This window comes from Phaenicophaeus curvirostris, chromosome 16 (assembly GCF_032191515.1).
Source record: "Phaenicophaeus curvirostris isolate KB17595 chromosome 16, BPBGC_Pcur_1.0, whole genome shotgun sequence".
Classification (NCBI taxonomy): Eukaryota; Metazoa; Chordata; class Aves; order Cuculiformes; family Cuculidae; genus Phaenicophaeus; species Phaenicophaeus curvirostris.
This window is the reverse complement of record NC_091407.1, coordinates 862,099-983,994: the sequence shown is the minus strand read 5'-3', so window position 1 is coordinate 983,994 and position 121,896 is coordinate 862,099. Positions and strand designations below refer to the sequence as shown.

Here is a 121,896-nt window from a genome sequence, read left to right as displayed (position 1 = left end):
CAAACAGTAGGGTAGGGTGGTGTAGGTAAGTATTTTGCTATCAAAACTGGTGTGTGCGTGTGGTTTTTTTGCTATCAAAGCTCAGAATAAACAAAGATGGTGGTTTAGGTGTGCACAGTGGGAAGACTCTATTCATACTTTATAAACTTTATGACAGTTGGAAATGTTGTAAACAGCAGAAGGATTGCTTAATGTGGAAGGAATGTGCTGAGCAAAGAATGCACATCCGAGGAAGGGAAGAATGAGATCACTTCAATGATGTATACAGTGTCTGAGTTAAGATGGGAAAGGTTAGAGACAGGAGGGAATCGATTCTAAAGCAGAGATGGTGTTGTTTTAGAGATCTGAAAGCCAGGTGTATAGGACTGGTCAGAGGAGGTATCATGTCAGTTAAGATACTGAAGCAGCTGAAAATAAATCCTGTTGAATACCATCCAGACATCTGTTCATGCTTTCATCTTTATTAGCAAAGTTTTGCTTATAAAAGTAACCTCCTGCTTAGTTAGAGTAAATTTGTTTTTCACCAAGAAATGTGTTGGATGTGGAGAGTCAATATTACAAGTCTAAGATACGTAGATTCTCTGGAAGTAAGAAGTGAAAACAGAGGATATTTTTGTTTCTTGTGACCTGAGACAAATTGGAGAATCTCAGGGGCTGGGATGCTGAGTCGGCTGAGCAACAATGATAGCTTTTCTGTGCCAGATCCTCAGGAGATGTTTTTCCACTGGCTATAAGATGGTATTGTTCCACTGGGAGACAAGTAACAGAGAGAACATGCAGTACTGGACACCACCAAATGGTCAGTCTAGTAGCTTGATATAAAGGTAAAATATGCAGCAAAGATGGCTAAGGATTTACAGTGGGGCTTACGAGCTAATGCAGCTGCAGCAGGTGAATCCCCACTATCAAGTTCAGCTGTACCTCATATAATAGTTCCAGACTGTGTTATTGAAGAAGGTTTTTGTGAGATAACAAAAATGTGGAACTCGGCACTGAAAATATCAATACAAGTTGTTAATGCAGGGTATGTTCCATGCTATTTACTTAGGCCATTTCTTACTGAGTGACTCCCTGGTATGGAGAAGCTCGCGTTGCCGTGTCCGTTGTTGGGTTCCATTAACATCTCTAGGCCAGATCTCCTGACTTATGCGTGTGGGAAGAGTTTTACAACACTTAGGTTTCACATGGAAAGTTTTACATGCTGGCTGTCTGTCTCGAGGGAGGTGGGAATAGAAAACTAGTTTCATGTTGGATTTTCATATGCTTTCTTTTCCCTTTCCAAAAACTTTTAGCTACCAAAGCTAAATGACTAAAGCAAAATGGTGTTACTGTTATGAAGAAAGAATAACAGTGTCATGGGATTTTTAAAGCTGTTTTTCTCTAGCTAGTTAGCATGTTAACAGTGTTGCAGAAAATATAATAATTACTTCATTATGAAATTGTGAGAATGAAATAGTAAGCTTGTTTCTAAATAGGACTAATTACTCCAGAATTATTCTGTACCAGTATTTTTATTCCAGAGAAGGCAATGTGCATGGGGAATTTTTTATGCAATAGGGATGGCTAAATCAATTCCTATTTCCCTCCTGGCTTGAGAGAGAGCACATAGTGGCACTGTGATGCTGTAGATGGGAATTTGAAATAAAGTAATTATGTGTTAGCTAAACTTATCCACAAACACTGAATGGCTAGAGAATTTGGTTAAAATTATCGGAAGAAAAATTCTAGTTAGGTCTTAGTGTATGCCAAGAACTTTGCGTCATTCCCAGGTGTTCCTGCACATCTATTGTTTTTGTACCTCCACGAATCTTGCTGGCAATACACCACTGATGAGTGTTAGTTTGTTTTGTCCATCGGCTAAGTCACAAAAATAGTAGTATGCGGGAGATTACATTTCCCACACAAAATGTAAGTGCTTACATTAGGAAATGAAGAAAAACAATTAAGTTTACATCCTGCAAAAAACTATTGCACCACCTTAAAAATATCGCGGGCATTCCAGCAAGTATTAGTTTATACAAACTTGCTTGCACAATTATTGTTTTATGCATTGTCCTTAGTCATTGCATAACTGTGCTGGCACATGTGGAACGCCAGACAAAAGGTATCGTCTTTCCCCACAGGGTTCACTGCTTTTCTGTGCTATGCATCTAATCTTTTCCATAAATTATTTCCTACCTAAGTAGACTTTGAGTGTAGTAAGGGGTAAAGAAATCGTCTGACATTTGGTTGTCAATGTTTATACTGTTGTTATTTTAATTACTATAGTTAAGGAACATTTTTCTCTTCATTTGTTTTGTTCTTTAATCTGTTTTGGAAATACCAGATGTAGCAACAGCAACATCACCCTTTTCAAATCACTGGTCTAATTAAAATGCACTGAAGCAAACAGGCAAAATCCACATTGTTCTTGATTTTGCACTGTGTCCAAATGACATAATATCGTGCCTAAAAAAAAACCCCAGCATTGTTCTGTGCAGCTTGTAAAAGATAATGAACATGATGAATCCTTTACTAACCTCTTTCTTGTGTTTCTTCGCACTGTGTACCCTGTTCCTGTAACAGATTATCTCCTCCCAGCCATACAGTTCAAGGGCACACTTAACAAAATATGGATTTCTGAGAACAACCACTTCAGGAAGTTTTAACAGTTTTGTAGGAGATAACTGTCTGGAAGTCTGCTATTCCTTGAAGTGCAGTAACTTCTGGGAGCAAAAGCAGTTTTTTTATATACATTGATCTTGCAGATTTTTAGGATTGTTGAGATGAGATGATTTTAAGGGACTTTTTTTTTTTGATTTTTTTCTGTCTGTAGCTTCAGAGAACTGGAGAGGGCTCAGACCAAGCCTGTACTGTAAGACTTGACAGTGTAGGTCAGTTACTTTAGTGAGTGGAAAAAAAAAAATTATGTGTGCTACCCTGAAGAGCTGTGCCAGCACAAAACGACCGATGGAGAAGCAACCATACAGCCAGAAGAATTCCTTTGTCAGCCTAGCTAATGCTGTTTGTGAAGGGAATGCTACAGTCCTAGCAGAATACCCTCTTTTCTCTTGGTAAGTGCTGTGTAATTGTGCCAGCAGAATTTCTGAAGTACAGTCAGGCAAAAAAGCTGGCGCAAGCACGAACAGAGAAACTCCAAAGCAGCATAAGAACAAAGCTTTGTTGTTGAAGTTTGGTGTGGTAAACAGACCTCCAGCTACTGTTCTGTGAGAGATGAATTTCAATCTTTATGTTTAATTATTTACACAATGGTGTTACTTGCTTTTTTTTTTTTCTGTTTAGAGTTTTCATTTTATTATTTCAGTGTTGAAACTTACAGTAGTTTTTTTGAAATGTAATGGTGAAGCCTAACATTCTCCTTACCTTTTTCAGGTGACTAACTTCTGTAACTTCAGTAATACCAGCTTAACACATGTTAATCATGGGCGCTGACAAGGATTTCTGGAAGTCCAGATGTTTAAGGAAACCAGCAGTGAAGTTTGTGTTCATGGCAGGAATCGCTCTGTCTGGATGCTCAATGTAAGCCCATATTCTGCTAGAGTGGGATGTAACTCTAGGTCTTCTGCTCACGCGATAGAAGGCTGTAAATCTAGGGGGTTGTGCGTATACAGCTCCAAAATACTCACTGTGCTGTTACTGCCTTGTACTCCCTGCACCATTAAAAATTATTTGATTTCTTGAAATTGTGTTCCATAGTTTGATACCCTAGTAGAAATGACCGTATCTTAAAATTATTCTTCTAAAAAACAAGTAGATATTTTGCAGCTTCCAGATGTAGATTCGAATTTCACAGAGGAGTTGTCAGTGGTTGATTATGACATTAGTAGAGCCAAGAAGTATATTTCATACTAGGCTTTATAAATTGTCCCTGGGTGTCACTCTTGAGTAAGACTGAAACATTTTAGAAGTAAAGCTGAGAATTCTTTTTCCTTTTCTTTTTTCTGTTGTTTCCACAGTTCACACTTTTCTTTTTACACTTATTTCCCAGTACTTACAAATGTAAGGTCTTGCACCTGGGAAAACTAAATCCAGAGGTGTGGCACATGCTGGGACCTACCCAGCTGGGGAGCAGCTCTCTTGTCCTGGTGGACAACAAACTCGGTATGAGCGTGCAGCGTGCTGCTGTGGCAAAGCAAGCCAGCAGGATGCTGTGCTGCAGCGACAAGGGCAGCACCAGCATTGACTTTCTAGTCAATTTTTTGGCATCACTCGTGGTCCATGTTTTCTCTCATCACACCTAAATCGGATTTCATCAATTCCTATTTATCCACTAATCTTGAACAGGGAGAAATCATATAAAAGAAAGCCTGTAGCTGTGTACCTGGCCTACAGAAACAAGTGCAGAAGCCACAATAAGCAGTTCCATCTGCTGGAGACTAGAATACAGATTGCTTTGTTAGAGTATTCCACTAAAAACAGTTTGTGGAGTCCCACATGGTGCATTTAGTGGGAAAATATGTCTCATATGTAGTAATGTGGTGTGAAATTACAATTCCTTAGATAGTATTTTGCTTTTCTCTTTTGGTAGTCAAAAAGGCAATTAACTTAATTATGTCAAGGAGAACTTTAACTATAAATAAGCCTTTAATTCTAATCTATCTGTGGCAGTGATACTGGATAGAAGCAGTTCCCGGAACTTGCTACGTATTACTGGACATTATAGATATTATAGATGGATATTATATCTATATATCTACCTGGAGATATATAGACAGATATTTAAAATAACTTCTCGTAGATTAAAAAGTCAAGGTACAAGTAAGCCGAGCAAATTCTTTTCATTGTGTCAGTTGGTTATCACAGCTTTTTTTTTTTTTTCTCCTGGGAGAAGATCAAACACATTTTCAGAAATGTTATGCTCACTGCATATACAGAGACAAATCTGTGCATGCTCAGTGTACCCCGTCACCTGCCTGGGTAGGAGGTGTCCTATACACTCTGCAACAAGAAGGAAATCCAGGACTCACCTGTTTTTCCATGTGGGGTACTGCAGTTTTGGTACAGTGACAATTCCACATACAGAAAAATAAGGAAAAAATACAGATGCTTTGAATCAAAATTATAAAATATTCATACATGTCTTCTTTCATGATAAGAATGTAATCTTGTTAAAGTTCTTGTATAATATGGTTATAAGCAAAAAAAACCCAGCTAAAATCCCAGAAGTGAACCAAGAAAAATGTTGACCAAAACCTAACAGAGTCGGCAAATGAGGCTAATTTGGAACTGATGAGCAATATCCCAGTATCTGAATCTCTAGATTTTGTCTTTCTCTTATGACTGAAGGTCTTAGATGTATTTCATACTATGCAATCATGAAGTAATGTTGAACTTGTACTTTTACAGTATCTCACTCAAAATCAGAAACCCATTAATTTACAAAAGGTAATTATTTCATAATCTATGTGTTCTAAATATTGTTGTCCATCCAGGGAAATGGGTGAGAAGGAAGTTGTCTCGAGTTGCAGAACAAGAAGTCAGTGGCAAACCCAGAAATTGAATCAGTCATATCTCATTACTGCTGTGCCTCCTGCCTCTGCTTTTTTGCCATGTTAAGCTCCTTGGACTGGGACAAAAAGTAAGCATTGCATAGTTTGACATTACAGGAAAACACAGTTACTGCGGCCCATCACTATGAAAAACCCCACAAAATTCTAAAGCAAGAACAATTTTTATGAACTCCTGTTTGGCGATCTTCTTGCTTTTCTACAGTTTGTAATGCTTAGCACCTGTTCAAGAAATGTCTTCTATAAATAACCATTTTCTGTTTCAGACAAAACTTGCATTGAAACTTATCTTAGCACAGCTGTTCGTTTTTTCTACAATTGTGAATTGCCAAAAAAAGAACAGTAATTACTTGGGGGCCTCAGAGTTCAATCCTTTTATTTAACGTGATACTCTGTAGTGGAGCTGTAAGGGAAGTCTAACTGTTATTGCAAGCTGTTCCTAAAACTGAGAACTGAAAAGCCCTTTGTAGATGATCCTCACTCTTTAACAATTCTTTGGCTTTACGGTTTGATAATTACCGACTCTGATGGCCCACTGCCCCAAAAATGAATACTTTGATAATTTGCTGCTCTCTTGCAAGCCTTGTCATCTTCGATGTTCTAATACACCGCCGCCTTCTTGTGAAAACTACTGCAATGAGAGTAAGTAATATTTCTGCAATACTTTGTGGCTATGCTGGACATCTTCATGTTGTATCTTACGAAGAATTGTAAACATAGAAGCTTAAAGAAATCTAAAACCTGGAAAGAGTATATCAGAATAATGTATGGGCTCAAAAGTATTAGACACTGTACAAATATGTATGTTAAGAAGAGTAAAATTGTAAAGCTCTCAAGCTTTACTTGAACTGTGACTTAAGGGAAACAGAAGTTGCTCCCTTGATAGGCAATAAGTTTTATGTGTTGGACATGTTTACTGTTCATTGGTTATTGTTTAGAATTAATTTACTCCATCTTCCTTATTTCATAAGGTACTGATTCAGGTGGAGTTCTTTGGATTTGGTTGGGCTTAGGAGTAATTTTAATGCTCACTCTGTTCACCTTCATGGTCTTGTTTAAATGGAAGCACCTAAAGCAACTAAAAGAAAAACTGAAAAACACAGGTAAATAAATAAGATTCTTTATAAAATAATTTTAAATCATTGTACCTTTTAGTTAATCTTACCATGTATTAACTCTGAATGTAATTATTATTCCAGATTCTGATAACTGGCTTTGTTGGATCATTTTGTATTCCTCGAACAGTCTCAACAAAGTTATTAAAGTTATTTGGGAATAAAATATCCAGATGATAAATTGTAAAAGCAGTAATCTTTCTTTGTTGGTTCTTGATCTTGTCAAGGTTTTTTCGTTGCATATTCATACACAGCTTACTGGGTGGTGTTTGAGAAATAAATTATGAACCCTCAGTAGCAGAAGATATTTATAGGGGTTTCATCTTCTTCTCATTGAATGCAAAAGGAATTCTACCCAGGTATAGGATACACATTCCATACTGGCTTTCCATTCTATAAGACATTAAGTGATTTTACTTAATATTCCACCCTGTGAGAAGTGTATGTGGTATATTTGTGAAGGTGAAAAAAATGAAGTTATTTTTACATCTTACAAATACTGGTATTTGTGAAGTGTTCAGCCAATAAATATTAACTGCTTAGAAAATATGTGTCAGATTACTTAAATGCTTATCCTAAAGTGTAGAGTATATGTTGTCATAGAACAGAAGATTGTCTTACCTAACTACATCTTAAAACTTTCACTATACCTTAAAACTTGCACTGAGGTTAAAAACATAGCTGGAACAAAATGAAATTCAGGAATTTAACCATCTGGTACAGTGTGATGTATGTACTGAATTAACTTCTGTATATTTACAGACTCTTCTGTGGAGCTGAATAATATTCTCAAGGCTAATACCGAAAGCTGTGTGAATACAGAAGGAATTAGATACTCACTTCAAAGTGAAACATTAATGTATTCAGTGGAAGAATGCACTTGCAGCGACTGTGGTTTGGTAAAACCTCAGACAGGCTGTGAAACTTCATTTCCATTACCAGCTACAGAAGAAGGAGCGACTGTTCTAGTTACCACAAAATCTTTTGATTATTGCAACTATGTTCTGGGTGCTAGGTGAGAGAAGTATATTTTTACTGCATAATAATAAATGAATTATTCCAGTATAGCTATTAATCTTAAAAACTTGCTGTCAGTGGAGAAGGCTAGTACATCATCCATATATATCTTCCGTTGAGCTTTCATGTTGTCAGTATGACAATATGTTGTCATATTATTTCTAATTATTTTATCTCTTTGGTCAAGTGTTTCTACCTTATTCTCAGGTACTAAACTAGTTACTGGAATTTTTAATTCCTGAAAGTCCCTATGTAGGATGGCTTTTAGAGTTTGTATCTACTTACACTGGATATATACAAATAAACAAGTTTCTAAATATGCGTTTTATGTTAAACTCGGGTTTTGCGCCAGAAATTGCTTGATGGTACTCAAGGGATGTACCAAGAAACAGAAACGAAGAATCACATTACATCCCCAGCCTTGTAAAGAATAATTTCAAATAGCCTCTCTGATGCTTGAAATAGGCATGTTGTAATGCTGTGTGCCTGTGCAGCGCGTGGAGTCTTCCCCTGCTCAGATATCAGCTCTGGGTCACACTGAGGTGCCAGTGGTGCTGTGGAGCACCATACCGGCAAGCTGAATGTATTTCCTGATGGTGCTGACTTTCCTTTAAGTGCCAAGCCTTTTACAGACTGTATTCTGGAAAGACTTCTTTCTATTTTATTAATATTTTTATTTACCCATATTATATGAACAGGTACTGCTGATAAGACACAGTCATGCTAGGCTACCGTGTGGCCTAAAATTAGGAAAATACTTTTGTCACCTTGCCTGCCAAGCATAGAAGGTGTTTTCCTGACATGAGATGTATTTCTTTATTTGTTCCTGGAAAATGGCAACAGCAATATTTTTATTTGTAGATGGTTTTCTTTTCCAGGCTTTTGCACGAATGATGAATTGAAACGTTTTAAGACCAGTAAATCATCACACAGAATGTATGGATGATCGCTACCGCAGCACCGCTGGGAGGCTGAGCACAAAAGTCTGGGCCAGATACGAGTCAGCTGGGTCAGTCTGGCCACACAGCGCTGTAAGTTTATTATTACTACTTCACGCAGGAGCTCTTCATGTGAAAAAGGTTACACTGCGTTGCTCCACACGGCGCGGAGCAGCGTGCAGCAGACACAGCGCTGTGTGGGGACGAGTGCCAGCTGGCAAGCCATTGCCTTACAGCAAGTCTGCATCATTTAGGAAATTTACTGCATTACTTTGACATTTTTGGGTATTGGAGGTTTCACAATTTCTGTCCCAGTTTTTGGAATGGAAATTTCTCGGGGTTTTTCACTCCTAGAGCACATGTGACAGTACAGGGCACTTCATCCCTGTTCTTCGCACCCTCCCTTTGCCCCGTACTTCTCTGCTGGGGAGGGACTGTTTACAGAGGCTTGTTGTGCAGGGTGGGGGGCAGTGCGTATAAACTGGAGGGGGGCAGATTTAGACTGGATGTAAGGAGCAATTGCTTCACGATGAGAGTGGTCCCATCTGGGGTGCCAAAATTGATGCTGTGAAAACCAAACTCAATAATTGATGCCAATTTGAGTATCAAGTGGGTATTCTTCTAATAAATGGTGCCGGTATATGCGTGGAGTAATCCACCTAATGTGTCCAACTATTGAGTCTGGTTACATGACCTTTATCCTGGTTAAACATACATCTCCATATAGATTCATGGAGACATGTTGCACGTCCATTGTTTTTCACCCACTCTTGTATGCACATCAGAGTTTCTTTGTGTCTTCAGAACCCTTAGATGGTCTTTATCTTATCTCCTTCCTCTTGGTGAGCTCAGGTCGGTCCTTTGTTCCTGCTGGGGACTGTCCTTTCAATACTTGATTTGTTCCTTGTCGTGAACAAGCTAAACCCCTGTTACAATCCCATTCTTCCTAACCGCAATCTGGCCAGGACTTGATGCTTATTATTCTTATTATTGCTTACGCTAATGAATTCCCTTAACATAATGATTTATTCCTTCCTTCATGCGGCCCTGGCCCAGGTTAGCCGCGGCTGCCCCGGCCCTGGGGGTGCCCGAGGCCGGGCTGGGGGCCCTGGGGCGGCCTGGGCTGTGGGGGGTGTCCCTGCCCGTCTCGGGGGGTCTGGAGCTGGATGGGCTTTAAAGTCTCCTCCAGCCCAAGCCGTTCTGTGACTCCAAGGGTGCCCGCGGCTCGGGGAGGGGCGACGGGCGGGGCCAGGGGGGCGGAGCTTGTCCCGGGAGCGGCCGAGGCCTGCGGGGTGACGCCCGGAGGAGGCGGGGCCTGCGGGGGGAGCCGCCTGCGGGGCGGGAACCCGGGTGGGGCGGGGCCTGGGCGGCGGGCGTGTCCCGGCGCGCGTCCTCGCGGTCCCGCCGGGCGGCGCGCGGCCCCGTGTTTACGTTCCGGGGCGGCGCGGCGGGTTCCGGGGGCGGCGGGAGCCGGGCCCGCGGCCACCATGAGCGGTGAGTCGGGGCCCCGCTCCCCTCCCGGTGCCCGCCCCGCAGAGAGCGGGTTGAGGGACGATGCGGACAAAGATCGAGCGCGAGGGGCGCGGGGAGCATCCCTGTTGCCTCGCGGCGTTCGGGGCGGGCCGGGGCCGCTGCCTCGGGCTGTGGCTGCGCGGAGCCCTGAGCGAGGGGAGTATCGCAGAGCTTTGTAGCGGCGTGAATTGGGACCGTAACCTCCGCGCCTGGAGGAGGCATCGCTGCCTCGGCGGGGCAGCCGGGAGTTACCCGGTAGAGGAAGGCACTGGAAGAGAATTTTCCAGTAAATGTAAAGGATAAGTGGTGCTGACTGCGTCTGAAAGCACACGGGCAAGGGTTTGTTTGGTTTTTCCTTGAGGAGAAGGTGTTTTAGTAAATTCTTCCAAGGGGTTTGTTTTGAACAGAATGAATTCTCCCTCTGTACTCGGCACTGGTGAGGCCGCTCCTCGAATCCTGGGGTCAGTTCTGGGCCCCTCACCACAAGAAGGATGTTGAGGCTCCAGAGGAGAGCAACAAAGCTGGTGAGGGGGCTGGAGAACAGGCCTTACGAGGAGCGGCTGAAGGAGCTGGGGGTGTTTAGCCTGGAGAAGAGGAGGCTGAGGGGAGACCTCATTGCTCTCTACAACTACCTGAAAGGAGGTTGTGGAGAGGAGGGAGCTGGGCTCTTCTCCCAAGTGACAGGGGACAGGACGAGAGGGAATGGCCTCAAGCTCTGCCAGGGGAGGTTCAGTCTGGACATTAGGAAAAAATTCTTCACAGAAAGGGTCATTGGGCACTGTCAGAGGCTGCCCAGGGAGGGGGTTGATTCACCTTCCCTGGAGAGGTTTAAGGGACGGGTGGACGAGGTGCTAAGGGGAATGATTTAGTGTTTGATGGGAACAGTTGGACTCGAGGATCCGGTGAGTCTCTTCCAACCTGGTTATTCTATGATTCTATGATTCTGTGATTCTAATCCTCAGACAATATGGGAAGGATCACAGCATGTTACAAAATATTCCTCTCAGTTTCCAGTCACATTCACGGTGGCAGGTTCCTGAATTTGATAAATGGTTTGTGTTCAATCAGTAAAGCGATTCCATTTATATAGAGGCTTTGTGATGCTCTGGACTTCAAGCTGTTGTAAGTTCCCTCTAAGCTGCTTTCATTTTGTGATTCTAAAAGTGCCACTTGTGAGCTCCTTAAAATGCTCTTATTGTTCCTTGTTCCCTAATGTGTTTGTTGTAGATTGCAGCCAGGTTCTGTTTTAAGGCAAGCCAAGAGTATCCCTTAACATCCATATATACCTTGTTTCATCTATCGTGTGCAGCAGTTTCTCCCTCAGCTGCCAGGAGCTTATATCCTTTCAGCGATGGAAGTTGCGTACGACACTGCGTACTTGAAAATTAGATTGTTTATTTCTCTCCTGCTCTGATTTGATATGTGGTGAGATCTGTTGCTAAAGACAGTTAGAAAAAAAGTTGACAAGTTAACTGACATAACTAAATGCCACAAGTTTTGTGGATGGCAGTAATTTCTGAAAAGTAAATGAGAAATGAAAACACTTTAGTTGTGTTTTTCTCTCAATGTTCTCACCTTTGTGGTAAGTAGAAAACAAAAGACTTTTGTACAAGAAGAGATAAGGGGGAAAAAGGATTATTGTGGGGAAAACTGAATTAGTATTGTGAAAAATGCAGTTAGCAGTCAAATCTTTCAAACTGTGGGAAATGAAAGTTTCTCATATGTTTTAGATCTTGATACAATGTAGACTAAATGCTAATTCTGAGTTTTGAGAGTCAGCAGTTTGACATGGAAAACCCCAGCCTTTCAATGATGCATTCAGGCTGGGACCAAGCTTGTGCAAGTTAGTGCAAATGAGAGCCTAGATCTTCCTAGGCAACTCGTCCTTGGGAAGCCTGTTTGAATTCTGTGACTCAAAAGGCAAGGTGGCATCTCTTGTGGCATAAAGCCTCACCGTGTAGTTATTTTTAATACCTTCAGTACCCTTTTTGACTGAGTAGATGTTGATGGGAGGAGTCTTTTTTAGGTTTTAGTTTTTGCAATCTTATGTTTACACAATTATTTTTAGGCTCAAGTATGAACTTCCTTTTTTATTGCAATAGTCTAAATATAGCCTTTTTCTGTGTAATGTTGTTTTTATGCGTTCTGTGTTTTGTTTTTGCGTTACTGCAGTTTTTACCACTATTCTGAATCAGTAGAAGGGTATCTTGATCAGTTTGTAATATACCATTAGTCTGTAAATCAATTGATCACACTTAATTGCTACTTTTATGCCTGTTGTCGCAGGTGTGTGGACACCATAAGACTGTAGAAGTATTGAGTTTTGAAGGAGAAAATCTGCAGGTTTGTGTTTATTCAGTGTTGTTGTGCATGAGGGACTGTAGTAAAAGTTGAGGTTTAATTGTTTTCCTTATCTTATGGTTATGTGATTTGTTATAAGGCGTTTAAATGCGTAGGCATGTATCTCTTGGCAGTGCATGGTAAGAGCACTGAATATATTTGACTAAAACTGTAATCTGTGAAGGAGGAGAAAATGAAGCAGTAGGGATTATATGAATTTAACCTTATCTTCACAGTGGCGCAACTGGCATAGTTGTTTGGAAGTTATAATAAAACCTACTTGGTAGAGGATTTGTTTCTAGGATCCTTTAATAGTATTGAACATTATTTGCAACTCCACCTGAGTTTGCACACGTTGGAGTATTTCATTAACAGTACTAAATTAAACCTCTTACATCACATGTCTGCACAGTTGGAGTCAGAGTTCAAAATGGGAAGTATAACTTCTTGAAAATCCACTGTAATCAGCTGAAGTAAGCATTGTGAAGCCTGGCTAGCAGCTGTATTTGCACATTTTTCCTGTTGTTTTCTGATTTCTGTCATTGTGTATTATAGACTTACTGATGTTTTTTTCTTCTCTTAATCACATATTTAAAATGAAATAAAGGCAGAATAATTTCAGTAGGACAAATTCTGTCTCCTGGTGGTTTAGGAGCAATGGGATTGTGAAGGCAGGAAATTGCGGGGTTGGGACCTCACAGTGCTGGGCAGTGACAGAGACGTATCTTTGTCATCTCTGTTTTCTAGAGGGCTTGTTCTGTGATGTTTGGTTGGGCTTTTTTTTCAGCATCTGGAGGAACTGGCTTATGCAGAGTTTTGATAATTTGACTTCCTGTCTGTGCGTCTATTAATTGTATGTTCTTTGAGAGGAAAAGAATACACTGACTTTAATTACAGAGGGGTCACAGAGGTTTGTGAAGGCTATTTTGAATTTAAGATCAGAATGAAGACATGATAGAGGTGACGTAGGTTAATTAGACAATAGATTTTACAAAGTACGTTCTGACAAGCGAAGTATTATGCTCTTTGTTGTTGAAACGATTGAGAAGTTAAAGATTATTTCCTGTAGTGGCTTGTGTAGTAACAAACTAGACTTTGTAGATGTTGTTCAGGGAGAGCTATGCTGGTAGTTAAATTTTAAGGAATCTATTGTAACAATTTCTCTGTGCACCTGACTTTCTGCAGTAAGGTTGTTTGACAGTAAGAAGATATTCCTGCTCTTTCTCGTTTTCCATTTATTTCTTGTGATATGATGATATACTGCACTGGTGGTTGTCCCAGTATGGATGTTTATGGGGTTGAGTGCGAGCTCCATCATACACCTAATCCAACCAACCAAACCAAAAGTTTAATAAAAAAACTGCACACTTAACTGGATCAATTTCAGCTTGCAGCACGGCCCCAGAGGTGGTTGTGCGAAGGAGCTAGGGGCAAGCTGTCCTGATTGTATGCAATTGTACGATGAATATACTCGATATTGCAGCAATGTACCTTATATAATGAGATGAAAATCTTACTTAAGGCTCTAGATGATATTTCAAACAGCCTTTGTGTATATTAAAGTTCTGCCTGAAATCTGAAACCACAAGCTTATTCTGCATAATTTTATTTGAAGAAAACATCATTAATAAATTTAATGGAGTAATTGGCATGGGAAGAAAGTTTTCAGAGCACTGATGTTGGCCTGAATGTGTTTTTCCTAACAACCTATTTACCTTAGAATGATATTTTTTTAATTACAGGCTCACAAAGCAATGACACTAAAAGACAGTTTCTTCTAGAGCGGCTACTGGATGCAGTTAAACAGGTGAGAAATCCAATATGTATTTCTACGCTGCACTTTCACTGAGTTGTCAGTACTAGCAGGGATTGTCTTTGTCCTTTTTTTCTACTCTTTAACTGACACGAAGAAATCTTGTCTTTCAAAGAGTACTACTGAGTTTTTGTGTCTCCTAAAAAACAACTGTTGTTCAGTGTTTGTTTAAAATTCTTGGTCATGACTGATTTAATTTGTAATATTTATATATATAGTAAATACATATAATGTAGAGTTATGGATTATGTATTATTATAAATACATATTTATAATACATATCTGAACAAAATTGTAGTGTACTGCATTGGTTAACGTTTTACAGTAGAAGCTTTTTATCTTTACACTAGGATTTTAGTGAATGGTTAAAACACAGGTAAAGATGGGATTTATTTATGTATGTATGTGTGTTGCATTAACATGAAGTTCAGCAAGTAGAATTTCATAGGCCGGATTCGACTTAGGAGATTTTGGGAGCCATAATACCTCAAAAGTAAACCAATGACACGTTTTATAAAGCATCTTCTTTAATTGTAGCACTAAGCTGAATAGGAGCAGTGTTTGTTTTTGTAGATGTACATTTAAAACTCTGAGGTAGTAATTTTTCTCAATTTTAAATTTATTGAAGAACTTGCAGGTGTGTGCTGGCTAGCAAGAATGTATTTGAACTGTAAGAGCAGCCTGTTAGTGGAACATGATGCTGTAAAGCCCTTCTTGGTTGCAGGCTGTATTTGCCAATGCTTTACTTTGTGCTGCTTCCTCTTTTTTGTTATGACTTTGTTTCTTAAATGGAAACGCTTCAGAATATTTTAAGAAACAAAAATCTCTTAAAATCTGTTTATTGCAGTGTCAAATACGGTTTGGAGGAAGAAAAGAAATTGCTTCAGACTCTGATAGCAGGTAAAATAGTCTAAGAAACTTTAAACTTGCTTAGATTATGTGTCATAATGACATAAAATGTATGGCACAAAATAGCTGACATGCTGAGAAAACTCCAGTTCCCCTTGTTTACCCAAAAACTGACAGAGGACTCTGAATTTTTCACCTTTTTATAAATTTGGCAGTTTAACAAAGACTGTTCTTCGGTATGAAGTTACAAGTGTTTAAGTGGCTGCAGAATTCATGACAAAGCATTGAATTCTGAGATTTGAACTTGAGATTGGGAGAACCTGTCTTCCCTAAAACCTCTTTTAAAACAAATGCATATTTATTACCCATACACCTGTGTTCTGTGAAGCTTCACGCTTGCTTCAAGTAGGTTTGACACCTAATCATTACGAAAATTTTCGTTTTTACTTTTTCTTATTCCTGACATATTTAAAATTTGTCATTTAATTCTTGTTAGTTGCATTTGTTGTTGAATGTGGCATATTGGCTTCTAAGGCTTTTAAGAAGATGACTGGCGGACAGAAACTGCAGTGCATTTTGTATCCTATTGAGTCTTTCTCAGAATCTGTCCTGTTGAATGATATTGGATAAATAAAACACCAGGATTAAATGCAGTTGTTTGTCCTTTTTCTTATGTCCTTGAGGTTTGAGTCTACCTTTTGGAAAGTAGTTAATTATCCTTTGACTATTTATAAATGTTGCATATAATTCTTTCCAGTCCCCTTCCAAATCAGTCTTTAAGAACATGTCTAAGTATGTTTTTTAGTGTCTTCTGGAAAGGCAGTGTAACATTTCATTGCTCCTGAAGGGGTGGGTTCATTTATCTCTTCAAAGTCCCTTACTTCAGTAATCCTCCCTTCCACCTTTCTTAAGCAAGGCTTGATCATCCAGTCCCCTCTGATTTAATTTAATAAAAGAAGAAATAGTGCCAAAGGGTAACTTTCTGCCATTTTAGTGAGTTAAATCGGTAACGTCTGGTGAATGCAAGGGTTGCTGCAAGGAGGGGAAGATTGCAATGGGAAGTGCGGAAGAGGAGGAAGAAGCAACAAGGAATGAGAGGGAAAACCCATCTGCTTTCAGGAGCAGCTCCCGTGCATTACTTGTGTGTAAAATTCCAGGCTAATTCTACCCCATGGCAGCTTAAACCTGCCTGACTGCTGCTGCTGTTCTGTCCTGCCCTTGGCTGCTTCAGCAGCGTTAGAGAATTAGTGTTCTGTTGAAGTAGCGTGGTGAAAACTTTTAAAAGACTAAGTATTTTTTATTTAATGGCATAAATAAAACTTATGGAAAAATAAGTTTTCAAACAAACAGATTCCATTTGTGTGTGTTACACATTAAGCCTTACATTCCCTGTAGGTTACAATAATATTCCTTTCTTTCATGTGCTGAATTTTAAAGCTTTACTGGTTTTACAATATTTCTACCTATGTGAAAAGTTGTTTATTAACTGGGTTATGTTTAAAAAGAAAATCAGGAAATATATCAATAGTATTATTGAGAAAAACATAAAAACCTTAGGATTCCACACATCTCTGGAAAAATATTTTTTTTAGTATTCCTATCTGTAGGATTTTTGAAGGACATTAAAATTTATGTTTAGTTGTTTTCCTAGGCTTGAGTTATAGTCTACTAATACAAATTAACGAATTTATCTGTTAATTGTATAGGAAGTTATAGCATGTTTTCAGAAAATCATTCCTTGCATGTGTAGTACAAAGTATAATGATGAAAATGTAACTGTATTACATGAAAAGCAGGTAGTCTGGTGCAGAAATATTGTGACTAACAATCACTATAGCAGGTGCAGATGGTTCCTCAAACTGATTGCCAATTCTTTGGAAATGTAATTTGCGTTCCAGCTTTGGATAGTCATGATGAGACTGGGAGGGTAAGTAGATTATACTGTTTGCAAATTACTAGATTAGTGCATGCAAGGGTTCTTTCACTACATATAATGGTTCATCTTTACCTTGTCTAGTCTGAGATTTAAATAAACCTGCTCTGCAGAAACACAGCAGCTTGTTCTTTTTGCATAATTTCTTTAAAAATTCCTTTGCAGGGTCACTTGTTTGTGTGCTCAATTTGAAGCTGTGTTTCAGCATGGTCTGAGGAGGAGCCGAGGATTAGCATTAACAGCAGCAGCGATCAAACAGGCAGCAGGTTTCTCCAGTAAAACTGAAACAGGTAATTTGTTAGTTGTAACTGTTCTATTTTAAACAGTTGGTAACTGCAAGCAAGCAATGTAATTTCTAACGGAAGTTTTAAGCTATGTGCCAAAATGCAGGCTGTTGGTAGGGTGCTTAATAGTTGGGCCGTTGTTCCTACTTTAGTATTGTTTTGAGCTTTAGCAAGAAAGAAGAATGAATTTTCTTGTTCACAAGACACAATGAAATTATTAAATCACTATCATCATGATACACATTTGGCATTTTAAGGAATGCTTTTTTTAAATACACATGCATTTTATTTTTGAGTTGCAGATCAAATAAATTGAAGCCAAAGGAGTACAACACATGATGTTGAATGTATGTTCTGTGGACCTTCTTATTGTTTGCATGTTAACTGTGCCTATGAGGTCCTAGTTCAGCAAAGTACACTTTTGATTTTGCACTGTCAATTCAATGGCTCGTATGGATTGCACATTTGTTTGATTTAGACGAGCTCTAGGTTATTCCTGCAATAGCTTAGTGTGGTTTTTTTGGGTTTTTTTTTAATTTTTATTTTTACTTTTTTATTTCAGAGCCTGTGTTTTGGTACTATGTGAAAGAAGTTCTGAATAAACATGAACTGCAGCGGTTTTACTCTCTGAAGACAATTACGACAGATATTGGTAGAGGCCGAGCTTGGTTGCGCTGTGCATTAAATGAACATTCCCTGGAAAGATATGTTCATATGCTGCTTGCAGATAAGAATCGACTCAGGTATGGTATTTGATTCATTTGTAAAGCAGGAATTGTGTTGACAAATGAAGTACCGATGCTGAAAAAAACCAACAAGCCAACTGAAAACCATGGCTGTAATAATACCTTGTATTAATTGCCATGCTAGTGAAGCCACTTAACCTCATACTTCTCTTCTGTTAATTTCTGAAATTTTGGCAGCCATTCAGATAGAGGCCTATGCCTGTATCATTGTGCCACCTGAAACAGGCTTCATTCTAGCATGTGAGAATATATGCTTCTATGCTCATTGTCATTTCCGTACTCTTTCCTAACTCCCTTCCTTATTCTTTCAGCAGTTCTTTTCACCGAGACCATGACACCGCGCTTTGAGATGCCTATCTCATTCCATTAAAATAGTACACGATCGCACCCTTGATCTTATCAGTTCATCAATGGCAGTTGCCTTATTGGAGATGCTCATCTATAATTGAAAAGCTCCAGCAGTCAAGCAATAAGTAGCTACTACTGCAGATCACTTCAAAATGGTTTTCTGCCAGTTTGCGAACCTTTTTGTTAAAGAGTTACTGAGGAAAATTTACCATGAGTTGTGAAATCCTGTTGTACTTTGGATGTGCAAATTGCCTTTAAGTTCATGCTTAACTGAGTTTTTTTCCTCATATCTTCAGCTCCTTTTCTTTTTGAAAATTTGGGGTTATTTTCCTTTTGTATCAGTAACTGATTAGCTTCATCGAGTCCAGTGGATTCACCATAAAGGCGTTCTTTCCATTTGCATCAATTAATGGTTGTACTGGATGAGATTATCACGAGAACTGATCTTGTTAATGCCTCCTTTTCCTTTTCAGTCTTTACAGCACTCTGTAGCTAAACAATATCAGAGGTAAATAATATCATGCCTTTCACAAGTGGAATATATGTTAATATAGAACTGCATATTCCTTTTAATTTGTTTTCCTCCTTTCAAATTGTAGTGTCTTCTATGAAGACTGGTCTTTTATGATGGATGAGGAGCGTTCTAGTATGATACCTACGATGGCAGCTGGTAAGACTTTCTCTCAAATGCTGCTGTTCTTGGAAAACTGTGCCATTTTGGGATGTTATGTCTGTTTCTTGTTGTGATGAGCTTTTCTGACACACTGTGCTTATGTGGAGAATGTGTCTCAGAGTTACATTCAGGTTGAGTAGTCAAGGTATTATGCCAATTTATGCTATGAACTGTTAAAACGCTGTCTGGCCTTCCTACACTTAAAGTTTTTCACATTAGATTTCTAACTCTTCATCAGTCACGGCTAACTTTTCTTGGAAAATAGTTCATTTTAGAGAAAATAAAATGAGTTATTCCTGGCTAGAAACGAGCAATAATAGACTTCTACAGTAAGACTTAAATTATAAGTAAATATGTGGGAGGAGAATAAAAATAAGGAATGATAACAGATACTTTACTTTTCTAGAGCAAGTGGTCACACACTCTCTTCTGCACGAGAGGGTTCACAGGAGCTTTTTTTAATAGAATATAGGAACCAGCAAATACTAAAGTTGCAGTGAAATGGGTTTAAATAAAAGTTTATAAATAAATAAGTTCACAGAACTTACTGCTTGTTTAGTGCGCAGCTGGTCAGCCATCAGGATAAATTCAGAACCGGTTGCATCAGCTTGAGTATTGTCAAAAAAAGAACAATGGTACATGAAAGAATAAGAATTCATGTATAGAAAACTGTGGGAATTTTTTTTTGGAAAAATGTTTTATGTTATAGATTCGTTAATCCTTAGGTTCTACCTTTGCAAGTTTTGTCCAAAGTACGTAGTGGGTTTTGGTCTTTTCTTTTTTTCTCCCTTTCTTTCATCTGAAGGTCTGAACTCCATTCTTTTTGCAATCAACATTGATAATAAGGACTTAAATGGGCAGAGCAAATGTACACCCACCGTGTCTGATTTGTTAAAGGAATCGACGCAAAATGTAACCTCATTATTGAAAGAATCCACTCAGGGTGTTAGCAGTCTTCTTAGAGAGATAACTGCATCATCTGCTGTCTCAATTCTAATAAAACCTGATCAAGAAACTGACCCGCTTCCTGTTCTCTCAAAGAATGTCAATGCTGGTAAGCATTGTTGCTGTGTTAAGTGTCATTCAGAAACTTATAATGATTTAAAATGTGTTTTCTTTTGTCCCTTTATGAGTCAGAAATACACTACCGTATGTCTGGTTTTATATATATTGGATAAAAATTGTATTTTGTAATCTTCAAGCAGTGGCCCTGTATACAATCTGGATTCCTCTTTCTTAAGTATGTAAACCTTTATGTTGCTACTAGATTTGAAATGTAAAAAGGATCGAAAAAAGAAGAAGAGAGTGACAAATATTATCTCATTTGATGAAGATGATGATGAGCAAAATTTGGGGGATACCACAAAGACTCTGATTACAGGAGAAAGTTCAGAAGGGAGTGTGGAGAGATCTTCGGTATTTGTACTGCCCTCGTCTGAAAGCACTCTTGGAAAAAATTTGAATGGGAATGGAAGTAACAATTCATGGAAGAGCGATTCTGTATTCATGAATGGAGAATATGAATACCAGAAACTAGATGTGAAGAGCATTGATGATGAAGATGAAGATGAGCTATATGGAAAAATGTTAGGAAATAAAGGCACAGAAGGTGAAACAGAAGCTTCTGAAAAGTAAGTAATGTTGCAGGAGCCAGTGATAAATTTTCCATCCTTCCCCTGTTCCTTCCTTCCTTCATGTGCACTGGCAAATTTCTGTAACTGAACTATAGATTTTCTCTTTTTTTTTGTCCCTTTCCCACCATTTTTACACCATTTAGGCCGCTGCAGTGATGGGGTTTTGCTTCTAAGTTCCAATGGGAACCAAAATTTTGTGATTTCACTCCTTGAATTCTCAGTTGTTGAAATTGTTCCATGATTCAGCCAGGCTATAATTTGGACCTATTTGAAGTTTCCTTATTAGTAATACGATATTAGCTCTATTTTGGCTTCACAGTAAACCCACATATTTTGAACAGAGTAAGCCTGTTATCATCAGAGTAGATAGTTAAACAAGACAAGAAAAAAATGAGAGAGATAAAAATTTTTGATGCTAATATGCCCTCTTTATTTCTGACACAGAAATCCCTTTGGAGAAAGAGGCAAGCACTGCTTGTCTCATCTGCTTTGGAATGGGCTGATATTTAATGAATTTATGTATGTCTGAACCAAGAAATTGGCAGGCAGGCTCTCTTTTTTGCAGTGATATCTCTGAAAGAAATACAAGTGTTGTGAACACGAATGTTGACTGTATAAATAGGTTTTGTTTGTTTGTTTTAAATGTAGGCCTCATCAAATAGGCACATGCAGTTCTCAGATATGCAGTTGGACTCCTCTGCAGGTCCTGAATGATGACTCAGATGTTCTGTTTCCTGTCAGTGCCGTTGGCTCTTATTCCCAAACGGGTAAGTATTTTAATTTACCAAATGTCATCAATTTTTGTAACAGAATTTCTAACATGGGACAATGGTAGGAAATAATGGGATTGTAAGGACATAAGAGATTTTGCACAACTGGATGGGAGGTTCAATTAAAATTTATTCTAGATTGGAATCGGGGTTCTTCATTTGAGTATATACTTGAGGAGGATTTATCAATGTAAAAATAAACTACAGTTTGGTTGGGATTAAGCTATGGTCTTTTGTGTGGATTTTTATTAATGTTTAGTATGTTTTGAATAGAAAGAATCCTTATTTGTTTTCAAGATATCACAAAGTTGGAAGAAGCTGCAAGTGTTTTGGAGAATTTCAATTCAAATTAATTTTGACAGATTGGAGGAAGCGTCCAATATTGGATGAAGTTAAATAGAAGCTGTTACTTGTTTATATACGGGATAGGGAGTGATTGGCTAGAAAATTCTTCCTCCTCCTCTCTCCTCTTCCCTGAGTTAACATTTTTGCAAGCTGTTCATGAAACTTTGTTTTCATAAAACTTTGGATATGTATTCTCATTTCAGCGACCACTTAGAATCTTTTCAGTGGCATTCGAATAATGTTGCTCTGTTGGGAATGCACACAGGACAGCTGTCTTTACAAAGTTTCATGTTCTAACCGCAAATTCTTTCCTGCAAGTCACAAATGGATTTGTAATGAGTATCAGATGTCATATGACTGTTAAATTCCTGGAGCTTGCAAAAATAACTTCAGTAAGAAGTCTCTTCACAGCTTTACGGCATTGTTATAAGTGTAAAATGTACATCTAAATTATAACTTAGGAATTGTGCAATACTATTTTGTTCTAAACTAGTGGCTGTATTTCTAAGGGACTTTACAATCCTGGTATTGAGTGTGAGTGTGCAGAAGCTAACCTTGGAGAAGGAATTTCAAGTGTTTAAAAGCTTTAGTAAAGATGAGTATTTCTAGTTAAAAATGTGACTGCCTTCCTTCTGGTTGTGTTTTTATTTTATTTTTAAAGGACTATTAACTGAAGAAGGCTAATGCTTGTGCATTCTACTTTAGATAACTTGGAGAATGGAGAGGGGCATGAGCATGTTGTTCATGCAGTAGAACTGGTTCCGAGAAGATCTGACCTTCATTACAGGTATGCGTCAAATACGTTTTCTTAGAAGAAAATCTTCATTCTCTTTGCTGTCAATTTACTATTGTTACCTAACGCAGAGCTTCTCAGTACTGGAAAACAAACTATTCATCAGGGTGCTTTTGTGAATGTTTGGAAAGACAAATGCAAAAGCCTATGCTTCCCTTTTTTGCATCGTTTCATATATTGAACTTCTCCTTGTTATCTTGAAGAAGCCATGCAGTCATGGCAAATAACAGGCAGACTTTGCCTCCTGTTTCTGAAGGGTGATTTTATGTTTTTGTTTATGTTCTTTTTTACTGTATTCTCTATGGCCTGTTGATTTGGATGTAGTTGTGTGCATTCTTAATTTGGACTTCTGACAAACTGTTCAATTATCCTTTAATGTGTTTGGTTGAATATGGGTGAATATGATGACAATTCTGTTTCCTGGAATGCTTTTTTTTCTTAAGTTTTGAATTCAGAATTTTGTTTTTATTTGTTGATGAAATTGTACTTTTATGACTAGAGCGGAAATCAATCCTCCTGCTCAAGTGAATATGTTGCCTTCAGCCACAGTGCCAGAATCCATGACAATTAGTAAGTACTTCCTTGATGTGTCTAGATTGATGGAATTAACTTTGGAAGTCATATAACTCTTGATTTCTGTTTTTATTTCATTAAGATCTGTTTAGAGAGACATGCAATACTTAATTTCTGATATGCTGACCACATTAGAAATGACTGCTCTAAAATGATATTTTTAGTTGGCAGGTGCCATGTTGTGGTTCATCACAACTGGTGTGATGCTAACTTCTCTTCCCAGAGGAGCTAATTTCATCCATGTACTAGATGTGGCTTGAGTAGTTGAATGAGCAATCATTACTCTTAATTTGGTTAACGTCTTTAAATCTCTACATGTTCTGAAAACACTGGTGGTTGGTTCTGATTTGATCTTACTTATTTTGCCTGCTTTTTCATTAATGCTGAGTCAAAAAAAAAAAACCAAACAGACTTGGACATCTTTCCGTGTGGTTTTGATGTGGAAATCTGTTCCAAACATAAACACAGGCTTTCATAAGCAAAAACTTTAGTTAAGATTAAGGTGGAGGACAGTCATCTTTTCAGTGGTGTTAAGTGGAGCTGGATGTGATAAAGTAGCCCTTGCTGTAGAATGGGATTAGTAGAGTTTGTCTACACTATCTTCAGTCTTTTTTCTTCACAAAACCTTATAGAACAAAGACTTAGTTCTCATACTGACCAGCTGTCTTAGCATATAAACCAGCATCATTTTATTTTCCTCACAGTACAGAAGGTTTTGTAACTGAATTGGTGGATGTGGCTTTCATTCCAAAGCTGTAGGGTGTCTCTGGTTGTTTTATAAATATAAATATGTACAAATTTTGAGCTACGGCATTTGGAAAGTTCAAAGCAATGCAGCCAAGGTTCTTTTCTGAAATCCATCTATTAAATTATTGAAATGAACGAACCTGTAAGAGATTCTAATCCCATGTTCTAAAGTTATGTTCAAATGTCAGGATGTGTTGTTTTGGGCTCTGGCATGGGTCTGCTGACAGAGCTTTACAAAGCTGAAAAATGCCTTCTTACAAACTACTTCATGAAGTGGAAAACTAGTTTAAGATTTTTAAGTGATATAATTGAAGATGTAGATGAAGTTACTGTTGATAGTTACTGTGACGTTTTGGCTGTTGCATCTTCTCTGCTCATGTACATACTGCAATATTCTTTCTTTCATTTTTATTTTATTTTTCACTAATAGAATTTTAATGGGATACGTTCTGATTTTATGGCAGTCTGTTGATTTTGTTTTGTAGTTGTATTAGGTACCAGCAGGGGCCGCAATTGGTCTCTTTCAGTTGTTCAGTTAGTTCCTGTGTGTAGTTAGGACAGTTATAAAATAGAAGGTAAATCTTGAGATTTTCAATTCTTAATAATTAGAAATTTTTAAGTGAAATGAATCACAGGATACACAGAAGTATACACGTTATTATTAGTTTTCCATTTCAGAGAAAGTTTTGGAGGAAGGGGAGGTATGTTAAAACAATCAGTAAAACTAGTAGAATATTTAGTAAATAATTCCAATTATCATTATGATAAAAATTCAGCTGATTATGCATGTAAGTAAATACCCTTATGGTAGCTGATCTCAGATACATTCAATAAAAATGCTTTTTTTAAGTTTGTTGTTATTGGTCATAGATTCTCTACGGGAAGAATTCATTGCTGTGACAAAGCCAGACATTGAGGCTCTTTTTCTCTATTGCAATTAGTGGAAGAATTATTAAATGGTGAAGCTTGTAGCTTGGTTGCATAGCAACTAATTCTAACACATCACAAGAGAAATGGAATGCAGTAGTGCAGTGAGAAAAGCTGTAAGGTCTCCAGTGACTAGGTTTTTGTGCTTCTTACTTCTGAACACAAAGCCCCAAATGAAATTTTATTTAATCTATTCTTTTCCTACTTCCTTTTTTGATTTACTAATGTAGTACTAACCTTTTCTTGCTTCTTTTAATATGCAGGCTATAAAATTATCTGTAGGAGAAGCTGTAATTTAAAATTTCCGCCATTTGGAATGATTTTCCTGAATATCTCCCATGCTTTTGTAAGGTGCAGGTTAACTTAGCAAATATATCTCAAAAAAAATACTACTACCACTCAGGAGAAATCCTAATTGATAGAGTTTTGCTGTGTAGGTTAGACATAATTTGAAGACTTGTGCTAGTTTACGGATTGTAAAACTAGTTATAAAACATAACAAAGAATTAAATTTGTCAGAAGTTTTAGGTTTATTGTGCTTTTTCCATTGTGTCATTTTCCAGTGTTTAAAAAACTGTATCTTGTCATAACTGAACCACAAACAACTTTGTCTGCTCCAATTATTATTGAATTATTGTCATTGGAAGCTTATATATTCACCATTGTTTTACACCAGAAAAATCTCTCCCACCAGCACAAGTCTTCCCACTTTGATTTTGCAGTGGAAAAAAAGGAAATCCAACCCTTCGTTTTAGAAGGTTGCTGCTTGTGTCCTTCTTTACAAGGTTCTTTGATTTTAGTGCTATTTTTAGTAAATAATTGGAAACTTAGTTTTCCTGCTATAATTTTCCTCAGTTTTTGAAGTTGAGCTTAACTACAAAGGTCAGCAAAGGTTGTAGCATTGTACTTTATTCCATAGTTTTTCATATGTTCTCGAGAAAGCCTGCCTTTTTTCGTATGGCTGAAGAACTTTACTGAATAATCAAACCTACATATTAATTTTTTATCCTGGCTGTGTAAGTGAATAAGGTTTATGTTTTTGTACTTTCCCTGTCCTCTAAATAGCTTCTGACCTGTTGTGTAACTTGGCTGCCAGTGGTCACTGACAGGTAGTAAATTCTTGTGTCTTCTCAGAGCGCACAGCTGTGGAAAGAGAGTGTATAAATTCCATCACTGAGAAAAAAGCTGCAGTTCATTTTATGGGCTTTTTTTTTAGGTCAGGACCATCGTCTACACAGTTGAAGGCCAACACTATTGTCTACTATGTTTCCTGCTAAAGTTTACCCTGTTATTAGTGGTGTGATATTTGCAAGATTTTACAGCACTAAATAAAGCCTTAATAGCCAACATTCACAGAGGCACGACCTGGGGAGCATGTCTTTAAAGGTCAGCTAGTGATTTAAGATGTAACTAGTCTGCTGGAAGTTTTTTGTCCCTGGAAATATCTGTAAATTTGCACTTAAAGTAAAAAAAAATAAAAATAATTCCTGTAGACTGTTCCCAGCCCACCCTGGTATTCTATCTGCAGCATTGCAGAGGAGTGCTGCATGACCTTGTGTACACTGAGAGATGATTTCATTTACAGCTCATTCTTCATAACAGGTGATTGCAAATCATACTTATCCAATCTTTGGCTAAACAGCCAGAAAGTTGTGAAACTTCTGCCTATACTGGAGGCTGCAGGGAAATTGAGAGGTGTTCCTTAAGGCACAGCATTCTTTTATACATTTCATGCTCTGAATGTGACCTTATAAAAGCTTTATAGAAGCTAGGTTTTTCAAGTGAATTAAAGTTTTAGAGTAAATATTTGCTTTATTAGTAATTGGAAAGCACAGGTTAAGTTCAGCAATACAAGATAATTTTTGTTGCTTTAGTAAGTGAGATTTAATGTGAAAAATTTAACTAGCACATTCCTTGACTTGTATGTTATCTTTTTTTACTGATAAAGAAAGACCAGATTTGGATTTACAGGTTTGCACAAAGGTATCCTATTCTTAAGAAACTGTAGCAAAACTCTCTCTTAAAATTACATAGTTCGAAAGACTTCACAAGTCATCTTATTATACCTGTGTTAATGAAGCTCTGATTATCACTTGAATTTTAGATATGTTGATGTTGAATGCTGATCTTTAATAACGGTAGCGTGTCTCTTTCTGTTTAATGCTACTTCATAGAACATGTATGACATAGCAAGCACAAAGCAGTTCAGAAGTAGGACATAAACTCCAGTATCAAACAGCTTTCTGAAGTGGATGTACTTGGCCATCCTCCCACTGTGGAAGAGGAGGAGAAAGATTGAGGTTGTGATGTCTGGAAGTCAGAAAATGCCAAATTTATGGTTGCTGCTACAACCCTGTTTGGTTTTTTTTTTTGTTTATTCCATATTTCTAACCCACACAATGAATGAGATGTAAATCTGCTGAAAAAAATAGGTTATGATCATATGCTGATCTCAGAGGCAAGCATAACACATCGATGAAAGCTTATGAACTGGGGAGGATCTGGCAGATTTGAAATGAACCTGCCACAGTGTATGATATTAGATTTACTTTGCAGTCAGCTGACTAATCTGATATGCTGCTACAATTTTTCAAGAAGCATAAGCGAGGGTAAAAAATTACCCTCACTGTTTCGTTACTTGCATCAAAGGCAATAAAATTAATATTTCTAATTTTTTTTTCTTGGCAACTTTATTTTAATTACACTAGTGAATGTTTGACTATATTTACTGTGGATGGAGAGGTTAAAGCAGTATCAATGATAAACTATATAATTCTTGAGTTTGTTTTGAGTAATTGATAGAGAGCATGACTCATTAATACTTATTGCTTCAAGAAGAAGTAGCACAGGTATGGCAATGAAGCAATATTGCTGGTAGGTTAAGCACATCTCTTAGCCCAGATGAGTCATTTGTGTTGGTTCTTTCTTCCACATCTCCATTGCTATTTGTAGTTCAACTAAATTAGCAAGAAATACTGAGTATGAAGTGTGTTTGCTGTTGTGATGCTAAATTAAGCATTGATTTTTGTCCAATATATGATAATGAAATTTGGAATTTCTGCTTTGCTGTGTCTCCATGGTACTGTCAATTACATAACGCTCAGAAAAAAAAAATGAGGCAAATGGAAATGAAAATAATTTTAACATCTTTTATTATTTCAAGGGGCTTTTTTGTTCCCTGTTTAACAAAACCTTGCTTTCATACTCTGCTTACGTATGTGTGGTGTGCAAATGGGAATGAGAGAGGAAGGGATTTCAACTCTCTATTCACGCAGAAGGTTCTGGGTAGACTAAGGGAAAGATGATGAAGTTATTGGGCAAGTTAAGGTTGCAATTTAAATCGGCTGGTACCAGTGGAAAAATTGAGAAAATTCAGAATAGCTTTACTGCTTAAAAGTCAATTAATCAGTACACCTTTAAACAGACAGGAGATTGTTGTGTGCAGAGCCAGCATAACAGTAGCTTGTCTGAGTAGCAATGCTTTAATTTATTCAGTCAGAGAAATAATAGCAACTAACTCAGAATGCACGTTATCATATTTTAATTTTACTTTTGAAATATTTAAAATGCCATTGGCTTGATACTTTCTTGAGGAGGATTCTGAATTCAGCTTTATAGTTAAAAGATCTGTATCTTGTTACGGAGTATTACTGTACTGAAAGCTTTTTACAGATGTGTTTTATCTGTGGTGTTCATTTGCACAAGGCTTGAACACTTAGTATTATTCCGTTTCCCTCATCCTTACAACAACTTTTTATTTCATGGGAAGTCTTTAAAACTGAACTTAAAAAGAAATGCCATGAAGAAGGAATGACATTATCTTTACTCTGGTCTCACTGTAATAGCTGTATTTCCCGTGTCAGAATTGGTAGCATGGGAAACGAGCAGTAGCCGTGTATCTCATTAATATGCGTGCACTGAAAAGGTGCATTGTCTTGTAAGTCTGTGCTGAAAACAACACAACTGTGGCTACAGACTTGTAAACATTTGATTTAAAGCCAGATGTAGACGTATTTGATTTGATCCATACTTTGATACTGGGTTAAGTAATGCCATTTTTGATAGATTGCTAAAGTGAGTGATGAATTTCAGAGCATTTTTATGTGCTTTGCTGAATAGTAAGTGATGTTTTGCCACTGTGTACGTGACTTTTAGATCTGAAATGAGCAAAAATAAACACAGAAATTAATCTTTGTCCCTTGTCTTTAGATGAGCTTCGTCAAGCTATCGTGGCCATGATGAATAGAAAGGATGAACTGGAAGAACAGAATAGGTAGTTTCCTTTTTCTAGTCAAGAGGTGCTATAACTTTAGAAAACTGGTGTTCTAGTACGAGCTGTCCTTTGTGTAAAGCTGTGCATAATATTTGTGTAATATTTTTGATGTATATATTATTTTTCTTTGAAAGATAATCTTGGTACTTCAATATTCAGCTGCTGATACTGAAGTTTGCAGGTCAGCCTTTCCTTTGAATTTGAGCCACATATAACTAAAACTTACTGCCAAAAGTTTCTTAAGGGCGAAATGATGGTGTAATTGTAAAAAAGTTTAGTTGCTTATTTAAAATGCTGTCAGATCTGCTTTGAACTTACTTAGTCTATTGGAACACATCATTAGATGAATGAAAATACAAGTGTACTCAAGACATAATGTTTTAGTGCCATAGGGCTAGTTTGGTAATGAACATTTTTATGTAGAAATTTTAATTGTTGGTGCTTTGTGTTTTGGTTTTTTTTTTTTTTTTAAAAATAAATGTCAAGACTACCAACTGATCCCACTTTCCTGCCTCTTGTCCTCCCCTCTTCCATAAATGCAAGTTATTGCCCCGTTCAGCTTTGACGATTTTGGCAGAAGGACCAGAATGCTTTGGGTTTTACCTTTATGTATCATGCTGACCTTGGCTGTCTCATCAAATATTTTACACAGAGGTCTATGACACTGCCTTGAGTAAAAACAAGACCCCTACCTGTCTCCTGATCTTGCTAGTAAATCTATTGCTTATAGGTTATTCCTCAGATGTGTGAACTTGCACCGAAGCACTGAAAACAGATTATAAGCTGTTTTCTCCACGAAATTTTAGGATCTCCACGAAGTTAGGATTAATGGTATCATTCAGGCAACCTGCTCTGTCATTCATAAAGTATCCTTTAGTTACTGGGTAGTGTTTGGAGTGTTATAACAGAGGCTGCTGCCTTCTTCCAGGTCGCTGAGGAATCTTCTTGATGGAGAGATGGAGCATTCTGCAGCACTAAGGCAGGAAATGGAGAACTGGAGAAGGAAAGTAGCAGAACAGGAAGAGCGACATGCCACGAAAGTCCAAGCTTTGGCGCGGTAAGGAGCGCTAAAAGTGCCGTAAAAAGTAACAGCAGTGGAACAAGGGAATGAAAAATTCTGTGTACAAGAAAAATTGATTTTCAAGTAGTTTATTTTTCAGAAGAACACAAGTGTTTTAAGACTAGATACAACAGAATATGTATTTGTGTCAGGGAAATGTAAGATTTTTTTTCTGTCTTTATATACGTACTGCGTCCAGTTCAAACCTTCTTCCTTGGTTTTTAAATTTGTTTTTTATTTTACTTGATATTTAGGAGGTTTTTGTATGGCTGACTGCTCAATTTGGGACAAATCACAGTATTAAGGTCCTGTTTTTTTGGAAACTACTTCATTTTAGTATTACTCCATGGTTTCTCCTCCGTTAGATGCCTTATGTAGTTCCACACTGCGATTTGTATGGGCACCCCTCTCCTCCCAGCAAGTTTTTAACTTCAGTCAGGAGAAATGATGGCCCTGGAAAAATAGTTTTCTCGTACCCTGCTGTTGATGTGTTATTTAATGTGCAAGTCATTTTTTTTTCATCTTGACACAACTTAGATAAAACTTATTATTACGGATGGTATGTTTGATTCTGTTGAAAGGGGCTTTCTCTATTTTGAGAAAACAGTACATTTATTTTTTCTGCTCTTTTTATCAACAGAGAAAATGAGGTGCTGAAAGTGCAACTGAAAAAGTACGTAGGAGCTGTTCAGATGCTCAGGAGAGAGGGTCAAACAGTGGAAGGTAAGGATTGAAGGAAGGGAAAAAATAAAATTGATGCACGCTTTTTTTTCTGTATGCCACCATCGAGGCAGAGTTGATTAAAGATGGAGCTGTAGTAACTAAGCGATGGTCTCCTGGATGTGTATAAAAAACCGGCAATGAAAGAATAACCAAGGAACGGCTATGTCTCTGCATTACATGAATTTGCATTTCCCACCCAGTCCTGTGCGAGTCCTGGTCCAGCACTTCAGCCACACAAACCAATCCGGTGTGGCTCGGATGCAGTTCGTGCTTCCCCATGCTACCCAGTACGGCACCAGCCCTCCCTGTGTTGGAAAATATCAACATTTGGAACAGAGGGTTTTGTTTCTATGAGCACTGTCCCGGGTGCATCTTTGACTGGGCTGTTTGCTCTTGTGTGAACAGTTTGTAATGCAGATTGATACCAAATAAAAAGAATGTTAGCTGAGGGAATACTGTCAAATGAGGAGAAACAATCAAGAAGTCTTTGCTTTCCTTGCCCGGTCTTCACCAAAACAAATGAAATTATTTACATGACAGTGGGATTAGCAAGAGATAATTATAATGCCTGTTCATCTCTTCCAACCGTGGTATTGATATTCAACCAATGGTGAAAATAACATACTTGATATCTTTTTCTTTTGAGAAAAATACCAGTACAGATTTTTGTACTTACTGTTTCAGAGTGTTTTCTGGTACATAAGGTGGCCTTGTCAATAAGAAACTTTCCAGAAAAAAACGGAAAATGAATGATTAAATTTACAGTAACATATTCATTATATTAAATCAAGTAAGTAATAATAAAAGATATTAAACAATGAGATTAAAATTTTAAAAAAATGTGCATTAATGTGCTGTTGTAACATAAGAATAATGATTTTGAGGAGAGAAAATGTAGTATCTTTAGATTATACTGTTAGTGTTATTCTGGAGATTAGTATTTGTGGACTGTTTAAAATAGGCTCTGTATTAAGTCCAGACATTTCACTTTCATTGCTAGGTTGCTCTGTCTCTAATGAGCAGATTTTGTATCTGAAAGATAATGAGATATCAGCAGTGTAATCTGTTTTTCTTCTGTGGTCAGTGGTGGTGATATAAGTGTCCATGACAGGATGGATTTGAGTTGTTTTGGTATTTTGTGTTTTTTTTTTTTTTCGTTTAGTTGTCAATATTATGGTCGTATAAGTAGTTGTATGAATCAATGTTACAATAATTCTGCTCTTCAAGGGCTATTCACTGTCCTTATCTGTGGTTTAAAAATGTCGTTCATTCTTAAAGGGATTTTTGTTGGTAAGAACACATGTTTTTACTTCCGACTTTGCTGGAGTGTAGTGATTCATATTAAGAATTATTCATGAAAACCGTTGCTTAAGCTTCTTATTATAGCAGAAATTATCCTTCATTAGATACTGACAGTTTTCATGATGAGTGTAATTATAGGAAAAGAGGGAAAAAGAAGTATTCCCAGGCCAGCTATATTCTGCCATGTTGAAATTATGCAAAATAGTGAGTGATAAGAATAGAAACTGAGTAGGATGGTCAGATTTGATAGATGAAAAAGGGGGATGGAACAGTACCAACATTTCTAAAAATTAATACATACATGCTTTATGCTCAAAGGATGTTTAATCAATCGACAGAAATTTTCTGTAGTATTGATCATTACTGGCCGGAGTAAATTTCAGCTACGTGCACTATTTGTGGTGGTTCTTCTTATATTTTAACTTCACACATTATATTTTTATAAAACCATTTTTTAATTAGCTATCATTGGAAATTTATGTGAAAGATTTAGTATTACTGGAGTATCTGACTCAAAACAAAGTACTTAAGCATGTAAATAATCCCCAAGAACTAATATGTTTAGATATAATTCAAAGTAGAGTGAAACAATAAAAAAGTTTTCCTATTACCAGCTGTATAGAAACTATTGCACTCATGGTTTATAGGCATAACTTGCAGTATCTCATCATAGACTTTCCTATTTTTTAGATGTCAGCCTTCATAATTAAGTATGTTTGCATTATTAGAAAGCTATTTGTGGTTTTCAGTGCATATATCATTGTGTAACAAGGCAAATTACTGAATTCTAATTGGGATGTAATGTAAATTGACCATAATGACTTGTCTTAATTTTGTTCTTAACTGGCTTACGTGCTTAAAAGGATTATAGAGCATATTTACAAGACCTGTTTTGTTACTTTGTTCTGAGATTGTGACAGTTTTGTGAAGAAAATAAGATGAAGTGACTACTGCTTTCTCTGCTTTTGTCATTTTAAGTTGAAATTCTTGTTGGTTTCTTACATATCAATTTACACACTCATAAGGTTAAGGTTTTCGACTTCTAACTAGTGTTACATGTAGATGGGGCCATGGAACTCTGATCAATTTAAACTTGGAAAACTGCCAGCTGCCCTTCTTCGCTGTGATCATTGAATACATAAATGATAGCTAGGAACAGGAATAGAACAAACTGTAGTTGTCATTCACTGTGGGTAAGAAAAGAAGTAATGGGCTTAAATGGCAGGTGAAGGGAGTTGGATTAGCTTTCAAGAAAACCTTTCTGAGAAGAACAGTTAAATTTAAATAGATTGTGCAGGAAAGCATGAAATCTCCATTGTTGGAAGTTTCTAGGAAGAAATTAAACAATTAAATGTCAGGAATGAAGTAACTACAGGTAATTCTGCTTTATGCAAAAAACATTAAATACTACATGAAGTATGGAATGTCCATTCTCAGCCCTATTTTCTGTAATTTCTGTGATATGCAGGTAGTCTGTGCAAGTAATATGAAATGGTATTTTGGAAGAGTAGTAGAAAAAAAGACTTAAGAGAAGCACAGGCTTAGTTTTCAAAGGAGGGTAGGAAATGAAGTTACATATATTGGATAGTTGTAGTCACAGAATAGCCAAATGCTTTTAGTGTCTAGATATTACTTACAAGAAATGCTGCTCCCTGCAGCATTTCTCTTTTAGTACTTGTGATAGTGTTTAATACTGCATCCTGTTTTGATGCTTCTAACAACTGTTTTTTTTAACTATTACTTATAAGCATGTTGTCTGAGATGTTTATGTAGTTTAACATTTTAATTTGAGGCATCTCTTTGTTTTAGTTCTGCCAAGCATTTGGAATACTGATGGTGAATTTACGATTCCAGAGCAAAAGCAAGTAGAAACCAATGAGGAATTAGCCAGCTCTTATGAAAGAAAATTGATTGAGGTAAGGTTTGTGCTGCACAGATTTTAAGGAATTGTAATACAACATTTGAGGCTGTAAATAGTTTCTTTGCTTAGTGATAGAGAAGTCCAGTTTTTACTTTAAAAAGAACAAAAATGAAAGATTTAATTTTCAGGCTCATGTTGATAAAATGCAAATGTGTTCATTCAGCTTCAAAGCATGTTTAAAGCATGTCAGATAATTAAAAATAGTTTTCCTAACAAGCATGTTATCCTAGTTTGATATTGAAATGAAAGTTTTAATAAACAAGTTCTTTAAGGTTATAAAAGATGGTGGTGAAGTTGAGTCACAGACAGTTACAGTACATGGTTACAGGCATTGCTCTTTTGTCAGCTGAACTTTAAAATGAGGATATAATGTAATCTGTAGCCTTTTGTGTTCTTTTGTACTGTTTTCTCATTGTCAAACTGTGTTTCATTTTTGTATTGCTTTACCATGTAGCTTATTGAATGCTGCAGTATGGGGAATGGGTGGTGGAAACTACTATTTTTGTTGGTATGACCGTGGTAGAAAAAGTTGTCAATGCAATATTCAAGTCTAATGTAGAATTCATTAAAGGAAAAAAAAAAAGTAAGATTAAGGTTTCATCCTAAATTTAAATACAAACAATTTTCCAGACAAAAATAATAAAATTTAATATCTAATACCCATATCTCCTATTAAATATTAAATTAACATTTTTATCAAAAGTAAAACAATTCTGTCTTTCTCTTGCTTGAAATACTCTGAAACTGGATACTCACATTAACTGATGAACACAAAGATGACTAAAAGTGCAAGTCACATGTCAAAGAGTTAAAAACATTCATACTTGGTTATCCTTTTCTCATAGGACCATGTGAAACTAATTCTCTCCCTAATGCCTACCTTTGGTTGGGTTCTTCTGACTCCTTTCCTCTGTTCTGTACCTATCAAAAGACTATCTTAATTAAGAACACAGGTAAAATCTCTTTCAGCTTTAAGAGCGTCTTCCTTAGTTCTGCTGAGTTTGTTCTGTGTGGCCAGGAATCCATAGCTGACCATTCTGAGTTTGTGGGAAACAGTGTTAGCAGTGGCACTGATGACACAGTAGTGGATATAACCAGTGGAAAACCTTGTTGCACATTGAATCCAAAAGAGGAAATCTGCATCTGAATCTCACTTACTAGCACGTAACAGTATCTTCACATACAGTGGGATGTCACCCCTGTAACAAGCCAGATGTAGCTGTGTATCATCTTACACCAAAAAAAAAGGGGTTCCTTTGAGCACTTACTGGATCTTTGGGAAGAGGTGGAAACTGCAGGAAGTCGGGTCTGGTGAACAGGGTGGGTGCTCAAGCACACCGATTTGTTACGAGCTAAAAACTGCTTCACGACATGTTGTGGGTTGGGGTGTTGTCTTGATGTTAACTCACTGTTCACTCTTGCACAATGACGTTTTTTGACTGAGGGTAAGAAAACGTCTCTTATTTGAACATGTGTCCACTTGTACTAAGTGAAGTGATAGAGCTGAACCTTCTCTCACTGTGACAAGTTAGAACGCGTTCTATAACCATCTCTCTGTCGCTCTCCTCCCACTCTTGGTTCCTAAGCTATATTGTTGGTTTTGGTATTTTTGTGTCAGAGTTCATACGCTCGTGTTTCCGCTGAGGGCAAAAGGAAGCAACTGCCAGTTCTGTCTAGAGTTTCTCGGGTAATATGTTACTTTGCATTTTGTGACAACTGGGGGGAAAAGATTTGCCTCTACCTGACCAAAAGTCATGAATTCAGATGCGGCTTGTGCAAAAACTTTTATGAATTTTAGCTGCAAATGGTACTAAAAAAATGTATAGCTGATTTCTACCCTTTAAAAAGATTTTAATAAATTTTTCTTGTTGCAAGTTCTTAAAAGTCTCTTTTCTCTGCCCTAAAAGCACAGCCTTCTAAGACAGGTTATATTATTCATATGCTTACTGAAACATTCCTAGTGTGTTTTCAGTTAACAGCTTAGTCCTTTGCTGTAGAACATTAATTGGTATTTACCTTTGTCATTTCTCTGGAGACTGCTCTGAAATGTGGTCACGCTGGACAGCGTAGGAGCGATGCTGTCAGGCAGCAGCAGTAGACTTAGATTTTCTTTTGACAACAGGTCTTTAGAGTTCTGTTAGTGTAGAGTATAAATATTTTGTGGTAGCCACACTTTCCCTTCGTGATAAGGATTTGGGCTTTTTAAGCATGCTTTCTGATGTGACCAGGACCAAACCTGAATGATTATCTGACCAAGGGAAAGTCAGTTCATTTGTACTTTAATTTTCTGCTTTGAACATGCTGTCATAGAGAAAAGCAACTGTGTGAAGATTATTGAAGTCCTGGGAGGGAAAATTATTGCTCAAGCTTCTGTGCAGAATGAATAAAGGAAGATGTAATGCCATAAAATGTAATTGAAAGGATATAATTATAGAGGGACTTCTTTATTGTTTTTAGCAGACCTCGATGCAGGAAAATTTACAGGAAACTAAATTAATATTTTTATTCAGAAGTATATCTCATTGCTCCTTTTGGTTTGCTGTGATGGTAATACATTTGTCTTTGACAAGAAAAAGTATTGAAGTAACTTAATTACTAATAAAAGTGATTTTCACAAGTAGCATGCCTGCCAATTTGTCCTTTCAATAATATATAACAAGTGTTTTGTTGTTTTATTTGCTGTTAAATTTTCTTTTTATTATTTAATTTTGCTAGGGACACTTATAAATTTTTGTATTACTTTGTATTACTTCCAGTGTTTTCAGAGAGCTGAATTTACATATTAATCGAGTCTGCAAGTATAAAGTTATTTCAAGGACATCCAAATTAGAGGGAGAGAAAGCAGTCATACACTACATCAGATAGTTTGGATTTTGTTCTGATAGACACAAGCACTGAAAAATCAAATTATTTCAAAGATGTAAACTATTGATTTTTGCATCCACAAATTTATATATTGCTTTTGATAACCAATCAGCCAGCTGTCAGTGCTACGAGTTTTCTCTGTGCCTTTGGAACTAGTGCACCTCATCTTTTTGTATGTGAAACGCAGGGAAGTTCTGCTGCCCAGTGCAGGCTCTCTGTAATTAACAATGACCTGCTAATGACACCAAAAATGCCGGCAAATCTCTAAGACTCCTTTAGGAGTTTTAGAAAGCGAGCATCCTTTATCAGGCCTGGGCAACGCGTGGCGGTGATCTCCATCACTCGTGTGCAACGAGACAAAAGCTGGGGACAAAATATATTTCCCACTTATCACAGAATCACAGAATCACAGAATAACCAGGTTGGAAGAGACCCACCGGATCACCGAGTCCAACCGTTCCTACCAAACACTAAACCATATCCCTCAGCACCTCATCCACCCGTGCCTTAAACACCTCCAGGGAAGGTGACTCAACCACCTCCCTGGGCAGCCTGTTCCAGTGCCCAGTGACCCTCTCCGTAAAGAATTTTTTCCTAACGTCTAGCCTAAACCTCCCCTGTCGGAGCTTGAGGCCATTCCCTCTTGTCCTGTCCCCTGTCACTTGGGAGAAGAGGCCAGCACCCTCCTCTCTACAATGTCCTTTCAGGTAGTTGTAGAGAGCAATGAGGTCACCCCTCAGCCTCCTCTTCTCCAGGCTAAACAACCCCAGCTCTCTCAGCCGCTCCTCATAAGGCCTGTTCTCCAGCCCTTTCACCAGCTTTGTTGCTCTTCTCTGTACTCTCTCCAGAGCCTCAACATCCTTCTTGTGGTGAGGGGCCCAGAACTGAACACAGTATTCGAGGAGCGGTCTCACCAGTGCCGAGTACAGAGGGAGAAGAACCTCCCTGGACCTGCTGGTCACGCCGTTTCTGATACAAGCCAAGATGCCATTGGCCTTCTTGGCCACCTGGGCACACTGCTGGCTCATATTCAGTCGGCTGTCAACCAACACCCCCAGGTCCCTCTCCTCCAGGCAGCTTTCTAGACAGACTTCTCCCAGTCTGTGCTTATGTGCGTATGTATAAATTTTTCCAGAAATCTTATGAATATTCTGTACTTTCCAAGGTCTAATTTGAATGTTATGGAGCTTTGCAACAGTCAGAACTCTTGCTAATTTGGAGCTGGCTCCAGCTCTGCATGACCTTGCCCTTAAGATAAGAAAATACTGCAAACAGAGGGGATTAGAGAAGAAGAGACGTCTGTTCAGCACAGATCATACTTCATACAAGGTGTTATCTTCAAAGAATGACCAGTAACTGGGAGAAAGTGTCTAAAAGAAAACATACTCTCAGAGAGAGAAAACATGTTATCAGAGGGGTGTTCTCTGTAATTTTCAAAAACCACAACTGCTTAGATGAATCTTACCTGTACTTCAGCTGAAATTAAAATATTTCACTTTTTGCAATAGTAACTACTTCTTGTATCACTAATATTAACCTGCATCAGAGAGGCTTATAATATTCTTAACTATTACACCACCCACTTTGAATTGGAATGGGTGATTAAGCTAGTAAGGAAATAATTTATCCTAAGTTAATGATGTTATATTATTACTTTATCTGTTAAACTTAGCAATTTTGTTTGATGCATAAATGTTTGTGATTTATGAAGCAAGACTGCTTGTGAAGTGGCACCTACTCTGTTATTCATAATGCTGGAGTTTATACAGATTTGGCTATCTTTTGTTTTCGCAAAATGAGCTTACTAATTGCTAAAAAGTGTTTCAAGTCAGAGAACCTTTTTTGTCAGGGCTGATGATGAATGAACAATTGAGATACTCATATGTATTGTCATTAATTGATAATATTGGAAGTCTTAATATTCTGATTTTTGTCAGGAAGAGCTGGAAAAGAGCCTCATAATGGGTCTGGAAAGTTAGTTTTTCTAATGGGGATAAGTGCAACGGAAATGCTTGAAAATAACAAAATCAAAAGCAGTAAATTAAAGCTACTTTAGTACACTATAAATAATAGTAATTTTAAAAAAGCTTTTGATCGTTGGAACTGTATTAGCGCTGTGTTAAAGCTTTGCAACCTCAGAAAGAGAGGAATGAAACTAAATGGTAACTGAGACATGTTGCAAACTCTTTGTATTGTGATGTGTAAAAGAAAGCATCAGTATTTCTCTAAAACTGCTTACATAATCAGGCAACCCAAAATGTTTGCCTGTTTGCATTTAAATAATCACTCTGTGAAATCTTTGGCTTTTGTACTTCCTGATGGTCCCATTGCAGGGAGAGTTTGTTGTTAGTTCAAATATTGTTATTGGTTTTGAGTTTATAATTTGCTGAGCATTTCAGAAGAGTTTGTAAATTAAGAACTAATGCGAGATATCAGTGTAGACAAATATTGTCTGGGCTTAGTTTAGCTATTTTTGCATATATGCCACTCTGATGAATTACTGGATTCAAAGGACTCTGCCTAATATAAGAAGAAATTAGAAAACAACACTTTAAGCTGAAATCGGGTATAACTATTTTTATTTCTTATTTTTAATCAGCTCCTGGATTGTCAAATAGAAGCTGGTTTTTCTGTTTGCTTTGGTTATGTGATGGATACAGGCTGACTGGAATAAAGCATTAAATTAAAAGCAAGCACTAAATTAAAGAAATTGAATTGAACTGCTTTATCTTGGAGAACTTCCCTGGGGAAGAGGGAGAAGGCAGAGTGTTAATTCAAGAAAAGGAAAGCATGAAATTCATAGATAGTAGTGTACTGCCTTCAGAAGGGAAACCATGAGTGCTTAAGAGGTTTGGCAGTATTCCAAGTCCCTGTGCTTTTGTCCAAGGTAGTGGATTGATACTGGTTTTATTCAGCTAGGCTTTCATAGGGTTACCCCGTTGCCTCTGCTGTTCTGCTGGCTTTGGATGGCTCTATGAGGAGGCATTTCAAGAGTTGCTGTAACCTGAAAAACATTTAACAGTATTATTGTGGTAGTCTGCTGTTCTAGAGAAGCCAACCAGTCACTGCTGCTGTTTTCATCGAAATACTCCTGTTAAAATTGTAGTTTTCCTTGCTGTGCCCTGGTTCTCCTCCACCTCTGATAGCAGCTCTCATCAGTTCCTTTTCCTTGATGTAGGAGTTATATAGGGAGGATTTATTTGCAAAACTCTAACAGTTGGGTTTTCTGACGAGTCCTTGTTTTTCCTTGAAAATAATTCTACAATCCCTTTTTTGCTCAAATTTCTTTAGTCTAAAGCTACAAGTGGCATTTTCAGTTCAAGACAACTCCATTGCCTCACTTACTCACTGATGGTTCATTCATCACAATTGAAACTTTCATTTAATGTTATAGTATAATGGTTCTGATAGGAGTAGCTAAAAACTCTTGCTGGGGAAAGCTTTTAAGTTTTGTTTAGCCTTGTTTAGCCCTGTTCCTGATAGTTTCTCCATCACGTTCTCTTGATAACACATTACTTCTACTATTAGACCTTTGCTATTTGGGAACCCTTGTCCTTCTGGAGTTCCTTCCCCCTTAAGCTGTAGGCTTACACTTTATTTCTGTGTAAGAAAAAAATCAAGAGCCCAATATCATCTGTAACCTTGATTTGAGTTCTTTGGTTTCTTGCTTCTCTTGATGAGCAACCAACTTAAACATAGTTTGCTCTGTAAGCTGGTAAACTTTTCATCCTTGTCACTCACCCCGCCCTGCTCACTTTCAGAAACATCCTACATCAGTTGGTGCTTTCTCGACGCTTTTTGCTCTGTATTTTTGAGTCAGACATAGCTCAGCTTCGTCTCCAAAGAAGCCATGCTCAAGGCCATGCTAGTTACCTATGCACATAAATAAAGTTGGACATAAAGTTGAATTTTGTCCAGTTGAATTAAATATCAAACCCTACATTTCAAGGCATGAGTCAAAATTCTTACAGCAGTGTCTGTTTTTGATGGTCAAACTACTGCATTAGCCATGAGATGCACTACTTCACAAGTATGGTAAAATAAAAAATGGAAATAAAACCTGATATGCATGTAAGATGTTACATAGTGTGAGTTTTTTTCAGTTTAGAACGGAATTATCTCTTGGCTTTGTATTTCAGGTTGCTGAGATGCATGGGGAGCTGATCGAATTCAATGAGAGGCTGCACCGTGCTTTGATGGCTAAAGAAGCTCTTGTGTCCCAGATGAGGCAAGAACTAATCGATTTGAGAGGGCCAGTAAGTGTTTGTTTATTACGATTTAGAATGCCACTGTGGAATAAGATCAAGACCATTACTTGTGATGAAATAAAGAGTATATCTTAGCTTACAAGAATTAACGGCTAATAACACATCTGTCAAGAATACCTTACTTGGTGTTTTTGATAGCATTTCATTCTCTTTAGCAGAATTGAATAAAAAGTAGATATATTCAGACAACAAAATTGTTTTCTACCAACTATTGCTTCACTTCAGCTTCTGTGTTAAAAGATTGGATTGACATTTGAAAATGAATAGGTGGGAAACAGGAGGAGTCAAGAATGTTACTAATAGTTGTCCATCTTCTGAGGGAGGCATATTTTGATAGTTTTTTGTCCATATGGTTATGTGATATTAATCCTTACTTTTTTGTTTGCACTAGAAGCTTTCTTGCTGATTGTATCATAACACTTACGTAGTTTGGCTGGTGACAGGTCTGTGTGCTTTTGTGAAGCAGGATTTCACCTGTGATTTTCAGCCTTTTAGATGGAACCAATCACATTATTGGGTTAAGAGATGACAAATTGTAAGTCCCATGCACATTATAGCCCTACTTTCTTATTCAGAGGTTTTGCTTTGAGACATGTATCTCCATATCCAAAGTGAGTAGTTAGATATTGATACTAGATTTCCCCGTCTACAAGAAGGGTCACAGGGAGGACCCAGAAAACTCCAGGCCTGTCAGTCTGACCTCAGTGCCAGGGAAAGTCATGGAGCCAGGTGATCTTGAGTGCTATCATGAAGCACATGCAAGAGAACCAGGTGATCAGGCCCAGTCCACACGGGTTCACAAAAGGCAGGTCTTGCCAGACTAACCTGATGGCCTTCTATGACAAAGTGACTCAGCTGCTGGATGAGGGAAAGGCTGTGGATGTATCTTCCTGGACTTCAGTAAAGCCTTTGACACAGTTTCTCACAGCATTCTGCTTGAGAAACTGTCAGCCTCTGGACTGGACAGGCGCACACTCTCCTGGGTGGAAAACTGGTTGGATGGAGGGCCCGGGGAGTGGTGGGAAATGGTGTGAAATCCAGCTGGAGGCCAGTGACAAGTGGGGTTCCCCAGGGCTCAGTGCTGGGTCCAGCCCTGTTCAATGTGATGAACGATGAATTGAATACAATCTTAGACTTTTACATTTTCCTCAGAAGTGAATACATTTTAATTCTATATTAGTAAGCAAAACTCCATACTGATAATTCTATACCTTTCAAAATTACATGCTTTTTCAAACCCCAGTTTGTTTCTTTACAAAACTATTGCAAATTCTAACATGAAGAACTCTCAAGGGTGATATGTTCATAATCCTGTCGCACGATTGTTTATTTTTGTTTTATTGTTTGTCAGTAATAGTTTTGATTGGCATTTAAGAAATTGAATGTTGTATTGTCATTTCCTTTAATATTATGCCTCCTTAATAGAAAACATAATAACCAAGGTATAAGAATTATTTTTTTTTTGGTAAATATAGGTCCCTGGAGATTTGAGTCAAACATCTGAAGATCAGAGTTTGTCAGATTTTGAAATGTAAGTTTCATAATGCACATTTTTCTCTTTGTACTGGCTTTATGGGGAAGAAGAACACACAGTCAGATTCGATTATTTGCTCTTATATTATTTGCAATAACTGAATTCTCAGCTGTGGTGTTCTGTTGCTAAAAGTTACGGGAAGCTGCTAAGGCCATGCCCTAATGTAGTGCTTCATGTTGAAGGCAAGGAGTTTAGATTTATGAAGAATCTATTGGAGTGCTGTTTCAGTGCACTAGGTCTTGGTATTCTAAACAAAGCACCAGAAAGTTACTGTTTGCTTTTGCTTTGGGTTTGATAGATACTCGGTGCTGTTCAAAATGGGATAGACTTCCTCATTTTTACAGAATAATTCCCCATCAATGCATACAAACAGCGCTACAAAACCCTGCCAAAACAACCCAGCTGGTCATCCCAGATTGTTCTAGTGTGTTCTGATTTAAGAGCTTTGTCTTTGTTAGAATAGTGAATTTTTGTGGATGAGGGGGTTAAAAAATGTAGCCGATGTCTTTGAATCAAAAATTTCAGTTACTAGGAGTGGATGGAAGTGTTTTCTCCATAACTGAGCAGTGTTCTTCTATTTTAAATAACTCATGTTTTTGCTGAATTTTACGGACTAAAATGTTGAGTTGTTTGAAATGAATAGTTTTTGTTTTGTGTATATAATCAAATGTTGTCAAATGCATGCTGTAAAAAAATACCCCCCTCCCAACTTGTTTTAGTGCTCTTTCTCAGTTATGTTAATTTTAGGGAATGCTTTTAGATACAGCAGGTGTAAAAGGTTAAAGCAGAACTTCAATTTTTCTGATGCTCCATTTAAAATGTTGCTTTATTTATCATGTTGATCATTATCTAAATCACTGGGGGTAGTTGCTCTGCAATTCTTACACGCGAATATGATTCCCTATTTCATATTACTCTCTTTTTCTTATCAGATCAAATCGTGCACTTATTAATGTTTGGATTCCCTCAGTCTTTCTGCGTGGGAAAGCTGCTAATGCGTTCCATGTTTATCAGGTAAGTGAGGAACCTTAGCACAGATTTGGTGTAAAATTTTCTGACTGAAATGGCACACTAGTATTTCTTTTTAATGACAAGATCTTAGCAAAATTTCATTAGACATTAGTTAATGAACAGCGGCAGTAACTTTGTATACATTCGTCCATAGGATTGTGTTGATTGTCCAAATAGCATATTTTGAGGCTTGTTTTTTAATTGTTTAATACTTAAAGCATGCTAATAAGGTGGCAGCATTGTCCAGGGAGTATAACAATTCAGTATTAATCAGTAATACCTTCCTCAATATTCATATACATATTCTTTTTTAATTTTGGTGATATCATTGACCAGACGGATGTGTCCTACTGTGGCAGTTCACTTAAAACTGTTTTGAATGGTGCTGCAAGCCTTCCCTCTGTGTCAGTGGATGTCTTTGTAGTGTGAATTCAGCCAGCTCTGAATTCAGGAGTTTGTGGACTAGCCTGCCTTGTAGTTGAAGCATTGAAATCCTATACTCTTCCTTGATTCCCAGATGCTTGGTTTTCGAACGATTATACCCTCTATGGATAGAATGGCAGGGTGAACTTTAAATGCTCTTTAATATGCTGTTCCAGGCTGTTTGGATTTCTTTATATGTAAATTATTAGCAGCTGCAGAATTTTTCCATTATTAGCAGTTCCAGAATTTCTTCGTACTCCAGAATTTTCTTTGTGTGTTTGTTCTGAACATGCTCCATTCGTTCTCTATTCACACTAGCAATTTATGGGACATATGTTATGTGGAAAGTTAGAAACATCTATCTGGAATAGACGTAGAATGTCTTGGTCAGACTAGTTTGTCTTTAATTATGGAACAGCACAGAATATAATGGAATTCCTCTGGTGAACAGTTGTGTATTTGCTCAGCTTTGTCTTTCAATATTTAAAAAAATTGAGAGCAAAAATTACCTGTATAAGTGACCTGAAACTTCTATAAATCTTATTACATTTTGATCTTGGTACCTGCTGAGATCTTTCCTTATGGAAGAATACATTAATGGTATTACTGCCATTTTTTGATTTTGGTAACAGTGGTATGACTGGGATCAATATCTGTCTACCAAATAACTTTATTTTTGCCACTGTGCACATGAAAAAAAGACATTTTCCGTAATAACCATATGCTCTGTAGTATAGTGCTGTGATGAGACACTTGAAGTGATGGCCACATTGCTGATCAAATATATAGTCATCTGCTTGCTGAATATATATTGTACGTTTCATAGCTACCGGGAAAGCACTAATTTATAAAACTTCAGAATAGCCTCCATAACAGCACTGTGCATATATCTTGTTAAATCTCTGCCAAAACATGTGCTCCTGATTACAGGGAATTTAATTCAATGTTGAAATTGTGGAAGAGGATATTTACAAGGCTACCAGTATGTAATGAGCAGACAAGGACTGGGAATGACAATTAGGATAAATGACTGAACTAATTTCTGGGAGTGCTCTTGTTCATAATAAACACTGTTTTTGCTGCTTTATCATTTATTTCTCCAGTGTCAGAAAATGAAAATGCATGTGTAGCTCTTTGTATCAGCTACATGAGAAATTGCTTGTAGTGTAACGTTGTAAAGGGAAGTGACAATATTACAGAGCGTTATTATTTACAACAACCATCACTTTTTGGAGATCAGACTTCTGTGAGTACTCTTGTGGTTGTGCTGGTTAATTGTGAGAAAAAGATGTGAAACGAACTTGGGAGAAAACTGAAGTGTGCGGGTTGGAACAGGCAAAGTTTGAACCCTTGGGTTTGAGCAAGCATCATTTTTAGATGTGCTAAATTCTTCTGACTGTGCTTAAAGCTAACTGGAAATACGCCTCAAGAAAAATTAACAGAGCCACGGACATATTCAGCTGTGGATGTTATAACAATTAGATGGTGTACAAGCTTTAGTGAAGAAGCTATTTAGAATTTAAAATTGGATGGGCACTTGAGTGCACTTACTAAGTTCAATTAAAAAATATTATTTTACTTGTTTTCTGTAATATCAGCATTTCACTATAATTGAACTTTCAGATGAATGGTGGGTATGATAAATAAAGACAAAAAATAAATATTATGATATTGGGCTTTAAAAATTAAGTAGCTGTTTAGGGCTTTGCTTTCTCTTGCGGAGTGAATAATCCTCTAAGGACAAAGATCCCAACTGAGAAAAGGTGGCTATAAGTGTTGGGGAGTTAATTTTGTCATTCCCTGGGGTATCACGTGGGACTTCACCTGCAAAGTAGAAAGATGGGAAAACTTTCCATTTCTAGATGGGCTTCTAAGCCATTGAGTTAGATAATGTTCCATTTGGTTTCCAGAAATACGGAGTATGGAGGCTTCGGAGAGGTGAAGATCTAGTATTTTGGCACATGAATGAAAAAATGTTGGAAAATTAAAGGGTTCGGTTTCGTCAGGATTTTGATATGATTCTGGAATAAAGGGAGATTTCACAGGAGGGATGATTGTAAATGCAGGGTTCAGTTATTGACACTTGAAGATCATAAAATGTATAAACTGAAAAATTGAAGTAGGTTTACACGTAAAGGAGAGCAGATGGTTTGGGAAGGGAGTAGGAATTTAATTAAACTAAAAATAATTAATTTAAACTCTACTGTAAAAGGAACCACAATAGGAAAAAATCACTACTAAAAAATTTAACTATAAGAAAGAGTGAAGAAAAAAAATGAGGAAGCTGGTTATAAAAACCTTAAAAAGGACAGATAAAATGGTTTGCAGGCATGATGGAATCTAAAAGCTTGGATATTGCTCAGAGGAAATGCATAGCCTATTTAAAAAAAGAGAGAGAGGAAAAACAAAAGGGTTTTGTACCTGAGTAGAAAGATGAATTAGATGACCAGTTGATGTCCTTATTATGAATCAACAAATTGACAGTTATTTGGATGTTACTGGATGAAATTGTCTGTGCTGTGATGGGAGCTCAGACTACATTGTCATAACAATATCTCCTGGCAAGAACATTAGAATGATTATAATTGTCCCCTTTCAGTCCAAAAGAAGCTTCAGAGGTTTATTCTTTTACAAAGTTTGTGATGGCTGTTAGTAAGTGGTAAACTGATTAGTTATAAGCATCAGGGACCTAGCTGTATATGAAGTAACTGATGTATTTTGTCCAACGTAATAGTTAGGGAAGCCTAGTCCTTTACACGGACAATTGAAGTATTGGGCAACTTTGTACAATCAGGGTCATGCTGGCAACAATCTGCTCTTCTCTTCTAAATGTCCTGTCTCTTCAGTTAACTAGCTGCTTTATGATGGTTGTGGTTTGATTTGTGCAGTTTGATACCCTGCTTTTGGGATTTTTTTTTTCCAGATATTGGTCAGTCGACCTTTGGAGTTTAAGTGCTTCTCTAGTGTATTCACAGGGATAAAGGATTCACAGGATTTTTCCAGATAAAAATAAAAAAAAATATATTTTACCTCTAGATGGTGATAGATAGTTGCAGTTTCTTTAGTGCCTGTGAAGCGAGATGATTATTGGAATGACATTATTTAGTCATATTTCTCAACTGTGGACTATATTGTTATTTTCTGCGTACATATGGATTCCACTTTCCTGTGAAGTGTACAGCAAATGCTGTTAGTCATGCCTTTTGTTGCTATAATTACTAGTGGCTGACACTTAAGATAATGAAACTGAGATTTTGTGATTCTTAAAGTGATATCAGTATTTAAATGGCTACTCTCAAAGCTGTCTGGTTTGCAGAGCAGTAAACATTTTAGATTATACTAAATAAGAATAAAGATAAACATGCTATTCAGACAAGGCTGTTGTTATTTGCTTACGAATAGGACCTGTCTAAGGTTATCATCAATAAATATTCTTTTCTTAGAACTTTTTTATTCCTTTGACTCTCTTCAGTTGTACTATTTTTCCTGTCCACTTCCCTGCTGAAGGAGGAGCAGTATACCCCTGGGATGAAGGGGCTTTTTACAGGACCTGGATGCTGCTGCTTCAACAGAGGGAAGAATTTTCACAGAAACAGAATGTAAAAGCGACAGAAGAGAACAGTATCTGATACTCAAAGAGTTTTTGAGGGCGAGAGTGGCCGCTCTCACTTGAAGAGCTCCACCAGTGAAGGCGCACTCTTGGATCCGTCAGATGTGACAGTTAACCTTCAATTTATACATAAGCCAGTATGACCTTGGTATTTCATCTAAGGTAGAAGTCTTAGCAATGGAAGGCAGTGAATTGGCAGATAAAATAGGCAACAAATCGCAAAAATTAAGCCCAAAGTTGAATTGACCTGAAAAAGTAGAAATGAGCAACTGAGATGCAGAAAAGAGAAAGGGCTGGACAAGATTGAGTATCTTGCAAATGGATTGAAACAGAAATACAGTCAGCCTTCAAAGAGACCAAATAGCCTCATTCCTCTGAGGGAGGATATTTGTAGAAGCCATTTCATTCAATGGTTGGACTTGATGATCTAAGGGTCTCTTCCAGCCTAAACGATTCTATGATTCATTTCCCTGATATATGAGGAATTGGATTACTTTAGCAGCTGCGGCACTAAGCAGGCAAAAAGGAGAAAGAAATAGTCTTCTAATCATATTCAATCTCGGAGCAGCTCAGGGCAAGTAGAGAAGAAAATGGCCTAGAATGATTGGGAGAATTTGAGGGAGAGATATATATGGCTCATGGCATTCTGAAAGGGAACAGTTTTTAGGGAGCATAAGCCTAAATGGTTAATACCCACTTTTTCCATCAGGGGACTGAAGGTGTGTCAGAGAGGCGTATGAGGAGGTAAAGGAGAAAAATTTTAAATAGCTGTGATGGACAAAGTATACAAAGATTTAATCAGTCCTTGGAGGCTTTTATAATTATTTATTTTTCTAAAGGAAACCATGATACAATGTAATACATTGATGTGCTTACAGAAATCCTAATCTGGATGCAAGAAAACCTAGGAAAATAAAAGCAGAACTTGAATTTTCAAATTATTTTATACCTACTACAGAAAGAAAAAAAATATCCATTAAATATCTAGAATGAATAATAGTTGCCTTATTTACAAACTGTTTGGTGAAATATCCTCCTTTCCTTGGCCAGAGCACCCAAAATATTCTGTTTGGAGAAAAAGCCAGCAGTTCTGTCACTTTACCTATTTTCTCTTCTTCAGAAACGTCTTTCACTGCAGTGGTTGTCATGCATTGCAATGGCTGTATCAGTTCACAGTGCATGTTGGTGGAATGATGTTAATTATTTTTTTTGGTATTACAAGTAGTTAATTATGTTATTGAGTGAAATCTTCTGTACTGATTTGATTTCTATCAAAAATAAAAGAGATATTGATTTCATCCAGGAAAAGCATAGGCATGCTGCTTTTGCTTTTTAGTGTCCAGCCAGTTGAGTGCTGTTTTAGTGCATAGAAACAGAACTGTGGCTGCAGAAACACAGTGAACATAGTTCTGCATGTATATAATTGAGTGAATAGGCCTAAACAGTATGACACTTTCCTGTTTAGACCTACAACATTGATGTTCTTAAGATTCATACTTTGATTTGGATTCTTATATATTTGACACTGTATTTGGGCATTTTTATGAACTAAATATAGAGAAGTTGAAGATTTAATGTCACAAAATATAGTGTTTGTAGTCTTTGTGCAAATAGGTACAGTGGTCTTATTGAGATAAAACCTTGTTCAGTATAATTCCTGTAGAAAGAGACACAAAGAGCTGTGTGTATCACAGCTGAAAACGTTCATTGTTCTGCTTGTTTTTCATTATGCAGAAATTCTTAAATTGGAGTGTTTACCAATCTGTATTTTACATCCAAAAAGAAAAGTACCCGCTTTAGGCGTCTCCAGACCTGAGGAATGCGTGTTGATTAAATGCCTGTAATCGGTGAAGGTACATTGGAACTGGAGCATGCTGGAACTTTGGCCTTTGTCCTTTCTTCTCTTCAGGCTTTTATACCTAATCAGTGACAAACTGTGTCAGGAGTTACTAGGCTGTTACTGGAGTTGAACAGCATTTCTGACACAGAACTGCTTAAAGATTCTTAAAGTTATTAAAGTAACTTTTGGCCCAAAACCCAGTACCATGGGAGAAGGATTTATTCACTTAAGTATGCAATCATTAAACTAGTGCTTTCAAACTGGTTCTCAGTAGTTTTTTTGGCATTTCAGTAATATTAAGTTAGCAGGTAGTTGGCTGAAAACCAAAATATTAAATTACTAATATTTTACTATTTCTCTTCAAATGTTTGGCTTCAGACGTGTTTTGTGATAAGAAAATAGCAGACTCGCTCATTATATACACTTGTTAACTGAAATTCTTCTTTCAGCTGCTGTAAATTGTATCTGAAAAAAGGTTACCAATCAATCTTCACTTGGGAGACTCAACTGGAAAGTGCTCCTAAATTACAAGCAAAACCTACTTAATTCATTTTTTGATATACAAGAGGATATTGAAGTAAAATATTTTGTCTACAATCAAATAAGCATTCTAGTGATGATTTTTATTTAGTCTGTGAATTTTCGTTACCTTAAAAATTAGTTATTTAGCTTAGGAGATGGGTGATTTCAGGAAAACATGGGCATTTGAAAGGAAATGCAGTGATCAGAATCAATTATGAGATTGGTCAGAGAAGGAGCTTAAGAGTAGACTTTTTAGCTTTCTGTGACTAGACTAGACTAAGTTTATCCAAGCAGTTGTATATTTAGGGTTTACTTTGTTTGATTTCCCAACTGAATTGGCAGTAAGTGTCTTGAAATACCTTGGCTTGTGAACAGTATTCCCTGTTGAGATAATGAAGCTTTGAATGTGTACTACATCATGAACTTTAATGTGCCTTCCACACTCTATTATATGATTGTCAATAAATTCAGTATGGCACAGGACTCCAAATACTGTGTTTTCATTTTTTACTGTCTAAAAGAAATTGCTATCTATGTACACAGAAAACCAGGAAGAAATTCTTTAACAGTTTCATCCAAGAAATTAATCTATGCTTTTTAGTCCTTAAAAATTTCAATTACAGTGTACTGGATGCCTTAATTAGTTAACTATGGGTTAGAGCTTAACAGGTAGTACTGAATTGCATGATTCACCAAATCACATGTGCAAAGATAACTCCTTAGTTAAATTAGGATTTGCATATTAAATAACTTAATAATTTAAGCTTTTTTGTTTTCCCCACCCCTCGTAGGGAAGCTGGGAATATGAAATTTCAAACAATGTGGTGGTTGAAGCGAGAATAGGCAGCGAGAGAAGTTAGAACTGGGTGAATAAAAATTATTTAATATAGTTTTAACTATGTTAAATTAGTTTTATCAAAATTCTGCCAAATACTTGTATTTCATATTTCCCTTCTTTTTCCTTCAGAGTTGTACTGAATTGTTAAAACAGATGTCCTGTAGGTGTTTGATTATCTTTATCCTGGCCTTATTTTCAAAATGGAAAAGAGCTTTGAATACTTCTTGCAGACTTGTTATACTGGCTCCATCATTATACTCTCTGAATTCTTCTTGCCAAAGGCTAGTTTAATTTTTTGTTTACATATGCATTTGTAATTCACACAATGCTCTGAATCTCTTGTATTCTTAGATGTGTTTATTTTGAGTTACTGTACTCATTCTATGCCATCATCATGAAACATGAAGAAGTACAACAATAACCAAAAAGTGCTCTTGTTATTCGGTAGACTCCAATATATGAGTATTTTGTACAGTGAAATATTATAATCTGGCAGAGATTGCATGGTATCTACATAGTATATTGTATCTTGTTGGAAGACAGAAGTGTCCTATAAATTTGAGAAACCAAGTGTCTGTAGAGGCAAGAGGACTTCTTAAAGACTGAACCAAAGGAAAGCTGTAAAGCTCTAAAGCTTCTTTTGTGGGATGGGACTTTCACTTGATATCATTGGATTTCTGAAACACCATGAGTCTTTTCTAAGGACCCCTCAAATCTAGAGGAGAAAGACCATGACAACATTTGTCATCAGGAAAAGCTACAATTCAGTGTTTGAATTGGCCACGTCAAAATCCAAATGTCATTTGTTCCTTGCGTTAATAAGTTGTTAATACTACAGTTGTTACTGCCCACTTTTTGTGTGGTGGTTGTTGCTGTCACTTTTTTACACCAGCTTTCTCCTGATACTTGCCTTACGGCTTATTAAATTGCCATTTTTTGTTGGGTAAGCAAGGAAGTGCAGTGTCGTCAGTACAATTCCAGCTTTATTTGTGATGCAGAATACTGAGATTATTAACGTGCACGTGGGAATGAGTGAGCTACAGATTGTACAGAAGCTATTGAAAAGGGCACTCTGGATCTTGAGTTTTGATGCTTGGTTTATAGTTTCTGGCTTGTGTTAGTTCAGCATTCCTTTAAACTCTGGGCTCATTTCTGTAGAGGAAAGGTTATTCCCTAATAATGAATGAGATCTCAGCTTTCTGTGAGTGCGTTTCAGTTCTGCATGAAATTTTCCTAGAGAATGTGAGTCTTCAGCATGTAATTGCTAAGATGCTCATGAAGTAATTGAGCGGCAAACAAAAACCGAATCACAAAAACTACAGCTGTGTTAAATTATACTTAATGTCCTATACAAGCAAAAAGAACGGTCTGTTTTATTTTCCAAACAATAAAATTTCTAGTTTAGTTTTCAATGTAATTTTTTTTTTTGAAAGTAAATTAAGTTTTATACTTTAGATTAAATCATGTTTTGCAATTGTGATGCTACAAAGCTAATTTAAAAAGTTGAAAAAAATGTGTTGAGTACATGGAAATCAATTTTATAGTAGTATTAAATTATTTTTTTCCTTTGGTCACTAGGTAGTAGAATATGCTGGAAACCATGGTAACAAAAGTACTACCATGGGTGCCCCAGAGTCATGTTAAAAAGAGCAAGCTATGTTTGTCTTGATTAACATAATATAAAGAGAGAAAAAGGGGAGGAGAGGGGAAAAAGGGAGAGAATAAGATTAATGACCTGTACAACAGAGGCAGTAAATGTACAGTCAGAGAGGTATCTATGGATAAGGGATCCTGGATCTTCTGGTACCATTGCATCATGAATGTGAAGGTGTTTAGCCATGAAACTTTAAAGAATAAAGGAGATATATTAGTTCAATGGTTTGTCTTTAAATTATTTCCTTCCATGTTTGTATTTTTCAGGTTTATATTAGGATAAAGGATGATGAATGGAATGTTTATCGAAGATATGCTGAGTTCAGAAGCTTGCATCATAAATTACAGAATAAATACCAGCAAGTGAGGACTTTTAACTTTCCACCAAAGAAGGCCATTGGAAACAAGGTACTGCAAATAACTCATAGCATCAGTAAGAGCTGGGAAGAAAACCCTTTCCTACCCCGCTCTCCCCCCACAAAGAGTAGTTAATCAAATTTGTTAGCTTTTCTGTGGAATTTTCTCCCTTTTTTTTTGTCTGAGTATCACTGAGTTCTTGTATCCAATATCTAAGAAGCACCAACCATAGTGATCAGTGTAGACATCAAAAGAAAGCTGATACAAGAACTAAAGTACTCAAACATCTTCGTGACATTTTGTCTGTCCTAAGACCACTCTAATGTGTATCACTGAAATGCCAGAATCACGCCAGTTATATCTGTTGCAACTTTGTCTGTGATAGAAAAATCATGATTGCTAGTTTGTATGAAGTAATATAAATTTTAAAAAACAAATAGAAAAGAATAATATTTATCAGTTCCTTAATGACGTTCAGATGACAGCGAATATGGGTTGTGAATGTTCAAAGATATTTGCTCTAATCTGACTTCACGTGATTTCCCCAGTGTTCTGTGAAAATGAGAAGCTCTGCACGTGTGATATGAAATGAGTAGTAGTGCACATAATCTGGAATAAGTGGTGGTGATGTAGATACCCATGGAATTTACCAAGAAAACCTGTGGGTCTGTTTGGCATAAAGTCCTGACTTGATGTAGTTATTCATTGCCTGCTAACCTAGCAAATGAAAGTACTTATGAGAGCATTTCTACTTTTTTTTCCATATACTAGAAGATCCTGTGCTTTTAATTTCATTTTTAGTGGACAGTTTTGTAATAGAAACCATGTATTTTCTTGTTACATAATTTTTTTTTTTTTGAAGTGATGAAGTATCACCCACTTAAATAAATTACAAAAGCCTTCTTTTAAGCTTCTTTTGATAGTCTTTCATCCTTAATTACTTTAAATACTAATTGAATTACAACTTCAGTTGCACAATTGATGCATACAAAATTATCAGTTGAGCAACTAATTAAAAAATTTGCATCTCTTATTCTCTCAGTGCTTTAGCTTTGGGCCAAAATTCTACCTTAATCACGCATAAACCCACAATCACTTTCTGTCATATCAGTTCTCAGAAAAAGTATCTTTTCTGTACAGTAAGAAGCGGGTGCCATCCACAGCACTCCTGAAAGACTTCTACGGTGAGATATAATTGGGATTGATTAATGCTTATACTTCTGGCTACTCGCTGTAAATAGCTTGCAGGTCACAACGTGGTGCTTTCACGTCAGCTTTGCAAGAACTTGCCTCAGTTTATCACCCAAGAGCTTATTTCCAAGCGCACTGTGTAAGCAATTTTTGTCCTTTTATACATTTGCTTTAATTTGGGACAATTTATATTAACAATTTGTGTTCAGGATCTTTCAACAAATTCTATATGTAGGATTAGAAAATAGCTTTAAATTTCACAGACGTGCTTGTGCTGTGGCATAGTTAAAAAGAGGACATCCATTTGTATTGTGTTCAAACCAGGAAACAAACCCAAATTAGTCTTATGTATAGCCATATATGTTAATTCTATAACAATGTTGGGGGGGGGTTGTGGCATTCTAAAGCCATAGAAACTTCGTCTTCTAAGTTCACCCTGTTATTTCACAACTAAAAAGTGTGAGTTTCAAATGGCACTGAGATTGAATTAATACAGTCTAGTTTTTAAACAGGTAACTTAATTGAAGTACCGTACTGGTAGAAATACAACTATTTCACATGTGGCATGATGAAGATTGGTAGTCACAGCACACATCTTCCCTGACACTGTCACCTGCACGCTAAGGGGGCCTATAGAGTATTTCAGATTTTGAATCCGCATCCTCTGGGTTTTCTGCTGGAAGAGACTGCAGTTGATGTTTTATGTATTCAGCATTTAGAGAAGAGCATTCGATTCTTCATTTCCATTTTTTTGTCATATTGCTATCTAAGAAAAGAGAAGTTAATCAGTGGGAAATGGTTGGCTTTTATATGACAATTGCTTTATAGCCAACACCTCATCCTTAAGTTCTGTGGTATGGAATGTGTGGGTGACCCAAAACTCAGCATGAAGGTTAAAACTAGCACAGAATTGTGTTTAATTTTTGGTGGCTGTATTTAAAAGGTAAGCAGTTTGCCACCTGGCACATCTCCTTCTCTCCCTGAATGTCTCATTCAGTTTATGTGTTCATTTGGTGCTCAAGTATAACATTTGGGGAGAAAAGTGAGTTGAGCCTTTTTCTTTTCAAGTTAACAAAAATTTGCTATTAATTGCTGTGGAATTTTAGGAAGAAGGAACACAGACTCTTTAGGAACTAAAAACCAGAATTTTGCTTGTCAAGGTGTTTTTATTTTTGCTGTTTTGTAGTCTTATAGTTAAGAAAAGCAATTTGTTTTAAGAACTTACTGAAGATAGAGCCCTTAGAAACAGTTCAGATGGTGTTGCTTTATATCATGATGATATGAGGGGAAAAAAAAAGAAAGTAATATAATTTACATGCTGCTTGGACAACTGCTAGATAAAAATATTGCAGTTTTATAACAATTCATGCGTCATTTAAGTATTCTAGAGCCTCCTGGAATAAAATGAAAATATAAAAATAATTTTCTAAATTTATTTCGCATTGTGATGGTGATACTGAATTACCAAGTTACTTAGAGTAATAATTTTTCTTTCCAAGGGATCTTAGCAGGGACAAACAATTACAGAAATAGAACTAAAACCTCCTTTCTCCGAATGTGAAACTATATTCACATTTCTCTCTCTGTCTCTACTGATCAATATGCTTGATTTTATTCCTCCCTTTCCCCACCCCTCCTCAATGTATTGTCTTGTAATTATCAGCAAATTCTAATCTTATTGCTCTGGAAATTTTGGGGTGGTTGCTGGTACTATACACATTCAGTGTTAACTTTTAAATAAGTGGAGAGAGCTAAATATTGAATACCCCAGGTCATGTGAAATGGTGGAGACATTTCCTGCATGAAAAATTAGTTTTTCCTCATTGTACCATGTAAAATATGTTTACAAGAAAGACCTATAAGTAACGGGCACTTGATATTAATATTCCTCATTGATTCACTTTTTATTATAGAAAACAGAATTGTCCTATCAGAGTCTATCTAAATACAGATTTCTATTAATGGAGCAGCTAATATTTTACTGGGAGTAAAGTTCAAAGAGCATCTTGTATGCTGCTGCTGTTCTGCAGTTGGGATGCTAAAATGCTCTTTTAATGAATTTTTCTGATTTTTCTGATTGATTTTTCTCTTTGCTTTAGGCAGCTCTGTGTGGGCGAGGTTAGCCGTGAGAGGGGTGTCTGCAGCTCTGTGTCAGACTGCACCCCTCTCTGTTCTCTTAGCGTCCCCTCTCCTGGCCTGCTGGAACCACCCAGCTGGAGAGAAATGGCAACGTTCTGCTTGAAGGCTTTTACTGAGAAGGGAAAATATTTACTGAAATGTGGTAGGGAAACAATTGTTACTGAACTTTGTGGGGAATTTGGAAAGCGCTTTTTTCACTTGCTGAACAGTTAGAAGGGAAATCGTAGTTTTTCGTTAACCTGTTTGTGGGTTTGCCTCTTTGCTGTGTTTTTATTTTTTTAAGAATCGATTTATTATTTTATTTTAAAGGGAAAGCATTACTGTAAGCTTGTGCACCGTAAGTACCATGTTTCTAAAGGGTTTAGGGTTTTTTTTTTTGTTGTTGTTTTAAATTTAGAGTCTGACTTTATTGGTCTTCAGGGCGCTTTCAAACCTGGTAAAAGAATGAAATTAAGAAAGAAAACTGCTGTGTTAGGGGGAAGCACTGAACTGAGACACATTTTAACTAGTATTGTTGGTAGTTATTACTGTAATATAGGCTAGTGAAAAAAAGGATCTCTGTTTCATGAACTGTTGTCATAGTTTCCAGAATCTCCTGAATAAAAATAAGGAGTAGACTGTTAGTACTTGATCTGAGTAGAAAACAGAAATAGAATTGCCCTTTTCAATAGCTGGGCAGAGGATAAGCCCTAGGGGTCTTGCTATAGGCTGCAGTTTTCTGTTGGTGCTTTTTAATGAATAGTTGATTACTGTCTGGTTCACAAATTGACACATAGTTGGCATTCCTGTGTTTAAATAAGAAGTATTTAGATGAATCTGGGTTTTGTTAACATAATATTATAGGTTGAGTTCTTTCTAACAGTGGCATTAAACAACACTAAACAGAGATAAGGTTTTAGTTTTATTCTCAAGATTTTTTTGTTTCCCGTTGATATATTTATGCATTTTTACCACTTTTTCCTCAAGGATTGTTTTGAGAAAATTAGCCTTTTGGATGGAGGATATTGCTATCTTGAAAATGCCAGGTGTTACAAGAAGCACACTTGGTTCCAGGATTCTGTAAATGCCTGAGCCAATTCACAGTGGTACGAGACATACTGAGATTTATTATGTAGGTGAAGAATTTATCAAAGTGATATTGTTTGTTGTTTGATAAGGCCTGGGGACCACATACTTTTATGTATTTGTTAATGTGCTTGTGCTCTGGACTTGCTTAGGGGATGCTATACAGAAAAATTGTATTCCAAGAAAGCACAGACAAAACCTTAGTATGACTGTAAACCTTAGCTACAGTGCTGCAATATAAACCTTCCTCTTACTCAAAATAAAAGCTAAGACTTTTTTCAGAAATTAATATTTGAATAAAATCTGTATTTGTGAGGCATAGACTGAGTTTGCAGCTCTTCTGGTGACCTGAGGAGGCTGGCACAGCTGTCAGGTGACCATTTCCATACTGAACAGGTAGGCTGTGCTGAGCAGCTCCACATAGTGCTGCAGGAGATGCTTCAAGTCTCAAACAATTAGAAATGCTAATGAAAATGCTGCAGTTGGCTAGCACAAATTTATGGGGACTTGAGGGCATTGACAGGATCGTAGCTCAGCCTTAGTGTGTCTGCTGCTGGATGATTTTGCAGCAAGGCTTTTTTCAAATGACTTCATCTAAAAGCAGTACTTTATTTCTGCCATCATTGAAATGAATCCGTAGTTGGAGGTGAAAATCCATCAACTATTTTAGTAGAGAAACACAGAATAATAATTACAATTATGTAGTAAATCCCTTTAAAGGAAGATAGATTTCTTTTCAAAGCTGACAGTTCCTTGATTTCTTCTTTGTATCGCATCCTCTTAAATTCCTGTTTGTTCCACTTAACAGTAAATGTACAAAAAAATCTCACAGTGGGATAGGAAAAATGGCAATTTCATGTATTGTATACCCTTGTTTTGTTGTATAACGCCAACCTGATTCTGCCATACAGAAGATGGCAATACAGGTAGGATGGAAATTTTAAGCTCATGTAGTTTCAATAATTTTGAGGTGAATTTTATATTATATTATGTAATAGTTCTTGGTATATTTAGTATTGGAAACTGTACATCTGTAAAACTCTTCCACGATGCAGGGGTTATTGGAGGACAGAGGTATTGAAGTCATGTTTTGTTATGACCTTCGCGAAGTTGTCAATTAGCCTGTAAAAATTATACTTGCTATCTATTTCTTGATCAAAAACCAGAATGACTTAGGAATTAAATGTGTAATTAGCTCCCATTTCAGCTTCTGATTTCCTGTTTCATTTTGAGGTTAACAGTTGGTGTCTTGTAAATAGACAAAACCTGCTATGAGAATTTTGCTAGGTGTGTTTGACCAAGATGGTGGGAAATATTGGACTACACTGGATGAGCTGCATTTATTTCTACATTGTGGGTTCATATTTGAGTAGCACTAATGTCACCTTTAATTAGGATGGCATGCATTGTATGGTATTAGAGGCTGATACAGTTCTCCTAAGCCCTATTTCCTTTGATTTTAACTGAGTTGGATTGAGCCCTGATAAAAAACGGTTAGATGATCAGAAGCAGAGCATTTAGTGTTGATTGCAACAGCACCAAACCCAGAATATAAGTGTTTTATCTGTCCCTAAATCATGGCAGGTAACCATGGCAATCGTACCATTTCCAAAAGCTCATGGAAAGTATTTGAAACATCCTAAGTGAGCCATCCCATTAATAATGAATAATATCAATGTGGTGCCATCTGTTACATACTAACAGTGTATATGAAAGACCAGCAGTTGTGTGAAACATTTTAAAACGCAAGTTGGACTGAACTTGGCTTGTAATGAAATACTGCAAAACAGCGTAACATAAAATATGGTACGTCAGGGTCCGCTTTTTAGTTTTATCACTTAACGTCATCTTCTAATACCTTTTGAAAGTCTGTAAGATTTCCATTATGTATTCTCCTTTTCAGAGATTTGTAAGTTGGTGTTTTGCTGTGGGCAGAAACTTGGCAAATTCTCAGTCAAAAAGAATTTCATAAAATATTTTGGGAGACGTAAATTTCAGATGAAAAATATTTTCCCAGATGTGTTTTGATACTTCTGCAATCTGACACAGCTTTGCTTGTTAACTGAAGTTTTGTGAACTCTATGAAAAGCGTTTGCTCTGAACTGTGGGCTAGAAAATAACTTTAACAGTAGTAGCTTTATTTGTCAGAAAATATGCCTACAGATTGAAGGTGACTGCTGGTGTGTTAAGTCTCAGTTAAGAATTTGTGTACGATATAAGTTTATTCTGCATATTGGTGCTACATGTGGCCAAGATGCCCTGCAAGTGTGTATCAGAATCTGCATATTTTTTATGTAACTAAGACCCTCTGTGTATAACACTCTTTCATTTAACAGGGAAGGAGAGATTCCTCAACACTTAGGGAGGGCAGTGGGTTATGGTTATAAACAAGGCGTGGTGCTGAATAATGTGAGGCTTTATCTTCAGGCAGATTGAAGCTGCTTTTCAAGTACAGTAAGGTAATTTCAGCATTATTACAAAGAGCAGCAGTAGCTGTCCATAAATAATTCCTCACACTGATGATATATGGCTCTAAAGAGTTTATCTGGTAAATTGAATGGAATCTCACATCTTTAATGCAGAGCTCCTGCCTTCTTTGAATACTCTTTTGCCACCTGCAGTGCCACCAGATCAGGGTTTAGGCTTATCATGAATACAGCAGGGGATGTTTTACGAGGAGCAGTTAAAAGTTAAATTTGGTTGGATCATTTATCCTACAGCTGGACCCAGTTAGAAGAGCTGAAAAGGCCTGTTAACCTTGCCTTTTGGTTTTGAAGTAAGAAAGATTTTAGCCAGTTGTTCAAATATCTCCATGGAAAGATTTGTAGAAACAACATGGAGGACCTTCCTCAGGAAAATGCTTGAAAACACGGCTTCTCAGATTGGTTATGGAAGGATCTAGAATGCAAAAATAGAGAAAAACTGAACGTAGAAGAGTCTGTTTCTTGTGTAACAATGTCAGCTTAGATATAATGTGTGTCTTATAAACAGTTACAGCTCTTGAAAGTATAGGAACCAAATATGAATAAAGCTGGGTTTAGTGCCATTTTTGGTATCTGCTTCTGGGGAAAAAAGTCAGTGACACAATTGTTCAAAGTTTATTTTTAAAGCCAGGTTTGGAAGAACTTACTGTTTCTTGTTCAGAGTTCCTGCTAGTGCTATTTTTTGAAAAAAGCGACACATGTAATAAAGGCAGGTAAAATTCATCAAGTGTTCCTGCAAATAAAAAGAGGCATTTGTAGGCCAAAGAAAAGAGCTTCATTGTAATTTGAATCCCAAGTAGTGGAATGAGTGGCTTGATGGTTCAAGACACAAATTCTTTTTCTTTGTTAGATACAAGACCTGCTGTTTTTTCATCTTACTCATTCTATAGTTTTCTATACATTTTTCTTAACTGAATTTCAGAAAATACCTTGGATCTTTGTAATAATAGTTATCCATATTTTTGAGTCGGGTCTCCTCTTTTAACCGTGTTACCAGGAACTCTCTTCAGTGAGATCTTGAAAGTGTGTGTTTATTTAGTACTATTACTTTTATCTTCCCATAAATGCATTTATTTTCCTAAAAATGAAACTATACAATCCAACCTTTAAAACTGTGAAAATATAATTTTTTTTTCAAAAGTATATGGAGTTGCAATTTTAACAAAATTACTTTGTCCCCAAAGTACATTCATATTGAGCATACATAAATCTCTATATTAAACCTTAGGGGAAGATCTTTCCTGTTTCCTAGATATTCAAGTGTAGACATCTATTGACAGATATAAACTCTTAGAGTCAACAAAGGTATGTACTGAAATCATGGAGTTTTTTACTGGTACAAATCCAAATAAAATCTTTCCCTTATTTTTCACTTGTAAATAAAAATAAAGCGTAGGAGTTAGAATATAAAATACTAACTAGGTTTTATTTGTAGATAATTGGTTCCAGTGAAAAGAAGGTAACAGTTACCTTTATATAATTCGAGACTGAAAAAATGGGCCAAGCTTTGAACGAATGGTGTTTTTTCTACTACACATTATTCTGTTTACTATTTTGTGACACAACATCCTTATTACTGCAACAACTTGGCAGTAGCAACTGTGTGGTAAAATAATTCCTGTGAGTAGCCGACCTGCAGTTGCAAAATGCACTTTTAGTGATAAAGTGTAGACCTGTAGCTGAATGGTTTTGACCTTGGTTTACATTACTTGTGGTAAGGACAACGGGTCATAGAACATGGTGTTGAATTTCATGGTAGATTGCTCAGTGTTTGTTTTAGAGATCAAATTTATATCAGGCTGAAAGAGCATTTAAAATTAATTTCAGGCTGTGTTTGATTTTTGATTTTCTGTATTTCACTCGACTAAATGGCAGAAAAATAACTATATTATAAGCATTAATTTGATTAGCTGTAAACAGCAAAACTGCATTCCCTAAGCATATTCTGGCAGTCTTAATTAGAAAACTCCTTTGTGTCGTTGTTGTCTGTCTGTAGTTAGTGAGATTTTTTTACAATAGCATAAGGGGTAGAAAGTACCTACATTCAGCATTTTGCTCCTGTGTTTATATCAAGTGTTGCTGTCAGTCGAAGAAGGTGCATTTATTTAAATTCACGTACGGCACATAAGCTGTTCTAAAAGAATGCAGCTTCTGCTTAAGAGCAAGTTTTAACATAATTGAAACAATTTCACTGAGAATGCTGTTGTTTAGGATTTGTGGCCACAGAAATTTGAGAATGGAAAATGTGCTAATGAATGTGGTACTTAAAATTTTTTTGGGGGAGGGGCTTGAAAGCATAATTGATAGAAGTGATGAACGTAGAATCAAGGAAATGTAGTGGGGCTGAGGCCGGTCCCTTGGAAGGCTCAGCTGAGGAGTGTCTGCTTGGGGAGCAGGCTTGAGAGAGCCAAGTCATGCTCCTCTTTTCTCCATTATAGGCAGCCAAGTAAGACTGGGGGAGAGAATTACTCCATAATAGAAATGGTCTCACGTGCCAAACACCACCACTGATAGAGTTAAAGCTTTCAGAACCAAAGCTGTTCCACAATCTATTTCCTTTTCTGATACCTGTGATGTGCCACATTTTCTTGTCTTCTGCCTCACACAGCTGGTCATAGCAAATTAGTGTCCCTTCTGATGTGATACTTTAAATCCTTTGAGTGCCAAGATGGGAAGGCAAGGCTGTTCCTTGAGCTAGTCAAAGAATCCAGTAGGAGCAAAAATCTTAGTGGAAAAGAAATGAAATTATTTTAGTTACTTAGTAATTATTGTTAGTCACCAAGTATTGGACTACATTTTTATTTGTTACTAGCATTCCGCTTTATTCTAATATGTTCCACCACGCGTTAAAATCTTTGCTTTAACGTTTCCTGACAGCTTGTTTAGAGTTCTGTTCTCCACATTAGTCCAGACTCCGTGAGTGCAGCGGGCACGGCGCAAGCTGTTGCTCTGTTCCGTTTGAATAGTAGCTGTGCTCAGCTGTGGGATACTGGGTGAGTGACTGCAGAGGGGGTTGCATGAAGTGTCAACCATGCAGCTTTGTGTTATGATACAGCATCAGTTTCTAAGAGTTTTCAGACTTAATTTCTTCATTTATCAGTGAATCAATTAGCACTAGAACCACTTGCTATGAAATTTGTGCGTAGTGTATGCTGCTAAAAAAGAAATAGCAAACCATACAACATGTAGGAGTTTTTATTTTTACACTGATCTTGGTTAGTATGTTTTAATATAAAACTGGTATGTGAAACAGGGCTGGGCATCTTTGTAAGTTTATCTCTAGAAAACAGAAAAAATGGATTGGAAATTAGGAACTTTAGGAACTTAAGCAGCGCAAGCACTGCTAAGTTTTTGAAGCCTGTAGGTATCAGTGATTTCAGCAGTTATAAAGTTTATATTAATTACAATTACATGTTATTAATCACATGTAAATATAACGTAACAGCAGAAAAGACCTCCTTATATCATAAGAAATGAGGCTGTTCTTAGTATACAGGATTAGTTGCCAGTATTTTGAAAGGTACCTTAACGCTGGTTGATTTTATTTTAATTCTGCGAATGTAAATTACTCCTTTGAGGCATGTCATTCAGAATATTTTCTCATTTTCTTATGTCTCCTAAAAAAATATTGTTGTCCCTAGTAGCTTCTCCTAATGAGAGGTAAGAGCAGAACAAAATATGAATAAAGGCTCTAGGAACATTACAGCAGTCCTCCTCAATTTGAAGGGGCATCTCTGCTTTGACGATGAGTTAGTCTGTTTTACCCAAGTAATGAATAATCTTCAGATTTGCATCCCATGTATGGTAGCATGGTTTGACCCTTTTTAATAAAATGTATTTATTCAGTGTTGTCAAATTCATTTATGGTGTTTTGTTGCTGGGTTGTCATTTTTTTGCAGGAAATAAGAATTTTTTTCAATGCCTTTTCTTAACAGTGATAAACAATGCAGGCTGGATAGACACATCTTACGGAAAAGAGTCTCCCTTTGAGAGTTGTAATTGTCTAATAATAGTTTTGGCTTCATGCCTGAAGAACATACTTTGACATTTAAACCAGGTGATCAGAACGCCTGCATTTCGGAGATACAGGATACTGCCTATAGCACAACCAGCCAGCAACTGATTTAATTGTAAACCTATTATAGTCTTATGTGAGTGTGAAATGTGTAGACTTTATATTATAATTCACTGTAATTGTGATCCCTCACAGGAAAAGAATTAAGCTAGATGTAAGTTACAGGATGCGTGGCCTTATGCTGGTTGTTAGATGATCTGTTAGTGCCTCAGCATATGTGCGGTTTATAGAATTAATTATTTTGGGCAATATAGTATAAAATCCTTAGAGCTAAAATGCTGTAGGAACTTCAGTAAAACATTTTTGAGAGTTGTGATGCAGTTCTTAAAAAGCAATTTAATAATAATTTAATAACACAATAATAAAAAAGCTAGAGAAATATTAATCCATTCTGCAGTTTGTGTACCCAACAACTGAGAAATATGAATTGTGAAGAAATTGTGGGAATAACTTGGTACTTCCTCCTGTGAAGACTGGTAACTCTGGATCTCAAAGAATTGCATAAATTGCACTGCCTCTTTGCTGCTGTTATGCACTGCGTTCCTAAGGTTGTAGTATTTTATGGAGATCTACTATTAGGAAAGGAATTCTGGTTCATAGAAGAGACATTCTGCCAAGGAAGGAATTTGGCATCCTGACAGTGGATGTTTTGTGAAACGGGTTTTTATTAGGTTGCATCATTTTCCTTTATCTCTAAGAAAGACTCAAGGGATTTTTACATATTGCCAGCATATTTCTATAGACACAATAAACATAAATCATCAAAAGATCATATTTTATGCTTACTAGGACTATTTAATTGCATTATATAACTGAAAAATGCATTCTTTGTGCCATTTATTTTTTTGTCTTTCTGTTTTTAGGATGCAAAGTTTGTAGAAGAGCGACGTAAGCAGCTACAAAATTACTTAAGGAATGTAATGAACAAAATTATACAGACTGTGCCAGAATTCACAGCCAATCCCAAAAAAGAGACTCTTATTCAGCTGATGCCCTTTTTTGTGTAAGTATCTGTCAAGTAGTCAAAAAAATATTAACCTTTTATCATCACAGTTTAAGTTAAAATGTAATGCTAACATCACCAAAAGCTTTAGAACAGTGGGTTTTTTTAAAATAGAAAGCTCTTTTTCAAATTTTAAGTGCTTTTTTTATAATTAAAGGAAGATATGACATATATAGTAATCTTTGTTTATTTAAATGGTGACTTTGAACAAAAATTATAGTATGAAGCTTTCAAAAATATCTAAGCAGCCTCTAAATCTGCATCCATGTGGGTTCTCGAAACAGGTAATTTTTATTTCTTTTATTTGGTTTTGTTCTGCATTTGTTTGTGTGGGGTTTGTGTTTTTGTTTTTAAGTTTGTTTTGGGAGACCAGCGTGGAACACTGAGGAACTTAGTAACCAAATTAAAAAGTCAAGCTGTTGAACTCTTTCTAGCTGAATTTTGCAGTCTGCTGACACACGTTCTGATTTCATTAATGTCAATGTTGAATATGTCCAGAATTAGTTTAACACGGTCATCTGTTAAGAACCTCAAAACAGACCCTTTGATATATAATCATAAAAGGGACACTGTCTGTTAAAATCTTTCCATTTTGTTGTAAACACCATTCTTTACAGTATTTGTAAATGATACTTAGAGATATTTAAGAAATAATATTAATGAAAATTTGTTTCTGAAAGTGGTGTTAACTTATTTCCTTCACTGCTGATTTTTTGGTATAATGGTTTCCCAGTAATACAACCTGTACAAATTAGGTATAGGTCTGACTCACATTCATATTAAGCCATTGTTTTAAATTTGCTGTCCACAAGCCTCTCTGCACAGGGATTGTGCATCCATGCTTGTGAATCTATGGATGGATTAATTTGCACTATCCAGACCGACTGAAAATTAATACGTTTTGGTAAATACTTAGCTGTACTGTTTGCATGGTCTAGTACTTAGTTTCAGATTTTCAAGTTGAAACTTTATTTCAAGAAAGCTATATTTATTAGAAAATGTAATAGATAAGTGGAAAAATGCCACTGTGTATTCGGTGGCAATCATGTTTTTTCAAATCTTCCTGGATTTGAAAAAGCAAAAATCAATTTGATGGGACATCTTGATGTTGTTGTATTTGACAAAATGATCTGTAGCAACAGACATCTCAAGAGACTTACCTTACTTTTTCCCCCAAGAACCTAAAATTTGTAAAATTTAACTAAGGACTGCGAAGATTAAAATAGAAATAATTGATTTGAAGCTTTGGCCTTGATTGATGGAAAACATATTCATAGCAGCAGTCCGTAACTGTGATGCATTATTTACATGCTTGAACGCAAATAGTTTTGGGTTTGAATTTTTTTTATTTTCATCTATCAGAATTTTACGTACTTATAAAAAAAAATCTAAATCATTAATTGTAGTGTTCAGCAGGGCCCATAACATGAGATTATAACCATGACTTGATACAGTACTGATGTAGAAACAATGATAGTACACTCCTCTGATGTTACAGAAATATTTTATTGCAGTGTCTTTGTAGTCTATTTTGAGAAATGACATTTCAAGAATAGTTAGTATTCATCATCTCTTTGCTGCTTCTGTTAAAAACAGAAAGGGAAAACAAATTTCCTTTTATTCCTCAGTCCTAAACAATGAACTTGCTTCCTGATAGTTACTCTTATCTCTTTCGTAAGTGAATTTAGATTTCCTTTTTTTTTTTTTTTTTTATTATTAAAAAAGTGCCAGATAAGAGGGCCTGCATAGGAAAAGTTTCAAAATCACAATGCCATGTAGTCATTCAACCAATAATGCTCAAGTCAGAATAAACACCATTGCCCCATTCTGCTTTTGTAAGAAAACCCCAAAACCAAACAAAAAAGCCTACTAAGTGTAATGAGCTGGATGTGATAGATACAATTAATTTCACAGAAAGAGCAAAATTTTATTGAGAAGGCAGCATATTTAAGTAATCTGTTTTCTCAGCACGGGTACAGTTTGGTATGTGAAATATTGTAATACAAAATAAAGGAGTTACCTCTAAGGAAAGAAATTTGTTCAAGATTTGCTCAAGGAAATTTGCCAACACCATTTGTCAACCATTTGTGACCACTAATATGATGCACTGAATTGGTACTGACCTGTCTTGGTATGGCCGTCTGATAAGTTGCAAAAAGGCCGTGCTTAGTTTCACAGGTTTCTTTTGCATTTGGCAGTTTCATCATTCTCAGTGCATTGCCTGAAGCAATGGACTTTAGTGCATTCCAAGAATATTCTTTGATATCTGGACATTATGGCAAAAAGATTCTGTTCGTCTGTGTATCTGTGAATTATTTCCTTGGAGCTTTTTCTAATATGATAGATGTATCAGAATTCTCTCTTAGCTAGAGTAGATAGTTCTCCATGGGAATATTAGTAGGATTCTGGAAAAGCTTAGCTGTTGAGTGAAATAACTATATACCTCATCTGCAGCAGACAAAGTGGGTTTTTAGTGCTTTTTTCCACTGAGATATCAGACTCTTCCTCTGCAGCTTCAGCAGCAGTTTTGAATTAATATAAAGATCTTTCAGACAATGATGGAAAGAACACATTTTAGAAAGTATCATCATTGCAAGGCTATCATTTGAATTCACAATGTCCTTTATTTTCCGAGAGTCATGACCTAGCACTGTTGGTGAGTAAGAAAAAGCATCTAAAAGAAAATGCTTTTCAGTTCCACTTCATATTGCCAACTCCTCTAGTATTGTCTGTCCTAAATGGATTTTGAGCTTTGTCAGTAGGAGATCTTGAACGTGCTGGACTCTGTGAAGTGTTTATTACATTATCCAGTTGTAATCTTGTGCTGTACCTGCAATTATTTTACTCTTTTAGGTTTAATAATATTTTAATATAAAACACTGTAAAACATGTAATAATTCCGATACATTTGTGCTATAAAGCACAAATTAAATATATAGTTGCTGATTACATCTTTATTAATGAAAGAGCAGTTACGAAGCATAGGACTGTCCTATAGCAAGTAGTGATACCTCAGTCTGGGAGAAAAATTACAGTCTTAATATGCATTAAAAGTCTCTTAGGCATTAGATCTGTCTATTAGTAAGCCATGAAATATAAGAAAAAAATGATCCAGTCTTAAAGAGTTTCTTCTCACTGCAAAATTAAATGACAACACTTCAGTGTGAAAATGAAAATCCCATAAAGGTTATGTCTGACGAGGCATCCTACAGATTGAAATTACAGGGTCAGTTTTAATTAATCACTTTTAAGATCTGACTTAGGTCCTAGAATATGATTACAGTGAACAGAAAATAGTGGATTCTGTCTTAGAGGCATTAATCTTGATTGTTAATGCTGGAAGGAATATTCCAACCCAAACCATTCTATGATTCTATGATTTTTGTTGTTGTTTAGGGGATTTCTCCCTTCTGAGTGTACGTATCTGATGAGGCAAAACATTTTAATTGATTTGTATGAAATAGCCTGCTACTGTTATAAAGAAAGAAATTAAATTTATTTTGAAACTCAGATACAGTTAACAGTTTGCAGTAAAATAATGTGAATCATTTTGCTGGCATTTCTCTTCATTATTACATCAAATGCTAGTGGTTAATCATGGAAATGTAATTTGTTTTGATTCCTTCTGCTCTGTCGTTAATGTATTCTTTCTGTTGCCAATCTCTATCATTTGTAATCTTGGTTTGTGTATTTTTCAGTTCTAATGCTGCATTAGCTGAGTCACAGGTTTGGTCAAATAGTTTCTTTATAGTCCACTTTCATGTCTTAATGTTAAAAAAGAGATTCTAGCTCTGGTAATTTGTCTGTTTATGTGCTGAATAACAAAATCTTTGTAATAATAAAATTGACATCTGAAATTAAATTTTCCAGTCCATGCAGAGCAAAATCTAAATCAAAAGTTGGCACTGTTGAATTAGATTGCTTCATCTGCTGGCTAGAGAAGGCCGGTCTGTTAACACTGACTTAAATTGACTAAAATTAGATTTATTTACACTTATGATTGGTACATTACAGGTAAATAAAACTTGTTGTAAGAAGTACACTTGTGTTTTAATCACATTTTTATCAATCTGTCCGAAAAATATCACACACATTAGCTGTTTGTAAATACATCTATAAGAACAGGTGGGAACTTTGGCAACAGCCATCACAATTGTTTGGACCATATAATTAAGCCTTTCAACATAGATAATTATGAAAGGTTATATGATTTCATATATGTAAAACGCTAAAAGCTGTAAAAAGTTGTAAAAAGAAACACTCAAACATTGTGATGTTCTTTTTTTCTCTCTGGTTTTCTTCTCATCATCCTCGTAAAGGGCACAAACTGAAATACAAGAAAAATAAGAAAAAATCATTTTTACTGTTAGGGTGATGGAACACACTAACAGGTCATCCAGAGGTTGTTGACACTCCATCCTTGGAGATATTAGAGACTTGACAGGACGCAGGAGGATTGGCTGGGCAATCTCCAGAGGTGCCTTCCAACCCCAAACAGGCTATGAATCTGTGATTCCTCAAAACCTTAGCCTGCGATTTTAACTGGAGTTGTCTTTTGGATAAAACCCACACAAAGAAATGTTAGATAAATATACAGCTGTTCAAACAGATGTTATGTGTGAGCACAAAAAAGCCTGAACAGTGTGGATTTACTGAAACATACTCCACTTTGTAGCTGTGCAGTGCTGTTCAAATAAGACTGCCACTTAAATGACTCTTGCTTTGACAATGCCTATGTTTGGATTAAAATATATGCAAGGATAGTATAAATAGAATTTTGGAAGTATTTTCAGATTGCTGTGCTGAGTGTTTTCTTAATCTCATTTTCTAGGCCTCAGCTGGATCTAAACCAGTTTGTAGATAACTTTTAGTTATACATTCTGCTGAACTGCAGAGCTGGACGTTTGTTCTCTTGTGGTAGCTGCTCAGAGATAGGCTTTAAAGAAAGCAGAGAATCTGTTCAGTAAATCATCAGAAAAGAGGCTTTGAGAAACTGTTGCCTTTGGGATGTGTTTGACCACCACAGGAGTCATCAGTTCTCTGATGATTAGAGGATTGTAATGATTGAAAAATATTTTGTCTTCATTTCAATGGATGACGTTACTGGCAAAATATTTGCTAGCAAAACTTGTTTTGTGACAATTGTCTTTGTGTCACCAAGTTAAAAACTATGGGAAAAAAATAGAGCTATTTCTACCTCTCTTTCTCTGATTTTTTTAAATGTTTCCCTCCTCCTGGAAGGTGAAGTTACGAGAAGCATGGTAGAGAGATTCAGGTACCAACTGACAGGCAAATTTCACTACCTACCAATCTGCCCTGGAAATATTTCTCTAGGATTAATTTAGCCCTAAACGCTGTGTAAAGGCAAATATCTGCTTTTGGTGTTGCAGACCATAAAGTTTAAATAATGTGGAATAGATGTGTGTTCTTAGTGGGTTGAAGAGTTTTGGTTTGTTTTGAATTTTGGGGTTTTTTTTTTGCAATTGTTAGTGTGTCACTGAAAACATAAAAATGTGTGTATTAAAGGTATGAGAGGTAAAACATTAACTCTTGCTAGTATTAAAATGTTGCTTTCAAGCATAAGCAAAATCTTCTGAGAAAATTATTGTGAGGTTCCTATGGATGTTATGTCTCTTGAGTTAAAGAAGTGGAAAATTGACCCTTTCAAAGTTACATTAAAAATATTTTGGAGGTATAAATACATTTGCTCAATGGTAGCTGCTTACTAGCCTGTCAGTTGTATTTCATTCAGTAGCTTCATTGCTCAGCAGGGGATTGCTCTCTATACAGAAGGTATGGGCAGTGTTTTAGTATGAAGACTAAACTAAAACTTCACAGAAGCATTTGTGGAATATTATTTTAAATAAGATTTTAAATAAGATTAATATATCTATGTATAAAGGCAGTGGAGAAAAAAATCAGTAAAACAGTGCTTTTACTGTGTTCTTGGCCAGTGGCATTAGTGAGATGAGGATTTTATGAACTAATAAAAATTTTAAAGGAATTTTAGGTTTATTTTAAATCCCTCCATTTGGAGGACTTTAAATCTCAAATAAGGTGAAAAATGTATTTGAAATCTTACTCTGTTCACGACATGTTCTAATGCTCTCTGCTTCATTTTATGATTTATAAGAAATGAGTTTTATAGCTACAGAGAGGTTTTTAAAATATTCTAATTATTTCCTTCCCTTAGGACTTACTTAGCTGGACTGATAGCACTGTATTTATAGCAGCAGTGTAGCTCTTATTTAACTGGTCATTCTGGATGTAAAGCTAAAAAAGGTGATTCTACAAAACCACCCAAAATATATCTAAAATATGTTTCTCTAGCATGTCAGTGAAATAGCAGACGTGATAGTTAATTCAGAATTTATGCAATGAATGAATGCCAATCCCTCCTCATATTTGAGTTCTATACTCTCTGTATATCGTATAAATAAGTAATGTCTACACATGAACATACATCTATAACAACCCAGCAGTGAACGTTTTTCTTTTATAATTTTATTCTGCAGAAAAGCTTAGCTTGGAATATTTTCATGTATTGATATGACCAGCTGTATGTGAATGCTGAATCCTCGTTGAGATGATCCCTTTGACATCCACATAATTAGAGTATGGTTATATATTTAGTTAGTTAGACCTTCCTTCAGTTAGGTGTGTAGGATAAGCAGTGTTTAGTTACATATGTGTTTGGGAAATGCTAGTAACATGATCTTTATACTGGATCTTTGTTTTGCTGCAGTTGCAGCCTGGAAATTCTTTAGATGATTGGAAATGAGACGGCAGAATTTTCCTGTCCATGTATTTTGCAGTATTTGTGTTTGTATGTGGTGTGAGTTCTGCTGGCAGGGCGCTAGCAGAAAAACAGTAAGATTGTAAGTAAACAAACGAGCGATCCCTTAAATACTGCAAACCAGTATCGATGCTAAGTAAGGACATTTTAAATGCAGTTTTGAATAGAGTAGTTTCTGAAAAAATTAGTTGGGGATGGTATGATGCTTCTTTTAGCTACTAGTGTACGTATCTGTGACTTCTAATGGAATAAATGACATTATCCAGATAATGTATCCTAAAATATTGTGGCTAGTGGCCAGAATTTACCTGACTGCATTCTTTGAGGTGGCAACTTGTGTTATCAACTTGACACTGAATGGCTTGAGTATCTCTTTAGTAGATCTCAGTTATGTTCTATAACAGTAAGCAAGCGCTCTGGTAAAGAGGAACATAATTTACATGAACAAACTGGGAATAGCATTTGCTTAAATATGTGACTTTTAATTAGTAAAGCACCTCCTAATGCCTGAAACTTGCTAATGAAACTAATTTATTGCTATGTTAATTGATTGATCTACTTACAAAACTATGTAGAGACATTACACAATATTTATCTTTCAATAGAAATGTGTTGCCAAGCACAGATGATTGCTGAAATTAAAATATCTTAGATATCTAAAATTTGATTAGTGTGTTCAGATAATGCAGGAATTTCAGTTGCAAAAAATGTAATATTGTTCTGTGGAATTTTTGCTAATGATAGAATTAAAAATATTTAAATTAGAGTGAATAGTTCTTAACAGATATATACTCGTCTCGCTTGGTTACTGCATTCCCTACTTTGTACCTGGCAGTTTTGGTTTTAGTGTCTCATAACCTGTGAGGCTTGACATCAGACTTAAAAAAAATATCGTGCATATTTGCATCTAACTGAATTGTGAAGAAGTAGGAGAAAATAGTTCTCTTAAGAGAATTTTGCCAGCAGTGCCCAGTGTGAAGGGGGTTTATTTATGTGAAAGAATCTATTGATGTGCATGTCTTTGACTCCTGTTTTCTTGCTCACACGTTCTTGCTCTCACTTGCATTTTCTCAGTGTTTTAAGACGTTACTGAGCCAGAAGTGGTTCAGTATTCAGTATAAGTTCCAAGGGAAAACATTTTCTCCTGCAAATTATGGGTAATAGTGCAAGTATTACAGAAACACATCCTTATAAGCTGACCCAAATGAAACACTTGAGTGTTGTATTGTTCCTGGATTAAAGATGCCTCAAAGAAAAGGCATTTGTCATTTGTTTGCCTTGGTGGTGATGCTCAATAGAACTGGTGTATCATACAGCAACTCTATAATACTGAAGGAGTTTATGTATTGTATTATTGCCTCATTATTGAGTCTTGCCATTAAAAAAAAGTGAGCTTCACTTTCAAATACTATGACTTTTACACCGATTACCATTTCAATAAAGACAGTGAGACTTGCTCTACAGAGTTAATCGCTACGAATTGTTGAACAGGCCTCACAAATAGGTATTTATGCACATATTTCCATCAAGTAGATTTTTGTCATGCTTCTTTGTATCCAGAGTGACCTTTAGAGTGCTTACAAGAAGAATAATTTAGCGTGTACTGTATTAGAATTGAATATTCTCCAGTCATCATTGGAAGCATTTGAGAGATTGTGGTCTTTTACAGTTGCCCCAGAATAAACTCCTCAGAAAATAGGAATGTTAAAAGAGGCAAAGCTGATATTTTATGTCTAAATTTATTGAAACAAACGAGGGAGAGGATATGTTACAATATTCTTTTACATGTGTAGAAGTGTACAAGCAATGTTCTCCATTGCGTGGATTAAAAGAATGGGGCAAAAAATTAAAGCAAGTAGATTGATGGCAACAGCAGTGAAAAGCACTTTGTATGTTGCTCTTGATGGCTAACTAGTATCTATCTGTTTCCTTTATAAACATACAACTTAAAGAGCTCTGAAACAAATATGGGTTGTGTTGAACAAACCCGTGTTCAACATTAGAGCAAACTTCAGCCCTTTACAAATTGAGTTTTTTAACTGTGCTGAGCATTTTCGGATGGGTCTATTTCTGTGTGTCTGCAAGGAATAAAAGTGGCTCTAAAACTTTGTGAAAATACCAAGTTGCAGACCATGGAAACATGAAATCATTAATTTACCTAATATTTTTTCATTTATCACCTTTATGACATGCAGCAATAATGTAATGTCACTTCAAGTCCCTGGTGTTACTCTTGATGAAGCCTGGTTCCCAGTTTGTACAAGGCATTTTGCGTTACCATTTTCCTTAGTGTAGGCAGCTTGAGTTGGGAAGGGATGCTGGTCAGTTTAACTAAGGAACTAGTTGCATCAAGAGGCTTTTAAATTGTTTTCTTTTTTTTTTTTCTTTATAGGACCCAAGAAACTGTATCATCGCTTTCTCTCTTTTTCCCTCTCAGTTAATGAAAGATCATTCCGAGAGAGGAGTTGTCATTCTTAGTAGCATTTATTACTTCCTTTTCATCTTGCTCTTTTACTGCTTGCTAATAAACTCAGCAAGTCTTTAGCGAGAGACAGGTTTTCTAAACTCTGCAGTTTATGTCCCTGACACTCTTACCTTGTAGCAGTGCAAGAAGAGGTTAAGGTTTGTCTCATAAAAGAACACAGAGCCCGTTAAAGTTTTTTTGTGTCATTACAGCAGTGATCCTGTTTCCTTGGTAACAAGCAAGTCACATGCGCTCCCTTGTTAAAAAGTGAACTCTATATATTCAGACATTTCTGTACTGCAGCAGGTGTTTCTGAAATTAGTAGCAAAGAATGAGCCAGTAGAGAAAGTTTCGGTTTTAGGCTGGGCAAAACAGGGAGAATACATGTGTAATTATCTTATTTACTTTAAAAGCAATTAAACCAGAAAAGAGACTTGCAAAAATATGATTTTAATCTCTGTCATACCCTTTTTTTTTCTGTCTGCAGTTCTTAGCTCTTGTTTTAAATTCATATTTCTGTCTATGAGGTAGCAATATAACAAGAACTTATAATGCTGAGTTCTCAAAAGCACAGGTTAAATTACATCAATAAAGTAAAATCTTTAATATGTTTCAGTATTAAATCAAAATAGCTGAGATTGTAAGTTATATTGAATAAAAACAAGTTAGTCGGGAGACATGAATTTAGCCCCAGTTCTTGATATGCAGCAATGAGTAGTCACAGATGGGAAAAACGTTATCAAATAGGAAAGTTGTTGTTTGTGTCTCACTTCTGGAAGTGACTGTGACTCTCCACCACATTTCCTGTGTGGGAAAATTCTTGCTTCTGTGGCTTGTGTCTTTTTTTTTTTGAGGAGGAGGTTTCTTTCTGCTTCCTGTGGTTGGGAAGTCTAGTCCTTCTGTGAAGGTCAGGTTTGTTTTTTGTTTTCTTAGTTCTGCTGGCAGCAGTGACGAAAGAGCCCAGCTCCTTTGAAGTCTGGTTGTAAAAAACTCAATTAGCTGTCCATTTTCTCTGCTGGGATTTTTACAGCAACATTAGCCTGGTAACTGAGCATAATGCTGCTTAAAACTATAAGTTGTAAAATGTAAGATATAATTATCATCCATTCCCAAATATATCTTACGCAGATGAAGTCAATTTGTAGAGCAAGACAGATGTTTAAAATAAATGTGGAGTTCACTTGTTATTTTAGTAGAGAGAGGTAACCAGTAAGTTTTCAGGCATCCAGCTACTGTACTGAGAGAATATATAAAATCCTTTGCAGGGTTTAGGGTCTAAATGTGAATCAACTCATTTTCTATTGCCCATCAACAAAAACGCATTCTGCCTGTTGGAATACTTAGGGCGTATTTCCCTAAGTGGCAGGTATTTGCCATGGTGGATTTGATTGACTAAGTCATAAACTATTTCTAATTATAAACATATCCCCAAAAATTCCTACTTCTATTTTGTCCATACCTAATTCCTAAACGATACATGCAATTTTCTTTAAAGCTCCTTATGCCAGTTTTGAATCTGGAACAAATTTTTGCATCCTAGCTATGAAAAGTGGAATACTAGAAATGCTAATATAATTAAGTGTGCAGTACTTCAAAGTAGTGTCCTCATTCTTGATAGCATCAAAGCTTTTTACTATGGAATAAGGTATCAAACAATCAGTTTACCTTTGCTTGCTTTCAGTGGTGTTGACAGCCATCTGGAAACCTTCTCTTTGTAATGTGGCGTGATTTTCCTAAGTGAATAAAAGAATCAAGTTGTTCTTGTCAGGGAACTGGAAAATGCACAAGTAAATGTCTTCTATCTTCATTGTAGGCATGCTTATAAATCAATTTGTGCTCATGTAAGTATTAAATAGATTGTAAGGTAATTTTTATTTTGATTTTTTCCAGCAGTACCTACAAACTGCTTGTCCTCGAACCTTAGAATCTGTATTTCCTCAGCAAGAAACATTTTCCTCATACACTTCTAAAACCGTTGTCTCTGTTTGTTATCAATATACTGTAAGTTGATATATAAAATTATGAAGTGCACGTGTGGGACATATGGACATCTTCATAAAATTAAATCTAGATGGCAATTTTAATACTATTTAAAATACAGTTATTTGTGGTATCACTTATATTGGGCTGCTGTGCTCATTCTCTAGGCCTAAGGTACGAACTCTGTGGAAAAATGTAGGGAAATGAAGCATTTGCCTGGGTAAGCTAGACACCAAGTCCTCCAGATGCAGTATTATGGTTCATTCTGACCATATTTGCATCTCTTATTCATTGTGACATTCTGTTAGTCTGTGTTCTGTGCTGCTCAGTCTGTGCCTGTTGCATAGCTCAGCGTCTCATAGCTCAGCCGTGCTTGCCCAGAGCCTCAAAGCCTGCCTGTCAATACAATTTTCCAGGCTCTCTCTGTTAAATTAAGTCTCCTTGAGAGCTTGAGATAGGTGTATTCTCAGTTCAGTAGGCTCTGCAGTGGGTTAATGTGCAATTTGTGTTGTGTTTGTCTCCAGATGAAATGCCATAGTGTTATCCTTAATGCTGGCAAAACAGAGGCAACTTGTAGTTCTCATACAGAATGATAAAGAGTTGTAAAGTACGACACAAGAGAGTACAAAACAATGCACATCAAACTGCTTTTCATTAACTTCCTAATCTGCATCTGATTACTAACAGTTGTAAAAGAATGACTTTTGAAGTTTTTACATTTGAAAGATTGACATCTTTACTGGATTGATAAAAACTTCTCTTGTTAGCATATACAACTTAAATAGTTTAATAGTTAAATAGACTTAAAAAGTCACTATTTGTAAAGAAGGTAAGTCTAATACTCTTCTTTGCAATTATATGGTTATTTCTCTTTTACAATTTAGAACAGTTTCTGACATGAGTAGGTTTCTTTTGAAAAAATTGTTCAAATAACATATCTAACTTAATGAAAAAGGTTTTTGTTTTCTACCTGTTTTTTCTAAATTCACTAGTAAATGAGACTAGACATGCCTGGACACTTTATATCCTCATTATCCTCACTGTCCATAACAATTTGCCCCATTATTCTGCTGGACCTGACTTTTCCAAAGGAGGAGAGTGCAGAGGAGTTTGCAACTCAAACAATCAGTAGTTGAGAATGTGCTAAGCCTGTTGGGATTATAAACAAGTGCAGATGCCTAAATATTGTTGCTATGTCTACTGTATGCTTGTGTCTGCCTTCTAACATGTGGGAGCTCTCACGCTTTAAACTACCAAAGCTGTATCTTTCTGTCCTGTTTCAATTGAAGTCATAAATATTAATAGATTTTAAAACATGCAGAGAATTTTCAATATAAAAGGCAAACAAACATATAGAATATTACGTTGCATACTAATACATATTTTTATGTAAGATCCGAGTCATCAAAGAACACCAAACTGGCCAAAAATTTCCAAGTACTTATTTTTATTGGATTTAAAGCTAATATCTTTGGTATTATTTTTAAAACTTTTAAGCAGGTGAGGATGCACTAAATTGTCTCATTACAGAGACAGTTACTAAAATGAATACATAATGGTAAATGCAGTTGGTAAGGGCAGTTTATTGCATTGTTGTTTGGGACTGTTTCAGGTCCCTCACTGCTTCACGTGGCACATATATCCCAGAGATACCTCTGGTATATCTGGATAATGCTCTTTTCACGATATTTGCCCTTCTTGGGCCAGTTTCCTGCCCACAAAGTGGCATTACCTCCTGGCTAGTAGGATCTGGTATCAGGCTTCATGACAACTACAGACCTAAAGCATTGGTATCCACTGAATTACCCTCATTTGCTGTGGCCATGAAATTGTAAAAGAATACGAGTTAAATGAGAGTACGCTTGCACAAATCTGCATGAATTCCCTGTGATGAAAATGTGGCTTTCAAAGCTTGCTTTTTGGCCTACTAAATCCTGCAAAACAGTTTGTAGTATTTATTCTACAGCTGCAATTAAACTAGCTGATGTATAATTGCTTGTTAAGTTTCTCTTTATGGAGATTATTTTAAGAAAATTGCCAGCTTTAGGTATTCACAGTCAAATATCGGCATATGTAGCTGAGGATTGATTGCATAATAGCCAGTTCAGGAGATGTACTTTGGAGAACTTACAGGTAGGGGAAGGGAACCATCTGCAGGTCTCTTACAGAAGATAAGTGTGCCACCAGAAAGTGTTTTGGAAACCTTTTCATATAAACATCTTGTTTTGTAAGAAGCCATCTGGTCAGTCAGAGCAATCTTATGTGTGTGTGCAGATGGATATGAGAGCTCTGGGATCCATAACCCTTGGTTACCATTCATGGACTTCAATACAGTGCATTAGAGGAGACCCCTTTGGATGATTTATTTTTCCACTGTGTACAGCAACGACTCTAATGCTCCAAAATCGGATCTCTTTTTTTTTTTTTTGGAATGGCAGAGTACATTTCCAGGGAAAGAAATTTTCAAAGTTATGTTCTCTGTACAGTTGAAAGCAGATTTCATGTAGGTAGTGCAGCATGAGGACTTGAGTAGATGGGATTGTGTACTTCTGTTATTGACAAGCTCTCATAGCCATATCACTTGTAGTGGGTTGTTTTTTTCCAAGTAGAATTTGAAATGTGCAACTGCAGAGGGAAGTATTTATTTAAATATATGTTCACAGAATGAATAGAAACTGATTAATAGAACTGAACAAAACAATATCGTGTTTATAATATATTCATATTGTATTTATAATGTATTTGGAAGTTGCATTCCATGCAAATGTGGTACCGTAAGAGGTTTCTGAAGCCATACTATTCTAACAAAGGATGAGGTTATTTCTGCTCCTGACTTTTTCATGTGTTGAAAGGAACTTGAGAGCTTCTGGCTTACTTTAACTAGTCTGCATGGCAAAATATATCATTTAAAACTGCACTAGCCTGGCCTTGTTGGCAGTCTGGAGATCCATGAGAAGTTCAAATCTTTACTTAGAAAGAATATGGAGTCATAAAGCTGATACGGTTTATAGTAGATTACTCCGAATATAAACAACGGTGGCTTAAATTCAGAGTGTCTGCTCAAGAGAAAGTCTTCTGCTTCCCATTTTCAGCTTGAATTATGTTATAAGGGAAGCCTCATTAAGATATTTGCCAACAATGTAGACTGTCAAAAAATCACTTTTATTCTAAGACTTTCTGAAATGTGGAGGAATGGAAGAAGTCACAGAGCATTTGATATACAAAGGCCGTACTCTCCAGTGAGAGCGTGATTTGTTGGGTTCGTTGTTTAGGAACCAGGGTCTGGGTAACGTGACCTAACGGGTTAGCTGTATCTCCTTTCAGTCAGGGCAATAAACCTGCGTTCTGTCTCCAGTTCCTGAACCGCCCATTGTCTTATCACCAAATTGTCCTTCTGATAGTCTGTGAAATTGAAAATAGTATTTTTTCAAGATATTTGATGGAGGAAAAGGATGAGCGATTTCTGTTGGTTACTGCATGCTTTCATTCCCTACTGATTAGAGTCACAGAGGGGCACAGCAAGCATCGGTCGAGCACTGTTTGTGTTCTGTAGATCAGACCTTTGTGCAGAAGTAATCACCATAGATTAAGGAAAGGGCTCTTTTCATATTGGGTGGTTCTCTGTGACATTTGCAAACAGTTTTGGCACAGGATGGCATTTGCAAACAGTTTTGGTGTGGTGTATTTGTATAATCTGTTATCAGGAATATTGCAAGCTAAGCTCTCAAACATGAGTTTCTGATGTTTGCTACAGATCTCCTGAAATGTCAATGTTCTCAGTTCTATTTCCCTTGAGGAATTTGTTAGGGAGGAAAAAAATATACTATTCTTTAAATTGGAACATATATGTGTAAATATAGTCCCATATGTACATTTTATGTAATTTCTAGAATGGCACGGTTTTAAAAAAATTATTTTGATAATGAAACAACATGGTTTTAAAATTTTTGTCTTCATGTAATTGTTAGGTTTAGAGTATTGCAAGAAAAACTATTCTGTGATGCTTATTTCACTGGGAATAAAACCAAAGATTATTACTTTTCCACAGTGGGAAAGGTTTTGAGGAATGAAAGAGGCTTTGCTTGAGGGATGGATACATAAGCTTTATTCCTTTCTCTTAGCATATGAAACAGTAAGAAATGCTCATGAAAATGCAGTTTAGAAAAATCTGTTTATACATCTTCCAGTGGTTTTTCATACTATCTTCAGTGCAGCACTGACAGTAGTGGATAAACGGATGCATCCGTTCAAATACATGAAGCAAATAGTCTTCATAAGAGAGGTATCTTTGTGCTTGTGCGTGTACTTGGCTTGAATCCAGACCATAACAAGTTTGTTTATGCCTAACTGCACAGTTTTTCAAAAGTAGGTGGGTTATTTCTTTTCCTTATTTGAACTTGTATTGAAAAATATTTCAGCAGCCATCAGTTTCTAATGTGAAAGCAGCATGAATTAGCTACGGGCCATCACCAAAATTCAAAACATCCTACAGAAGCTTTGTTCTTTGTTTTTGTTATTCTGCCAGTTATAAACGTAGTCCATTCAATTCTATTGTGTTTCAGATGCTATTTTTGTGGTGTATTTTTAATCTGTTTGGCACTTGTGTGATGATAGCAGAATCCAGGAGCAGTTAGCTGAAGGGGGGATTCTAGAATAACTCAGTGTAATTATAGGCACTCATCTATTAATAACAAATTAATAGTATGCATGCATACTTCCCTGCCATATCACATCATGTCATTAATGAATGAGTAAAGAAAGTGATTGTTACTGTTCTTTTAGGGATATTCTTTAGGCTGCTTCTGAGGTCTCCAAATACAACCTCTGTAGGTACAAACTAGGCCGAATGTCAGTTCAGAAACGCAAAATGACTGGAACTGTGTCGAGGTCTATGCAGAAATAACAGAGGTAGCTTCATCACAAAGTCCTGGTTCACCTGCAGCACGCAGAGATTGCACAAATATCCTCTCCGTGCTGGTTCTGCTTGCTGTTTCAGTACGGCCCTGGCCAGGGTCAGCATGAGTTCTCTGCAGGCTCACATCAGTCTAACATCAGGCGTTTCTTGTCTGCAATGATGCAGTCAGAATAGCTGCAGATTTCCTAATGCAGATCTACTTAATTGGGAAATAGACTTCTTGAGTTTACTTCTGCTAAACTAAACCGATTTTAGACAGAAATTACCGGAAGGATTTGTACTGGGGTGGCTGATGTCACCATCTCCAAGAACAGGTTTTCTTCAAATTTTCACGTATTAATTACACAGTCTGCCAGAGTTTGATTATATCAACAGCAGTACAAACGTTTATTTTGAGACTGAGATTTTAAAAGTGTCACACAATTCCATTTACGCATGAAATGTACTAAGAAGTAGAACCACTAGTACTTGGATCTGCAGGAACTGCTGGTCACTATACAAAGTGTTAGAAATCTGTGCCTTGTAAACAGCTTGCGTAGCATTGCTTAATTTTACAACTGCAAAGTGAGCCAGAGAGCCTGTTTCTCACTGTTCCATGTCTATTAACTCTGAAATCTTGTTTCTGAAATGTTATTCTAACCTTTAAGAACTCATACATTAATTCTTTATAAGAGATTTAATTTGTTAGTCTTAATACAATATCTGGGTACATCATAAATGTCTGGCTCCTTTAAAAGCCTTTCAGTAGAATACATCTGCATATTAAGAGATAAATCCCAAAGTACTAGCTATTGAGAATAGCTAGGTATGACCAAAGGGAAATAAAAGGGCTGGTTTGCATTGTCAGACAGACTGAATATTTTATCATATTTTTACAGTCAATGCTCTAACCGAGTCAAATGCATCTAAATACTGAAGGCTCCAACAAAATCTAGTGCCCAGCTAAGTGATCTATGCACAGGGTAGTTGTACGTGTAATACAAAAAATGCTTTATGTCTGACTGTGGAGCTGTTGATACTGCAGTCAGGTTGATGCATATCACCTATGCAGGGCATAAATAATATTCACGTTGCATCAAGTGTAGCCCTTTGCTTTTCAGGCCTGTACAGTAATACGGCTGAATCCAGTGTCTTCCAAGAGTTTTCTCCTGCTGCTTGCAAAGCAGAACTAGCCTGATAAAGATAAAATTTTGCATTACCTTATTGCCTTCTGGTGCTGTATGTGTTCAGGTATAATGTCAACCTCTACATTCAGGTGCGTCATTGATCTGTTTCTGAAGCAGGGAACGTAATGCCTCAGCAGTTTTTTCAGTTACCTTTTAGTTCAAAATTTATTCAGAGCCATAAAACGTCCTGTATCAAGGTTCACTGATCTTCCTGAACAGCAAAACCTTCCTGTGTGTGAAAGCCACAGAACTGAAAGAGACAAGGAGAGGAGGAAATTCCGGGGACTTCACAGGTAGAAGATCAAAGTACCTTTCTTGTGATCCTGTAAATTCCTTTTGGGATCAAACTCAACTGGGATATAGAGGCAGGTACTTTGGGTAGCAGCAGCGGCAGTTTGCAGGCTCCTCTATGTAGCTGAAAGCTGAGAACATTCAGCAGCTCCCAAGCTACCACTGCCCAGTGTGCAGCCCTACAGCCCAGTGCGGGGGGTGCCTTTCGATGCTGCCAGCAATACGAGAGTCACAGCTGATCACCGCTATCCTAAATTGAGTTTTCTTTGATATTCTGGCAAAGCAAGCTTATTGCAAGTTTTATTTGTTTTTATTTTCAAGTCATTGAAAAAGTTGCATCTGTATTAGAGAGGGACCAAGATTATATGCTTTTGATGATTCTGAATCTGACGATACCTGAAGAACTGACCCCAGATGTCAGGAGCTAACGGCCAGCAATGTCCTGTGCCTGTAACTCTCACTGGAGTTGGTAGCAAATTTTGCATCCTGTTAGCCTAGTTTGGAGTTGTAATTAAAAAAAGGATGAGCTTACATTTATCATTGCCATTTTCTTACAGAGAAAATAATAGAAACCTTACTAAACAGAAAATGTGATTTTGGTTGCCAGTTACTGTGGTCTTTTTGCTGGCCAGCCTGATGCTTGTTCAGTTTCTGTCTAATCCATCAAGAATGCTGCATCCCAGGCTGGCTCCCGTAGTCATTTACCGGGCAATGTCGTACCTTCCTTGATTAGCTTCCATTTCTCTGTTGGATTAAATGTAAACATTAATCCTTGTATTCATTACCAAGAACAAAGTCAGCATTTCCCTTGTTATTCTATTGACAGTACTCAAATCAATTCTGTAGTTTATTTACATATTTTCCCATCTTGATTACTTTTGTTTGTTTAGAGACTATGTGTTTAATTCCACTATGCCAACTCTCAGCTCTCTGATTATGTTTCCAGGTGCACTGTTTTCTATGTGCTATCCAATTCAGTGTGATTTTTGGTTTTGGGTTTGTTTTTTTTTTAGCTTGGGGACACTAAACATAATAGGCTAAAATTAAGAATAAACTAAAAGCTCCCAGAAGCTGAGATTAGGGCCTATATTTTTGAGTTTTTCGGTCTTGGATCACTTAGTATTAAGGTGATGGTTGGAGTGCAGGAAGGTGCCCTTAGTATTTAAAAGATCAAAACAAAACCCAGGAAGTGTGATTGCTATAAAGCACCATTCTGTACTTTTATTATTGCTAACGTACTTTATGATTCTGTAGAATTCTAGGAGCGGTTTTTAAGTTTGTTAATTTTTCACATTGGTATCTATTGTTGTTAACATATCGTCCATTCAAATCTGGATCTGTCCCTTAGAAGGGTCGTGTCAGCTCTCTTCTGCCTTGTTGTGTATGTTAATATCATGCTGTAATCTTCATGAGAAATGAAGATGCTTGAGAGAAGCAGCTGATACCTCTTAACTTGATGGAGCAATTAAAACTCAAGCACTTGCTTGGAAGATCAAAACAACATGTTTTGATCACAACTTTTCTTTATAATTCCATTTGCTTTTATGGTAATTTCAAAAGAAGGTTTTTGTTCTTAAAAAATAATAATGATAATTGTTTGTGCAGGTTGTTTTTTATGATGGGCGATTTACTTGCAAAACTCAAAGCAAAGACAGTGAAGTTGCGTGATTCCCATAGAGACTATTCAAACTATGTTGAAAAGTGTATATGCTAGTGCTTGTGGGCAAATATTCTTGCTTGGCTGAATTTGGAGCCAAGAAGAGTCAAGGAGCATGGAGAGGACAAAGCCTCAAGAGGGAACAGCAGCTGACTAGCTACAGCAGGGCTGCTCCCCCCAGCTCGGAGCTAAAGCACCGGCAGCTGTTTGCTCCCTGAGCGCTGGAAACGCAGGTGGCAGATTTCCAAAATAGGAGACTGGTAACTGCGCTGCGTTACCCAAAAGCTGAATTATGTGGAGTCAAAGGTTGAGGCAGATGCAGTAAAGCAAGGCAGGAATATGCACCGATTTTTTAACTGGAAGTCTTAAGTCCATTAGTGAACTCAGAATCAAGTAAATGATATGGATGAACAGGTAGGAAGAAATGTTTTAAGCTTTCAGATTTCTCTTTTCTGTGATATTGGCAAAATCAGGCAAATGAGAGGAGACGGTAAAAATTTTTTCTTTGTTTTTTTGGTCCTGCTTGTTCTGTGCAAGCTGGGGGTGGCAGCTCATCGTGTTGATATAAACCTCCATTTACTGACCTCTCATACATCTGTGTCTGAGAACACACTTTCTCTAAACTCTTTCCTTTGTTACTTCCAATGCCGGTCGTATCAATTCTGCGCTGTTTAAAAGCTAATTTGGTAATTGAAGTTGTCTCTGTTTCGTGTCATTTTTGCATACAAGCAACTAGTGAGTCTGGAGGAGGAAGGGCCTGGAGGTGCTGGGGTGCGCTGCTGCCTCAGCATATTGAAATTGCTACTTGTCAGACAGGAGTTTTACTCCTTTTATTTTCACATGTATGATGCATTGTGAGTCCTGATGCATGTCTTCTGTTTTTAGTTACCTCAATATTTTCAGTAAAAATGTATGCTAGATCTGTCTTTGCGTTCCTTAAAGATGATAATTACAGTACTAGCAGGAATAAATAAATCCAGGTATTCACTGAACAGTATTCTTCTGAAAGCAAATCCTACTTTTTGTTACTATATAAACAACCTTGGAACATGTTCTGCTTGTGAACCATTTGTTCATTAAATTACTTATCACTAAGAAGTGGTAGATTATACTGTTTACACAAAATCAGCTAACACCGAACAGAAAAGAATGTTGGTGATCTCTAGATGGAAATGGATGGAAAAGCCAAACTAACTGCCTTTCAGCTCGCCTGTGAAATACACCAAACAATTATGTCAATTATAAATAAATAGTGTACTATGGTGATCTTTTTCTTATGTATGTGTTCAGTGGTTTCTGGCTTTCTAGTTAGTTGAGAAGGGCTCATTTGTGAGTACCACGTTCATGCATTATGTTATTCTAGCTGGGGCACCAGGAAAGATGGAAGGGAACCGTTTCCAAATGAAGATGCCATTGTGCATTACAAAGCCAAGGAATGAGACTCTAGGAATAAATATTGTTCAGGCATTAACTAATGACAGGTCATTTTTACAAGTTTCTGAGCATTTCCTGAAAGAAAGGGTTTTCTAATCCAAAATTAATTACAGATATTAGTCATTTTACAGGATATGTTGATGGCTACTAAACATTTACTGTATGGTAACCATCTTGTTATGCCAACTTCAAAGTAAAATTAGCGGAAGAAAAGAAAGATCTGAGCATCAGAATTGCTTACAGTGTCATGGTTTACAGAAAAATTCAAGTATCCATGCAGATGATGTTTACAAAGAAAATCTTCATGCTGGTATGGAAACTAATTTGTAGCATGAGAACATTCAAGTTACGATCATTCAAATTCTAAAAAATGGAAGCACGATTATGTGCTTGTGATAATTTCACAGCAAGAAGAGATTGAATGCATCATTATGGATACTGTGTTCTGCTGTAGAACTATGTATGTGGCAGTAGAAGAAGCTGTATATTAGTCAAACAGTTGGATAGAATATTAGAATTAATGCTTTTCATTTCTTGATCAATTCAGATCTAATCTTGATAGAAAATGATTATTCCGTTTTTATCCTGACAGCTTTGCTCTAATAGGGTCTTCAGGATTTTCAGTGTCAGAAATGTACTATAGAGAGATTTTCTTACCTATACCTTCTATCTCCTCTGTTAAGAACTGACTATTTAAACATCCCAACTCAGTCATTTGTATTAATAGATGGAGATCAGTGACTCTCACTAATAATTGTGTTTTGTTTCTACACAATTGGGAGTGATGGTGGGAATGTGGCTCTGATTATTTTTTCACTTCAGCAACTGGAAAAAGGATTTTTCCTTTGTATTTGATGAAGTCTGTGTGTTAGTTAATTATGCCACTAAACAGGTGCTTTAACTGGTTTTAATTGGCAGAATTGGTGCTGAGATATATTGTACTCACAAGTCAGGATTGGTTTTCATTTGTCTAATAAGGATCTCGTGATAGAGTATAGGCATTGTTTACCTTTTTGAGAAGGCTACCTGTCTGAATCCAGTTTACCACATTAAATATTTGGGCTGTAACCAGAAATCGCATTATTATCATGGCAAACCGAAATATTAGTAGCACAAGAAACTGGCAAGAAGGAGTCACCGAATTTACCTGCCAGGTAGTGCCTTTCTTTATGAGTTATGTTTCATACAACTCAAGGAAAACTAGAATTATTAATGTCTCCAGAGGTGTTTTTACCTGTGAGACATCTGTATATCCTGCAAGAGATAGGAAATACTTGATCCTGAGCTTTGTACCACTCCCAGGATGTGCTTATTACTTCTATTCTCTGATCTCTGGCTGGTAGGAAAGTATTTCCAGTTGCACTGTTGTTCCATATACTAAGTAGGTAAAGAAAACCACACAAAATGCAATTTACATTTTGAAGCATGGAGAGCAATAAAAGAAAGGTACGAATAAACTAGAAGCTGATTAAAAACACTGGTTATTTTAAGCTATTTTCTATAGATGCACCTCAGGCAGAACTTGACACCAAGACTAAATCAATGAAACTGAGTTGGTATCCAAACAAATGCTGGGCAGATCAATCGGGAACGCTTAAAAGCTAAGCAATGACCTGGTGGGAAGAAGGAATTGATTCCCTCAGTAGGTTGCATTTTTGTCTTCAGAATGAGAGAAGTGAAGAATATAGACAAGAACTCGGGCTGTAACACAGGGACATTCCACTGCTGAACAGGGTAGTGCCTGGCAAGTATCCATCTGCCTGCCAGACTCAGCCCAGCAAACTGAAACCTGTTAAGACTTCAGGAGCTAAGAAGGTAATAGAATGAAAAGAAGGATGTTCTGTTAAAACTGAGCAGGTGTAACTCAGACAGATGTAGATTTAAAGAGTGCTTGCTGCAGGGACTTGGGGTGGTTGTTCTGGAAGATTAATTCTTGAATAGATACTCCCAGGTTTAGATTTACATATTTTAAATCTGTATTTTAATCTGAGTGAAACTACCAGCTATAGGTGAACCCTATCCCAGCCCCCGAAACCAGCCTGGAAGCTCTTGTTGCTGATTGAAACAAATGGGAGGATTTGCAGACGTCGCATGCGGGTCTGCTTAATTCCTTCTTCCTCAGTACCAAACACAGACTGGAAAAAGTAGATTCAGAACAAGTGTTTCAATTTCATCTTCCTGTGTGTTTCCCAGAAATACTGACAGGATCATTTGACATTTTCATACCTCTACCCAAGAACTCATGAAATATCTGACCTGTCAAACTGTCAGTAGATGTAAAAAGATGTCATTTAGTGACAGAGGCTCCAAGTATCATTTAACCTCAAGGCCAGAACCAAATTATTAAATCTTGTAATGGGAGAGAGGAGAGATGGGAGTAATCTCTGTTCCTCCTACTTGAATACCATGCATTTTAGGGGTGATTGGTAATTTTGTTTCCGAATTTAGTAGTTAAACTTCGAGTGTTATTTGAAAGTTAGCATTTTAATTGTAGAGTGGAAAGCTAGACCTGAAACAGATAAGTGAGATGGCAAGTTTTCCCATCAGGTTTTGGAGGAGGGAGGATGGAAAAGGACTTAAGATATATTCTTTTAATTTAATATTTATTTTTTTTTACTATAAACTTTTTTCCTAATACAACATCTGTTTCCTTGGAAGTTCAATTCAGTTTCAGCTCCAGTTTCCTTTTCATGGTGGATGTGTGAAGATCTAATTCCTCAGATATAAATTGGCTTCTGTAAACCTACATAACATAATGACTTGTCTTAGAATATGGGTTTTCATTATAAAAATTAGCTAGACATTTAAGACAGATTATCTCTAATTTTGATATTAAGTATGTCTTATTCTGGAGTAGCATCATTTAAATGATCCGAATTAACTTGCAATTTTTGTCCTTCGTTCACAGACACTTGTGTTCATGTAATTATCCTAAGATGATCTTATTACCTCAGCCATGCCTATCAGCAGACCGATATTAATTCGTATCTCTTCATTTTAGGGGAATTAATTTTGCACCCTTTGCACTTTTTTCTTTGAATGGCAATTTTCTCCAGAAGGGAAAAGTGCCTTGTCTTTGGGCTGATGCTAATGCCATTTTGTGGATGTGCCAGCAGGAGGAGCTTGCGTATTAAAATGTGCTTTCAATAAAGCAATCACCAAATTATAGTAATTGCACGTAACACTGTGCTTCCTTCTGCAATGTAAACTACTGTGTATCTGTAAAGTGGCTGGCTGGCTGCCTGATAAAGCTAAAGTGCTATCAGCAATGGCCATCGTGCTGGTAAGTTAACCTTTCTTAGGTTAGAAAAAGCCCAGTGAGGTGAAAATTTGATTTTATTCCAATTCTGTATTTGATATGTAGATGCTTTTATGTTTACTTGTTCTGAAAAATATGTATTTTAACACATTCACAGCCCTCTGAAGCCATCCATGCTTTATTTTACAAGCATTCAAGTATCAACAGTGCATCGCTGCAATTTTATAAGTAGTATAAAAATAATGAGTAATAATATTCGTGTTTCTAAAAGAAATCCATGCTAATGAGCACAGCTGAAATTGGATTCACATGATCAGAATTCTCTGCAGCAATTTAGAGAGCATTGCTCAGTTTCAAAATAAGAAATCATAGGACCAGGGTTGGAAGTCCAATTATCCTTAGCTACCAAGATTTAATAACCTATGCTAAATTAATTTTTAAGAGTTTTTATTTTAGTGACAAGAAAAATAAGGAATTAAAGATCTAACTTGTTAACATTATTAGAGAAGAGGAGGATATATACCATAGGTATCCTATGTGGGTTTTTTTTCATTTGAAGGACTTCCTTTCTACCTAGGAAGACTAAACACCTACAGGAGTGCAGTGAATCAGTTCAGAAAAATCCTGAGGTTATTTTAGACTGTTCCGCTCAGAAATTTAGACAAGCAAAATACACTGCCAATAAAACCCATAGTTTTATTTTCTGTTAATATTTAGCGTTTGAATTGGACACATTATTTCTATACTGTTTTTTTAATCATAATTTTAGTAACAGCCAGTGTGTGTGCATTGTAGTTAAAAAGCTCGCAGCTACCAGAGATACAGCTGCCTTATAGTGCAAAGTGCTCGGTTTCCTACAAGTGAATTTTCCCAGGACTTATTCAAGGCTTCTGCTTTGCTGGCATCTCTTCCGTGTGGGTGCCCCAAATGCTGGAGGAGAGCCTGAGGATGCCTGTGGCTCTTGCAGGGCTGTCAGACCTGTGAGGAAGGTCACTGCAGGAAAATGGGAGCTACATAGAGTAAATTCAGTTTGCTTTAAAATAGATCTTTATTTGTTTAACCTGGCAAGAATGGCAGATGAGCATTTCCGCATCGTGCAGATAGGGATTAAATGTGGGTGTTTTAAACTTATAAAAATAAACTTAACTTTGTATGCTGCAAAATTTTATTGCCTAGCTGAGTTGCAAAATGCAAAATCTAGTTTTATTTATTAATCTGTATGTAAGCAGTATAATTAAAAAACATGTGGAATCCTCTAAAAGAATGGCAAAAGTACAACGTATCCCTTTATACTGTAGTTTTCCGAGGAGTCTATAGCCTCTGAATATGCACCTAGGTAAGCTGGAATTTTCTGTTACTGCTTGTTGTTGAATTTAATGTATTTCTTCTCAGTCACTTTTTCCAAAAGACTCATTCATGTAAGACTGTAGTCTGTTGTGGGTCAGAAGAGACTGAAGAATTCCCAACAGGGATGTATTACTAGTGTACTTCATCATGTAATGATACATCCATCCATAACTAGAGGATTGTTAAGTAGAGCATCATCCAAGCTCTTGTCTATTTTGCCTGTACTTTTATCACTTCAAAATGCTTTTCTTACCATTTCTGAACTGCAACTCATAGAGATATGCATTTACCCTGTAATTTCCAATCTTCCATAAGGTATTGAAAGTTCTACTACTTCTCATTTTTGAAAGAGCCCATTTTGTAATTCACACTTGAGATACCAGTAGAAAGAATGCAGTTCTGTGTAGCTGAAGGTGTGTGCTGTACTTCCAGTCATGTGCCAGGCTCTCATAACATCTGCTTTATTCATATTTGGAATAACTACATAATAATTTACATATAACACAAACTAGCTACTTCTGTCTTTATTTCTTGTCTTCCTAGTGATATTCCACCTTCTGGAGAACCAGTAAGCAAAAGCAGTCGCTCAAGAGTGGCTACGCGCTTCCCCAAACTATCTCGCAGCCATCAGAGAGAACCACGCAGCCTGGAACCTCAGAGTGGTGATCTATGACCCTTTGTCATAACTGTGAATACTGGCACCACGTACTTTAAGTTGTTCTGTGATTCCTTCCTAGCCTGTATTTATAATTTAAGATCCCGAAGAGACTACAGCTGCATCAACTTAAATCCTGAGAAGAGACTTACATTACTAAGGGTCATATCCTGATTAGTGACTTTGGAAGGCGGTAATCACTTTCTCAAAAGAATACAGGGCTCTTCATAGGGCTCAGCAAACTGATAGGCATTTTCTTTGTTTTGTAAATCTGCATTGCACACATTCTCCTTTGTTCTCCTAAAGTTCTTCGGTTAGTATGATTCCTTGTTTGTCTTGTCTTTTCTCCCTTTCTACGTGTACATGTTTCTGTTCCAGAGAGACATGGGTATCATGTCAAGATGATTTTTTTTTCTTTAGAAAAATGGTTGTGATTATCACTACTTAATATATCAGCAGAATGTGCTTAAAAGAACCTCACTAATTTATTACCTTTTGTAAATAGAAAGACTGTTTGGTTTTGGTTTTTTTTATTGCAAACCTCTGACACACACAAAGGATTTTAAAAATCTTGACAAAGTAGATGACAAAGGGAAAAACATTACAGGTGGAAAAATAGCTTTTATACATTTCTAGTTAGATATTCTCAATAACTTTCAGTTGTGGGGAGTAGTTCTTAAAAATTGGAGAATGTAATAATTTTTTAGTGAAATTTCAGTCTTGCTGCAAGACTGGGTGCAATAAAATTGATTTCTACAAACCACCACAAGGATACACAAAATTAGCATGATACAGAATTGTGTTTTCAAGTCTTGGGTTATGTTTTGTTATTAATTTGTTGCTGATGTTACAGACAGTCCATCCTTGGCAAGGCATTCTTACTTTGTAAAACTCTCCACGTGGTGATACTTAAAAATGGCCTGTAATGAAAGTACCTGTTACCTATCACCTCCTATGAAAAAGTAATTTGTAATGATACTACTATAAAAGTAACTAAAAAAATTGACAAGAATTATTACAAGTGATGGAAGTCCTGACATGGATTAACTGGAATCCAGTTCAGTATCCATTAGCTGTGCTGCCGTAGGCAGTTAATTATATGTTAACTATCTTCTTCTCTTCATTAAGTTTAAGCAGTGTACATTCAAGTTTTCTATCAATTGTATTCTGGTTTTCCTTTGTGTAAGAACATTTCTTCTCAGAAGTCTTTTTGGATAATGTTACTTAAATTGACGTATCTTGTAATTCTATTATCCATTCATTATATTAAATTCTCATGTCAGTAGATATTGAAATCTAATATTACCCTGCAGAAAAAACAAGCTGATGATTAATAACAGATTTTTTTTTTTTTACCTCAGGGTTTTACTGAAGTTCTAGCAAATTGGAACTTCTGTTCTGCAAACCTGTGACCATCGTGTACTGTTTAGTCGGGGAAGTGGCACTTCTCGAGTGAGCAGGTTTTGTTACAGACAGTGGGTAGCGTCAGTATGAGCCCCAAGTGCTGCATTCCTACCAGTGAAATATGTAGCTTACAGATTCCACTAAATAGCACAGTGTGGTAAAGGGGAGTAGGATTCACTCTTCAGGTCAGAAATTTCAGTAGTTAAAATACCGCAATGTAAAATCGTGTCACAGAAATGAAGTAATATTTTTCAGTCAGTAAGAGATCTCATTTTCAAAACAAATATGTAGATAAATAGAAAACACAAAGGCTGGTCTGGGAGCTAGCTGATTTGTTTTTATTAAAAGGTGAATTACTGATGGTATTTTGTGTAAACCGCAGTGGGCCATTTAAGAAGAAAGGAAAGTGAGTAGCTTGTCAGTTAATGCTTCTCCAAACTCTTTGGTGTGATACAGTGTTGATAGTTTAGTTTGTCTTTGTTGGAAAGAAAAGGAGCTATAAAGATGGTGCCACTTTGAGACAATTCTAAATTCATTTTTCAGAAAATGGAGACTTGGTTAGTAGAAATGTGACACACGTCTGAACATTGAATTGCAAGTAAATCTGAAAGAAAACCCTGTATGGAAACCTTTTGATGTTGTCTGCCACATGAAGCTGTATTCATTTTCAGGAAATAATTCACAAATGAAAGTACTCCTTATTCAGAAAGTTGCAAACGGTAAGAAATCTCATTTAGCACAGATTAAATTTAAAAAATTTTTTTAGTTCTGTAGAGGGATTTTTTTTGTCTTGATTTCTTAGAATGATTTCATTCCTGATGATCTTGCTTCTTGTAATTTTTAATGTATGTATGCAGACCACATAAAAATACTAAACCTGTTTACTGTGTACAAATTGTTCTTTGTTAACCTTAGCTGAGCTGTGTATCAGCTCCTAAGGTTACAGTCTGCAAACAATGTTCATTTTGTGATACAAGATACCATAATGGGTGCATTGCTAATCCATTTAAAAGCTCATCTGTGATTTCTCTAAAATCTCAGAAAATAATTAAAGGAAAGGCTTTGTTTATAAGACAGCTTTCCCACTTTATACACTGGGTTATTTTGAAGATCTGGGAGGTACTTGCATGACTGCAAGTAGATACCTAAGTGATGGGAATGCCCAAATTTTTAGCACCTCAAGACGTCCTGAAATGCCTGTCGTTTTAAAGAATTGTACACATCTGTTACAAATCCCACTTCTTTTTTTTATTTACCAGACTCACCAAAAACTGTTTAATGAGGTTGACCAGCAAGTACTAAGAATCCCAAATAGTTGTATTATTATTATAAAATACCTGTAAGAACAACAAGGATTTTATCAGTTTATCCTGTGCCACCTCATTTCATGCATGTAGGTACAATTTTTGTACAAATCTAATTCCCTTTGGTACTGACTGATACCTCTTAAACCCTTGTATATGGTCAGTGGCCAGTGCACAATGAGTTGATGAGTTCTCCAGTTCTTGGAGGCTCCTTTGAACAGCCCTGTAGTCACTGAATAGAAGACTTAGGACAGGCTGGTCCCTCGAGTGTCTCCTGCAAGCCCCAGGCTACGGGACGAGGCAGTGGAGAGGAATTTGTAAAATCATTTCCATTTAATTCCTGTTTTATGTTTAGGTGTTTTAGGTCGCTAGGGCTGCTCATCTGAAACCTTTAGTGACTATTCAAAATAAATTGTAAAAATAAGCAGCACCTTTAATGCTGATCTCCAGTCACGGGCGAAATGAGCAATTTCCTAAGATACGTAGGTCAGGTAAGACTCTTCCATTGTTTGTAGCTGAGCCTATTAGTGTTCCTTATGTATTGACTATGGTTTTTTTAGAATCTTATTAATTTAGAGATTGTGTCTTTCATTATAGAGAATGCATTGTATTGCCTTGGATTTTGCATTACATCAAGTTTGTCGATAATAATAATAATAAATTTCCAAGGTTTATATGAGGCAGGATATTGATGTAGTTATAAAGACTTAAACTGATATGTCCACTAAGTCACATACCCTTTGGAAGATTAATAATTTCAAAGGCAGCCTTTTTTTTTGTGGAGTATATTATTGATGTGATAGTTGTAATCAAATTATGCTATCTTACAGAATCTACTGCGAGTCATAAACCATTGTGATTGGGTTAATACAAGTATTTCGAGAAAGGGCATAATGGTATCATAGATCACTTGCTCAAATTTGCGACCTCTTGCTCAGGTGCATTTTTTTGTTACAAAGTGATGTTTCATTGTATAGAACAATAATTGCACGGTAGCTGTCAAATTAATTAATAAGAACCCAGTAAAAAAATGAGATTGACTTAGAGCAGCAAGCTAATGATAAATGAGGCTTGCTGAACCCCCAGTGAACTAATGATACTCTCTGTCAAGGCATATTAATGATTAAATATGATATTTTGTTAACAGAATCAGTTATTAGAACTTTTAGATATGGATGTCATGTTTGCTTCAAAACACACAGGGGTATCATTTCTGCTATAAGTTTCATGCCATTTCAAAGGTTCAGCCCTCCCTCCCCCAATAAAAAATTTAAACAACATATTTTTCATCTAATATCTTGTAATTTTGATGACAAATAATATATACCTGTGGACAGAAATATGGTAACCTGCTTGAAATGATTATGAGAAACCTGTGGAAGAGAAAAAAAAAAGCCTTTTTCACTGCATTCTGCTCTTGTACACCCTTGCAAATTTTGATAACAGCACTGTGCTTTTCTAGCTGGAACTCTAGTATATGTGAAAATAAACATGCTTCACATGAGAACACAGTTTTCTCCTTGGAGACAATAATAATACTTCTGTATTGGAGCTCGAGTCCCTTCTGGAAAAGTAGATAAACTCAAGAAAATAGAGAATTTCTCTCCTTTAATTTTTATAGGTTAGGATATTTCAGTCAGCACTCTGCATCACATGGAATATTAACTTGGTGATTATTTAGTCATTTCAGTAGTTTCTTGGAATTATGTGTTGAAAGAATCACTTTAATATATGAAATTATATATATAAAACATAGAATATGTTTAAAAGTATCAGTTAACCTGCTTTGTATTTCACATATTGAATGGAAGGTAAAACACTTTCTACACAGTGGTCTGACACTGTACATTTCGTTTATTTCTTATTCTGCACTGTGCTCTTATGGTCCAGTTATCGATAACTTAGATTATTTATAAAATTTCTTTCTAAAAAATAGGCAGAGCATTAATCAAATTAATAATAATGGCTTTGTTTTTGGTCAATAATGGCATGAATTTATACTAGAAAATAGCAGTTTAGAGATGAATGAATTTTCCATATTTACAAATTGCTGCAAATATCTGGACCTGAAAAATTTTTTGTTTTTCTGCATCAGAACAAACGTATTGCACTTCGTGTAGGGGAATCAGTTTCTTAACAAGATTTCAGAAATTGTGTCCATACCACAACAGAAGTTAAACTGTGGTGGTAGTTTTTCCGAGTGGAATATTAATAGTTTAAGACACTAAAAGTTACAGAAATGTAAATGTGGTTAGAACGTAATTCTGAAAGGCTGCGCTTTCTTTATTACTAAACACTGAGATGAAAAACTCGGTATGGTGTGTGTGGGACCAAACCTGTTGGTAACCGAAGAAGTTGGATTTCCCTTTGCATTTGTGGGAGGATTTTGGTTTTGTTGTTGTTCCTGTTAAACTGTAGAAAGGTAGTATTAATTCTGAAGCATATACATGCACAGTATTCACATAAGTATTAATAAACTGTTTGTAATATTATTTTAACTCATGATGCTAATTGTTCACATTATAGAATTTTTAAGCAAATATGTGTATATATAATTTTTTAATACTTTCTTGTATTTTTTTTTAAATATCCTGTGGTAATTTTGTTGTAATCTGGTTTAAATATGCTACTTTACCAAGAAGAAAATAAAAATTAACATCTTTTCTTGTTTGAAATAGACCATACTTACATCTTTTTTTGTTCTTTTCAGCCATTTTGTAATTGCTTCTGTGATTTATGTTCATTTTTTCAAGGATGATCTATGTAGGATGTGGCTAGGCTTTAATTTGTTAAAGTCTTATTATTTCATTATATGAGAAGTAGTATTTATTGAAGGAAACCTTGAACAATTCAGTTTGTAATCACATATTAGATGAATAACTCGCACAAACAAGAAGGAAAATAATACCATGCAAGATTTTTCTTGCATATTGCTATTACAAAAAGTTATGTGAGATCTACTGGGAATTAAACTGCATACAAATAGTTCAGCATAATGTGATTCAGTACAGATCAGGAGGCTGAGATCCGTACTGTTTTCACGTCTGTGGTGCTGATGTGCTCTGGAAATTTTACTCTCCCTTTGATTTTATTGCCTTTTTTAGAAAGCAAGAATTCCAGAGCTGCTTTAAAGTTTGTCTGAAGGTCTGTGGCATGGGTCCAAGCTGATAACCCCTTGAAGAGTGGTGACTTTTATTACCAGTGTCTTCACTAGGAAAACTTAGGAGGGTAACTCTTCACTTAGTTCCTATTTATTGCTGGAGCACAGCATGTGGTGCCTCTTCTCAGTTGTTTCTGCCTGTATATGAGCTGTGTTCCATGCTGCAAGCCAGAATCTTATCGGAAAACACAGACAAAGCTGTAATTTAAAAAATACAGTATCAGTAGGTTCCTGGTACTTGCAGAATAGTCTGATGATAAATTCACTTAAAGATTTTCAAGGCATTACTAACATACAGAGATCTAATTAGTTGAACCACCACTCGCCACCCGCACCCTACCCCACCCCGCCTCACTTGGTTCCCTCTTTTTCTCAATGCTTATTCACCCATGAATTAACTCATCTGCAATTGTGTCAAGTTCAGTGACAGTTTCTACATCGCAATTTCTAGTAGGAAACTGAATTGAAATTATAAATGTTTCTCATTTTTTATGTTCTAAAAAAATTAATTTTCAACAGTGGAGATGATGCTCAGGTGCCTTCCAAAGTGGGAAAGTAGGCCTATAAAGAAGTAGGAAATGAAATATCATTTAATATCACTAAGTAACTTTCCAGCTACAAGTCAAAGCAAGTAAAGACAAGTAAAGTCTCAAACATTTGTCATCAGAAATATGTGCCTTGTCTCCACTGATGTACACAAGCAAATCTATTTCTCAGCTGTAAGGCTAAATAAAAAATCAGTATGTTCTTTGTACTGTGTGATTTAAGCTCTTGAATCATTTGAAGTATTCCTTTTTCAGATCTGAGCATTAGATATGCATTAATACTTCGTAGCATACAATTTAGCTATTCACTCAGATTTATCTTGAAGCAGCTCAAATTTTCAGTGGGTTTTAGTTTAATACAGTGATGGAACACAGTTCTTTGTGCATCCAAAGTGATACATATAGCTTTAAACAGTTAATAAGACGTGAGGCATTTTGCTATGAAACTTTAATTTCAAGCAATATATTAGATATAATTGGCATTTTTGGAAACCATCTGGTTAATATTCTTTAAGAGTGGAAAAAAAAATGTGTTAACTGGTAAACAAGATACATCAGTACCTCTGAGTAGTTCTACTGTATCAGAAAATAGAGGGTAATTGGTTATTAGAAAAAAGGAAAACAACACATTCTGATGCATCAAGAAGCAACAGAAAAAAGTGAGGAATTAACTGTAGGGAAGACATTAAAAAAAATTTATAAATTGTGCTACATCAAACTGCCACCATATGTTCCATGATGAGATACAACAAAGTAGATAATGCATCTGTTATGGATTCTGTCAAGCCATAGGACCCTTTGGATATGTCAATAATTAACAAATAACATCTGTTGTCAACTGCTGTACTTAATCAACGTGGGCAAGGTTCTCCTCCCTGTGTGACAGAGGCAGATTATGATATTCTGCTTTAACTTAGCGACTGAAAATTTCTTTGACCAAATTACTTTATGCAGAACTCCTGCTGAGATGTAATTAATGGGATATGTGGATGTGTAGAAACAGCAGAACACAGATGGACTGGCAGTGCAGTGCGGACTGAGAGTTTTGGCTTGGCTTTGCCTCTTTTTCAGGCAGATCATGCTTTTTCTGACTGCCTTAACGCCCTAAATGTGTGTACGGGTTGCACTTTCAGAGTGGATAAGCAGCTTTTTCAGATATGCAGAGAGACTAATGATGGCCCACTATCTCATTTGAAGATGTAGAACAGATATATTCTTGTTTTGTTGACAAGGATGCAAAAATGTGTTAAGTCAGAATTTGTTAATTGACTCCTTGGATACAGAGAAAATGTCAAATACAATGCACCTTGAGAACCACCACCAATATAAAGTAAATTGAAAAAGGTCTATTTAAGATGCTGATGCTTAACAGAACTGAGTTTCGAAGCTTCTCTTAGTTGCAATAGTGATGGAAGTTCAGACGAGTTGATCTGTTTATTCTCCCAGTTCCTGAATCGATCCTGTCCTGAGAACGTCACAAGTTTCCTCCAGACCAGAGGAATATTGGATGCATTGAAGTAGTTTTGTGCCCTTCAAGTGCAGCTGGTACAGAGAAATGAGGATTTATAAGTCAAAGATCTGACCTTTCATTCATATCCACATGTTCATAAAAGGGTTTTAATAGATATCTTAGAAATCTTGTGCCAGAACAAGAATTCCAAGTAATGAGATTTTCCTTTAATCTTCATAAGGATTCATTACACAGATAATATATAATTAATTACATAGATAATGCATAATCTAATTAAGATAAACTCAAAACTCTCTAGGATGAGGTGCTTAAGTTGGTAAATAATTTTCATAAATTTGAGTAAATTTGTTTAACCACAATTGGTTGCTGCTACAGGTGTCACTGTGCTGATGTAGTGTGAGTTTTAAGCATCTCCTCTGCTCCTACCAGACTGATGTTGGTTGCTTAGAATAATTCAGTCTCCAAGGTTGTCATGTTTTCTCTCTCTTACTAATTGGGATAACAAAATACCAACTTTAAACTATAGTATCAAGTCTGTGGTGTCAAGGAGCTAGATAGTGTCAGTCCCATTTTGAGGAGCCGTGTTACCTTCATCCCTGACTGGAATGCTTTGCCAGTACAGGGAATTGTCTTGCTTCTCTGCCCATTCAGCTGGGTTAGAAAACACGTACCACTCTTTGTTCCTGACCCATGACTGAGAGTAAGTCAAAGCTGAGAATCCTCACTTCAGCCTTGTCTTTGAACATGTAATCGTATCATGTAAAGGGTCGACTCCTTCCTGAGTTTCATATAAATATATTCTCATAATACATACATATAATTCTCTCTTGTTGCTTGTTAGCTCATGAGGGAGTCACATCTAGACTTCTGCTCACTTGGTGGTAAGAAGGGTGCTGGGGAGCTGAAACTGTCACTGAAGCCCAGAGATTGATGGGTTTGATTGCTAAAAAGGAAGCACATAAAATATGGGAAATATTCTCTTACCCAACAATGTAATTCTATTTAAGAACTAGAAAATGTGCTGGATAATATATGCAGCCACCTCTGTCATGAAGCCTCATGTGGTTTCACACCCAATTATGTGTGACCACCTTTAGTTACCATAGCAGTTTTGTCTTAATTAGAAACTCACCCTCTCCTCATAGCCCGTTTGTGCTAAAGCATGAAATTCTGCTTAGGCACTTTATTTGTTTGTTTATATATTGACTGTAACTTATTGTGTCAAATTACTTCTTCATTCGGTAGAACTGTTTGACTCAAACATTGATTGGCTTTTTAACATTCTTGAGTGTGCCCTTGACCCACTTTCTGTTTACAATGGGCAGGCAACAACCTGAGGAAAGGCAGTGGTGCTGGGGGTGTTCAAATATGTAGTCATATCATCAGTAGGAGGGGGCAGCTCTCTTAGTTCTACTCAGAGGTGCTCATAGAAGAAAGACTCTGTGCAACCTTTAGCCTGCATTCAAGCTCAAGTTGATTTTACAATAATTTCAGAAGAAATGAGTCTCTACCCAAATATCTGATAATGCACGAAGTTGATTATATTTGAGTCTGCCATAGGGTGGACAAAAAACACTGAGTGTTTTGATGATGGATACAGGAGATTTATTCCTGATCTTACAAAAACAAAGATGAAGGGGATGGCCAGATGTTACCTGTAATGTTGAAGTCAGTTCTAAAATTTGGGCGTCAGATCAGTGCTTGGGGCTCAAGCTTGAAAGTGAAGTTTGTTATCCTAAGCGCTCGAAATTCTGTGGAGAACATCATAGACTCATAATTCTTGGAGTCTAGTCCAAGACTGTGGAATCACAAATCTCTGTGGTTTCTGATGAAAGTGTAGAACCTTGAAGTACAAACATCTGTTTCTAAGATAAAGCAATTCCTCCCCAAATAAAATGCTACACACAGATAATTTCTTTTGAGGGAACAGGACAAGGATAGCACACAGTTCAGAAATGTATGCAGACAGTACCTTGATAAGGCCAATATAAGAACTTGCTTAGCAGAATAGAATAGTAAAATGAGGACAAAGCAGAAAGAATTCATGCATTACGAAGTCCAGAGATACTGTGTTTTAACTTTTGGTCCACTTCTAACAATTACTTATTTCCTTTAGTCTTTAATCTGAATTTCTTGGGCTATAAAAGGTCCAAGATTGCACTTCAAAAATTTATTTGACATAAGATGTGTGAGAGAGAGAGAGAACATGAAGTATTCAGCTTAAAACAAAAGATTACCCCATCTGTTCTTTCACAAAGATTTCTTTTGTATGTCATGTCATATGTGAACTCATCAGCAAGGTTCAAGGCCCCAGCAATGTGGAGGAATTTTCACTTGCGGTATGCTGTGAAGCTCATATAAATGCTCATATAAATTTCATATCTTACTAATATATATTGTGCTGGATAGCAGAAACAAGAGTAAACTTACGTTTTACTATATACGATATTGCGCTGTGTCCCCAGATTCTTGTTTAATGTACATTTTTGGTTACTGCTCACTAATGCCACTGTTACAGATGTGCAGGACCAGATAAACAACAGCAAAAGAAATGCAAACCAGTGTCAGCTTTGTGGTCGCTTAGCGGTCAGCCAGGTGAGAGCTGAGCTACCTCAACTTCCCTTTTACTTTTTTATTTAATATCTTTGCCAGATTAAAGTTCTATCTGATACTGAAACTCATATACTGGATTCAAAACTGAAATGCAATTGTTACTTTTTTTTTGAACATGCCTGGCATAGACAGAAATGGTATTTTTAATTTAATCTGTCTGAAAACATTCCTTAAACAAGTAATAAATGGTACTTAAGAAGCACAAGTAAATTGAGCAATAAGCATGTAGCTGTAATTACAATTGTTCTTGAGCCAGCTGTACATCTTATTACCATAAGAACATTAACTTATTTTGAAATCTAATGTCATAATGCAATTGATTAAGGTTAAGAGATTATCCAGTAGTGAAAAGCTTAACTGAGTACTAAGGAGAGCAGTCAGCTTGTATACACCTAAGTTTGCCAACATTCTCAGTATAAAACAAATGACTCGTTATATAGTATCTCTGTTATGCCTGGATTCTCATTTTCTATGAGTCATCTCTTGATGCACTGAAATAGCATAAGATGAGTAAGAGAGTCAAATTATAGGGAAAAAAGTCTGCAAGCTGCGTAAGGTCCAACACTGTTATAGAGAAGAATGATTATTCCATTTCTCTGTGCTCTTTGTTGGCTGTGATTTTCACATCAGATCCCTCATGCCGTTCTTCTACAGGAGGAGGAGTTTTATGAAAACCTGATGAATAATCAAGGTCAGTCTTGAATATCGCATAGACTGTAACAGTCTTTCTCCTGTCTGATTACCCTTCTCTATTGAATTTGTGTTCATCTGTAACTACAAAATCGTATCACATGTAACACTGTAAAGGCAGATAGCCTGTCTGTGTAATAAAGGGGAGAAAAGCAGCTCTCTATTACCACCACAATACGTTGGGATTGAATTTTGCATTACATATCGCTAAAGAGCAATGTAATGTTCCATTTACATGTAACTGAGCTGGAATGTTAGTGGATTCTAAGCATTTGAATAAATGAAGAGGAGGGGGGAAAGAGGAGGAGGGAGCACATCTAATGTTTTTAGTTTTTTAGGTTGTCTTCAATGTATAGTATCCTACAATTGTCATATGGAAATTTTTCACTCAGAGAGGTAAAAAGCTGTGCAGTACATTGGACTATAGCTGTCATCAGGGACAGTTTGAAAAATCCTTAATAGCGACATTCAGAAAAAGACCTAGCAACAGTGTCCCACAGAGAAGTGTCAAACATGACAGTCCTCTGGCTGTGCAAGGGCTGACCACATACGGATCTAGTTCTAAAACAGTATAAAGCCATACTACGGGGATATTTTCTTAAGGCTGAACCTTTTCCTCGAAACTCATTCTTTTTAAATTATTTAGAGCATAAGGATCATCAATAAAATATCAAATAACTTATCTGTTCAAGATGAGAACCAGTGCATAAATGGTAATGCTAATGTTATAGTTTTATAGTATTTATTTCAAGATAAGCTAGAATGAAAAGTATTTTTTTAAAATAACAGTTCATAATTTACCTGTGCTTTGATTGGTAAAATCTTTGTCCGTGTTTTAACTGTTCATTGTTACATAACTGTTCCTTATGGTCCATAGAAATCAGGTTCAAAGTCTGAGGTTAAATTCTACCTTGTTAAAGCAGGCATGTGACCTGATATGAACGACTCGTATGACTCTGCTTGTTCTCCTGCTTTGTAAATCTTTTGACTCTGTATACATGCGTGCGTAGGCTGAGGAGAGCAGATGTGAGGGAAAGGTCAGGGATGCTGTGAAGTCTGCAAGGCTTTCCTTTTACTTCCGTGAGATTTAGATGCCTCCTTAGCGTAGACAGATAAAAACATTCCTCCGTGAATATTAATGTTGTTTTTTTAAGCAAAGCATGAACCAGAAAAGAAAGGAAAAGAACAAATCAGGTAACAGGCACATACCCAATGATATCCAAAGCCAGTATTAACCCATTGTTAGTATAACATTCAACTGACAAGCAGGTGGTTCCCTCACATATAGACAGATCTTATATATCCATATCAAAGAACTGAGTATCTGAGGCAACACTGAAACTGGAAAACTGAAACAACTGTGTGACTGCACGTGTATATATGTATGTTTGCGCATTTATATGTGTGCAGGTACGTAGAAAAAAATCCATCCTGTACATGTAAGGATGGAGAATTTGTAAATTACATGTTCTAGATGAAAGAAAATGAATGTTTTTGATTCTTTTTATATTTAGGGAGTTAAAAGTATGAATTGTTCCAGGTTACAAGGGGAGTCAGTGATATAATCAAATGTCCCTACATGGCCCAGTACAATACCAGGCAGAAGATCTGAATTTGATACCTAAAGCAGTATAGCTCGGGGACATCCTGTCACAGCTTTTTTGCTTGCAGGTCTAAGGATAACTAGAACATTTTCCCTCTGAATCAAATCTGCCATCAGTTCCCTCATGTAGAAATGGAAGGTATGAATTCTGTTGACTCCATTCTTCTCTTCTTCCTGAAGAACTGAGTTAGAAGATCCTTGAGGCTGTGTTTGTATGTATAATATCTCTCACATGCCATACCTAGCTTTGCTAAGATGTTTAGGGGTGATAGAACTGTTTTACAGTTTTCTAGGAATACCTCTGATGGAAATGGATGGTGGGAGGCAAGTCTTTCTTTTTTAAAGTAATTCTTCATAACTGCTTGTGTTTTTAAAAAAGCAAGTCTCTCTCCTCTGTATATTAGATTGCAGTACGATTTGTTTTAAAAATGTAGGGCTTTTCATCTTCTAGTTACTGTTGGAATAGCTTTCTCTTTCTCTCCTTTGAATTTATCATTACTCACAAACTATCATCCATATAAGAGACATTTGCTTAAATAAAAAGCTTTTCCTTGACCAAAGGCTTTCTCACTGTAGAAAAACATCTCATCCCACGTGGTTTAATGTGACCGTTAGGATCTAAGCTGGTAATAACATTATCTACTGAGAAATTTTGGCTTCTGTTACTCGTTCAGCATTGCACCTTTTGATTTACATTGATAATAATAATGGCATTTATGGAGTTCCTTACATTGCACTCGAGGATGCAATAAATCTAAATTATGAAGTTTTGCCAGTGCGCTAGAGAACAGAGGAAAAAACTGCTTCTTAGTGGCTGTACATCTTTTGTTATATTTTAGTAAGGTAAATAGTGCTGAATTTGACTTTATAACAAATGATAATCCTTTGAACAGTTCAAGTTATTATTTTCTGTTAGCTATAAAGAGGGGATAAACAGTGATTGTTTTCCCATTAGAGGTGGGTTAGCTATTTTAAGATCAATGTATTTTAAGATCAATGCCACCAGAGATTAACTTTACCACATATTGAGAGATATTGACAAGGACTTCCAGTATTTGGATTCTCCAGATGCACCACATTCTGATGACAAGTACATGGGAAACGCTCTCCGTGGGCTCCACCCCACAGGCTGCCTTATGTGGGGAAAAAAGACCCAGAGTAGCTTTGTCTGCGGCAGAGCCCAAGGTGGCTGTTTGGCTACCATGACTCTTGCTCTCTGAGTTCACTTTGTCTCCGATTCATTATCTTCCTTTTGCCCGAAGCTCAGAGCTTTACAGAAACTGTCAATTGCAGGAAAAAAAAAGAAGGAAAAAAAAAAAAAGCAAAAAAAAAGCATGCAATTGATCACCTTTACTCTGGTGTCAAAAGGTTACCTAGAGTCAAAACTTACTTTCATGTTTTCACGTGTGTTTTGGACTTGCTTCTCTATGCCCAGCAAACATAGGCACTTACGGATTGTTTTGGAACTGGATATTGTCTGATGCTTTTCTCTCTCTGGTGTCTGGATTGTGCTTACCTTACTCATATTTTCCTCCATTTCAGACTTGCATTACACAGCTTGAAAAGCAAATTGTCCTGCTTAGTGGCTGATAAGCAGTGCATACTTGCTTTCTAGCACTTGGCAAGTCATCTCAAGGATACCTGTTCTGAAAGGAAACAGAAAAGGTTGTTATTATTGTTATTAGATTTTGAAAGGAAGGCTAACAAGTGTTTGCATGATGCTATCTTTTTGTGCTAGTGCAAGAAAGCAAAAACATTCTTACGCATGGGCTGTGAGTAGGAGAGATAATGTCATAGACTACATCTGGACATAAGTAGTTGGGGATGCAGTTTTGGAGGGAAGAGGGAAAGGACATTAGACGATGTCATCATGGAGCAGGTGACATATAGCCCAAAGCTTATTTAATAAAATAAGGTAATTAAAATCCCACCTCTTCAAGAGTATGTTCATTATGAACCTATATGCCAGTTTTCCTTCTCTTATTCTCAAGGAAGCAGCAAATTTTCATGGGCGAAGAGGAGTCTAGTTTTGACCTAATGCAATTTGAAATACAATTGGGAGCAAGCTTGAACGTTCCAGGAACATTTAATAGGAAGTGGCAAGTGAGGAGTCTATGGACAGGCACAATTGTTGCTTGTTGCGTTTGCAGACCAGAGATCTCGTAGTAGTCAGTTTGTAGAAGGATGGAAATAAATGCAAGCATCTTTTTTTTTTTTTTTTTTTAAACAGAGCTGTGCCTGAAGAAAGGGGCACCGAGGCTTTCACTGATGAAGTCTTTGCACTTATTTCTTCTCTAGTAGGCACTTGGTGGAAAGAATTTCCATGTTGTTTCCAAGGGGTTTTAGAAAACAACTCGTGTCAAGCACACCTCACTTCGAGTGGTTACATACACACTGTACTGCATGGCAGCAGATACGAATGGCAAGAAAAAAGTAACTTGGGGAGAAAAGTTGTTTATTCAGCAATCATACAATTCTAGCATTGAGGCTACTGGCATAAACAGATGAAAGCAATTTACATGTGCACATAAAGAACATGGTATGAAACTCCCATTTGTATAGTGGTGTAATGTACTACAGAGACTTTTTAGCATGAAAGGAGGCATCAAAAGCAATTGGGAAACATATAAAGCTGGCTGATGGTGTATAATGCTCCTCCAAAAAGAGCCACATGAGAAAACAATGCATCCGTAAAGGGCGTTGTAAAAAATATTAAAGGAGCATAGTAACAAGCAAACTTGTGTATTTAATCCAATATTTACAAAAGGACTTATGCTCCAGAATTACATCCAAGCAGCAAAACTGTGGTATTTAATTTGTTTCCCACTATTCTTGAAGAAGGAATCTTTCTAATTTAAGATACGTTAAACTCCTCCAAAAAATTTAGTCAGGTGGTGAATTCAAATATTTTTCATCTACTGAGTTATACTCCAAAGCGTTCATAAACTGCATGAAGCAAAATAGACTTTCCTTCAGCATGAGAAATGGATGCTTTTCCTCAAGAACTGTATAAAAGTAAAGTTATAAAGTTCTACTCACCTTTCTTCCATGTTTTGTATTCCCCAGGTCACCTTATAAATACAGTTAACACAGTGCTAGTTGTTGATGGATGTTTATAAAAATGGGCTCCATGATTTATTTCTCATGGTGGAAAGCACATATAATTGGTTCTGCTTGAGATTCTTGCATTTCCATCCTCATCAACCAGGTTTTTTTGCTTTTCTTTTTAAGGAAAATGGAGACAGGTTTTCAGCAGGTAGAGCAGATGCATTCAACAGCTGTGCAAATTCTGTAAGATTCAAATATCCCACAAAACAAAAGTCCATCTTGTAAAAATACAAAATAGATATATACTAGGAAAAATATGACTTAAAGTGTTTAGGCTTCAAAGTATTATGAAATACTAATCATATCTATCCTAAAACTCAACCTGAACTTTAAGTTAACACTTCTGTCTACTTTCCAAGCGTGGTTCCTCTTGCACATTTTTGAGTCATTTTGGTATGGGATTGTCTGGCTGGTGAAGTAATGGATCTATTTCCAGGCAGTAGGAGAGGTGCAGCTGAGCCAGGTTCACCTAAACCCATGTTAGCGCTGTTCTACCCCTCCTTCCCTCAGCCCCAGTTTGATTTGACACTGAGTGGAGTGAAGTTTAATCATCTACCCAAGGACCAAGGCAAGCCCAAGACTACGGTGAGCCAAGACAAGTTGGCAGATTTTGTGACCCTTGTACTGTGAGGAAAACTTTCATAAGGGACTCGAAATAACAGAAGTAGCCACAGTGGAGGAGCCACATTGCTGCCATTTATGTTTCAGTTGCAACTTTAGTTATAAACTCAGAAAATACCATACCTGAGTGATTCAAAAGAGAGCTCTAGGGGGCACAGGACAAGAGGACCGTGTTATAATTATGGCTTGTCTGCATAAAAATCGAGAAAAATGGAACTGTAGAATTCAATCAGTCTTTTGTCTTAAACCAAAAATTTCCTTGAGCAAAATATATCGAATAAATAACTTCCACATTAGAGATCTTAAGATATAATTTAGTGAAGTTAAAATTCATGTAATCCAGTCATCCTTTGTAAAATACTGGAATTAATATTGTTTGAGAAAATAAAATGTTAATCAATATTGCACCTATGAAAATTTATAGTATTCCCACAAATAAGATCAACCAAAGGCAGCACGTACGTCTTAATCAGGGCACACAAAAGCAAGAGCTCTGAGGGGAACCTGGAGTGGTTGTCTAGGAAACAACAACAGAAAAAACAGTCTCTGAATACTGCTGCTAAGAAGCAGTCAAGGTTCACACAGGCAGTGCAGCCTTGCGAGGGGAAAATTCTGAGAATTAGAAAATCTTCTGAGAATTCCCAAACAACATAAAATTTTTGAAATGTTGCATAATTTAGAGAAAGAGATGTGATTTGACAAGAAAAAAGAACAACCCTGCAGCTTTTTAGATAGCTTGAGCCAGTCACCACACCTTCCTTACAAATTTTGCATTTTTAGAAGTGGCTGATTTTTTTCAAACCATCTTCACATCCACAGATAAATAAAACACTGATGAGAGTCTGACACACAGATATTTATTTGAAGTTTTAAATCTATGCACAGTACTTGTAAGACAATACTGAGAGCCAGGACATAGTATGGCACTTTCCCCCATTGTAACAGGTTGGTGCAATGAGGTACTGGCAAGACATGATTAAAATGTATATATTTGCTTGGGTTTTAATTTCACGCACTTAGCTTTCTGCAGATCAACCTGGAATGTCAGACAACTGCAACACATCATATCCTTTTATGTCAGATGTCCTTGGGTTTTGTTCCAGTCACTTATTGGTTTTACTTGTGAAAGGCAAATTGAAATTCCATGAACAAAAAAAATGAATCTGCAAATTATCCTCATGTTCTGGATATCTACACTGTCCAGGAGTCAGCACTGCAGAATGAACTTTGTAAACTGTCTGGTCAAACAAGGTAAAAGCGTCGTGTTTGGTCTGTCCCCCCATCAGTTTGCAGCAGGACGCTATTCTAGAAAGTCGAGGAAACGAAAGTATTATTGATTGCAACATTTCTGCTGTCCTTCTCTGACAGGTGTTTTGGATCAAGGATATCAGTACCTGAAAAGAGTCTTTTGACTGTAGCCATGAAACCAGTTACCTGTGTAATATTACAGGCACAGCGAGCGGTCGTCTCTCTGAAGAGCAGGCCTGTGCGTTATCTCCCCGTGCAGGAGGAAAGGCCATTATGATAAGAGGCCATCAGCAACGCTCGTTTCCCTGACACGTTTTCTGTCATCCTTTTGAATTTTACCTTTTCTTGTATAGCTGTCAACCACCTCAGCCTCACGGGCTGGAACAGGAACACAGCGATCTGGATCTCAGCGCTGCGGCTGTTTCCGGGGTCCCTGTTCTCGGTCCCTGGGGTGGCCCCGTGGAGCTCCCGCCCCGGCACAGGTGGCGTGCGGCTGGTGAGGAGGCGGAGCGGGCACAGGTGGGCGAGCTCCTTCCCGCCCTCCCGCAGGTGCCGGAACGAGGCTCATCTGCCCTTCACCTGCTCTTTTCCCGCTGAAGGCAAAGTTTCAGGTTTTGTTGACGAGCTTTCCTCTCTGCACAAAGCATCTGCCACCTTCTTCACAGCAGAGGGATTTTCTCCTCCAAAAGGTCGCCTCAGCTCCCAGCCGCTACTGCTCGGTTTCTGTGGAAGCTTTTCCTTATTCATCAGTCTCAAGTCTTCCCATACTTTCTTCCCATGGAGTGCCCTTCTCTAAATTAAGGCTTGAGTGGTTTCTCTCCCCCGCAGCAGTTCAGCGTGACCGGCAGCATCCCTCACACTCAGCTGCCCCCCAAAGCCACTTTAAGCCCAAAGGGCCTTGGGGCTGGAGCTACTAACGGAGCTGGGAGGTGCAGGCGGCCTCCGAAGAGCCTGGAGACTGTGGCGCCTGCCGGGTAAGTACCTCTGGAAAAGACGCCTTAAGGCTGATTCCAAGGCTCCCTCCTCACAGATGAAGGAGTGGGGGGTGGGTGCCCGCGTTTCCCTCCTGCTGGGCTGGTCTCAGCCCAGAGGAGCCCAAGCTTTTATGACAAGGGGCCTGGCCGAGCCCTGGTTTCTCTCCTGGTGGTGTCCCAGCTCCGGGGTGGGCCGGCGGGGCCGAGACCCCAGGGTATCGGCCACCCTCTTTCCAGGACCATGCGTGGGCATCTCGGAAGGCCCAGCCCTGCTCCGGGAGCCTTAGCCTGCCTTCCCCTGACCTCTGCAACCTTACAGCTTTGGCTTTTCTGAAAAAGAGCTTTCAGCCCTAACTCTTCTGTTGCCCTAGGGTGATCCCGCCATGGGATATGGAGCTGTACCTGGGAAAAGAGGTTTTGGGAAGCAGTGAACTGATACTGATCCGTGCACGGCATGTTCTGCCCCCGTGTCCTGCTGCTGGGCAGGGTGCACAGCTGTTTGGCTTCAGGAAAAAGGCACCAGATGTTTAATTGTCTGTTCTGTGGGAAATGCCAGGGGGCTCTTCATTGCTCAGTGCTTTACAGTATTTCCCTTATGGCTGCCTCGTTTCCTTTGTTCTTCCTTTGCAAACTCAGTGTGGAAGGAACTCGTGAATTAATAGAGGAGGAGGTGTCAAAATTTAAATGATTTTTTTGCTAGTGTTTACTCTATTTGCAACACTTGTCACTGAGGGAAGCAGTATAGTTACTCATAGAAGAGAAATCCTGTGACTTTGAATGTCAGAATTTGTGAGGCAGAAGATTCTGGAGGAAACCTGTGGTTTTCTCCAGCTCAGGAACTTCTGCAAAGTTACCCGTTGTACGCTTTGTGGTGAGGCCTCTGCTTTCGCTGTTTAGTGTCATTAGCTCATTTGGAAAGGGTGCACTTCTTTCCGTATGAGTCCATAGCAAAATACTTGAACTAACTTCATAATTAGTTTTTGAAACTTATAGTCACTATTCTAAATATCTGTTTGTACTATGGCTGGAACCATTCAGAAAGCCTGGTAGCCATCCAAACCTCTCAGCTCTTTAAAATTAAGCTAGAAACCTTTGCCCTTCCTCTTTCTTTCCAACCCCTGTTACAGACTGGGTGCTGGTTTGGTTTTAAGTGTATTTGTTTCTCCCTTGGTACTTCACCACTCACCTGCCAAATTAATCTAAACTGAAGTCTGCAACTATATACCTGAAGTTTCCAGGCCTCAGAAAGTACTTGATTTGTGATATAGGTTGAGGTTTCGTTGTTATCATTTTTAATACACGTTTAGGTAACAGCCCTTCTTAATTCTTTAGCCATCTATCTGCTTTCAGACTACCTATATGTTGTTCATTTAATTGTATAGGACCCCATCAGGCTCGTAAATACAGTTGTCCTCAGCTTTTGGCAGAACAGCAAAGGCAAACAGATTTGAATAACTTTCCTAGTATGACAGAGGAGGCTGCAGTAGGAGTATGGTCTTTGTGTTTCAATTGGACTAATATGATGTGGATCAGCATTACCAAATAAGTCCATTAACACTGAATAAAGAGGAAATCATTGGCAGGGCAAGGAAAATAATTTATCAAGATTATTTCCTAGTCCTTCAGACTAACCACTAAACCCTGTTGTTATTTAGTTCTCACAAATAAAGTATATTGTTATCTTTAGTGTCTTTTTATTCAAGGTTTACATCCCATATTGTAATGTAACATGGAAGATATTGACAAAGCACAATTTCATGAAGGACTGACGATGTATCGTGCAAAGCCTGCTTTATTTGCGGTGTCTGTGACTCAGTGGACTGATGACACTGTCACTTCCTGGAAGTTATAAGTGGAAAAGGCTACAAATAAACCAAGTCTCTAGCTTCCCAGACATACACGTAGAAAATGCTATCTGGTTACAGGAAATATATAACTACATAAGCACATCATTTTTTACACCGCCCTGGAAGCTTTTTTGCCCTCTGTTGTCAGTTTTGTATACCTGTTTCTTCACTGGGGGACTAAAATGTGCATCAGAGATACGTAAATATATATGCTTGGTCCGTAAATTTCTATAGGGTAGAAATATCTATAAACAGTTATTGAAATAGAAATCTATAAATACTGGGAGAAGTCTGACTCTTTCATCATGAGGGGTTTTGGACAACTTCTGTCTGTGAAAAAGGAATACAGAATTCCTGTGAATGTGAAGTGAATGGAAAAATTATCTCTCTTTGGACTATGAGGAGTTACTTAATGAGTTCTTGAAAAACATCAGAGAACAGAAATCTCCGGTGTCTGCAGTAAAGTGTCCCAGCACATATTTCATAGCTTGTTATTTTCTGGTGATCTGCAGCATAATAGCTGTGGAGCAAGAAGATCCTATGTGGTTCAGGTTCCTGGTGTCTATTAATAGTGGTGATTTAAAAAAAAACCAACACCACTCCAAGGCAAACAAACACACAAACAAGAATCTTCCATTCCTCTGCCAATTAATGGGTGGCATACTGCAAACCAGCAAAATAACGGTGGCTGGTTTAGTTGAGAAAAAAGTGTGGTGAGCATACAGAAAAGTCAGATGGGAGATAACCCTCACAGAAAACTAAATACTGCATTTAAAACAGATATCATGAGTACAATGTATTAGTGTCTGTTGCTTTTAGATGTAGGAGGATAATTCATCAATTGCGATTCCGGGAGCAGAGGCATTCACAGGCCATATTTTCTCATTGAGTATTGATGGGATGTATTTGTACACATTGGTTGCGAGTGTTTTGGATCATTATAGCTGTGCCTCTTATGAAGTGTAGGTGTTTGCATTCCTGACTTTCACAGAGCTGTGAGGGCTTGGAAAAAACATTCTCTGCGCTAGGCTGTGTTAAATGTGCGCGCATGGCTTTCTTTCACAGAAGCAGGAATCTTTGCCAAGCTCTTGGGTAATGAATGAGCTTGGTCAAAGCAGAGTATGTAAAAGTTAAATAGAAGAATGAATGTCGATCAGTGCATGTTTCTTGAAGGTTAGATATAGGAAAGTTGAGGGATTCAAGCATTAATCATTAGGTTCTGTGCATATTTATCACGGACAATTATTGGGGATGTCACTGCTACCTTTGAAATGCTGTCTTCTCTCCTCCTTCAGAATAACCCAGGACTGTGTGTTTGTTTTCTTCTTCACTCTCCCATGTGAGGATAAAGCTTTTGGCCTTACTATAGAAATCATGGAAATGGTAATTTTGCCCTCTGATTTTCCTTCCTTACTGCCAAATTAGAGACAGTGGGTGACTCCTCTGTAGAATACACAACTCCACACCTTATTTCCACACTTTTGATACGTTGAAAATCTACTTTTCTGTTTCTCTGTGAGCTTGGGAAGGTTTCTTTAGTGTTTCAAGATGAGGCATCATTTTCTTTTCCTTATGAGAGGGCCCAGCTTGATCTTTTGGCTGCAGTGGGGAGGGAGGAGAGCAGTGCTGTAAAGCATTCAGGGCAGATGTCATAGCCTCTTGATGGATGTTTCCCAAGTTGTTGTGTCAACAGCAGTATTTGGGATCATTGCCCAGACCCCAGGTTTGCGTCATTTCATACCTTCAGTGTGACTTTTTTCATCAGTTATAAAGTTACCTAGAAGGAACTTAAAAAAAAACGTAAACAGGGCGTAAACAGAAGCAGACCTACTGTCCTTTGTCTGTTACTGTCAGAAAAAAAGGTATCAGTAGAGCACGGGGACTAGGAATTGTAATTAATTTTGGTGATTTTTCCAGGTTCTTTAGCCTTTACAGTTATTGAAGTGATTCTTATTGAAGAAGTCTCTAGACTTTCATCCTCTTGAAGGATTTATCTTCCATGTATTTGGAGTCAGTGTGAGTGGGATTTCACAAACATGTCTGTTGTCAGCCTTTGGACAACATATTTTTTACACTTTTCGTTCTTGCTGTGATTAGTTTTGGATATTCGATTCTCCTTCTGTTTTGCTGTTTCTTTTGTAGAGCTTTGATGTACTGTTTCTGCAGTGCTTTGTCACTTTGGTCTTTTCTTACTCTAGGAATGTTTTCAAAGCAGTTCTGGAATAGCTAATACTGATTTAATTCTGACACTGTTGGTAATGGATAACTGTTTAGATAGATTATTTGATCGCAAAGCTGCAGAACAGAAATATGGGGCTGTTTGTTGGTTTGTTTTTTTTTTTTAAACATGTGTACACACTTCTGAGTTTTAAGTTTCCTAAACTATGAGCTGTACAGGGTAGCAGGTTTGCTATTAGCTCTGTTTGTTCTCAACAGTAAATAGCAAACTAATTATTAAACTGTAAATGGCAAACAAAAATTGTAAAGAGAGAATATGAGATGTAAGCTCTGGCTTCTGGGGAGGTGGAAAGAAAAAAGAAGAAAATAAAATATACAGATTTCCCAAATGTACATTTAATCCCATTTAATCCCCGTCTTGTCTGTTTGAACGTATTGTAGAATGTAAATCTCTATTGACTCATATTCCTTTGACTTTCAAGCTGCCTTGCTTTTCATGACACATGCTGGATTCAAATTAAGTGTAAGCTTTGTGATTCCTCTCATCTTTTATTTCATATTTGCATATAAATAGTAAGCATACCCACCCCCCCATGGAATGTAAATATTGCATCTATATCATAATTAATATTAAGACATTGAAGAAAAAGGGGAATGGATTTATGGTTTGCTATGAAACATTGTATTGAAACAGCTATTTATCATTATCAGAAAATGTCTTGAGTTGTAAGGGACCCAGAAGGATCAATGAATCCAACTCCTGGCCTTGGATTATAGATACTAATTCAAAGTTTTAGTCAGCTGAGTGGTGATTTTGGGGATTGCATACTAGGGATGAAAAGAAATAAGCCTTTATTCTGTCATAACCTGTCCTTATGACAAAAATGGACTGTCTTGCTTTGTACTGTAGCCTACTAAGATATCAAATCAGACTTGCTTATTTGTGTAGCAGTTATACTGTAAAATGTTTTCATCCATTTCACGCACCCATTAGTAACAATGAAATATTGGTATTTTTAGTGTGACAAGGCAGACTGTCTCACAGTTCCTGTTGTTCTCAGAATGGTGTCGAGTCAAGGAGACTCTTGATGTGCTCTTAACATTATTTCCATATTCTTTAAATGCTGTGAAAGTTATGTCTGTCTTGGGCTTTCTTGATTTTTAAAAATATCCTCAAGAAACTTCGTGTTCCTTTACAAATTCCTTTTAAGATGAAGTGACAAGAATTTAGGTGTCTCCCTCAAGGAGCTTTCCTTTCAGTGTAAAAATATTCTTACAAGAACTACTTTTTGATAGGCTTTTACCCAGGTCTTGTTAGCTGTACGGAAATCTGAGCAGGTCTGGTTATCCTGTGAGAATTGTGTTTCATGTCCTAGACCTTCCAAACTGCTTACAGCCTGTGGTAGACCTTTCGGACTTTGTGTCTTGTAACTTTTTTGAGTGAAGTGCACTGCAAAGTACATTTCTTTTATGCAGCTTCAGTACACACTTCTGACGAGTGTGCTAAATTTATTTGGTTGTGTAGATCTACTACCTGTCCATAATGAAACCCTGCAGTGTGTAAGAGGGACAAAAATACTGTGTTCATCGCTTCTGTGTCCATTCCTTGGGAGCCCTGTTGTTGGTCGTTACACCAACAGCAGTAAAGACGCACAGAGGATCTTGTTGGGTGACTACGCAGAGCATCCCTGTAGTCTTTGTTTTCCATTTGTGCCATTGGGATCTTGTCTCTCATGGCAACCATATTAAAATTTGAATAGGAGAATCTCGTGCTGTGCTGTATTGTTCTTGTGTTTTTAAGTACCAGCACGCAGTCCCCCTCTGCTACATGAATTTGTATGAGGAAAACGTCTTCACTGCTCATTGAATCTCTAACTGCTGCATATTTCTGGAAAGCATCTTTGACACATAGCAGAGTTTACCTGTAACAGCTATGTGAGCTCTGCCTCAGTGCAAGGGTAGGGAGACAATCATTCGGTTCTCGTCTTTGTGTTACCTGAAGACTTCACGTCAACCTTTTTCTCGTTTGAGGTGGAAAGGGACCACCTGCATCCGTTAATTTGATAACAAGTTTTGACTGTTGCAGATGGGGTGAATGGGATTTGACCTAGGAACATATGTGTGAAATGTGATCCAGTCTTCTGCCTGTTCTTTGGGCAAACTGCTTTACCGGATAATGAATATTCAGCCAGTCACTCTTGATAAATGTTGCTGCAAGTGACCTAGAACTTTTTTTTTTTGTTGTTTCTGTTCCTTTTATGATCAGGCAGGCAAAAACATTTGCTTTGATCAATCATCTTTCTATTTTCTTCTTCCTTTACCCCCAGGTACTAGCTTTTATCATTTCCCACAGCTCCATGCATACAAACACTATAAACAAGTAGTAAAGTGTCTGAGTCATCAGATATAGTTCCTCAGGGAGTCCTGCAGAAGAGAACTAGATCCTGATTTTTGCTGCTGTTGCTGTGCCTATGTTAAGAATCCCATGACACTGATCTGGTACTCATTTATAGGAAACAAATTCATAACCAGATGAAGAACTTCAGGAAAATCAGAATATTTGTAATCTTCTGATGGGTCTTACGTGCCTGCTGAACACCAGAGACATATATAGCAGTAACTCCCATTGGGTTTTAAAGCAAAAGTGGGAAATAACTGCTGTCATTAACAGCTGCTAAATTTGCGTATTTATTATATTATGCCAATGAAGAACAGGACTGTGAATAAGCTAATGTTATAACTGACAAGGGATGTTTTCTGGCTGGTGCCTTATATAGAATCTTATTGCTGTGACAGTTGCTGGTTTGATGCTTTCCCAAATGCTGCATTTTCAAACAGCTTCTTCCAGGGAAGCATCCCCAAAGAGTTCCCTCCAGAGTTGTTAGATCCTGCCATAACGTGAATAGTGGGGTTTGCCTCCGTTTCTATGAAGAGTAGGAAACAGTATCCAAAGTAATACATGGATGAAATATGGAAATGTTAAATGGAAGGTATATTAGATGTGTATAGAAAGAACTTCTTCCTATCTGTTATTTGCTAGGATAACCTTGCATATTTCTGATGCATATGTATTCCAGATGTTGTTAATTATTTCTGTTGTTGAAAGATAATTATTTAGGAGTGTAAAATAAAGTCAGTGTCAACCCAATATAATCTTAAAAAAAATTACTTTTTAGATCTAGGAAACATGAAGACAAATAAAACACACTGATAGCTGAATCATATGGTCATCAGAATCTGGTGTAGTGTGAATTATTAAACTGAATCCTGACAGTTGTCCCCTGTAGCTTGTGGTCTTAAGAAAGTGATAAGAGTCTTTAAACAGACAGAAGTGCTTGGCTTGTAATAATTTTGTATTGGCACTGGGCTTGCATTGCCCTTGGCAAGGGCATTGGCTTAACAAAACCTAGTGAAATCCAGGACAGAGAGAAAAAGAAAAAGTAAAAAATATGTCATAACAGGGATTTTTCTGCTCTGAGTTGAAATTTCCCCCCCCGAGATGAGCAGGGACACCCCTCACAGCCCAGGCTGCCCCAGGCCCACCCAGCCCGGCCTCGGGCACCTCCAGGGACGGGGCAGCCGCGGCTAACCTGGGCCAGGGCCTCACCGCCCTCACGGGGAGGAAATTCCTCCTTCTGTCCAGTCTAAATCTGCCCCTCTCCAGTTTGTCCCCATCGCCCCTATTCCTATCACCACAAGCCTTTGTGAACAGTCCCTCCTCAGCTTTCCAGTAGCCCCTTTGGGTATTGGAAGGTCAATATAAGATCACCTCGGAGCCTTCTCCAGGCTGAACAAGCCCAACTCTCTCAGCCTGTCCTCATATGGGAGGTGCTCCAGCCCCCTGATCATCTTTGTAGCCTCCTCTGGACCCGTTCCAACAGCTCCATATTCTTCTTATGTTGAGGATTCCAGAACTGGACACAATACTCTAGGTGAGGTCTCCATATCGCTATGTAAATTCTCCAAAATAAGTTCTTGCTTATAGCTGGGGAAAAAAATTAAAATAATGGAATTATGATATATGTGGTGTTCTAATAAGATTCAGAACTCTTCCTTCTTGTTTACAGAAAGTTTTTTTAACTTTGAGAAATGTATTTATTCTACATAAAATATAAAAATACTTTTATTATGTGAAATATGCAGCATTCACTGTGGCTAATAAGAGCCACAAAGCAAACATAGAGCCTAACAGATAGACAGGGGCCTTTGCCAATGCAGAGTGAAATCTGTGGAGGCTGCTGTCTGATTTGATATTGCAAGTCTATGCAAATAGACACAAGGAAGCATTGTTGAACTGTACTAATGAATATATGGATCATAGCTTTCTGTTTACAACCTGAGGTGAGAGTTTATCTGAGAGGGCATTCAGGAATATATGACCTTATAGTAAGGGTTATTGATTGTTATTAGAGTTTAATGAAGATAGTGGAAGGAAGACAGGAAGGATATATATTGAGATTAAGTTCTTAAGCTTTCTAGTTTGCTCTGTTTGAATTCCTGGTAGTAAAAAGAACTGACTTTAGGATCATTGCTAATGAAACAGGGTAAAATGGGAAAGATAGGGAAGAGTGGAATTCAGATCTAAAAGTAACAATTTCAAATATTTTATTAGGCCATGTTTTATCTTTAATGGGATGATAAATTAAAGCTTTTGAAGTGTAGTACTACGAAAAAATACGTTTGTGCTATAGCTCAGTTTGGAATTCTGCGTATGTTAGTACTTGTACATCAAGTCAGTAATGCTGTCAGTGTTATAGCTTTTGTATTTTTTAACTGTATGCTTGCACAGCAACTAATTTTTGTTGAGGTAGTACTCCTATATTAATTATACTTCATTTGAACAAATACCTCAAGCTTCCTGAGTTCTGGGAGCACAGCTTCTAGGAACAGATGGAGCACGAGGACTGCTACTATTAGAAATAGGCTGAGTTTGAAATTTAAAAAGAAATTTTTTAAAAAGAAATTGAAAAAATATATGGATAACACTGCATTTTAACTAGGAATGTGTTCCTCTCAGTAGAGGTTTCAAGAAACTAAGTGTGATTAGGCAGAAGAAACCAATATTCAGTTGATACTTATTTTCCAAGAGAAACCTTTTGGTATTGTGAGACCGTGTTGAAAACGTCTCTGGAGTTAAGATTGGAGTAAAACAGCTACGGAGTGTTTATCCATCATGCTCGATTTCAGAAATAGAAAGTGGGAGGAAGTCCAAAAATACAGTTAGTAGTATCTAAAGAGAGTAAGTGTGTGATATGCCTTGACAGCAAATCCAGCAGGTGAGAAATGTTTATTGAACTAGAAAATTATCGAGCATGAGAATATCCTTCCTGCTTCTATTAAATTTGACATGATGTGCCTGAGTGTTTGCAAGCAAATTACTTGACGTTGCCAAACCCAAACATGTAAAAATGAGTCACGTCCCCAAAATCATGATCAACCCAACATTTTAAAGAATGTTCTGAGTGTTTTTTTTCTTTGTTTTTGGGGGATATGAGCTAATGTGCTGCAGGCAGATGATCTTTCAGGAACAGGAGTTGAACTCAGTGATCATTGTGGGTCCCTCCCAACTCAGGACATTCTGTGATGCTAATTTTCTATGATTTTCATCCAATACAGGGATCAGAAACTTTAAAAAATAAAAGTCTTTATTGTATTGTTTTGCACCTCTGGGAAAGAAAATTACCCTGGGGCATGCGTGTCAAGGAGCTTGGAATCTCAGCTGTAACTTTGGGTTGATATTAGGGAGTTTTAGTAGTCCTCTACACGTGAGCCACTCTAGAATAATGCCATTTTCCTGTGGCTTCCTTCTCTGTGATTTTGTAGTTCATGTGAAACAACCAAACAAATAAATAAGAAAAAATACAGCGCTCTTTCATTTCTCTTTTGGCATGTGTATATTTTGTTTCTGACAAATTTATTAGAGAAGCAAGCAAGACAGAACTTCTTAAGGTTTCTTGAGGTATATGGTCAGTGGAATCTGATTCTAGCTGTAGTGACTTAATAGAAACGAATGTATGTCTACAATATTGGGCTTTTAGGAGATGAAATAAATCACAGCATTTCTTCTCTTAATGCATGGATTCTTGTATTATAGAAGTTTAAAAAACATATATATACAAAAGCTATCCAGCAGGTCAGACTGGCATATTTTTTTAAAAATATAACAAAGACAGATTTTAATGATATGAATGCAAACAACTTAATAACAAGTGGAGTCTTACAAACTAACCTTGCCCCCATTTGTTCCAAAGGACTTAAATTTCTCCTTTCAATTGTAATGGAATTTTCAGAGTAAAATCCCAGGTTGTTGTAGATGTTGGGACTTCTGTTGTTTGTGTGACATTTTGTTTCAGTGTGCCAACCTAAAGATAAATAAGAAAATGGCTGCAAAACAAGTTGGCTCCCCAGAGTGTGAAACCAGTTTGCTGAGCCTTTTAATATCATTGTATTTTCTTTAACAAAATGGGGCGGTAAGTGGAACTGTAGTCAGAGAGTGCCAAAATAAGATTTTATTTTTCATGAATATTTTATACTAGTTGTCAAGAGAAGAAGAGCTTATGTGCGTATTTCGGCTTGGGTAGGTTTTGAGCATGGTTTAGATACACGACTTCCTGAGGTCCCTTTCAAAGTAAAATTTTCTCTGTTTTGATGCTTGTTATATCAACAAAGTGTGTCTGTATATATGAAATGAAGTTAAATGGTTCTGATGTATTTGCAGACAACAATATGCACAAGTAGGAATATTGTAGGGCTATTAGGGAATGTTCTGCTGCCTCCAGAATGCTTCTGTGCTTGCACATTAACGAATCAGGACAGTTTGGAGGCCCAAAGAGCGTGTTCATAGCCCACGCTCCTTGATATACTTCCCAACAATTGTGGTAGGTTGTGCTGCTTTCATTCATTTGTTAATTTAGCCTTTTCTGGGTCCCCCCAGTGCAGTAGCAGTTTAATAAAGCATATTATTAACATTCATCTGCTTCATTATCTCTTATGTCTAGACTATAGAAAGACACAGTCCTGAGTGCTTCTGCTTACCCTGCTGACAGGCTTTGATAAAACCTTTGGTAGCTGATACCTCTTACGACCCCTTGCTCGCTGAAGGACTTGTCACAGAGTGTGTGAGTCTGGAATCAAAGTTTTGCATCTCGGAGCCTAAAAGTCTTAGGATGGTTATTTTTGATTTGTTTCTAATGAAATTCAGCAAAATGAGATGACTAGTAAACCCCTTATTTAATTGTGACATATGCATATGGATGTTCTCAGTAGTGATGGAAGGACAGCATAACCAGTTGCCATGTGGCATAGTTCTCTAGTTGGTATATAAATACGAAATTATGTCAATGAACTAAGGTTACTTCTTTTTCTCTGACACGTCAATATACAGAAGTATTACATGTGCTTAGAGCTCTTATGCGATTATGTCTCCACAGGATACCGGGATTTACTGTGTTGCATAGGAAGTCTAACATAAAGCATGTGCTTGTCATGGGAATTTTAAAAATTGTGGTAAAAATATTTGGAAAATCTCGTTTTTCCTAAGGAAGCATATTCTTCCATGGGTCCTCCCAAAATCTTCCACTACATAACTGATGTAGTGGACTAAAAGTGAGGGTGTTATGTTTGTGTGTTTGACACACAAAAATCTGTGCGAACATTCTAGACCACCCAAATTTTTCAGCTACCCTTTCTGAAACCATATATACACACTGTCCTCTAGAACTGCTGCGGACTTTCTCTGGTCAGCCTTCAGCTAGGTGGAATTGCAGAGAAACAGAGTACATTGGCTACCGGCACAACAATAAATGTCAGGCTACAAATTCTTACATCCACAATTGTGGTCAAGGAAGAGGAACAAAGCTTGCACAATTCGCTTGTATGATTGGGATGTACTCTGCAACAGAGAACTGTTAATGCTTCCTGCTGCTTTTAAAATCTGCGCCTTGTTTTGACGGTGGGTTTCAGTCTTTTGAGCAAATGCTTTTGTTCCAGAACTCACTCAGTCATCCAGATTTCTTTAGTTGTATTATGCCACCCGGAATGGAACAAAAAGGCAATATTTGCTGAAAATTGCTGTCTGCTAGAGGTGAATTGCCAGATCTATTTTCCATGAGACAAATGTTGAAAAGAGTTTCATAAAGATTTTTAC

At 37.0% G+C, this 121,896-nt stretch overlaps 2 protein-coding genes across 6 annotated transcripts; both read left to right on the top strand.

Annotated features, from left to right (window-relative positions):
• Nucleotides 1-5,637: 5,637 nt before the first annotated feature.
• On the top strand, nt 5,638-9,249 carry TNFRSF17 (TNF receptor superfamily member 17). 2 transcript variants are annotated; one of them, XM_069870374.1, is made up of 4 exons: nt 5,638-6,149; nt 6,479-6,610; nt 7,385-7,637; nt 8,338-8,487. In XM_069870374.1, exons 1-4 carry the CDS (start codon nt 6,035-6,037, stop codon nt 8,345-8,347), a joined length of 510 nt encoding a protein of 169 aa, XP_069726475.1. In that variant the 5' UTR covers nt 5,638-6,034; the 3' UTR covers nt 8,348-8,487. The 2 variants fall into 2 exon arrangements, with proteins under 2 accessions (XP_069726475.1, XP_069726474.1); XM_069870373.1 differs by lacking the exon at nt 8,338-8,487 and adding an exon at nt 8,518-9,249 and having other exon boundaries at nt 5,639-6,149.
• A 759-nt stretch (nt 9,250-10,008) lies between these two features.
• Nucleotides 10,009-96,365, top strand: SNX29 (sorting nexin 29). 4 transcript variants are annotated; one of them, XM_069870340.1, is made up of 22 exons: nt 10,009-10,071; nt 14,172-14,236; nt 15,090-15,142; nt 17,190-17,314; nt 17,871-18,051; nt 19,002-19,072; nt 19,881-20,129; nt 20,343-20,706; nt 21,358-21,476; nt 22,530-22,611; nt 23,117-23,187; nt 29,074-29,137; nt 30,066-30,194; nt 30,838-30,920; nt 34,032-34,138; nt 41,148-41,264; nt 42,752-42,807; nt 43,743-43,824; nt 52,975-53,115; nt 64,881-65,020; nt 90,281-90,318; nt 90,873-90,957. In XM_069870340.1, exons 1-21 carry the CDS (start codon nt 10,065-10,067, stop codon nt 90,297-90,299), a joined length of 2,325 nt encoding a protein of 774 aa, XP_069726441.1. In that variant the 5' UTR covers nt 10,009-10,064; the 3' UTR covers nt 90,300-90,318; nt 90,873-90,957. The 4 variants fall into 4 exon arrangements, 3 of the variants coding, with proteins under 3 accessions (XP_069726441.1, XP_069726442.1, XP_069726439.1); XR_011338589.1 differs by lacking the exon at nt 90,281-90,318 and adding an exon at nt 92,932-96,364 and having other exon boundaries at nt 10,010-10,071; nt 90,873-91,481; XM_069870338.1 differs by lacking the exon at nt 90,281-90,318 and having other exon boundaries at nt 10,010-10,071; nt 90,873-96,364.
• The last annotated feature ends 25,531 nt before the right edge of the window (nt 96,366-121,896 follow it).

Excerpts from the sequence above, each read along its gene's own strand:
- TNFRSF17 (XM_069870373.1), top strand. The coding sequence starts at position 6,035 with ATGGCCCACTGCCCCAAAAATGAATACTTTGATAATTTGCTGCTCTCT. Across the intron at positions 6,150-6,478 it reads TGAAAACTACTGCAATGAGA|GTACTGATTCAGGTGGAGTT; the intron begins GTAAGTAATATT and ends TTATTTCATAAG. Across the intron at positions 6,611-7,384 it reads AGAAAAACTGAAAAACACAG|ACTCTTCTGTGGAGCTGAAT; the intron begins GTAAATAAATAA and ends GTATATTTACAG.
- SNX29 (XM_069870338.1), top strand. Across the intron at positions 14,237-15,089 it reads TACTGGATGCAGTTAAACAG|TGTCAAATACGGTTTGGAGG; the intron begins GTGAGAAATCCA and ends TGTTTATTGCAG. Across the intron at positions 20,130-20,342 it reads CTCAAAGAATGTCAATGCTG|ATTTGAAATGTAAAAAGGAT; the intron begins GTAAGCATTGTT and ends TGTTGCTACTAG.